Source organism: Ascaphus truei, chromosome 3, assembly GCF_040206685.1.
Source record: "Ascaphus truei isolate aAscTru1 chromosome 3, aAscTru1.hap1, whole genome shotgun sequence".
NCBI lineage: Eukaryota > Metazoa > Chordata > Amphibia > Anura > Ascaphidae > Ascaphus > Ascaphus truei.
This window is the reverse complement of record NC_134485.1, coordinates 109253923-109363922: the sequence shown is the minus strand read 5'-3', so window position 1 is coordinate 109363922 and position 110000 is coordinate 109253923. Positions and strand designations below refer to the sequence as shown.

The 110000-nt window shown below is 44.5% G+C and overlaps 1 protein-coding gene across 2 annotated transcripts; it reads right to left on the bottom strand.

The window, feature by feature from the left end:
- Nucleotides 1-17295: 17295 nt before the first annotated feature.
- Nucleotides 17296-101592, bottom strand: SLC43A2 (solute carrier family 43 member 2). Of its 2 annotated transcripts, XM_075589323.1 has the most exons (14): nucleotides 101391-101592; nucleotides 95652-95855; nucleotides 59418-59637; nucleotides 59263-59318; nucleotides 58796-58872; nucleotides 38330-38422; nucleotides 35658-35791; nucleotides 35373-35575; nucleotides 33575-33721; nucleotides 26015-26153; nucleotides 24716-24848; nucleotides 22548-22621; nucleotides 21225-21348; nucleotides 17296-20901 (listed from the first exon to the last, which is right to left on the bottom strand). In XM_075589323.1, exons 2-14 carry the CDS (start codon nucleotides 95809-95811, stop codon nucleotides 20740-20742), a joined length of 1722 nt encoding a protein of 573 aa, XP_075445438.1. In that variant the 5' UTR covers nucleotides 95812-95855; nucleotides 101391-101592; the 3' UTR covers nucleotides 17296-20739. The 2 variants fall into 2 exon arrangements, with proteins under 2 accessions (XP_075445438.1, XP_075445439.1); XM_075589324.1 differs by lacking the exons at nucleotides 95652-95855; nucleotides 101391-101592 and adding an exon at nucleotides 74414-74545.
- Nucleotides 101593-110000: the final 8408 nt, after the last annotated feature.

Genomic DNA, 110000 nt, shown 5'->3' with positions numbered 1-110000 from the left:
CTGCATGCAGCAAAGAGCTTTGCATATTCCCAGATGCCTAAACAAAGGCCATAGCAGCGATGGACAATCTAAAGGCCACATATGCAGATGGAAGACACCAAGGTTCATCCTTGGCAAGCCTAAGCAGGCACCACAACCTGACCATACCATACCAAGACTCGAGCTATGTGGCGCAGTGTTAGCAGTAGAGATGGCAGAGCTCATTGAGAACTAAATGGACTGTAAACCAGATGCTATCAAGTTCTACACAGATAGTAAAGTGGTGCTAGGCTACATATGCAATCAGAAAAGGAGATTCTACATAGCCAACATAGTAGAAAGGATCATGAAGTCGACACCACCAGTATCTACAGATCCAGAATCGTCAAGTATTCAGAACCCAGCGATGCTCCTCACAAAAAAGGTAGGAGACATCCTTTCTCCAGTCGGAGGCTTTAACTCAAAGGACATGTACAAACTCAAGTGGGGGCAGGTGCAGTGCCTTGCTAACATATTCTGGGAGCGCTGGAGGCGTGAGTATCTCATTACACTGCAGGAACGCCACAAATGGCAATCTGTCAAACAAGACATCCAAGATGTTGTTTTGTTAAAAGATAAACAGGTAGCACGGAACGAGTGGCCTATGGGTCTTATCATTAAGACCATCCCAAGTACAGATGAAAGGGTCCGCAAGGTCAAAGTAAGAGTCACCAAACAAGGAACTGTGAAAACCTTTCTCAGGCCCATTACAGAGACCATACTTCTAATGTCTAAATCGGATTCCAGCAAGTAAGAATTGGTCACCTGTTCTATGGACTCCTGAAGACATTGTGGAGCACCCAGCCATCCTGGACTGGTGTACACACCCGGCATCCCTTGCAAAAGGGGATCTTGGAGCCAGTGGTACCGGCTGGCACCACGCTATGTGAACATGAACTTGATACATTGTTATTTTATTTTATATGTTCCACATTATGTTAGATATAGTGGTATCTACTGATACCAGACGGGGAGTGTCCTGGAACAGGATTGTTATTTTCTGTGTACCTTTTCAGCTCTCAGGCTACCAGCTCCCCTTAGGAATGGAAACACTCACTCACTGAAGAAGTAGTTTATTCTACGAAACATGTTGGATGATTTTTATCTAGTGCCTTAATATTGCCATTGCCTCCATTGGCTTCACCCTGCTAGTATTACTCCCAGTGGTAATTTTGGGCATATGAGAGACTTTGAGAGACTTTGAGAGACTTTGACTGCCTCCCTGCCGGTTCCCTCGCTGCTGCGGAGACTGTGACGTCATCACGCAGTATCCCGTGACGGAGCGACAACGTGGCACGCCGAGTGTACCCTTGCAGAGCTGAGGTCTTACCCCCGTACAGTGGATCTGCTCGCTGAGTTACACGAGCTGCACCAGACGGCTTGGAAGCGCGAGCGGTCCCACCAAGCACCAATACCTGCAACGGAGCGTGGTTGCTGTAAAGGGAAATCCCCTTGGGAGCGATGTACTGCTGGATGAGGGGTTTTGGACATTAATCCTGCTCCTGAACCAACGTAGCGCCCCCGCTGAGAGAAGCAAGCTGCAGACTCTTCTGACAACAGTTGCTGAGTGGTAACTTGTGTGAAACACACTAAATGCACCTATTCCACTGTTTTCATGTACGCAGATTTATTACCCTGTAATTACTAATACATAGCATTACTTGCTTCACTATTTGGCGTTGTGCGCTGTTTCTTTTGTTTCCATTTCTTAGAGTGTGGGGGGTGCTGAGCCACCCCCTGTGTTTATAGCAGCAGACGCCTCTACAAATACACGGTTATGTGATATAATTTTCTTCATATATACAGTACACCCTCACTGTGGTTATTGTGATTTATTTCTTGGTCACTTATTTATGTGGTTTAGTCACTGCACTATATTTATATTCTAAATTCTGGGTTAGATAGTAGCGCACAGTATTTTCTCTGTTTTTTACAGCTCCCCTTAGGCCTGGGACATGGTGCAGGGTGCGGCGCTGGGCAGCGCTGACGCTCATGCTCACCTGCTCACGCAGGAGATTTTTCTTGTCCCTGCATGAGCGTCAGCGAGCGAGCTTGTGTGCAGGGTGGGAGCCGGGCGGGAGGCGGGCATGGAGGCGGGCCGGGAGGCGGGGCTAGGGCGCCACATCACGGCGCCGACGTCACGGACTGCCATTGGCTTCTGGCAGTCACGTGACCAGCCCTGCGCTTGCATGAGCAGCAAAATTTAAACTTGCCTGTCTCCTGCATTTCCACACGCCTCCGCACGCCTGCGGAAGCGTGCGAAAGCGCCGTCTAAAGCCGCGCTGATAGGGATAATGTTTCCCCTCAGCGCGCCTCAGCACGGTCTTTTTGACCATGTCCGAGGCCTAAGGCCTCGGGCATGGTCAGCGCTTATGCGCTGACCCGTGCTGAGGCGCGCTGCTGCTCGGCACTGAGCCCCTGCAGCCGCAATGAGAGCGGCTTTAGCAGGGGCTCGCGCACGCGTTCGCATGCTTGGGGAAGTGTGTGTCTCACGGAGGTTTCAAATTTGGCGCTCGCCGGAGCGCAGGGCCGGTCACGTGAGCGGTTCGTGCAATGAGGGTGAACCAGCTCCGTGACGTCACTGGCCCACCCCCCAGACCTGCCCTGACACGCCCACGGACGGCGCGCTGTGTAAAGCCAGGGAAAGCACCGCTTTCCCTGAGCCTCAGCGCGCCTCCGCCCGCATTAATTCACTATGTCCCAGGCCTTAGTTAAGTTACATGCTTTTCCCTGCTCTGAAACAGCCAGTGTCTGTGTATATTGCAACATTATTGTTACAAGTAATACCCTTTACACAGCCACTAGTCAGTTGCCCTGGCAACCTCCCAATGCAACCTCCCAGTTGAGATTGGTTTAGCCCTCTCCCCCTGCCCTTTTCTGGTATTGTTATGCCCCTTCGCTTGTTCCTGTCTGCAAAGGAAAGTGTGCTCTCTCTTTTCAACAGCAGCCAAAGTGAGTAGACACATGTTCCACTGCTCCATCAGAAAGGAAATCCTTTTTACCTTCCCCTCAGAGAAGCACTTCCACATAGCAGGACACATCCCTCTCATAGCAAATTTCTCTTGTGAGGAGAATAACCTATCAATATCCACATACAAGAACTTTTATATTTCTGTTAACTCCTCTAAATAAAGTTGAAGAAAATAGTAGGACTTTGTATGCTATAAAAGGGGACGAGTTAAGCTACATGGACTTACTCACATGCTACAAGTGAGCCTGGGTCCAGAATATAGCCACAGAACGGTATAATCCATTCATTCTTGACTTATATATACACTTAGTTAAGTTATGGTGGGTAAAAAAAGTGACAAAAACCCTCCACAGCAAAGCATATAGAAAATATAGCATATAGGAAATATTCCTGTATGCTCATTTGCGTGTCTTAGACAGGTCTGCAACCCCGCCTTTCCCCATTATCACCAAGCACACAGCACTTCCACTGCAGCAGGGAATTCTGGGAAATGACATGCAAATGAGCACACAGTGCCACCTTTTGCTTCAAAAACCATTCAACATGGTTCCCCTATAGGCTATATATATATATATATATATATATATATAACATTTATTTGTATTGTTTTCACCCCTTTGTTGCTGTAATGGGTCAGCAACCAAGTCTGCAGCTAACTTACAATGACAATGTAACGATGTTTGGGGCAAAAGCTGCGTTTCTTTCATGTAACGGTGCCCTATACCTAACCTTATTTTCCACATCTCGGCCTTTGCAAAAAGTGGAAGGTTTTATGGAAAAGGAAGTCCCAGGACCTCTGCAGACGGGCCAGATTGTAGGAAGCAATTTGACAATCTCTTTAAAAGGGCAAATCTGGAGTATTGGAGGCAAAGAATGTTAGAATGCAAATCGTGGCTTGAAACCTCACAGTACCCCCTTGTTCTTTAAGGAGCTTATGGGGGGGCAGTGTCACAGTGAGGGCAAAAACAAAACTTCTAAATGTAATCGGCTTCCTTGGAAAGATTCTATCACACGCAATAGAAAATATCTTTCTTTTTATTTGTTGGTTTGCCGTGAACACATGGATGTTTTTTCCCCCATTTTCTTTTTTGGCGACGCGCCGAAAATTGCCGCCATTTTGGCAGAGACGTTGGTGAATTTTATAAGTGTTAGCAAAGCCTGGAACAAAGTTAGAAAATCTGGTGAAAGTTCACTTACAAGTAACAGAAAAAAAAACACAAAACCTACGAATAAAGTTTTGGCGTTTTCATGGTTTTCTAAAAAAAAAAATGTGTGCAATATTTTTGACGCATTTAGAATTTCCTTTTAGATTTGCACAAAAAGGTAACAGGGAACACAGCAATTGAACTGGCCCGTGCTAGTCTGGTTAAAGAAGTCACATAATAACCCTTTTGATGCATCTTTTTAGAAATTAAGTGTGTATACAGGGAGATATCAAACAAGTGACATGGGAAGGATGTTGATCCAGGGAGTAATGCCATTATTTGAGTGCAGAAGGAATTATTTCCCCCCCCCTTATGAGAAATCATTGGATGATGTTTCACTTGGGTTTTTTGTTTGCCTTCTTCTGGATCAATATAAATACAAATAAATCTCAGTCAACTAAATTTAACATAGGTTGAACTTGATGAATATATGTATTGTTTCGACCTCACCTAAAATGTAACATATTCTGCAATACATGTTCAAACTATATATCTGTCTATCTATATACTGTGTGTGTATATATATGTGTATATATATATGATTATTATTGTGTGTATATATATATATATATATATATATATATATATATATATATATATATATATATATATAGTAGAAATGACCATCAATGGACGAAGATGGACCAACTGTATTCCAAGGGATATCCAACGTCCAAGACAACAACGGGAGAGGTTCCATCTTCTGCGGATGGAGGCAAATTCCCGGAAACTAACAACACTTGTCCCGTCGGCGATCCTGCCCAAGTTTCCTCTGCAGCAGGGTGGCTGATTGCATTATTTTATATTGTAAGTTGTACTTTGCTTTATGTTTGTACCTATGTATTTTATATTTTATAGTTCAATTGAATACAAGATATATTCGTACTGATTCCTAGTGCGCCGTTTGCCTTCTCTTTCTTTATAATCTATAATTACTTTAGAAATTAGCTGGGTTATGTCGGACTTACCCCTGGGGCCCTGCACCTCAGGACATTAACTACCGAAGAGCAAACAAAACAAGGCCATTGTGTAATAGGAACATTGTGTGACATTGAGATGTTCTTAGGACAATATCTGCTTAACTGGGGAGCTCTGGGCGTTAAGAACTACACAGTCCTTATAACCTTTGCTACAAATTAAAGAGCTTCTAATCATACAATCAATGGCAATGAAGGTATTGATTGGAGCACAGAATTCCTCTTTCAAACCAGCAGCTGGATAAATCCCTGGTCTCTCCACTAGGTGGCTTAAGTGAGTCAAAGAGAACATTCAGAGAATTGGAAACTAAAGATGTACATGAGATCATACAGTATCAGTTGGTTATTACAAGGAAATGTGCTGCTCCAGCTTTAATTTCTGCTGCCATCAGCATATCTCGTTGCTCTGCAAAAGTTGTTTACTTGAAAATATCTGTGAAACAGGAATTTACAGTCCCCCAGCTTCCTGTATTATGTCTATATGAGTATCTGATTTGCACGAAATAGACATGTCAACTCTTACTGATTTTCTGTCTCTTGCTGGTTTGGAGCAATCTTACTGATTTTTACCAAAAGCAGGACCAAAGACTAATGCAGGGGTGTTCAACTCCAGTCTTCAAGCCCCCTAACAGGTCACGTTTTCAGGATCTCCCAGCTTCAGCACAGGTGATTTAATCTTGAGCCATCTGTGCTGAATCAGGGACAGATTGAGCCACCTGTGCTGAAGCAGGGACTGACTGAGCCACCTGTGCTGAAGCTGGGATATCCTGAAAACCTGACCTGTTGGGGGGGCTTGAGGACTGAAGTTGAGCACCCCCAAGACTAATGGACTGTCCCTGACAAAAGGCAATACTGTACTTCCTTATTAAAATGCAACGTTTCAGACCAGAACACCCACATCTCACTGAATTCAGTTATCGGGGCTTGACATCTCTGTAAATATGTAAATATGTATGTATCATTTTATTTATGTAGCACCAACAATGTACGCAGCGCTTTACAAAATGACAACATAGGGTAAATAAATGACAAACAACGGGGATACGTGCAACAGATCGATGACAACAGAAGGCAAAGGGAAACCTTGCCCCATAGAGCTTATAATCTAAGTGACATGCTAGGAGGCTTACGGACACAGTAGGAGTAAAAGTGCATTACAGGTAGTCCTCACTATCCAACGTTTCACTTTACAACGAATGGCAATGCAACCCTATGGGCCGTTGTTTGACGCCGGGATGCGTTATCTGACGCCTGAATGCGTTATCTAACGCTCACCACCACTGATTAACATGGGACTCACTTTACAATGGTTTCACTATCCAACGCAACTTCCAGAACGGATGCCGTTGGATAACCGAGGACTGCCTGTATTAATAGTGCTGTCAGGGATGTCCTACGTCACCTTTATTATTTGATTTCATTCTAGAGCCCTTTGCTCAGAGAATAAGAGATAACCCTAACATTGCAGGTATTCAATCAGGACATCTAGAAAACAAAATAGCTTTATTCACGGATGATGTCCTCCTATTTATTGATAAGCCGTCAAAAAATGATCACAAGTCAGAAATACTAAACATTAATACCCCCCGACAGGAAGTCAATCGTATTAAACTTGCCTTTTCGCTGAGCAGGAAAAGAAATGAAATATTTGTGTATAACAATTACTCCCCAGTATCAGACCTTATATCAAGCTAATATTGTTTCATTTTTCAACAAGACTAAACAAATCTTACATTCCTGGGATAGGACAGACGACAGAGAAGCCCAATGCTACATCCAACATGACAGAAATACACAGTAAAATACTTATATATTCTCTTGAAATAGGGTAATTTAGTTTAACCATTTGGCCAAAGCGTTGTAAGCTTGCGAGCCACGTCAAGGCAGACACCTGTTCTCAAGTCCTAACACTACCAGATAGAATACTAATATACAGTGGTTGACAAATCACCAAAAAATCTACTCGCCACACAAAAAAATCTACTCGCCACCTAGTACCAAACGTGTGCTGCTTGGGCCAATATTTACTCGCCCGGGGGTTAAATCCACTCGCCCGGGGCGAGCAAATGTATAGGTTTGTCGAACACTGCTAATATACCTCTATTAGGATTAAAATTCTCATTTACCTCTATTAGGAGGGAGAAAGACCACAGTGGGTCTATATCCAGCAGAATGAGGAACTTGCAAACTAGGGAAGTGGGGAGGGGCGGGCTTAAAACCTGGGAAGGAGGAGCCACTAACCTCCACCAGCTGGAACAGCTGAGAATGGGTTAACAAAACACAGAACCCCAGCAAGCTATTTTTGGAAACCCCTGAGCCCCCACAAAATATGTTAACAACGCTTTGGCCAAAGGGTTAAACTAAATGACCCTATTTCAAGAGAATATATAAGTATTTTACTGTGTATTTCTGTCATGTTGGATGTAGCATTTGGCTTCTCTGTCGTCTGTTGTATACATATGCCACGCTCAATAGCACTCCATTTTGACACATATACATATATATATATTGTGGGGGCTCAAGAGTTTCCAAAAAGAGCTTGATGGGGTTCTGTGTTTTGTTATTCCTGGGATAGGAGCGGTATTTCTTGGCTAGGTTAAATAGCTGCTATGAAGATGACAATTTTGCACCAATTTTTATACCTGGCTCATGTTTTACCAAAAAGAATCCCTAGGACTATGTTGGATACAATTAAAAAAAAACTGGCATTTAATTTTATGGGACAATAAAAAAAGCTAGAATTAACAAAAAGATGTTATATCAGCCCTGAAAATAAAGGTGGCTTAGGAGAGCCTGAGTTGCACAAATATTATTACGCTGCCGATCGTAAAACAATATGGGACTGGTTTGCTTGTGCCGAAGACACGTATTGGGTTAGTATTGAGCAAGCTAACTTTAAACATATTTCTTTGGCACTATTATCAGGACTCAACGTAAACCATACACCCCATAATAATATTCTCTTACCTACAACAGAACTTACTTTGCAAACATGGGACCGTCTGGTACGATCGTTTAAGTTAAATCAGCAGTCCAAACTGCCGTTTAAAAAAAATAAAATAATAATTTTCCCCTTTAATATGTGCATCAATTCAATCCACACATGGATAAATAATTAGCTAAGTTGCCAATCAATCCGTTCTCCTGTGATCGATCAGCGAAGATTCGGCTCGGGGGTTCACTAAATGGCTGTCAGTGCAGCAGAAGAGAACCAAAGATGCAAAGTTCTGTCGAGAAGATCATGTGACCAGGCAGTCACTAGATACAATTGGTGCACTGCTAGAGAGAGGGCAGGGCTCAAAAAGGGGTGTGGCAGAGCCTGTTTCAGAAAACGATATGGATGTGACTTTGTAAATGGTTGCTATAGAAACAAAAACATGCTTGTTACATTATAATACATAAAACATGTTATTCAGAGTTATTTTTAAGGGGAGGGAAATGCTACAAGTATTTTCTCATAGTTCAGAACTGATTTATTAAAAAAGCACACATGTAGGATAGTGCTTGGTCTGCAGCTTTAACTACTTTTCCTTCACTGTTAGGACCTGTTAGGACCAGTTTTAACCCACATTTTCCTCCAGCCCAGTTGCACGAGCCTTTCACAAACTGGAACAAAATGAATGATGTAAGACATATATTTCAATGACTTGACAGAAATGGTGAGATATATTCCTTTCAGTCTTTGAGAGAGAGCTATTCTTTGTTATCTCAAGATATAGTTCCATATTTCCAGATCAAACCCTGCTTTAATTCCACTTTGGTCAGCAATACTATTATTAGACCTCTTAATCCTTTTGAATCCTTCCTATCTAAAATAATGAAGATGAAAGGTGTTATTTCCTGGATTTATAATTCACAGCTACGTCCTTTGTCCGTTGCAAAATATAAACAACGCGTTCCTTGGGAGCAGGACTTGGGTTCTGAAATAGATGCGGAAGCAAGGGGCAGAATCTGGAATAACACTGCAACCTCGTCTGGGTCATCTACCACTGCAGAAACCCACTATGCGGTGTTTCTGACATGGTATTACACACCTGCTAGGCTTGCAATGATGTATCCTAATGTGTTGAACCTACGTTATGTTGGAGAAACTGTGGTTACAGTATATAGGTTCTTTCTTCCACGTACTGTATGGAGTGATTGCCCTACAATTCCGCTATATTGGAAAGAAATTTGAGTCTCCCTACAGAGAGTTATGGGGAGAATTATTCCACTTGAACCAAAATATTTTTTCTTAACCTTCCCAACAATTGGTCCAATAATATTAAAGCAGCAGTCCAAGCTACAGCTTTTTTTTTAATTGTATTTTTCCCCTTTAATATGTGCATCAATACAATCCACACAATAAGTAATTGGCTAAGTTGCTGATTGATCCGCTCTCCTGTGATCGATCAGCAAAGATTTGGCTCGGGGGTTCACTAAATGGCTGTCAGTGCTGCAGAAGAGGATCAAAGATGCAAAGTTCTCTGAGGAAGATTATGTGACCAGGCAATCACTAGATACATCGCTATGGGGTAGGAAATAAATCTTCTGAGAGGACCATCATTTGTATGTCTTTAGGCATTATGCTGAATAAATAGTTTATTTTTAACCTGCCGGCAGCCCGATTTTTTGCGATGCTCAACCCGACTCCTCTTTTCAGTCACTCTGCAATTGGTGCACTGCTAGAGAGAGGGCAGGGCTCAAAAAGGGGTGTGCCAGAGCGTGTTTCAGAAGAGGAAGGGGATGTGACTTTGTAAATGTTTGCTATAGAAACCAAAAATGCTTATTACATTATAATCATTAAAATGTCATTCAGAGTTGTTTAAAAAAATACAGCAAACACACTAGATGGCGCTCAATATCTCATCAACTAAACATAGTGCAAGTGTATACAAATAAATTATAAACAAACACAATGTGAAAGAAAATGCAAATGAAATCATATGCAAAAAAAGGAACAAATAAACACTCAAACCCTTAGAAGGACTGTTTCAAGGTCCACACGAACAAAGACAAGGAAGAACCAGGGGAGCGCTGATACCTTAAAAAGAAATAAAATACATAGTGCAACACTATAGCAATATGAATCAAAGGGAGCTCCCAAAAGAGCACCTCTACTATTAAAATATAACAGACTAGAGGGCCACGGATGGAGGCTATATGGAGGAGGTGTAATCTCAAAGAAGAGAGACACACACGGAGCCCAGGTACTACTCCTGACGAAGCCGTCATTCAGAACGGCGAAACGCGTAGAGCGTGACCCTACGATTGAGAGGGAGAGATTGCCTGGAATCCTGTGGTCATTTTCCAACCGGCGGCGACACCGGAAGTGACGTATCGGCTCCAAGACCGGAAGTGACGTGTCGGCTCCAGGCTGTGATGCACCATGGCGGTTTGAAGCAGCAGAGACGCTGTTATGTGATATTGCGATCACCAACGTCCTATGCTGTTATCCCATTGGCATCTTGTAAGCCTCCATTTTTTATTGTGTTTGGATAAATTGTGAGATTTTACCTTGGCTCCGTGTGTGTCTCTCTTCTTTGAGATTACACCTCCTCCATATAGCCTCCATCCGTGGCCCTCTAGTCTGTTATATTTTAATAGTAGAGGTGCTCTTTTGGGAGCTCCATTTGATTCATATTGCTACAGTGTTGCACTATGTATTTTATTTCTTTTTAAGGTATCAGCGCTCCCCTGGTTCTTCCTTGTCTTTGTTTAAAAAATGTTACAAGTATTTTCTCATAGTACAGAACTAATTTTTTTTTATTTTTAAAAAGGACACATGTAGGATATTGCTTGGTCTGCAGCTTTAAGACTCTTGATACCGTAATGCTATGTGCAGCTAAACTGAACCTCTCCTCTTATTGGAAGTTTTCCGGGATTCCACCAATTAATTAATGATATAACGGAGTTTGGCAAATGGTAGCTATGGAGAAACACACGGCTTGAAACAAAAAGAAACCATGGAAATACTTTCAAATATGGGAGCCTCTTCTTAAATACACACAAAGAGATCATAGCCGCTTTTTTTCAAACCGGTTTATTTTACAAGACATATTTTTCATGTACAATATGACTGAAACTTTCTTAAAACTGGCTACATTCTTGTCTGATCCTGTATCTAACATTCTAACTTTCTGTACATGAATAAAGGACTTGATTGTTATTGTTTTGACTTTATTTTTTTATAACATTTGGAAATTGTATACCAATGTTTTCTATGTTTTTCCCCAAAATTCAACACAATTCTAAAATAAATAATTTTAAAAAAATAGTGCAGTCGGGGGAGGTCAAGTACACCTGGCGTTCGTAGGAGAGGCATGGAAAATGTAATGAGAGGCTTCTTTTAGGAAGTGAATTTTCAGCTGGGCTTTGGATGTGGAAAGTGATGGTGCTTGACATATATTGAGTGGAAGAGCATTCCTTAGGTAGGGAGAAAGTAGGGAAAAAGGTTTAAGAGGGGAGAGCGTTGTAGAGGTAAATGGTGCAAAGATGAGACATCCTTGGGTTGATTATGAAGAGATTAGGTGTGCACCTCTTTAACCCAGGCTGTGCTGAAACCCTGGGTAATACGGCAGGCATAAGCATACCCCTGTATGTCCATGTTAAAATGGTTACGAAACAAAACGTGACACACTGTGAGTGCTCATGTGCATGTCATTACCCAGAATTCTCGGGTGCAGTAGTAGCATTGTAGGCTTGGAGGCGCGTGAATGTGCTCACAAGTGGTATTTTTATTTGCTGTCATTTATATGGAAAATAACAGGAAGGCAGCCGAGAATATGAAATTATTTACTGTGGGGACGGAGGATCTGCAACACATTGCTTAACACCCTCTGGTAGAGAAATGGTTAATGAAACAGACCACACTGAATAGCAGGTTGAATACTTGCCTGATCATTAATAAAGGGGTTACACAGTGCACCAGCAGATGTGCTTTATATTGATCTAAAAAGTAATGTAAGTGCCAATAAAAGGTATCGTAACCTGTAAACTATGACAGCCAGGAGCACCGACAGGTGGGGGACAAGTGGACCTGTGGTCTCGACCCTTCTGGATAAAGTATGTCCTGCCCTTCCATGGTCTCCCTCATCTCTGGGCAGTCCCCCACCGCCATGGCGCCCCTCTTCAATGCATCAACACATGCCCATTAAGCCTTCCCCTGGTGCAGAAGGTCTTAGGCCACAGAAGCCCTTCCCACAAGTGAGCCTGCGACTCCACAGAGCTTTCCTTTCCCCGTATACATATTACAATGGAACGTTCTCCTCCATGGAAAGCAGTATATGATAATGCAAATAGTGACCTAAAACAAAAGTGAATATATTGCAGTATAAAGTTATAGGCACTGTACATTTAAACGCCCCATGGCTTAAAGCTAGTTCTCTATTAAATTCTGATGCCTTCTTTGTACCAAATGCTCCTTTGAATGTAAACTACTGCTTTAACAACCCTATTTGTTCTGAAGAGGCTCTGAGAACCACTAAGCCACGAGCGTAACACAGGGCAGAATCAGTACAGCAAACACCAGACCAAAATACCATATTAGGAAATCAGATGTATAAAAGCTCAAGACGCTGCATCTTGAGGAATTCTACCCATACCTTGAAGTGACTGTACGTTCCATGTTTACATCTAAAAGACATGTCCAAATGTGTACACTCACAGTCCAGTCTCCCGGGTACTGGTTCATTTCCACCGCACAGAGATTCCCAATTTATTAACTAGACTGATTTTACTTATTTATTTATAAAGTGTTTTACCGGGAAGTCATGCATTGAGAGTTACCTCTCGTTCTCAAGTATGTCCTGGGCACAGAGTTATGATGACAAATACATGGTTACATTAAATGAACAGAGGTTATACAGTCAATTCACAGACATTTCATGGATTTTACCATTGCATTTAGCTGCTTTGATCTCTTTGCAGGAAGCAAACAACTTATTGAATATTAGTTGATTATATATTGTAGTGTTTTGGTGTTGTTCTGCCTCTCTGGGCACAAGATAGCATTTTCAGAGAGCATGCATAAACCCCTCAGAGATTAAGTGTGCATGAGTCGGACAGTTGGTATTAAACACTTTGCATAATGTAGATGTTATTAAAAGCAAGGCGAGCCCCGGTGTAGGCGCAGTTGGGCGGGGCCTCTTACCTTCTCCGGAGCCGGCATCTCCTCCTGCTACAACGCGTCGCCTTGACAACACAATGTCACGTGATGCGCTGGGCCTCTTGCCCTCCCTCACACCATGTGACGTCGCGGTGTCACATGATGTCACGTTGTCATGGCGACACTTCATCGCATGGTAGCAGGAGGACATGTCGGCACTTAGAGGCCCCGCGCCATCAACCGGCAATCACAGTTTAAATCTTGCGGTGGTTAATTTAAGCACCACAACATTAAACTGTGATTACTGAAGTTGGAAGAGCGCGGGGCCTCTGCAAGCGCGAGGCCGTTTGCAGTCACACAGAAGGCATCGCCAACACGCCGGCTCTGAATTTACTGTCATTATTTGCTTTTTTAAGATTCCCTTTGGCATGCATGCAGTTTTTAGAAGCTAGTGGTTTATTAGTGCGGTCCAGCAGTTACAAAAGATTTATTGAGCATGCTAATGTCGCTTGTTATCGACGTAAAAATACACTGATCTGTTTTATTTAAATGTGACTTATTCACATGGGCTAACTGTCTATTGAATTTAAGAAAAAAACCTGATTTTTAATTGCCTGAGCAGCTAAATGGATTTCTGAGGTTTCATTAAAAAGGTTTATAATAGGAAAGGGATATGGTTTTCATTGAACCCCGGGTGGCAGTAAGAAGTATAATAACATGTCTCTATGTCCCAAATCTGGGAAATCATCTGCTGTGGTATTAGTTGTGAACATCAGCGTTTTTTGTCACGTGCGGTTTGATGTCATGACGCGCAATGCACGATGCACTACAGTGCGTGGTGATGTCACTATCGTCGGCGTGCTGTTGGAGGGCTATTTAAAGTTGGATTTTTGTACACTCCATAATTGAACCCGAGGAAGCAGGACACCGGCGAAACGCGTAGGCCTATCTGCATTTTGTACCTGGAGCCATTGGAGAGCCTGTTCAGCCTAAAGCCTGAATCCCTGAGATCCAATTCCATCTACTCATCTCACGGGTAGGACTCAAAGAAGAAGGATTATCTGGACATTGATTGCTGGAACCTCTGAGCTCACAACGCTTTTACTCAACGTACAATATGTGAGTGCATTGATTTGATTCCCCTTGATTTATGAAATGCTTTAACAGCATTACACTATGTTGGCATTTTATCTCTTTTCAGACCTAACTCATCTGGGAGCTATTGCCTGACCCCTGCATATATCATCATCACCTGGATACCTTTAACTGGTTCCTAAAGCTGAAAAGAATTTGCAATGTGTGAGGGCATTTGACACTGGTTTACTGGTCTCATTTTGATAATTTTTTGATACTATGTCCCAGGACATACTTAAAAACAAGAGGTAACTCTCAATGTATTACTTCCTGGTAAATCATTTTATAAATAAATAAATACTACTGTGTTGCACTATTGTTTGTTTGATCCGAGAGCTGCGCTGTTCTATATATATTGTGTTATTAGCCGGGAATAAGTATCACCCAGCTGATAACTGTCTCTACATTAGCTTGAAAGGCTCCCTAACCCTAAATATCACTAACAAAAATAATCAGTTATAAAAACAAAACGTACAATTTACAACAAAAAAAGGCACCTGGTGAATTTCATCAGTGTTAGGCCGCGATTAAAGTAACCGCAAAGGCGCGCTTGACATCGCAAGCCGCGCGAGTACATTTGTGGAAGTCAATGAGGTGTAGTGCGTGCGAGCGCGATACAGAGCGACCGCGCGGCAGAATTTGCAAGCTACAAATGGTTTTGTTATTTTCGCGTCTCGTGAGCGGTTCATCCAATGATGGGGGCGCACCAGCCTGGTGATGGGTCCGCACGACGCCATGCGCTCCGTCGGGCGCGTGCCTCCTGTAAACGCAGCCTTACAGCTGGTTGGGATCCCAATCTAACCCCAACGTGTGATAACTGACCAGGGGCAGACTGGCCGGGCACTTGAACCGTGCGGCAAAAGAAACTGCTGGACACCTCGCTGCTTGACTTTTTGCCGTGTGCGCTCCAACCTTGGCGCCATCTTTAAATGTCTGAGCCCTGTGCCGTGTAGCTGAGTGCTCTCAATGTCCCTTGCTACTGCTGCGAGTTCCACGCACGCCATCCACTCCAACGCGCCATCTTTAAACGTCCCTCGACATTGACGAGAGTGCATAGTACTCAGACATTTAAACATGGTTCCGGTACCCACAGCAAAAAGTCAAGTGACGGAGCACTCACTAGTAGGGGTTCAGTCAAAAGTCCAAGACCTTCGGCCAGGGCTGGTTTAATATTCTTGCTGCTCATAAGCACTTACCTTTTTGCCGCCTCTGCAATTTATTTTAATAAAGAAGAAGCAATATACAGGTATACTGAGACACTCCTACTGCCTATGTCTTGCTTAAAGAGGCAGTCCGCCTGGCACTTTAATTAAAAAAAAAAAATCTTTTTATTATTTTGATAATAGCCTTTGATGACCTTTATTGAAAACGAATTGCATAAGTGAACGATCAGCAAAGATCCTGCTTCCCAGGGTTCACTAAATGGCCGCCTTTCGGTTTCAATCAATCCTTCAGTGTAACTCAGCAGCTACAATGTATTCTTATATTACCATGGAAACATTATCTATTGTTACAGTTTGCAGCTCACACTGCTGGGAAAATTAGCAACAAATTATCAACAGGAAAGTGATGCAAAGATCTTGCACTGCTGGGGAAGTGGACCAAAAACATTTTTTTAATTTTTATTAAATATCCTACACGTGTATTAAAAATAAACATACGTAGGATATTAAATGGATTGCTCCTTTAAAAAGGTTAATCTTGGTGCAAATTAGCGCTTCCGTGCCTTTATATTCCTAGAAGAGGCATATACATGGTACAATATATGGTACAATATAAAAAGGATGGAGGCACACAGTTGCAAAAATGCTGAAGTTTACTTCATGTTATAGCAGACAAAAATGTAACGTTTTGGGAACACAGCCCCTTTACACGGCCCCTTTTTATATTGTAACGAAGAAGAGTCACCCTTTGCGCTACTGTTTTTCCTAATAAAATCAAATAAATGTATTATTGTATTTTAAATAATCACTCATTCTTTCAAGCAAGAAAGATTCAACTATATCAGACTGATTTAAAGCAGCAGACCAAGCAATATCCTACATGGGTTTTTTTTTAATAAATCAGTTCTGTACTATGAAAAAATACTTAAACCATTAAAAAAAAAAAAATCAACTCTGAATGACATTTTTTTATGTATTATAATGTAACAAGCTTTTTTTTTGTCTCTATAGTAACCATTTACAAAGTCACGTCCTTTCCTCTTCTGAAACAGGCTCTGTCACACCCCTTTTTGAACCCTGCTTTCTCTCTAGCAGTGCAACAATTGTATCTAGTGACTGCCTGGTCACACAGAACTTTGCATCTTTGGTCCTCTGACAGCCATTTAGTGAACCCCTGAGTTGAATCTTCGCTGATCGATCACAGGAGAAGGAATCGATCGGCAACTTAGATAATTACTTATCACTATGTGGATTGTATTTATGCACATATTAAAGGGTGGGGGGGGGGGGGGCGGCAGATTGGACTGCTGCTTTAAGATTTGACCACCTCTGTATGCATATAGCTATTAAGAAACCCGATAATAACTTTCTTTTTAATATATCAAGAAAGACATAAATACGAATACAGTAACTAAGTTCATTTACACCAAGTAATGGATTTCCTTTTTTCTACTGTGTGCTGCCATATTCAGTGGCACCATGTCGACGCCATTTTTTTTGTGTGTAAATTCATAACCTTAGTATGCTTTAAAAAAATTTACAGAATAAAAAGAGTACTTAAAATGTTTAGATTGTAGCCTGCCTCTAAATTTGTAGGAAACTGGAACAAACCCCCAATTATATTTCTGTTTACGTATTAACATTGTTAACATGTATGTGTTTCTGACTCAGAAATCAGGGTGTTTTTTTAGGTGTACATATATTTTGTAAAAAAAAAAGTTTGTATAGGATATATGGACTCTTTCACATGAAATATCTGCTTTATTTATTCAACAGTCAGTTTAACTATTCAGTATAATCAGAAATTAAAAAACGTACAACCCAAAAAAAAAACAGAATTGAAAAGTTACACTGGCACGATTGAACAAATATCTGTATGCATTTTTTAACAAAACGTTTAAAAGAGAAAACGTGAAATGTTTTAATTCCATGATTCACAGGATCTGATATTGTGGACACTTTTCAAGTTTTTTGTCGAAGCGTATCTATATTTGATGAAAATGTCCATGATCAAATATTTCATTTTCCATTGGCAGGATGTGATTACGGGTGTAGAAGACGTTACGTCTCCTGTTAACGCCATGTGCTGGGCGCTAACGTTGGCACTATTGAAAACAATTGTTAACGAGGTAACGCTGATTATTTTACGGTTTATTTCACGTTCAGGGGGGGTAATAACATCTGCTACCTTTGTACCTTGAAACATTGATTCTCAAACTTTTCCAGACCGCTTCAATGTTAACAACTGTTTGGAGGATTGCCATAATTACTTTGTTGAGCAATATATTTATATGTGTGTATAACATACAGTATCATTCAAAATGCTGGATCTGTAATAAGCAGCCTGTAACACTACCTTGGTCTTGATATGAAATTACTGACTGCAGAAGACTAATACCTGAAGTGAATAATGAATGGCTCTTCGAAGACCTCCAATGAAGTCTTCTGGGATCTTCGGCGGTCTACGGATCACAGGTTGATAACCAACGCCTTACAACATTCTGTGTAATGCGTTCTGCTCTCATTGAATAAAGATATGTTTGCGTATTAGGCAAGTATCTACTTTGCTATTTTTGTGTACTGATCTTTCGCAATATTCATTTTGACATTCACAGGTTTGAGTTGGCAAGTAACGCCACTGTTACTTTCACTGCTTAGCACAATAGTACAACAGAATAACACCATGATATATCCACATGATTGTGTGTGTGTGTGGCAGTTGAATGTTAAAATAATGTATTTTTATATGGTACCGACAAGCACTGTATGTAGAATAATAAATCTATTACGCAGAAGATATTGCAATCTTTTTGCGCCTGGGGCACAGGGAGATAGTGATTTGCCCAAGATCACAATATGGCAGCTCTGGTTGTTATACTTCAAAACCCTTTTCTGTGGCGACCAGGCCACGTCTTCTCCCAAAAGCCAGCTTTGTACTAGATACGAAGAGGGAAAGAACGTCTTGTATTGCTTTTGTGTTCATTTGTTCCCTCTCCCATGCTTAATAAATCTCTGAGGCATCACCATTTTCTGTGACATAACCTCTTTGCTTCTAGGATGTTAGGAATACCTACTGGCAGCTTCTTGCAAACCCACTCCAGCAACTTACATAACGTCCTTGTGTATCTGTGCAACATTATTCTATACATAGAAAGTTCTGTTATGAGAAATGTGAGGATGATGTTAGGTAACAATTCTCTGATTAAGAAATGTACCCTAACGTTAGGAGTGTCAGAATAATCACTGATTTAGATGTCAGTCATTCGAACCCTACTCTTCCAAAGAGTATTTACATCCATGCAGAGCCACACAAGTGAAGTAATGTTTGTATTGGGCAGAAGGTCTTGCTTTTAACCACCCAGGAAAAGCTCATCTACTCATATTCCCAAGGGGGAGCAATGAGTCACTTGTGGGACTGGTAGCAGCACTGACATGCTCACTCTGCTCCAACCACTGACCGTATGACTTGTGGATCTCTATTAGGAGGACCTAAAAACAGGCCATGCACTATATCTCTCAGAAGCTTCTAGAACGGGTGGACTTGGAGTGGGGTAAGAATAAATCACTAAGCATACCAGTTTATCTAATGAAGGCAGCAGGGATATTAAAATACTACACATATATTTCAGCAAAGAACTAATGAGAACTGGGTTCCAATGGACCAGTATAATTATCCTGATCTGACAAAATTCCTAAGTCATAATGAGGCCATATAACACTCTTGATTGTTGGGATGGAAAGAGAGGCCAAGAAGAAGCACAGGTAATACCAGCAGAAGGAAAAAGACAGAGGGAGAACTGGAAGGCCAAGACACAGTGCAGAGAATATGAACATTGCCCTTCTGCCTCATTTGACTGAGTTGGTCAGCAACTTCAGAAGATGGAGAAACAGAGATGTAAGTGACGATGAGTCTCTTCCCATCCACCCAACAGGAAACCAGAGGGGGAACAAAAACAGAATATATGTCCATATAAAAATAGGTAATCAAAACATGCAAAGAACAAAAAATAGTATACTGGTATTAGTCATTGATCAAATAGTATAAAAAGAAAGACGAGTATTGCTTAGAATCTAAGAATGGGGTGCTTTACTTATACCCTCCTATCTCAAGAGTTATGACACCAATACATAAGAAGGAGCGACTGCTGTAAAAAAATGTTTGATAGCAGCAAGATGAGTCTACAGTATGTGCAACTCACTGAACTTTGCTTGGTCTGACTTCACATACTGTATGTAGGATGGGTGTGGTATCCCTTTTGTACGGATAACTCGGCTTTATATTATGGTCATGACCATTCCTAAGGAGCAGTGAGTTCCGGAAGCGCAGGCAGGATCCGGTTCCCCCTAACAGTGCCCCCATGTGCCACCCAAGTAATTGTTGCACTCATCCGGCACAACAATCTTTTCACATCAGCTGCAAAGGAGCACTTGATCACAAGCCATTCGAGACATCACTGCCCATCTCACAGGCTCTGCTCCTTTGTTTGGTAAAGAGAAGAAGATACAACTCCAGATCTGGCTAAATCATTTCGGTTAACAACTTTGCCACCAGAAAAAGCTCAGACCGCCAATACCTGATACCTCCTTTGGCAGTAAAGAGGTTAATAGAGCGGTGCTATAGTCTATCGAGCAATAATATCATATGCCATGGTCAGTAGAATCCCAATACTTGCTACTTCGTTGCTGAGCACCCAGAAAGATTAGTGCAAACACCTCTGTAATTCGTCATTTCCAGCTTGGCCACATTAGCACAGTACGGAGTTAGCTCCAACAGTTGCTGATGACATTTGGAATAATCACACATTTGTTAAGGTATCAACGTTTAAAGGGTCTGACACCTGAAAATAATCACATAATTGAGCTTATTTTCCACGTCAGATGTGAGACCTTTGGATCTCCTCTAATAGGTTTAAGTGAACTTTTCTGATAAGAAGATTCTGTTTCCTTCCAAGGAGTGTTTTAACTGCGCAGGAAAATGACATACGTTGCTAGACAGTGCACCCAAAGAAGATTGGTGCAAAAATGGAACATCAAGGAGTTTATAGTTCATTCTGAAATGGCGACTTGTTAAGCTGGAGTGGTGGAACCTTCCCAGAGAGCAAGTGGAAAGTTTGCTGGTCAACAATGTGAGAAGGATAAACTAGCGCAGTGGGAACCCTGGCCCAGCTGCTTTTGTCTGACAAATCTACACAAAGGCTTCATGATTAGGAGAGCCATTGATTTTCAAGTACAGTTTGGAGTCTTCAATCTTCTGTTTCCTCTGTCGCTCCAGCGTTCGTTTGTAGCAGATGAGGTAGAGTGGGAGGCAGAAGCCTAACATAGTCAGTCCCAATAACCCGACATTAACCTGTTAATATAAAAGACATGAACATGACATGAACTTTGCTACAAACAATAAATATTACAACATAAAATGATAGACCTATTTACTCAACAATTTTTTTTTTTTTTTTTTTTTAAACAAAACACTATCTTTTGTGCGTTGAACAATACAGGCACAATCCCTGATCCACAAAATGTACAACTGCATTCTAAAACCCGAGGGAAAAAAATGATTAATTGACTAGGCCAAAGTCACTTGAGTTTGTATAAGGTCTACCACATAATACTAGGTTAGCCCAAAAACCACTATAACGGTATTTTCAATCTACTGACTCAACTCTTCCTTACCCAAAGTGGATCGCCCTTTAAAGGTCCCATCATAGCCAAGAAGAGAGGCTGTTGCAGAAGGGCAAACAGAGCGCTAACGAGAGATTGCAGTCCCGTCAAACTGCCAAAGTGTGTGGAAGGATATCTGAAAAAAAGAGGAGGAAAAAGCTGTCAGATTCTCCCAGCAGTGAAATAAGCCTGCCACATGCACATGTTGTCCCATCTCTGCAATCCCCCAGTGCTACACTATGGGAATTATTTAATCAAGTCTCCCAGCTCTCCAAAACCTATGCAAAAGTATTGCCTCAAGCATATCAAAGGGGGGAAAAAAAATGTGTGTGCGCTGAGCACGCTCATTTTAAGTGAAACTTCTTTGTGTTTTGTCACAGAAATTCCATTTGTAATGGTGATGTTTTTAATTAAAAATCAAAACACAATTTCAGTGCCAAAACGCAAAGAAGTTTGACTTAGAACGTGAGTGCGTGGCACACACCCCATTTTACCTATTTGCACTTCTATATGTATAGTAACTGTGAATTCCTCATATGTGTCTCTGTGGGTGTGTCTCTGTGTAGTTGAGTTGCGTCTGCGCGCGGCGCCGGTGGCTACTGAGGGCCTGACTACCAGAGTGTTCCTTCTCTCCACGGCGAGCGGTGTTGGTAACATATGCCTGAGTGCATTACATGCCTGTAAATTTTAACCTGATGTACGCAGATATATATTCTGTTATGTTATATACACTTTTTTTGAAAGTACTTCACTATTGTGTTTGCGCTGTTTTTTCTGTCTCACTGCTATTTAGGGGTGCTGAGCCTCTACACACTTAACGGCTGCAGACGCCAAACTCAACATTCAGAGGTTGTTGATTATTTAATATTATATCACAGAGGTGTTTATGGGTTACTAATACATTAAAGAATAATTTTAGTTGCGCACTGTTATCCCTTTCTTCTCACGTCGAGTCGGCGGCTACTGCACAGGCAAGCAGAGCCCGCACCTACTGCGCAGGCGTGCCGAGCCGATGGCAACGGTCCTGCGCATGCGCGCTGAGCGCAGGAGACCTCTGCATGCGCACGGAGCTGCCAACACTGACGGCCTCTTCTGCCAGCTGTGATGTCCCTTCCATGGCTGCACTTCCGTCACCTTAACGGTGATTTACTCCAAGGGAATTTTTCATTTAGTAGTTGCCAGCAAAGAAGTTTTACTTCAAAAATCCAATTGCTTCCAATGGGATTGCTTTTGTACGATAAATATGGTGCTGGGCTTTTGTTTGCACTGGCCTTGTTACAGATTTGCAGCCGGGAAACTTTAGTAAATAGATCCCTATGTATAATCCATACTTACACTGCAGCATAGAGGCCTCCCACAGAAGAATGGATGAATCCTCTGACTACTGTGTGCAAAATAAAGGAGAGTATCTGTAAAGCAGGGAGAATTTTGACATTATTATAATGTATTCTCAAAACTCTACACTCGCAGCTCCTAATTTACAGTGATGGGGGGGACGGGGGGTTGCAGCTTTTCAAACATCTAAACATCACAAGCAAACATGGTGTGATGATCGGGCGCAAGCTCTGCTACAGAGTTTAATTCGTTTAATTCTGGCTTGTTGCAGGCTTCCTCATCAGCTCCTGCAGTGTGCACTCTGCACAGCAACTAATCAGCACTTTGCACAGCAACTAATCAGCCCTCTGGTTTCGCTTTCAGCCTCTGCTGACCAGCAGTTCCCGGATTGGCTGAATCACCCTTTATATGCTCAGCCTTTGCACCTGCAATTTTGCTGAGCATAAGGCTAGGTCCCTGCTGCAGTCGGTGGCGCGCACGCCTCACACCAGCCCCTTACCTTCTCCCTAGCAGTCCCCAGTGCCTCCTCGCTTTCGGGCTCACTGCATACTGTGATGCGTCAGCCGGCAGGGGATACAACAGGATTGAAATTTGGCTTAGCCGGCGTCGTGCCCCCCCCCCCCCCCGCATCATGGCCGCGCCCACCTGGCCCGGTTTGGCCATGCCCCCCACTCCTGAGAACTCTGCCTACAGACCGCAGATCGCGGTCTTTAGTTGTGCACGCGCCGCCAGGCGCACGTGCAGCAGCCTCCAGCGGGACCTTAGCCTTACAGATTTTTTGAGTGACGTTTGCTGATCGCAAGCACGCTGTTATTCCTTGCCTTGTCATCTTGTTTCCTTGCAGTTACACCAAGACCCTTGCTACGGATACCGACTACCCGCTTGTCTCTTGCCCTCTAACTCTGCTATGGATACCACTACGCTGCCTTCTCCTACCCTCCAACTCGGCAACGTGACCTCTACTACTCTCACCTCTCCAACCCTGACCCAGCTAACCACGACCACGCATCTGCATTACGGACGCTACTTCGTGGCTCCAGGTCGGTGTATCTATATCCCCACCTCGGCCTCGCTGTTCAGTCCAGTCTGCGGTTAGCACCCGTTACACATGGGAAGGATGTTGATCCAAGGAGTAATCTGACTGTCAATATTTGGAGTCAGGAAGGAATGTATTTTTCCCCATTATGAGATATCATTAGATGATATTTCACCGGGGTTTTTTGTTTGCCTTCCTCGAGATCAATATACAGTAAATACAAAATTACTGTCGTCTAAATTTAGCATATTGGCATTGAATTTGATGGACGTATACCTTTTTTCAACCTTATCTACAATGTAACTATGTAACTATGTATGCAACTGTACCTATGTATGTAATGATGTACCTATGTATGTAACTGTAACTATGTAAACACAAAAGCTTAATTCCAAACAGCACAATGACAAATCTGACATAATTTACAATACAAACTGCATTTGATAGATGTTAAGAGGAAAATGTATACTATCCAAAAACAGACCTGCACCAGTATGATTAATTACAATTGACTAATACCCTAATCATAAATATAGCAATAAATGCTTAAGCAAATGTGGTGCTCCTCCGAGGTATAAAGTCTATTATATGTCCAAGCAAGAGAAAACTTGCCACCAAAACACATACAATGAAATTTGATATCATTTAATTCCTAGCAAAATATAATAACATAACTGACTATGTTATTGTATTTTGCTATGAATGAAATGATATTACATTTTCGATACACATCCGAGTGCATTCATTAGTGAGGTCTCGTTCCCGTCGTTTGGCGACATGTTTCTCTCTTGCTTGAACGTACAGATGTTAAGAAGCTCATGTTTAACTGATAAACATTTCAACATTTGCTGTGATTGTGCGGAGTTGTACAGCAGTTCGTAGTAGGTATTTTTTAAGATGCCTATCAAATACATTTTGTTGATCCCAGCCCTTCCTAAGAAGAAAGTAAATGGGAGGATTGATGTACGTGATCACAATGAGACAGGAAAGCAACAGGTAATCTTTTGATTAACCCCTCCCCGGCTGGAAGGACTAGCGACACATTACAAGCAAATACACAGTGGATAAAAAGATCTGGCCTGCATCAATGAGATGGAGGATCTAAGTGGCTCTCAGAGACATTTTAACCCACCTGTAAGGGCAGGTTTTCAATAAGACATGTGACTCCGAACCCCAACAGTAAGACATTGGTAAATGCAAAGGCCCTAGTGGCGTTCGTGATCTTCTGGATCTGACGATCTCGTGTTTTCTTTTTCTTGCCATCTCTGGAAAAAGACAGAAAATACTCATTGTAACACGTGGGCAGAGGCATGCTGTGAAACACTCGAAACAGACAACACATGATTTAATTTTAACATGCTGTTACATGGGGTGTTTTGAGGTGTCAAAACGTGAAATCTTATATGCGTTTTTTTTTTTTTTTTTAATAAATCAGTTTTGTAGTATTAGATAATAGTGGCTGTTTTATTGCACTCTTCGTGCCATTTTTAATGAGTGTTAATAAACTGAGCATCCTTTGATTTCTATAGCAGATTTAGCACACCTCCCCAGCAGTGTAAGATATTTGCAACACTTTGCTGTTTGTGATAATTTGTTGCCAATATTCCCAGCAGTTTGAGCTGCAAACTGTAAGAATAGTCAATGGTATCTTAGTAATATCAGGATACATTGTAGCTGTTGAGTTACAGGGACTGAAGACTTGATTGAAACCGAAAGGCGGCTATATCTTTAGGCACACAATCAGGATTTTTACAGATATATATAACAGGACCACCAAGCGATTGCCAGTTTAGGTAAGAATGTAGAATTATACATTGTCACATGCTTTACATATGAAAAATAAGTTTAAAAAAGAGGAAATGTAGTATTGCTGCTTTAAGAAGGTCTGAGTGCAAAAAAAAAAAAAATTAATAGCAGAAATGGGTTCAAATAAAAAAAATATGAATAGCTCTAATTGGTGCAAATCACTTGACTGACCAGTAAGAGGCCAGAGATTTCTGAGTAATACGTGCAGTTGTTCTGCACTGCTACACAACCTAATGAAAAGAATCTGTTTTCTTTGTGCATTAGGGTTATCCAGGCTGGTTTGACCTTTGCACTACTCATATGAACATGAATCGCCACATGCATTTCTAAGTAGTAAAGTGCAGTAGTAATCCGAATCACATTGGCAAGATCCACACTTTTACGTCACACACACACACACACACACACACACACACACACACACACACACACACACACACACACACACACACACACACACACACACACACACACACACACACACACGTACAGTGGTACAGTGAGTTTCAGTTACAGGTAGAGATTGTGCTTGCGTTGGTCCAACTTCTAAACAATCTCTGTTGCTCTTTTTGTAGCGTATGTGGTGTGTACTTTGGGGAAATGCTAGCCTGTTGGAATCACATACTCGTTTGCGTCCTTCTCCTCCCCGTCCTCATTGCCGTCTTCACACTCCTTCAGCTTCCAGTCCATGATGTACCCAATGACTGGGGCTGTTAGCAGGCAGAGTAGCTGCAGCACTCCAAAAATGGATGTATAGAGGCTGACTGCAGAGGCAAAACAACAACAACAACATGTGACTGAACTGAACAGTGCTTTGAGATAAATCAGAGGGAGCATCTACATGCCCCAGGCCACCCCAGTTCCCACGCAGAGCAACTTATTCATAGCTTCTCGTAGCCCGGACCTCATTACGTTATTTCATTATGTTTTAGGCTGTATGTATTGCATGCTTTGTTCTTATCCTTAACCCCGACAGCGCTGCAGAATATGCTGGCGCCGTAAAAATGAAATAGAAATAATGAATAATACAATATACTGTTAAGGATGAAAACAGCATAATGACGAAGGAAATGGACAATAAAGCACCACGACGAGATAGAACTGAGAATGGCTGTGTCAGTACTAAACTATCAAAACAAGAAGATTGGCCGTCCCAGTTTTAGTCTGAAAAAATGACATTTATTCATAACCAATGAATTAAAAAATTGGGGGGGGGGGGGGGGGGAGGGAAAAAACGTTGGAGAGAAAAATCTCACAAAACTCTTAATTCTTTCAATAAATGGAAGACACTGGGTGAAGAGTTTTGCGAGGAGAACTCCACTTTGTATCTCCTATTGAGAAATTCTGTTTCACCGCCATTTTATTTTTCAGAACCGAAACAAACTTTTGAGTGTCTGATGTGACGGCTTTTATGGGACCGTTGTGACTGCGCTTCGGTCTGCAGATGTTGTAATACAACACGCAGTGCTGGATTACCCACTAGGCACAAGATTAGGGGCCCCCCTGTAGGTGGCGGTGGGCCGGTGCTGTGGCTCCCCAGCTCCCCATGCACCAGCCCGGCGGTCACTGCCTGCCATATTCTCCCACCTCCTGTTGACGCCGCAATGCTGCAAGAGGAGGCCCGCCTCGTGGAAAGGCCCCGAAGTCTTGGTGCCTAGGGGCCCCAGAGAGTCTTAATCCGCCACTGACAACACGGAGACCACAAAAACATGTCTTCTTTAGGTAAACCCAGGGAGAAGGAGGCCTGGGAGCTCATGAATTACAACATCTAGCAGAACCGTAAGACAAATCTATAGTTCTACAAGTTCCAACAGGTTTTAATAGGATGCAGCTCTAAGCGAATGTAGTCATTGGATTGGCCACTTTGTTATTCCCAACAATAGTTTGATGGGTTAAAAAAAAAAGGTACTCCCAGAGTATAACTATTTACTTTTTATACAGATATATATACCTGTAATTACTTTGCTGAGGAACACAAACTTTTATTCTATTTGGTGAAATATTCAACGTTTTATATTGAACAAGAACACAGTAAAGAGAAGCTGCTAATTGTATTCATTGAATGACTGCGTCATGTTTGCATTTAGAGCATAGTGATTGGGTACAGTATATTTGTGCCCTAATCTGAAGGCCTGGAGATTTAAACACACCCACATACTGTGGTTTTGAAAGTAAAGGAAAGGAATATAATTCGCAGTCTGTAAAAGGGTATTGTATCTAAAATGTAGACGGTGCACTGGAAGTGCCAAACGGACCAAAACATATTTTGATTTTCAAAGTCGCTGCAATGATAGCAAACCGTTTCTCATTAAAGTATATCAGCTGGCTACTCGTGCTTTGCAAAGATACCATTCCTGAATCAGTGTGAGGTCTGCATTGCCTATTAGAAGGATAGGTTGTTACGCTGCAATGCAACACAAAGCATTTCCCATATTTAAAAAAAAAAAAAAGTACATTTTTGATTTTTCTGAAATGACAAGCTTGTTTTGGCACAAGGTGCTTACAGACCACGTCAAGCAATCACATATTCTTGGCTTTGAAAGCTATGTTTGTACTAGCTTACCCGTATGCATCACTGTGTGAAGAAACACAAGGCAGCATGTGACAGCGAGGAAGCAATGACCAAAGAGACATGAGTTAGCACAACCTTCTGGCAGCACACGTTTAACACACACATGAAAAACAGATCACACTTCTCAACAGCACGAGTACAGACGGTGAAAAAAAAAACCTGCCCTGCTTCCCAGAACAAGGAGGACTTGGCACATTACAAAGAAGCTGCTCTGTGTGTAATTCTGTCTCGTGCCTGACGTGTCCGGCAGCTGAATCAGCAAGTTTTTACAGCTAAAGGGAAGTGACATTGGCAAAATCTATCAATATCAGCACATTAAGTATGTGATTGGGAGTGGGGGAGTCATAGTAGAGAAGTCAGCAGTTCTGTATGTGGCTTTCTAGTTGTGTGAAATAAATACGACAGGGAATAATTCTAACAACTTTTCTGCTACGGTAAAGGAGATAAGTTGCGGGACAGAGGTTTTCTTGAATTTTAGGGTAAATTCATTCTTACATTACTGATTGCTTGCATTTGTCTTCAGATAAACTGAAGAACGATATATTACATTTCTTTGTTATTTCTTTTTTCCCCCATTTCTATATGAATAATGAGAGGAGCTGAATTAAAGATGGGAGCAGACCCCCCCCCCCCCCCCCACGTCTTCTTTTCTTTTTTCTGTCTACCCATTTCTTCCTTCCTCTTAATATTTTAGGATCTAGACCCACCACTACACCAAGTTGATTTCCTTTGATTAGGAGAAATCAGGTCATGTATACAGATGGGTGGATAAAACTTACGTTTTTGACCTTACTAACCGATAAGAAAGGAAGTACCTCAGATATATGCTATAAGCATTCTATTTGTATAGGTTTCAGTGAACCACTGTATTTGATTTATACATTCTGTAATCTGTACTCAAGCTAATGTTGTATTGTCCTTTCCTGTCTAAACTGAATAAAAAAATTTAAGTACAAAAAAAAAAAAGATGGGAGCGGAAGGAACTTTCTTCATTAACAAGACTTGACCCACCCTTTTTTATATAGGTGGGAAGCTGGGGGTACACAGAGCTGAAACCTGTTTATTTCAGTTCCGGGATCCCCCTGGATCCAGAGAAATTTACAGGAGAAGGTGTTGCCAGCACTTAAAACCCCCATGTCACGGAGGCCAATGGGAAGCTGCGACGGATGATGTTGTGACTTCTTATTGGCTGGCGTGACACAGGAGATTTAAAACTCCATTTTGTTTCTGCTAGAGGACTCCCTGATCACGATTATATGCTCAAATGGGCAGCAGAATTAAATAAAGATATTGAGAGAGAGGACTAGCTGAGAGACCCGGCGTTGCCCTGGAGTAAAATTTCCCGCTCCCTCCTCTCTCTCCACTCCCCCTGTCTGTTTCTACGCTCTCCGCTCCCCCCTCTCTCTTTGTGTGTTTTTTTCTGCCCTACTGCTTATCTTTCCACCCATAACAGGCTTGACAGAAGGTACGGACCACAAAGCCCCCTCCCCTCTGACAGGACTCACAGCACCGCTCCTCCCTCCCGCGCTCCTCCGATTGGCCAGTCCAAATGGCGCGCGCCTAGCCCTTCTCTGCTCTCCCTCCTCCCGTCCGGGGAGCGCTGCACACGCGCCCCCTCTCTCCACCTGTGAGCGGGAGCCGCCGGCTTGGAAATGGGCGGGAACCTTGCAGCAGGGAAGGGGCGGGGCCTGTCCGGCTGACGGGGGAGAGTGACGGACACCGGGAGGGGGGAAGGCGCGCCGAGGGGGAAGGTGAGCTGCGGGTGTTGAGCCGGCGAGGAGGTGAGCTGCGGGTGAGGAGAAGAGGAGAGTGGCAGTTGGGTGACGTCATAGAGCCACGCAGGCCAATGAGAGGCGTGCGGGGGCGGGGCCAGAGGCCGAGTGCCCATAAGCACAGCAAACATACAACATTTTCAATTATAGCAAACATACAACATTTTCAATTATATAGATATAGAAGAAAGATAGAAGATAGATAGATTGGGAAGGTATATGGGAATTTGCAGCAAAGACCTCCACATGCACCACGACCAAGGAAAACATATATAAAATATTATTTCATTGGTATCTTACCCCAGTGAGATTGAAACAAATTTACCCTCTGTCGTCGGATCTATGCTGGAGGAGTTGCGGGCAGAGAGGGGACATGGTCCACATATGGTGGTCATGCCTGGAGATTAAGAAATACTGGACTATGATCCAATCCCTGGTTAAAGACGTCACGGCCCTTACAATTCACATCGACCTGTTATTATTGGCTAAACCTATTATGGATATTGACCGGCCAACTAAGAGGCTAATTTCTTTTATTTATACAGCGGCTAGATGTGCCATCGCAGCCTCTTGGAAAAAAAATCTCCCCCCTCCAAACAAATGGTCAAGAGAAGGATAAATGAGGTCATGTTAATGGAAAGGCTGACCGCCTTCCTAAAACAATCATGGACCGAATTCTATAAAACCTGGGAATTATGGCCAGTCCACTGATCAAACTACGATTTAGATAAAGGGATGGTTAAATTAAGGCCAATAATCCTCCAAACTTACCCGCCTCGCATCTACCCCTCCGATATAGGATAGCCAAGGGTGAGAATGTAGCTAAAAGCCCCAGAAGAATGGGTATCCCTTCACAAGTAGCAAAAAGTAGTTTAAGGTCCGATGCCGGGTGGCCCGGGACTGGCGGCCGGGTGGGGGTCCACTACTCCACCCCCTCCAACCTCCCTCCTCCTACTCCCTTCCCCGCCCCCAACCCCTTGACCTACCCTATCCACTCTTTTCTTTTACTCTGTCACTTATTTTATTCCTGGCTGGCCACCTTGATCCCCACGGTTAGGGGCTTATCAGTTTCTCAGTCTAACTAGAGGGGACGGTCCCCCACCAACGTAGAATTCAGGTGATGGGAAGAAGATTTTCTCAAGCGGTCTATGTTTCTCTTTTCTTTTTCTCTATATTACAAAAACTTGTTCCTATTAGGTATTGAAGATTACTGTTATGTTGATTTACCTGGTCTGTAACATCTACCTAATAAAAAATGTTTGAACAAAAAAAAAAAAAAAGAAGTACAACTCTGTCTTTTATAATACATGAGAATATTTCCCAAGATTTGTAGGCATTAGGAGATTTATTGGGCAAACCTGCTGATTTCATTTGAAACCACAAAGCAAATATTTCACTGGTTGTACAACAACAAGGATTCAACGAGACTAGTAAGGAACTTTTTTCTCTATAATTATGGCTGAATGCACCTTTCAGGAATGAATACACAGCGCAGAGGAATGTTTGGCATTCCAGGAAATCGCCTGTTACCCGGAAGAATGTGTGGAAATGCATACTTCGTGCCACACTATTACACTGGGCAGTGTCACAGAGAAAAACAGGTATTATTCATTCCTAACAAGATGATTAGAATGAGCTGCGGGAAATATTCGCTGCGGGAGTCTCCTTTGCAGGTTCTAACCACAAACATCATTAATGACCATGTAAGAAGAAGACTTCAGCGTGCTCATCTCTGTTACTCACATGCATTCATATTACCACCAAAGAGGATATATAGTAGCTATGCTGTTTCAATCATAAAATGGTGTCACCTGTGTTGAATTTTTCCTTGTGTGTGTGTCAATGTTATATACATAGCCCCCTCACGGCAGATGACCTGTTGTTCTGCTCCCAACACTTGGGGGGAGTCTACCTCAGCAATTATTAGGGTAGCAAAAATAGGTCCTGACTTTTGTCCCCGAAAGTCAAACATTGATCTAATAACCTCATTATATACTGTAGTGAGCGTTTTAGTGCTGATATTTATTTATTTATCAAATGTTTTACCAAGAAGTAATATATTAAGAGTTACCTCTCGTATTCAAGTATGTCCAGGGCATTGAATTATGATGTCAAATACATGGTTATAAATACATAGTTACATTAAGTGAACAGGGTTATACATTATATACAAGACATTGCATGCACAGTTAGAGATAATATATAATATAGGCGTATGTAACAGTTACAGACCAGATTAAAATGTGAGACAGCTTTAGTTTTGAAAGAATTTAGACTGGTGGCGGCTGTGAGAGTCTCCAGTAGATTGTTCCAGTTTTGGGGTGCACGGTAAGAGGAGGAGCGGCCGGATACTTTGTTGAACCACGGGACCATGAACAGTATTTTGGAGTCAGTAATTTAGGTGATTGTATACACGGACACTTATGTAAAAAGTTGTCAGCTCTCCATTATTGTTACTTGCTACCAAGGATTTCTACTCCTGGAAGTCTTCTGTGTGCTTGTCTGTCTATGTGTGCAGATGTGTGAGCCTATCTCACCCGCTCCACTCCCTTGATCTGAGCATGTAAGACTGTGCCTCCGAGAGACGTTCTCGTAACTTGATGTTTGGCTCGCTGATTCATCCCGTTCCAGATAAAGCAGGTTCAGACAGGATTATCGTCATTGAACTTCTGCAACATTCTATTTTGCAATTCAGGAAGAGGTTACCAACCCGTGAATCCTCCCCTCGCCAACAGCTAAAAATAATTTCCACATTGAAGAGCACTGCAGATTTGCACAGACCCTGCTCTTACTCCCTCTCCTCACCCCGCACCCCCCACCTCCACCCCCTGCTACGTAGATGTGCAGCGCATCACTGAGCAAGCACATTAACCCGTTCACTGCTGGAGGGGCCAGAAATGCCATTTTGTAGACCACTGCCGCAGTGAAGAGTTATAAAGCTGTGTCATCGGGCCCGAGCCACTTCAATCTCTGTGTAAAAAAAAAAAAAAAAGCATCTACTCTGCTTTGTGGCTCATACACTTTGTGGCTGAAATATAACATTTACACCTGCTTGTAAACGAAATACACATTTACTGTGCACAAGTCCAGGGCTGTTATTTCCTGCACTGGTATTTGGAGTCCTAGGCTGTGCTTGCCATGAAGAGTACAGGGGTGGGAACTAGCCCAACCTCCCCTAAAAGTGTGGAGCTAGCTACACTAAGTCACTGTCATTTACTTACTAATGTTAGCAAAGGGTTTAGATGTGGACAGCAACATCCCAGCCTTCTGTTAGAAGAAACATCAGTTCCCATTTGGGAACACACCCTGAAGAGATGCTTTTTGTAACACCCATCCAATCTCAAGGATGACTACATACTTTTGACACTTCCACGACATTGTACAGTATTTTCTCCCATCGATAATAAAACTGCTGACATCTCCCACATTAAATAACAATAAAACGTCCACGGCAAAGACTTTTGGTATGTTGAAAAGAAGGGAGGAAGCCACATGAATGATACATAAGAGTCTCTGTTTTGGGGCTACTTGATTTTATATTTCCCTCTGTGAGAAGAACTTTTGTGGTACTGAAGTTTGTAGGGTGGCTCATCAATAGGATTCGGCATAGCGTGTTCAGTTTGTGAGATGAGCAAAAGCGTTACCCCGTGAACTTCAAAAGCTGCATCAGCTTCTTCTCTTATATTGTGGGTTATTTTCAACTCATCGGTTGCTGGTCAGGCAACTTTCAGATTGCTCATCGTTGTTCAACAGTGAGCGCTGAATGGGCCGCCATTGCTAAGACTGGATATGGCTGATGTAGAGATACAGTGGGTACCCTCTGAATAGAGTGATCACTTACCGGTTTCCAGATCCCCATCCACTAGGAACTCCAGGATGTTGTTCATGGCTCCCATGTAGAAGATGAGGCGTAGCTGGGTGACGCACATAGTGATGAGGCTGAGCAGCAGGATGGGGCTGAACACACTCTTCATGAAGGATGGTGTCACTGCCAGGGGGAAATTAACAAAGCATTGACATTTAGCCAACCCATTTTACCCCTTAACGTTTCCACAAGAAAACACTGTCCGGCCAATACCTCTGTTGTGTTGTGACACTTCGGTTTAGATCCGTCCGTTCATTTATATCCCCCACACACAGATCGTAAGAGGCAACTCAACTCAACAATTTAACATGGAACTGAATACATTCCAAGAAGGACCATCCATCCATAGCAATAGGAAATACGCTTAGGAAGTCATGACAGATAATGGCAATTTTACACACCAAAATTGCCTGTCTTTTCATTATTATATATATATTTTAACGTTTGCCCTTGTTTGATCTCATCTTATTCTTTTCACTTCCCTTTCATGTATCACAAACTTTCAGTTCCAATAATGTACTGTGTACGCCCCCACCACTCCTGCTGAGAAGTTGTACCATGCATCCATTACCCGTCAAGTGGAGGGGTAATGTGTCACCTTGTTCCTCCATCTACTGCACTCCAGCTGTTCAGCATTTCCCATTGTTCTAGCATTTTTTTCCCAATGGAAACAGCTTTCTTTTATATTAGTCATACTGTACAATCAAATAACATATCCTATTAATATTTTGCCTACATAGTGTAAGCATTAGAAAAATATAACAGGCACCCTGCCCTGTAGAGCTTACATATCGTGATTGCCCACGGTCACAAGGAGCTGACACTGGGAAGTAAGCCGGCTGGAATTGCTTCATAGGAAGTGACAAGCCTTACTCCCTGTGACACTTTCCAGACAAGCACTGACAGTACTAAATCTGCGCCTTGTTCTTTGTGCCAAAGAAAAGCGTCACCACAATCATATTTCAGCCACTCATTTATTCGGGGAGGGTCCGGAACATGCTTGGATTTCTTTATTTCCTGAATGCTTTATTTTGCCTTTCCTTGGATCCTCGCTTGTTTGCTAACCCTCTGGGTGACAGGGCCAGGGGGGGAAGGGTGGAGGTCTGAGGGGGAGCAGGGGCTCTGTCGTCCCTGTTCCCCTCCACCCAGGCGAGGCTCAGTTTAGGGCCAGGATCTGTAGGAGAGGTGGCCCCCCGAAACCAGGGACCATGTTTTTTAAAGGAGCAATTCATGTTTTTTAAAACAAAATTATTATTTTTTTAACACAGATTTGAAGCAGGGGGTCAACGCAGCTGAATCTCATTCATTTCAATTCCACGGACCCCCTGAGCCGAGATACAGACCTCCAAAGAGGGTGTCATTATCTCGGCAAAGTTTAAAGCCGACGCGTCCCTCGAGCCAATCAGAAGTCGAACCTGATGACATCACGGCTTCCTGTTGGCTCGCAGGGCGCGGGAGCTTTGAAACTCCGCCATTACATGATCCCCGCTAGCTGAGCGGGTACCGACACCCCCTATGGAGGTAAGTATCTCCAGAAGCAGAGGGTCCCCGGAGCTGAAATGAATGGGGTTCAGCTCCGAAGACCCCCGGCTTCGATTCGATGTTAAAAATAGCCCTCTTGGTGTCAATGTTTTCTTCACAATTGCTTCGATACATTAACCTCTTGAACTGGATTTACTCTTTGACTGTGCAATGTCTTGCTGGCCCCTCTAGAGTTGAGTTGCCCACTACTGTGCTTGGCAGACCACTCAGACCATTATCGAGAGATATGTACCTGAATTGTCTGCCTCGCATTTCACCTCCAGATCTACTGTGGACAGACACAGCTTGTTACCCTCCTGCAGGGCTGTCAGCTCTTTGGGATTCTTCATGGAGCCTCCTACACTAAGCCGCCGTCCCACCGTGGTCACTTGCTTGTAGAACTGCTTTCCGGTGATCTTGTGGTCAAAGCCCAGCCAGCTGAACTTAATCTTTACCCTGGGACGGATGAAAAACACATTAGCATGGAACAATTTGGATTACGTAAGGGCAGAGGTGTAGAGGTGTGAGAAGCACTTACGTATAGTCCATGTCCTCCGGGCCAGGGAAAGGTTCTAGGGGCCAGTTGAAGAAGCAGTTGAAGAAGACAAGTATAGAACAAGCAGCCCAAACAATTAAGATGGTGATAAAACTGATACCTAGATCATAAATAACCTATAAGTAAAATAAAAAAATAAAAAAACAGAACAGTTAAAAGCAGAGTTACAAATGCAATTTTTTTTGTCTATTACTAATGGAGATTACATGCCAAATGCAAGTAAAATCCAAGTTGCTCAGAAGTTCCCACTCATGTGCAGCTGTAGAGTTTGGTGCCTATCCAACATACTGTGCATCAGTCTTCTCCTTGCAAGGGAAAATGTACGCTCCATTCATTTAAATGGGGTTAGACCTTTCCAAGCAAGGTGAATAAAGACAGCATCGCAGCTGTAAAATGAGACTCTTATTCCCAGTCAGCACATGACCTGTTTGCCACCTAGTTCAGTTTGCCTCAAAGAGTAATAAGACTGATTAAAAGAAGAATATATCATTTAAAAAAAAATCTGATCTAAGATTGTAAAGGTTTTACAGTTTGTAAGGAAAATAGGAAGTAGCCTGTACCTGCCAATAATAGCGGATATTAATCACAGAACCTACATGTTATGTCTGTTTATTGAGCATATTGGGGGTTATTTACAACAGTCTCCTGGCTGCAAAACTGGGGCACAGGGGCCTATTCACGTACTGTAGCTGCGAGTTGTGTCAATTCGTGTCTTTAGAGCCTTTTCTGATCGGATCGACATACTTTGCTATTCTGTAAGCCCTTCTCGCATGTCTAATCCGTGTGGAAAAGGCTTTTTTAAAAGCGGTTTCACTCCGGATCTGAGAATCCGATCGGTTTGTCCAAAAAGGCTCCGAGTCACATTTCACAACAACTGGAATTTCCGTAGCTCCGTTATGCAAACCGCTTGTAAAAACGGGCATTTTTTTTCACGCCGCCTCAAGGGTGGTGAGGCTGGTATTGTGAGTTACATCCAGAGCCCGAAATAAGGGTTTGGCTGAGAGAGCAAAATCCATATCTCAGCAAAACCCATACATCAGACTGGGAATGGAATTAGCACCACTTCAGCTCATTTCGCTTCAAAAGCAAGTACAATCCATGCGGTTTGGCTGTTAAATCGTGCGGTGTGTCACTTTTTATAGATGCGGTTTAAAACATGCGATTTGCAATAGAGAATAGGTTTTTGTTTTTATCTCACATTTCATTTTGTGACTTCTGAACATGCCAATGGTTTGGCAATGACAACTTCGGAGCTACTAGAATAGGCCCCAAAGTCTCAGCAAAAGAATTGCCCTAGATTTATCAAAGGGAAAAACTCCCATTGCTTTACATGTGATTCTTTGAGGCTTATTTACTAAACTTCGATAAGTGGCTTATAGCTCTATAAATGCCCTTATAGTTCGATATTGTCTGTGTTGCTATTCACAAAGCTCCGATAACAGGGCAATATTGCACTGAAATGGCTTTTTATAGTACTATAACAAAAGCCATACGATAAGCCAAAAAAAGCCCGAAATCGCATTTTTTTGCCAGAAACGGCTATTCACTAAGCAGTGATAAACATATTGTACTATAAAAATTGCAATATTTGGGTGCCAGCTAAAGGCTGGTGCTAAAGATATTTATTGCAAGGTGCATACAAGCAGTTTATTTTTGTTTTACTGCACAGGATTGATACCGGATGCTGGTGGGGATCCCCCGGAGATCTCCCGAGACCCGCGGAGATCCAGGGGTCCCTGCATCTCTGGGGGAAGGGGGGGGGGAGGGGGCAGCCTCTGGTATCAATCCTGTGCAATACAAATAAAATTGCAGCCAGTTTCATTACCTTAGCGGCAGGGTAATAAAATGGTTAAATAGCAGGCACTGCATAGTTGTTGGTACAGGGGGCGAGTGAAGCTTGCAGTTACCCCAGGGCGGGTGTTGGGCATTGCGGGAAGGTGGCAGTAGAAGTTAACCTCATCAATACCTTAGCGGTGGTAACCGTAAGGTAATAAAGGGGTTAACCCCTCGCGCTTCCCTCCTGCAAGGCTTAACTACCACTACCACCTTCCCCCACCCCCTGTACCAACGACAGGAATGGGTAAAAGTGCTATTAACCAAAGATGGCTAATAGCGCTTTTCACCATTCAAAAAAGCACAAATTTGTTTATATGTAGCCTCCTAGCTCCAGCCAGGATCAGCCGTTTTCATAGAAATATCTTCGAAAAGAAATGAACTATGCATGAACTTAAAAAGAAATCACCATGAACACACTTACATTCTGCTCACCAAAGTTGCTTAGTGTATTATTGTATCATGTATAATTAGGAGAAGCATGGAACAAAACAAAAAGATGAACTTTTGCAGGCCAACATTTCCCCCTTGCTCAGGAAAAGTCCTGATCTCACTCTGATTAGATGCGAAACATGTTAGTCCACCATCCCCTTGCTAATGAAAATCATGGGTTTCTATGAGGACATGTAACTTAGGGGGCTGATTCTATATGTGCCGAAGCGGCTGTTTTCGGTCGAAATTCCCTCCGTTGCAGTCAATCGGACCCGTATTGTTTTGCTCACAGCAAATTTCCTGCAATGACTCCCAGTGAGATGTCAGGAGCCCGAGCCCCTTCACGGAACACCCGGCCTGGTAATAAGAACAGGGGTATGGCCGCTCACCTTGATGAATGGGAAAGTGACGGCGGAGGAAGCATAGGATCCAATCATCAGCGCAATGAAGGTCGAGCGAAGGTCGCCAAACATGTTGGGCAGCTGTGAAACGACAAAGAGTCCGGGAGTTACAGAAGCTCCCAGCTGGAACGAAACTCATGTAATCACAAGAGGCAACTCACAATGGCTGCACGCAGTATCATGGTATAAAATGGTATGATTTGATCTCCCCCTAGCAGAAGCCTAGCACCGTAAGGGAAATTAAAAGATGCTATCTGCTTCCCTTTGAGATGGAACGGATTATACTGTACAGGCTTCAAGACAAAAGTTTATTGTGCTCATATTGTTCTGCAGCATACACCACATTGTGCACTGGAAGTGTTGTATAAATATATACTGGTTATATATTTTTTTTAAACTTGACTGAGTTTTTCTGCCGGATTTTTAGTAGGTTAGAACATTTCTGTGGAGCAACACAAAAATTATTTATTTATACCCCTCCCTTTCCACCCTTCAGATGTTGGTTCTTTGAATAAAACATTTTTTGTATAACATTTGTCATGTGAAAAACAATTAAAGTTACAAGTTAAACTGACATGCAACCTAATCTCCTCTAATCACATTGTACAAGAATAGCTAGCACTCTACAGAACAAATTTGCCGATTATATATCTCTGAAGATGTACCACAGTGCTGCTAGTCTAAGGCCACGATTATAGTGCCCACGAACAAACGGCCGTACCTCTATGAGGCAGGCCATAGAGCGTGCAACCGCACTCGCGACCAAGTGCGACAATGTCATTTGTTTTTGCAGCGTGACGGCCGCGTCATGTGAGCAGTTCAGCCAATGAGGGCAAGCCGCTCACGTGATGTCACAGCCATGCCTCTCCTGTCACCTCCCGATATCCTCCAGCCTCAGTGCATGTTTTGCGCACGACGTCATGCGCTCAGCCACGCGCGCGGGGGCACTATAATCGCAGCCTAAGGGTTATTGGGCCACTTTAAAAGTATAAACACCCCAACGTCCGTCCCCCCAAGTATTGTCCATTCTTTGATTTATTTATTTTCACGTCTTCTTAACTCTTTCCCTACAAAGGAGCCAGGAACCTCCTGACAGTAAAGGGTTCCAGTTCATGTTATACACCGAGTATCGTTTCTGGAGGTAACGGCACAGCTTCTTCTGTTCCCAAAAAGTCTAACAATTACAGGCAGATATCTCAAAAACACTATTCATTATAACCGCACATTAAATAAGTTATGGTGGGTAAAAAAAAAAAGGTTTAAAAAGTTAAGTACAAAAAATGTATCTGGTTATACCCAGATACCAGCTTCACGTTGCATAGTCAGCCACCAACCTCGAGCTAATGAGATCCAAAAGGTGGAAATAGCTGTCTGTGAGTAGGTTACTGGCTATGCACTTCTTTACCCCACGCTGTGCAGAAAAGCTGTGTAATACGGCAGGCATAAGCTTATAGGGCGCCATGTTAAAAGGGACTGGAAGCAAAAGGTGACACGCTGTGAGTGCTCATTTGCATGTCATTACCCAGAATCCCTGGCGGCAGTGGAAGCACTGTATGCCAAGAGATAATGGGGGAAGACGGGGTTGCAGACCTGCCTGAGACATGCGAATGCACCAGAAGTGGTATTTTTATTTGCTGTGCATTACAAAGAAGACTAAGAATCCCGCAATAAGAGCTTACGTTTTATTCAACGTATTGGGTCATTGCAATTTTAACCCCTCGGGTGCCAGAAGAGCCGGCAACACATGCAACCTCTTTACAGAAAGGTGCAAACACTGTTCCTGTCGTTTACATTGTGCAACTGCAAAATGTTAAATGGTTCATGTTACTAAAGGCCACAACAGATGGGCTCCACAATAGCAAAAAAACAGTCACAGAGACATTTATTCTCTTCAGAGATCAGACGGATTTGAACACCTGCACAATGATCTGAGCCACACAGATGTCTTTCTACTTCTACTCACTGTGCCCTGTGACACTCTCCACACCCTTATAGTTAGCTAGCAACCAAAGTCCAGACTCCCGGCCGGCAGCCTGAAAGGAAAGTCTCATACTGTAGTCCAAGGACTTTGTACTTTACTCTTAGCCAGGGGCGGGTACTGCTGCGGCCAAGTTTATTCGAGCATTTGCCCGTTCTTGGCCGCAGCAGTAGCCTGGCGCGCGCCGGAGGGTGACGGGCGCGCGCCGAAGCAGCGGAAGAGCGCCCTCCGATCGGGGCGCTCTCCCTACCGCTGCCGGGTCCGCCGGGTCCCCCGGGACCCCCTGCCGCCGTCCCCACATCGCGGGACACCAGGGCTCCCTCGGGGAGCCCTGGACGCGCGTGCAGGGGGCGCAGGCTCCCGAAGACGCGTGACAGGGGCGGCCACTAGCAAGCCGGGAAATCTCCCGGCTTGCGGATCTGGCCGCACTGCGATTAAGTGTGTCGCCAGTGTAACTCCAGTCCTCAAGGGCTACCAACAGGTCCTGCTTCAGCACAGGTGGCTATGCGCTGAAGAAGATATTCCGACAACCTGCCCTGTGTGTGGCCCTAGAATTGCAAACCCCTGTTCTTAGCAGTACAAGCTACTGAGTATATTAGACGTATATTATTATATATTAAATACTGTATTACTGCTATTATTTTCCCTATTTCAGGGTCTGAGTGGGAGTAACGCCAAGGCAAAGAAATAACCCGTAAAAAAAAAGCATGGTGTTATGTGGAACAGATATTAGTCTGTATGCCATACAATTGAGCGCATTACCGCTAAAATGGTAGCCATTCCCTAAGCTAAATACCTTAAGGTTTACTCCAAGAAAGTATTTAGCGTTTATTTAAGTCGTAGCTAAATCTGGTGTTACTCCCCCCCAGACCCTGACAAGGGACAGGGAGGGAGAGAGAGAAAAAGCCTTATTTCATGGTCTGGGCGGGAGTCACTACAAGATATACTGTAAATAACATCACGTTTGGATAACGCAGGGATTTCCTGCAATAACAGGACATTAACCTTGTGCTAGTTAGTGCACTCGCTGCGGGGACATTTCCATGTGATTACCTTTGTGACGAAGGCCACCAGGTGCCCGCTGCCTGCTGCAGTGCCCACTATGGCGGGCGCTGTATGGACAAGAGCCGCCCCTCAATGGGGTCGGGCCCACTACAAGGGGTGGCCGCCGCGCTGCGCGGCTGGTATTTCCTGAAGACAGGAAAATTGAGCTCAATACTGGCGATGAGCGCGGTGGCCACGACCCCCGGCGGTTCAGCCAATGAGGGCGAACCTGCCGGGTGACGTCATGGCCGCGCCCCCCCGCCATCCCGTCTCCCCCCCTGCAGCTCACTGGAGGATCAGAGTTGCACACGCCGCCAGCCTGGCAGGCGCGCATGCAGCATCGACACCGAGGCCGTAGCCTAGGGCGGTGACTCAGGGGAAATAACTGCCATGCCTGTTCTACATAATGTCACATTTCTTTGCCCTCATTTAAAGAAGCTTAGGGAATCTAGCCCTTGGAGTCATATTTACTGACAAGTGCTACTCCATAAGACACCTTCTGTGCAGGAAGACTTCCTTTGTATGAGCCTTAAGGAGCCATTATTACTCAGACGTGCTAGAGGTAGCACTGCTTAGCAGATGTGTCCCCGAATGTCCTGATCTGAATGCCAAAACATCTCCAATGTGTTCGCTGTGTCACACTGAAGAGTTTGGAACAACAGACGTGGGTGAGGCCTGTGGCTAAGCTCTGGAGCGCGTAGTCACGTGCGATAGGTTCCCAGCACACCTTTACTTTATTTAAATTCAAGCACTTAAGCCCTGGAGGAATTCCTTGATGCTGAAAGCCCTGATGAAGGACAGAAACCAGTTGCTTAACCGACAAATGCACCTGGCTCTGTCGAAAACACAGAGGCATTAACCCTGTGAGTGCGCTCAGGACGCGATCTGCCCTAGTAGAAGCGAGCAGGGTTTTTTTTGAACATCGCTTCTATTGTCATGGGGCCTTCCGAGTGCCAGACCCCCTGACATAGTAGCTACGTCCTGGAGCGCTCAAAGGGTTAAAGAGATGCCAGCGGGTCATAAGGGAAGGGCAGCCCCTGCAGCGCTCGCGGGGTTAACGCTGGCTGTGGTGGGAAAAGGGTGTTGATACCACTGGAGGCTGACAACAAACATAAAAACTGGGAGCAATGCCAGTAATCATAGAGGATAGTGCAGGCATTTGCCCAAGCTAGCACGCTAACGACATTGAGCTTCTTAACCCTTCCGCTGCCAGGGGATTAAAAGCCGAGTGCGTATTCTTCGGAGGTCGAAATGTCATGATGTTATGGAACCCACAGTATCCTTTTTTTATTTAACTTCTCTTTCTTTCCCGCACGCCAACGTTTCCTTTTTATTGAAACGTCTACTTTAAGATTTTTTTGTTTTAAACAAATCCATTTACTGTCAAAACAATAAAAAAACACACAAAACTAAACCTTACTCCCTTACTATATTTTGTACACCGTAGATGTTGAATAAAACTTTCTGAATTGAGGTCCAGCTAACTTTTCTCCCAGCGTTTAACTAATTTCCCCCCTTTAAATCAGACGTAGTATCATTATATTTTACAAACGTGCATTTGGAGGTTATCCATTTGGTGCAACAATTACAAGCAATTTGCAGCGAGTATGAGGCGTGTTTCATTTGCTCGTTAAGACAGCGGTTTGCCTTTGTTTTTTTTTACCACCAGAGAGAAAATGGTATTAAAATCCGAATAAAATACAAGCTGTTTCAATTTATTATCAAGATGCTAAATCAAGAGCCATGAAAACTACAGCTAACATGAAAACAATTAAACAGAAAATAATGGTCAGTCATTTAAAGGGGCTATACCTTTTGTTTTGTTTTTACTAGGTTGGAAGCAGGAGGTTGAACCGCGTTGATTTCAGCTGCAGGGACCCTCTGCGTCCCCATATCCTTACTTTGTAAGGTGATGCCATTAGCAGCCCCAGCTCAGCATAGAAAATGTCTATTGAAAGGTCCCGCAGGCCAATAGGAAGCAGCGTCCACGGGCCAATAGCAAGCCACGTTCTGCGGGCCAATAGGAAGCCGCGATGTCATCCCTTGCAACTTCCTATTGGCCCCCGTGACGTGGAACTTTTAAACAGCAGTGAGATACCGGCATCCCCCCCAGATGTAGGTATCCAGGAAGCAGGGGGTCCCGGGAGCTGAAATTAAAGCGGTTCAGCTCCGGAGACCCTCCCGTTTACCGCCGAGGAAGAAATAGGTTCTTTTTTTCTTAAAGGCAAATGTCCTTTAAATATTACCAGTGGTGTTTTTGTAGGGAAATAAAAAGACATGTATATACCAACTACAACAACAATCATATTTCAATAAAGAAATTTGTTTTAAAAAAAAAGGCATTTGTCTACCCCCTGATAGTATTCCCGTTCTATTTTTAATACCTTAATCATAACTACAGTTTATGGAGCGTCCTGTTGGTCCCTAAACAAAAGCCCAAACGCACAAAGTTGGTCAGTTCTCATCGGTTCCCTAAAAAAAACCCAGCCTTGACTATTAACCTAGTAAACAGTCTCTCCCTCTCCCCATGACAGTGTCACTTATCAGCTCTCCCTGACCTGTCAGTCTCTGGCAGCAGAATCCTCTTATATGGACACTGTTCTCTGAGTCTTTCCTCACATTTGTCTGCGTTCCCCTTGTAATAATAAACAAGCACATTCTGTCTGACCTCCTAAAACTGAGAACATCAAGCACACCCCTCCTTCCCTGCCAAAACAGCACTGCACACAGCCAACTTCAGGTAGTACTGGTCCCCTATCTATACACAGTGATTGCACAAACTGGACCCAATTCAATCGAAAACATTGCTTACCGCAATTGTTTTTATCACCTAGTTCAGGCTGGCGTTAGCCCTATCTTGCCTATGCACTGTACGTTATACACACACACAAGATTACCTAAACCAAGTTGCAGTAGGTGGTAATTTCCCCCCCCCCCAAAAAAAAAACATACAACACATTACAGTACAGCACATTAGTAGCCCAAGTGGTCAGCTAGTCATGGATTTTCATGACGCTGACCATTAAGGGGTACAAAGGTGTTAATATTAACATTAAACTACACTACCTACCCTCCTTGGCAAACTTAGTGGCTACTAGCTGCTAAGGCAAACAAAGGTTAACCCCTACCACCACCTTGGAGGGCCTAGCCACTCCCCCCCCCCTGTGACAAATAAACATAACACCCCTCTCCTTACTCCCACCCCCTAAACAAATCGAACACAACCCCCCCCCCCCTCCATCGTGACCAATGGTCAATAGCCATATTAGCCATTAACTGCTAGTTCTTGGGGATTTAAACTACAATTGGCTCGACAATAAAAACAACAAAATCCAGATACAACTCAAGTCACTTAACCCAACGCAACTCATTTCCCAACCCACATGGACAAACCTGAAATCTCACAACTATTCCTTGCTAGACTGGATTCTCTCCTGTAATCCCAGCAGAATCCAATCCTCTGGCATCCTTCCTGACATTTTCAGTGACCATGCAATAGTGTACTGAGTAAGGAAAATTAAACCGTCCCAATCAAGCCCTAAAGTTCTCCTCACTAGAACATTTAGAAACTTTAACCCACAACAGTTTCTGGCTGACCTTACCAGCTGCCCTTGGTACAGAATCGACTTTATTCCCGACCCCGATTCTGCACTCGACTATTTCCAATCCGAGTTCACAAAACTCTGTGATAAGCCATGATCCACTACGCAGAATAAGGGTACGGGGGCCCACCTTCCTTGGGTTACAACTGTCCTGATAGCGCTCTACAATCTTAGGGATGTCTTGTGGAAAAGCTACAAAGTAACTGGCACTACGAAGGATCCTAATCACTACAGATGCCTGCGGAATATTTGCACAAGGCAAACAAGGCACGCAAAAACACAATATTACTCTGACAATCTCCATCAGAATACATCAAATCCAGCTAACTTCTGGAAGGTTATCAACAATATATTCCAGCCTTCTAACCATCAACAACCATGTAATATCATTAAGGAGGATATTACCATGGCAAATCCCACTGACATTGCAAATTAATTCAATTAATACTTTGTGTGGTGTGCTACTAATTTATTAGCAAAACGCAACCCGAACTACATACATGAACCTCACATCCCTAAGATCTGGAAAACTGCCAGAGTTGTCCCAATATTCAAAAGTGGGGACACTATCTCAAACTACAGGCCAATCTCTCTTCTCCCAATACTATCCAAAGTCATGGAAAAATGTGTTCACTCCCAATTAAGCGATTACTATTCCAAGACAATTTCCCTAGCCAATTCCAATATGGCTTTCGACCCAAACACTCCACGGTAACTACCCTCCTAAAAGTTTGCAATGAGATCCAGTGTGGAATGGAACTGGGACAACTCACTGGTGCAATATTCCAATATTTTGCAAAGGCTTTTGATACTGTTGATCATGTTATCTTGCTAAACAATCTCCAGTGCTCTGGAATAGGGAAGCATGCTTTAAACTGGTTTCTGTCCTACCTATCAGGTAGATCCCAACATGTATCTATCTCGGGCTGTAACTCCAACCCCTAGGATATCACCTGCGGTATCCTGCAAGGCTCTGTTCTGGGGCCTCTTACTCTTCTCAGTGTTTATTAATGATCTTCCTATAGCTTGGAAGGTAGCATCAATACACATGTATGCGGATGACACAATCTTAGGCTGAGTCCATGGTGACTCAGCCCGTGCGGAGGCGCTTGAGGCTGAGGGAAAGCGGGTGCTTTCCCTGGCCTTGGTTAGTGCGCCGTCTGGGGGCGTGTCGGGGGGCGGGCCAGTGACGTGACGGAGCTGGTTCGCCCTCATTGGGCGAACCGCTCACGTGACCAGCCCTGCGCTCCCGTGTGCGCGCGAATTTAAAATTTTCTAAAGACCTACCCTTCCGGAAGCGTGCGCGAGTCCCTGCTAAAGCCGCTCTCACTGAGGCTGCAGGGGCTCACTGGTAAGTGAGAGCGCGCCTAAGCACGGGTCAGCGCCTAAGCGCTGACCATGCCCGAGGCCTTATATGCACACAGCCCTAACCTCTCTGACCTTGAACACATACTTCAATCTGACTTTTTGAGACTTGAAATTTGGATTTCCCAAAACAAATGGTTTCTAAACACTGACAAGACTGTGACAATGGTATTTGGGACCAAGGTTACATTTTTAAAGCTTCCAATGAAGGAGCTACAGATCAGAACCAACTCTAATATTACCCTAGCCCCCGTTACTTGTTTCAAATATTTCTGCATATGGTTTGACTCCAATTTAACATTTGGGATGCACATTGATATCCTGACATCCAAAACCTATGCCAAACTAGGTGTACTTTATAGGAACAAGTCCTCCCTAAGTCTGCTGGTCAGAAAGCGCATAGCACAGCAGTTGCTGATGCCAATTATAGACTATGGCACGGCACGGCACCCCAAACTCACCTCAGCAAACTTGATACCCTCTACAACTCAATATGCCGCGTTGTCCTCCAATGCAATTACAACACACATCACTGCAAAATGCTCAAAGAACTAGAATGGTCATCACTTGAGTCTAGGTGTAAAGTTTGTCTCTCCTGTCTTGCCTTCAAATACTTTCTGGGCAAGCTACCCGTCTATCTGAACAAGCTCCTCACCCCTACAGCACTTATCTGAGAACTGACTCCAAAATACTGTTCATGGTCCCGTGGTTCAACAAAGTATTTGGCCGCTCCTCCTTCTCTTACAGTGCACCCCACAACTGGAACAGTCTACCGGAGACTCTCACTGCCGCCACCAGTCTAAGTTCTTTCAAAACTAAAGCTGTCTCGCATTTTAATTTGGTCTCTAACTGTTATATATGCCTATAATTTATATTATCTTTAACTGTGCATACAATGTTTTGTATATAAATGTACTGTATAACCCCGTTTCACTCATTGCAACTATGTATTTGTAACCATGTATTTGTGATCATAACTCTGTGCCCAGGACATACTTGAAAACGAGAGGTAACTCTCAATGTATTACTTCCTGGTAAAATATTTTATAAATAAATAAATTAGGGCTTTTGGACATTAAAAAAAAAAAAAAAAAATAATACATTACAAATAAGTAAACAATATATTACATAATAACAGCCTTAGTATAATTTTTCTTGATTGCCAATGTGGCTATCTAGGCTCCCATTAAGAGGCCAAAATTGCAGGGAACTCTTTAGGATGCCCGGGGAAGCCAAGCGTTCCTAAGAACCCCTGTTGAAAAACTGTCTTTAAATTGAATATATTACCACTGTTCATTCAACGCAACCATGTCTAATTATCATAACTTTGTGCCCAGGACATACTTGAAAACGAGAAGTAAACCTTAATGCAGGGGTGTGCAAACTGGGTATTTAAATTAAATGCCGGGGATCGCGTGAGGCCTCTGCAACTATCCTTAGGCTTCGACCCGCTGCCTGCCGCAGTGCGCGCTATGGCGTGCACTGCAGGGACAAGAACCGCCCCTCAATGGGGCTGGGCCTGCTACCTACCTTGGCGGCGGCCAGATTTTTCAGTAGACAGTAAAAATGTCTTCAGAACTGGCGAAGGAGAGCTGGCCACACCCTCGGCCATTCAGCCAATGAGGGCGAACCTGCTGGGTGACGTCATGGCTGCGCCCCCCTCTTTCCCCTGCAGCTCTGCACAGACCGGGGAACAGAGCTGCACGCGCCACAAGCCTGGCAGGCACGCGTGTAGCGCCAACACCGGGGCCGCAACCGTATCTTGTCTTCGACGACACGTCGCCATGGCAATGCTGCAGGGCACGTGACGTCACGTTGCCATGGGAACATGGCGTCACGTGACGCTGGAGAGCCGGACACAAGGTAAGGCAGGGGGGGGCGAGCTGGGAGGGAAGCAGGCAGGGGGGCGCAGAGGGGAAAGATTGCACACCCCTCCCTGCCTTTAATATATTACTTCCTGGTAAAAACCCTTTATAAATAAATAAAATGTCAGTTGTGTGGGTGTGATTGGGAGCAAGGTATCAGATAACGTCTTCCAAACGCAAAGAAATCGGTGTTAGTTCTGCAAATACATTCACTGTTACAAACACACAACGTCTGGAGCAGAGATAATGAAAGGAGAAGTTGCAGCACGAGCGTATCTTCCCAGATGACAATACGTAAACCATTACAGAAAATATACTCCTATTGTAACAAATCTTTCTCCTTTCAATCCCAACAAAACTGAAAAGCCACATCTTTAATCAGTCGCATCCATTTCTCTGCTCAGTCGTGTTTAATACTCTGTGCTGCAATTCTCACCATGGGCAGTGAACAATGGGTTACAGATGTGTAACACATCCTCACTGAATCCATGTATGGGATGAATATTTGCCGCCTACGGTGTGAAAAAAAGATACAAAGGAATTGGCGTCCTTAAAGGAGCAGTCCGTCCCCTTATATCCCTCTTTTTACATGCGGGACAAGCAAGGGGTCCCTGCAGCTGAACCGCGTTCACATCAGCTACCTGGTCCCCGAGATACATACCGGGAAAGGGAGGGCCGGTACTTCCATGTATTTACAGTCCCGCAATCCCACGGGGCAATGGGAAGCCGCGATAGATGGCGCGTGTGACACGGCAGATTTATAAACGCCATTTTATTTGCCGTGGAAGAGATGGTGCCGGTGCTACCCTTAGAACAGGAATGGCCAACTCCAGTCCTCAAGAGCCACCAACAGGTCAGCTTGTCAGGATATCCCTGCTTCAGCACAGGTGATGCAGTCTCCGACAGAGACACTGATTGAGCCACCTGTGCTGAAGCAGGGATATCCTGTTGGGGGGGGGGGGTCTTGAGGACTGCAGTTGGCTACCCTTGCCTTAGAGATATCTATGTCGGGAACCAGTGAGTCCCTGGAGAAGAAAATAGTGTGTTTTAAATTCCAGCGACCCACTGCTTCTCGACCGTGTGCGAGGTGGCGGAGGTGGTGGGTCTATAAATAAAAAAAAGTCAGAATGCTGTTTTGGTTCCTTTGGAAAGCTTTGCTTTTTTAGTTAAGACACTGAATGGGGGGAGTGCTTGTCACTCTGAAGTTTTCTTGTTTCACAGCCCACTCAGTCCCTGTCAGCAGTAATAAATGCAAATACTGTACATCACAGGAAGCGCTAGAGGAAATGAAACCCTTCCCACGTTCCAGCTCACACATTTTACAAACACACATGATTGCACGGTTTGTAGTTTTTACAGCCCTATGCAGATTAAGTACCCGTTTTGTTCATTGAGCCTTTTGACATTTTTTTTATAAAAGGTGGCCATGGAATAAATGACGTCTGGTGATGGGAGAGAGGAGACTGTATATGGTTTTGGCAAAATTTCAGGGTCAACATTTTTGTAATTCTGTAGTCAGACAATTGCCCTGGAAAATACTCAAGAAAGATGTATATATAATGTAACCTCTTATAAGATTACTAGGGCCTACTGAAGGGGTTAATAGGGAATTAACAGGTTAATGTAAAAGAAAGGCCCCGGCTCAATGTAACTAATTCCATGTAGCTTATTTCATGTAGTTAGTTGTATGTTGCCAAAGTAGCTCATGTCAGGTGACTGGAGTTCCGGAACCCGCTAGAATAGTCACCTGACATGTATAAGTTCTGATAGGTTAAGGATGTCTGTATCTTGCCCAGTTACAAGGGTAGGACTGTGACATCACACAGGTATATAAAAGGAGCTGCAGAAGCTTCCAGACCTCAGGCTCCTAGAGGACACCAGAAGAAAGGAGTCTCGTTGTTTTAAGTGTTATGTGTTAATTGTATGTATTGAATGTGCAACTTTGCGTGACGACGTATGATCACCTTTTATTGTTTTACAGTTAGGGAAGACTATCCCTTATCTAGGAATGGCACCTGTAATAGTCACAATGCCCGAGAATGCTATGACATTTCACTTTACTTTGAAATGCGTGACATTTCAAAGTAAAGGATCCCTAAATCAGGGTTAGAGGGAAACGTCACAGCTAGAGTCGCCTATGCACACCAGGCTGCCATAGTATGGACTGCTCGGTCAGTGTAAGGATGACAGGTAGATGGGAACCTCGACAGAAGTCTTGGGCGGTACCTGGGAGTGACTCCAGTTCACTGGAGCCAGAGATTTCAAGTTTCCCTTAACCTGGGGCAAGGGAAGATAACAAAGCCTGTGTACCTCCCTGGGGAACTATCTGAGTTCCCAGGGAAGAAGAATGTATGAAGTCTGTCTTGTCTCAATAAAGTAACCTGTCTGTCAAATAAAGTCCTTGGCGCCCTTCTTACCTCAGCTTACAATATCAGCCAGCCCGGACGCCAGCGCCCAGAGAAAAAAGGTATGAGAGTCTAAGCACGAACACTTGCACCAAACCTACTCCACCTCACTTAGTTATAACCTCTCCTTAGTGGGAGCCGGCTAGGAGGGGTTACAATAACGTGACTAGGTAGAAAAGAAAAAGAGTGAGGGTGTGACAGACGAGAAATATATATATATATATATATATATATATATATATATATATATATATAAAAAAAAGAAAACTGCTGCGCTAACTAGGAAGACTGTATAATTAGGCGTATACACATAAATAAATAATAATAAACCAAATAGAACAGTGGATTCAATGTGGGATATAAGTATGCCACAACGGACAAAACAGGACAACAAAAAACACAACAAGGAAGAGAAAAAAGGGGGGAAGGGGAAAAAAAAGGGGGGGGGGGAAAGGGAAACCCCCAAAAAGTCAGCTGCTGGGTGTCGCTGCCAGTCTTCAGGATCAACCACTCTCCTCTCAATCTACGAAACGAAAAGAAGACAGCGCGGCTCCCATAGCATAATACTGTATATATATTTTAATAGTAGTATTGCTGCTGGATTACGGACACTTACAAAAAGTAAAATGAATATAAGCAGTGGTAAAAAAACTTTGGACACATCACCCGTAGAGCAATCCATTTGTCGCTCCACATTTAGTATATCCAACGGACTCTCGTTACAGACGTCAGGAAGGTGCGAGCGCACTCAATCTCCTCCTGGTGTTCAAATCACGCGAGAGTTTGTGAGCGAGTGTTACACCAGATGCAGGTACAATGGACTGGGCTCCAAGCACTGTTTCAATAGAAAATGGAACGGGCGTACACCAGATTATGGCAAACAGACAGCTAAAGCACTTTGGATGTAAATAATGTTTAAAGTCCAATATGACTCCTTCCCTACGCGTTTCGTCGCTCAGGGGATAGCAGTGAACTGCTGCGAAACCACATATATAGGCAAGTGCTTAATAAAATATTTAAAACACATGAATAATAATTGAATAATTGGTAGATTAACTTCTTGGGGTTGGGTGGGGGAAATACATGGAAAAAACATGAGGTTAAGAAAAAGAAACAGTGCTTGGAGCCTAGTCCACTGTACCTACATCTGGTGTAACACTCGGTCACAAACTCTCGTGTGATTTTAACACCAGGAGGAGATTGAGTGCGCTCGCACCTTCCTGGCGTCTGTAACGAGAGTCCGTTGGATATACTACACGTGGACCGGCAAACGGATTGCTCTACGGGTGATGTGTCCAAAGTTTTTTTACCACTGCTTATATTCATTTTACCTTTTGTAAGTGTCCGTAATCCAGCAGCAATACTACTATTAAAATATATATACAGTATTATGCTATGGGAGCCGCGCTGTCTTTTCGTTTTATATATATATATATATATATATATATATATATATATATATAGCCAGAATTAACCCCTGAAGACTGGGGTTCTTAACTCCAGACCTCAAGACCCCCAACAGGTGTTAGGTTAAGGATATCCCTGCTTCAGCACAGGTGGCTCAATAAGTGGCTCAGTCAAAGACAGACACTGATTGAGCAGGTGGCTCAATCAGTGGCTCAGTCGAAGACAGCCACTGATTGAGCCACCTGTGCTGAAGCAGGGACTGATTGCGTCGTCTGTGCTGAAGCAGGGATATCCTGAAAAGCTGACCTATTCTTGGGTTCTTCAGGCCTGGTGTTAAGAACCCCTGCCTTAAGAGTCTACCATTGGGGTATGTTGTGGTACATGAAATTACTTCGGCCCATATTTATTAAGCCGGGCAATCCATAGAACATCTTCGAGCATGGCTTAGTTCCAAGAAATGGACTGTGATATGTCTGCCAGCATAGAAGAAGTATTCTTAGTAAATATTTTTCCGATATTGCAAATATGATGAAAGTAGGGAATTTTAAGTGACTGCTGCGAAAGCAATAGTACAACTATGTTGTGCTGTGAAAAATAGCCAAACTTTCACCATATTAGGTAACATTAATCAAAAAAACACCAAGTGCCCATTTGTGAGTTTGCACATTCCTTACACAATTTGATATGTCTTGTCACACATTTAAAAAAAAAGCTGTACTACGGCAGGCATAAACTTATAGGGGGCCATGTTAAAATGGATAAGAAGTAAAGTGATACACCCTGCTCATTACCCAGAATCCTTGGCTGCAGTGGAAGCACTGTATAAAACATAATGGAGGAAAGGCCGGGGTGCAGACCTGTCAGAGACATGCAAATGCACCACAAGTGGTATTTTTATTTGCTATACAGGTGGTGCAAAGCAAACTGGGATATTTGCCACACATTTCAAACGATGTTACATGTTGCCATACAGCAACACTGCAAAACAGTACCAGATACTGTACATTCATAGTGGTAATCAGTAGGAAAGGTTAATGCTTAACCCTCTCGCTGCCAGAAAAGACCAACAACGCCAGCAAAGAAGGCATTTAGTAAGATACAGCTGGAGATATATTATTCAGTGGGCAACGATAAACTGAAGACGTTGAGCTATTTTAAGATGATTTTCCATTGCAGACAATGCAGAATGTCTTGCCTAGGAGTCAGAGAGTTATTAGTAGTAGTGTTTATTTGTAAAGCGCCAACATATTCCACAGCGCGGTACAGAGATTTGATAATTACATACAAATATGGACAAACAAGCACAAATAGATACGGAACGGTAATGAGGGCCCTGCTCGTGACAGACTTAGGCCTCGTCCATAGTGATCGTGACCGCCCGCGCGACCGAGTGTGCGGCGCGAACCAGAGATGGCTCCTCTACGAGGCCGACCATAGTGCGCGCGAGATGAAGCGCAACGATATGGCAGCATTTCCAGAAGACAATTTTTTTTGTGTTTTGCCGTGGCAGCCGAGCGACGGCCGCGTCACGTGGGCGGTTCAGCCAATGAGGGAAACCCGGCCTTGTGACGTCACGGCCACGCCTCGCTGTCGCTCGCAGCATAGTAATGCCACAGGCCACGGTCCGCCTCTGCAGCAGGCGCGCGAGACACCATATGTTCCAGCGCGTGCGCGCCTACACTATGGACTTAGCCTTAACCTGTTTGTCTTGCCTAGGAGGAGTCAGAGTTAGCCTGTTTGCTAAGCAATGAATTGCAATCATCTGGCAGCACAGCGCTTTACAGCCTGGATGCAGAAGTATCCATGGTGAAGCAAAAATGAGGAAAGTGCGAATTCCATAAAAAGTAATTGATTTATTGGTCACATGAAAAAATAGCGAAGGTGTCGCCCTTACCAACGCGTTTCACGCCTAAGCGCTTTATCAAGGTATTTCTCTCCTTTCCTCATCTCTACCATTACAACAGAGAGACACCGAGAACCTTTACAGCCAGGGATATCTGTGTGGACATTGCAACTCACAAGTGAGTCCATCTGATTTATATATTCCCAATTTATGGTTGGACTATAGGTATTAACAAGTGATTTTACTTGCTGCGATTTCTGGACTGTCTCTGTACACTACCTACACTTCTCATTAGTGGTAGGTCACCTAACCAGTATGCTACACTTTGTACCTGTCCATTTCTTCAACAATTTATTCTGACGGTTCGCTTCATGAGCGCATAATTTTTACAATATTCATTGTGTCTATGTATTGGTCTATAGCAGGAAGCAAGTTTTGTATTTTGGATGCAGAAATAGGCTCACAAAATGTAAATTAAACCAGCAATCCCGGAACCAGGGCTGATCGTGGTCAGCTGACATTCGGGAAGCGGGCAAACAGGAAGATTCAAAATGTCATCAGACCTGCTCCCGCTGCCAACAGAAAAGCCGACACGTCAGAGAGACAAAGCCGCGGCTTTCTATTGGTGACCCCGCAGCCATGTCCGCCGCCATACGGAAAAAATACAAATATATCTGGAACTAGGGCACCATCCATGTATGTGTATGTTAATTTGTGGGGCGAGTTTTAAGATTAGTCAGTATTAAATCAGATAGGTTAACACCATTAGTAGGGGAAGACATAGCAGGGAGGTGTGGGTGAGAGCAGGTGTGTTTATGTCTGGGTTCAGGATTAGGAGAGATCCCCAGCAGCAGGAAGGAGTAGATAGAGGATTTGTGGGAGAGTTTTTTATTGAGGGTTAAAGAAGTTGTTGGGAGAGAGGTGTATCAATAATGGTGCATTGTATGGGCACATGCCTAGGTGGAGGGGAGGAGAGATAAAGAAATGTGGACAGGAGGGGAGTGGGGAAGTTGGAGAGAACAGAAACGTTTACAAAGGAGTGAGAAAACAGTTAACAGAAAAAGCAATAGGGAGGGCATATTGAGATGTAGGAGGAGACTTCCTGTAAGGGTTCCAGTCCTGGCTTTGGCTGGAACCTGCCCCTTCCTGGCTGCAGCGGACATCTTGGTTGCTGGCAAGCCTCTTCCTGAACTTTGTTACTGGCTGCACCTGTTCAAGGGCTTAAATAGCAGCCAGTGACATCCAGTCCCTGCCTGAGCATTGTATATGTTTCCCTGTGTTCCTGGCCACCTTGGGTTCTAGTTGCTGAGTCTTCCTTATTCGTGAGGCTTCATTGTTCCTGAGGCTAGCCTGTTGCTGTGGCTAGCCTGTTCATTTGGAATCCCTGTTGCTGACCCAGGACCGTTTTTTTGTAATCTTCACCTCCAATTCTAAATCCAAAATTAACTCCACAGACACTTTATATGTGACACGCTGATAGACTGACTTAAGTACCCTAAACACATTCACTTGACTTATAATTAAGGGGGGGTGAGGGAGATGTTTGCCTAATCAACTCACTGAAACATACCAAGTAGTTGTTAATTAGATTTAAGTTCTGTTCACCTTAGGAGAATCCTCCAGTTCAGGTAAGAAGTCATTCATTATTTATTTAGTTACCCTGTCTCTTACAGATGTTCAGTCTTGTGGGGTACACAGAAGATCCGACCCAAATGAAAATATATGCACTGCTCTATGCCAGTGTAAAAGTAGTTCGAAAACATTAGCCTACACTTGCTCTATAAGCTATATCTTTTCTTTCCACATAACGTATTATCTTTGCGGTATGATTTGTACAGACAAGTAAAATACCACTGGCCTCCACATGCTGATGTGTTGCAAAGTGTTGTGTATTAAGATGGAACCCTTTGGGAAAATGGTGACATGTAGGATTTAGTGAGATATGTTCTGCACCTCAGCTAGTGATAGCAATCACACCCGTGTAAAGTGGTGTCTACTCTGCGTTTTACGGTGTGTTCAATACGGAGCCATACTGATACAACAAAAGGATTAGAGCATGAGGCGTACAAACCAAACATTCGGAAAAGGGAATCCCTGCCCTAAAGGGATTATCATAATAATCTTGCCCTGTTATTACAAGCAGTATAATATGTTTGCTATTAAACCATCATTGCCATAAGCTGACACCTGATTTGGACTTCCTTCTACTCTAACATTAGTTTATGTTCTGGGTATATTCAGGAGTATAGTGGTTCTCGTTTTTTACTTGTATTTTAACTGTCCCTTGCTTTTTCTGTGTTACTAATAAAATCCATCCTATTTTGCTAAACCTGGGTGCTTGGTACAGGAACTCTTTTTATCCTCTTTTGTGTTTACACGGATTATAATAAGTGTTTCATACATAAACACAGCACTTACTTACATAAACTAGACTGGGCGTATAAAAGCACACAGAACAACTTACCCATTTACTGATTAGGTTAATGAGACAGAAGACACGTTATGACAAGAGTTATTTGGTGGTACCTGCAGCCATCTCTAAGCAACAAGAGTTGGCAGCTGCTCGCAAGATACTGAGCGAGTTTGCATTTCTAAGCCCATTAAGTTGCTATCAGTTTATAAAAACGAGTTGCGTAATCACTGACTTCTCCTGCATGTGAATAGCGGAGTGCTTCAATAACCCAAAAAACAGCATTTCTCAATATTCTTTATATGAATACGAGTCTGATGTGTTGATTCATTTCAGCACCTCTGTAGATCATGGTCATCGGTTTGAACTATTTGCAGGTACAGTTGTGTGAAAAAGAAAGTACACCCTCTTTGAATTCTATGGTTTTACATATCAGGACATAATAACAATCATCTGTTCCTTAGCAGGTCTTAACATTAGTCAAATACAACCTCAGATGAACAACAACACATGACATATTACACTGTGTCATGATTTATTTAACAAAAATAAAGCCTAAATGGAGAAGCTATGTGTGAAAAACCAAGTATACCTTATGATTCAATAGCTTGTAGAACCACCTTTAGCAGCAATAACTAGAAGTAATTGTTTTCTGTATGACTTTATCAGTCTCTCACATCGTTGTTGAGGAATTTTGGTTTGCAGGCATTTGTTTATGCACAGCTCTCTTAAGGTCCCGCCACAGCATTTCAATCGGGTTGAGGTCTGGACTTTGAATGGGCCATTGCAACACCTTGATTCTTTTCTTTTTCAGCCATTCTGTTGCAGATTTGCTGGTGTGCTTGGGATCATTGTCCTGTTGCATGACCCAATTTCGGCCAAGCTTTAGCTGTCGGACAGATGGCCTCACATTTGACTCTAGAATACTTTGGTATACAGAGGAGTTCATGGTCGACTCAATGACTGCAAGGTTCCCAGGTCCTGTGGCTGCAAAACAAGCCCAAATCCTCACCCTTCCACCACCATGCTTGACAGTTGGTATGAGGTGTTTGTGCTGATATGCTGTGTTTGGTTTTTGCCAAACGTGGTGCTGTGCATTATGGCCAAACATCTCACTTTGGTCTTGTCTTTCCAAAGGACATTGTTCCAGAAGTCTTGTGATTTGTTCAGATGCAACTTTGCAAACCTAAGCCGTGCTGCCATGTTCTTTTAAGAGAGAAGAGACTTTCTCCTGGCAACCTTTCCAAACAAACCATACTTGTTCAGTCTTTTTCTAATTGTACTGTCATGAACTTTAACATTTAACATGCTAATTGAGGCCTGTAGAGTCTGAGATGTAACTCTTGGAATTTTTGCAATTTCTCTGAGCATTGCACGGTCTGATCTTGGAGTGAATTTGCTGGGACGTCCACTCCTGGGAAGATTGGCAACTGTCTTGAATGTTTTCCACTTTTTAATAATCTTTCTAACTGTAGAATGATGGAATTTAAATTGTTTGGAAATGGCCTTATAACCCTTCCCAGATTGATGGGCAGCAACAATTGCTTCTTTAAGATCATTGCTGGTGTCTTTCCTCCTTGGCATTGTGTTAACACACACCTGAATCCTCCATACTAGCAAACTGCTAAAACTTTGGCTTTTATAGAGGTGGTCACATTTGCTGATGATCAATTAATCAAGGGCATTTGATTAGCAGCACCTGTCTGCTACTTAGCATCTTAATTCCTATGGAAGCAGTAAGGGTGTACTTAGTTTTTCACACATGGCTTCTCCATTTTGGCTTTATTTTGTTAAATAAATCATGACACGGTGTAATATGTCATGTGTTGTTGATCATCTGAGGTTGTATTTAACTAATTTTAAGACCTGCTAAGGAACAGATGATTGTTATTATGTCCTGATATGTAAAAACATAGAATTCAAAGAGGGTATACTTTCTTTTTCACACAACTGTATCCTACTTAACATGCAATAGCAACTACATAGGAGCAGGGGCAGATTGTGGATACCTACCGGTCCGGGAGACTCCTAAAAGAGCAGCACTCCTCCTGCAGTGTCACGGCCTCATGTGATGTTGCGTTGTCATGGCAACTCGTCGCCATGTACAATCCTGTTGTCATGGTAACGCGTTGCCATGCCACACCACATTATCATGGTAACATGTCTCCATGTGCCGTCGGGTTGCCATGACAATGCAATGCACAGGAGAAAACGCCACTCCAAAAATGGTAAGACACATCACACACACACACAGTGACATCAACACACACACCCACACATACCTTGGGATGAGGGGCAGTTCTGTACTGGTCTGGGGACTTTGTACCTCCCCCTTCCAGCTCCCTCCTCCGATTGGGCGGAAGTTGGATTCCGGGGACGACAGGAGGAGGGAGAGTATCGCAGATTGTCAGGGAGTTGGGGAGCCACTGGCCGCTGCAACCGAACCACTGGGGTAACCCCAATCTGCCCATGCATTGGAGGAAGACAGGTAACACAGAGACGCAGGAGGCAGGTTAGAGGTAGATTTATACTCACTGTCAATGAAGTGAATGTCATACACATCCCACCGAAACCATTGAGACATAGGGCGACAAAGATCAGCACAGAAAGAGCTGCCGTGGGAGAGAAGAAAAAGACAGATCACAGATTTGTGCCGCAACCAAGACCTCCAGTCTTGTGTGATTAATAAGAAACTTCCCTGACTGGTATGAATAAGAAAAAATGGTGGCTGTCAGACACCAAGACGACACAAAGATGCAGCGTCAATAACAAGGACCTTAGACCCATCATACAGCGTCCTCAACAAATGAGCATGTGACATGCATGTGGGTAAAGTCACTAAAATGAGTGCGAGGAGAAATGAAACAGGTGAAAAGAATCCTGGGGACTCGTGTCACTGGTGAGACAGAAACCCATTCGTAGGAGTAACCCACCAAATGGATTTGACGCCTTCCCCCTCCTAATTTCATGACTTTAATACCGCTGAGATAAGTGCTACTCACAGTTGGGGTTACTTGCTCCATATGCAATCAATAGGCAGGATACCCCAAAGCTGGCACTGCAAGACAAAGCAGATATTAATGAATGTGAGATCCTGTCTCACATGACTTGAGAGAGAACAGAGGCACAATGTGCCTGGGAGGTGGGATGTACTGACCTTCCACTTAGCCTGAGCTTGCGTGGTCCATACTTGTCCATGACGATTCCCAGGGGCAGAGAGATAGCACTGAGGAGGAAGGATCCCACCGTGAAGGCCAAGTTCAGCATCTCATCCTGGTCCTTACACACCAGCCAGCCATTCATCTCTAGTATATAGTCCTTCTCTGTGTTATTCGCAAACCAGGAGCTGTTGGTGATGTTTTCTGAGGTGGTGTTCTCTAAAGAGGAGAGGAAGAAGAGGGGTATAGTTAAATGAGAAGCTCAAACAGACGTACACATTTGTTTGCCCCCTTGAAACACATTGAAATCATATCAATCATTCACTCATTTGCTGCATAAAGCTTCAAAATAAAAAATAAAATCTGTGTGGGGTTAATAAATGAGATGGGGGTTATTTACTGATGTATAGTGGGAAACATACTGTAACGACCACTGTGCTTTAGTGAAACCCCCCCTGAGATCTATGGTTTTCAACCTGTCTTCTTGACACCTGGGGGATCTGAAGAGTTTACTGTGGGTTTCCTTGAGAAAAAATTGGTGATAGAAGAGGTTTTCGTTTTCAAGACCCAAGTGTTTTTTTTTTCCGACCCATTTTATTAATGTAATAGAAAATAAAAATAGCACATGTCTCAGGCAGGTCTGCAACCCTGTCTTTCCCCATCATCTCTTAGCATACAGTGCTTCCACTGCAGCCAGGGATTCTGGGTAATGGCATGCAAATGAGCACACCTTTTGCGTCTTGCCCATTGTAACATGGATCCCTATAAACGTATGCTTGCCGTATTACACAGCTTTTCAGCAGGGCCTGGGTTAAAGAAGTGCATAGCCAGTAAAATATTTTAAGTACTTGAATAAACAGTCAACAGGACAGGAAGAGCAAGTACCAGATAGGTGGAATCGGAGTAACACTCCCTCCTTTAAAGCAGTTTGAGTTCTTTTTCTATTTACTTGAAACTTGTATGATAATACCTAAACAAACTGCCAGTACAGCCCCACTCAATGCAAAACCTGGAAGCAACTCTACTATACATTAGGAGATAAGATCAGCTCACAGGTACATGCTCGCACAATATTTAACTTAAGCATTTTACGAGACTTCTCTTCGCTCTGTTGGTTATCTGGAGGGATAACCTCTGGGGGAGGCAGGAGTGCATTACTAAACGGTTCAATTTGACAATCTCTACAACATAGCGTAACATTTCACCTAGATTGTAAGCTCTCCGGGGGGGAGGGGCTCCCTTTTCCCAATGTGTGCTTTTAGGTTCATGGCAGCTATTATATAATGAGTGTAATGCCCTCTTTTACTTATTTTGTTCAAATTCTGCATAGATTGCTGGTGCTGTATACATAAAAATATACATATATGCATTCCAGCTGTCACCCTCCCCGTCTCCTCCCCTCCCCCTCTTTCGTGTCTCTTCCTGCTATGGTTTCGGGGCTTTGGCAGAACATATCCTTTTAGATAAGCACGAGGTAACAGGAAACAGATGTGGGTGAAAGGTCAGTGAGATAAAGACACTGCGGTGATGGCCCCTGAGTCAGTCTGGTCAACGCAACAGGTCAGGGTGTCCTTATTTGTATAGTATGCTTGCTATAGATAGACTGGGCACTAAAAGGGTGCGAAGACAGTCACCAATAAGTGTAAACAAGGCACTTAATATAACTTATCAGTAAACAAGTCCACAAGTCTGCTTTAAATCTGCAGTGGAACTGCCTGTCTGTAGGAAGGTCTTTCCCAGAGTCCTCGGCACTGTGGCCTGAAGGATTCTGGCTTAGCTCCCAGGACATTGATGGGCTTGTTTTCCTTAAGAGTATCTATTAATTCATATTTAGAAGCGCCTCTTGCAGGCTTGAGGTTGCTAAAGGGTTGTGAAGGCATGGGAACCTCAGTGCAGCACACTGTGAAAGTGGGTATATGCACTTTACAAATTACACATCGCAATAGCTTTTAGAGACCTTTAACCCCTTCTGCACCAGATCTTTCAACCCCATGTACTGCTTTTCCATTGCTCTGCAGTGCGGTTTCAGACACCTCTGGCAGTGAAGGGGTGGCACAGCATCTCAGAGGTTGAAGCTCTCTCTATCCCATACAATTAATATGCTGCACTGCGATGCAATATAGAGTTTCACCCCATGAAACTGACCAAATGTAGCAAGTCCCCACGACAAACCCCTACTGTAAGGGCAGATATCTTCTGTTACCTTTGTGACCTTGGGATCAGTTAAAAGCCACCGCCATATAAAATACAGGAACGCATGTATTTGTTGTAATTAGCCCTGGAACATGCAGCAAAAAATGTCTTCGGCATCAGTTTGCACCCGAAGCATACAGTATGTATGAGGCTACGTCCCCGCTAGCGCTGAGCGGGCTGCGCTTGCGGAGGAGACTTACATATATAGATATATTTAAGTCCCCGCTAACGCGGTGCGTGCGGCGCTCGTGCACACACACTCAGCTGCGATCGGCGCTTAGGTAAACAAAAAACTATACTTACCCGCGTGCTCAACGACCCGCAATGCCCCCCCTCCCCCGCGTACAAGCCGGACACCCGGCGCTCATGCTTGGAGCGCTCTCCAAGCATGAGCACGCTCGGCGCCAGCGGGGACTTAGCCTGAAGCTTGTTAAGCCTTCCTTCTTACATTTGGGGCAGACCTGGCGGTTTTATTTGACACAAAGTGAAAGAAAAACGACACCGGGTATCGGCGCGTGTTTATTACTTTAATATTACAAGTTCCTCTTCTATAACCACCCTCCAAAACAATTCCCACTGTTGCAAGTGGAGCAAAATGTGGCCAAAGCATCTTGATACCGTGCCACAAAGTGCCGCAGAGTAAGGATGGAGCAGGTTACACCTGTTTGGGGGCAATTCTCCCGTTTGCCACACTTGATACCCACATAGTGGTGCGGCTTTGGAAAATTGGGGAGAGAAAACATACATTTAGGATGATACTCTAGGGCAGGGGCGTGCAAACGTTTCTGTTTGCGCCCCCCCCCCCCCCCCCCATCCCCCCTGCTCTCCCGCACTGCTCGCGCCCTCCCTCCCTCCTTACCAGCTCTCTAGCATAGGCGACGTCATGTGACATCGCGTTGCTGTTGCCATTTGATGCCGCTTCGTCGCGTCACCTCAGAGTAAGCTGAGGGCAGGTGAGAGAGAACTACAGAGAGCATTTCATTTAAATGTTGTGAGGAAGAGCGCGGGACTTCTGTAAACGCCGCCCCCCAGAAAATATCACGCCCCCGCCCCCCAGTTTGTGCACCCCTGCTCTAGGGCCTTACTCTATATTCCCACAAATCCGCCATTCTGGCTGTTTTAGGCAGAAAATCCCCACTGAGGTCAAAAACAACCAGAACCTCCGCTTTGGACAATACAGAATTGCCTCTTAGTGCCCTGCCAATTTTAATAGTTCAGCTTAAATCAGGTAAAACCCGTTCAAATGTCTCAGGTCTGCTCCTGTTCCCGGCTGACCCAAATATTAGCAAACACCCAAAAAATGAGGACCCCTAAAGAAGTTTGGGAACGGATTTGAGACTCTCTTTCTATCAGTCTGTTCCGTACACAGGATGTCACGCCTAGCTTCAAACGTTCTTTGCACATAAACTCAGTTCAAACATAGCTCCAGACCATATAATGACTGTTATTCTTTTAGGACACTGCGTCTTTCCTCTGTGCCTCACATTTGGGATTACCTCTGTGGTTAATCTTTAACAAGAGCAGAGTTTTGAAGTTATGAAGGAGAATTTTAGAAGTGACCTTCTCAGTGGTAACACTAACTACCCTATCCAAGAACCCTTCTGCAAGCTCACAGGACTTTTGGGCAGGGGGAGGGGAACACAGACAGAGACTCAGTGGGAAAGCGACCAAGGAATGAAGATAAACAGGTTCCACAATAAAAACCTAAATAAAAGAGGAAAAGAAGCCAGAATGAAGTGCTGGGTTTGAGAACAGCAATCACTTTTTCTTTGCATGCCATCGTTTGTTTAGCTAGGTGTAATTAAATCATTAAAATATATATTTATTTTTCCTCTTTTGATTGTGCTCGGATTTCACCCCAGAGCTGGATGCACACATGCTTCAGAAGCAGTGGCGGATTCAAAAATCTGCTGCCCATAGGCACTTACCTTGGTGGCGCCCGGGGCCGCCTCCTCCTTCGTGCCGCCCTCTTTGAAGGTCACCGTTTCATATGTTGCCGTGATGTCACGTTTTGATGTCAACGTGACACCATATGACTTCACGTTGCCATGGCAATGCGACATCATTTGATGAAGAAAGGAGGACGGCGGTACGAAGGAGAAGGTAAGAACTTTACAGAGGCCCCACAGTCTCCCCCGGCAATCAGTTGGGAAGAGAGTGGGGCCTCTGTATATTGGGGTGGGGGGCTCATTCAGATCACAGACAGCTCTGCAACCCTGTGTTTCTCCATCATTTCTTAGCATAGTGCTGCAGCCAGGGATTCTGGGTAATGACATGCATAGAGCACAGTGGGTTACCCTTTACTTCTTATACATTTTAACATGGAGCCCTATAAGCTTATGGCTGCCGTATCACACAACTTTTCAGCAAAACCTGGGTTAAAGAAGTGCATGGCAAGCAAACCTACTCAGCTTTTACTTTTCCTCTAGAGCTCAAGGTCTATGTGCTCCACAAGGTCAGTGCCACAGTACACAATGTGTGAACTGTGTGCCAATGCAACTTTAGGACTTCTTCAGCCAGAAGGCCAACAAAAACTCCATCTTTAATTGCTCAGTGCCAATCTGTGTGCCTCGCTCTCACAGGTCCGTCTTCAGCCAGAAGGCCAACAAAAACTCCATCTTTAATTGCTCAGTGCCACTCTGTGTGCCTCGCTCTCACAGGTCCGTCTTCAGCCAGAAAGCCAACAAAAACTCCATCTTTAATTGCTCAGTGCCACTCTGTGTACCTCGCTCTCACAGGTCCGTCTTCAGCCAGAAGGCCAATAAAAACTCCATCTTTAATTGCTCAGTGCCACTCCGTGTACCTCGCTCTCACAGGTCCGTCTTCAGCCAGAAGGCCAATAAAAACTCCATCTTTAATTGCTCAGTGCCACTCTGTGTGCCTTGCTCTCACGGGGTCCATCTTCAGCCAGAAGGCTCTCCAACTTTCCTGGTCTGTGAGAGGTCTTCCTCCGAGGATGAACCAAAAGCATTCAGGCGCCCTCTCTCGCTGTAACGCCTCATGGCGAAATGAAGCAGCGAACAGTGCTCTGTGCAAGGTGCATTTAAAAACCGACCCGCCCCCCAACCAAAAGGCCAGGTTAGTTGGCAAAACTCCTGCTCCTATCACTAACCAAAAGGCCCGGGGGTAAGTGCTCAGCACAGTGAAAAAAAAGCAAAAGGAAAAGTCTGTGATCAAACGTGCCTGTTTGCACCTGATGGTGAAAAGTATAGGTGTCACCCAGGCGGAGGAAAACCTGGGTGTACTGGGTTGTAAGACCTTGGGCTCTCAAGTGCTTTCTCTGCCATGGCCAGTGGATCAAGTGCGTGTCCACTATCTCTGCCACAGGCAGAACAGATTTTTTGCTTGGTTTGAAAATACTTTATTATGCATATAAATCTTTACAACAAGATCGCAACATACACAGATATATTTCAAAAGAAACTGCAACGTAATCACCGGTGCAGTACATCTCTCATACAGTTTCATCAGTACATATCATATCATACATGCAATGCATACATCATCTCAAACTTTATTTGTGCACAGAAAAACACTTGGGATGCTGGAAGGGATGGGGGAGGGTGACTGTTAGTCCTCCTTCTCCTCGGTACCGTATCTGATGGCCTAGTCGCTGAGCAGGCTGTGAATCAGGCTGTGACAGTCCTGCATTGTCATCGCCTTCTTCCCCTGGCAAAAAACTAAACGTCTTGGACACAACACATTAGACGCCAACTGGTCTCAATTGCGTCCACAGTGTGTGTGCCTGGGAACAGTCCATAGAAAACCCAATGGTACGTTATGCACTTCCTCAGTATCCAGTCCTTTAGCTCAGAGGCTAGTGCCTTCATCAAGGACTGCGTGAAGGGCAGTTCCAGAAGAGGTGGAAAACAGTCTCTCCGCCGGTACAGTGCCGGGGGCAGTACCTGGTGTCACTGAGGCCCCTTCGTGCATGTCGGCTTTCATGGGAAGACCCCCCTGCCTGGCCATCCATGCAATGTCCCTGTGCTGGTTCCGCCACAGCCACAGGCAGAACAGATTCTACACGTGAGCTTAGCCAAAAGGCTGAGAACCGATACTCACAGACGGCTATTTCTACTTTCTGGGTCTCATTAGTGTGAGGTTGGTTACTGGCTTTGCAATGTGAATCTGGGTAACCAGACCCGAAATAAATTACGGTGAGTAAAAAAAAGTAACAAAAAATTACACTGCAAAAAAAAAAATACCACTTACTATCAATATGCAGAGTTGCAGACAGTAGTGAAGTCTGGCAGACAACTGTGTAGTTTTAAATACACCATTTTATTTTGTTTGGAAAGGAAAAGGCTTGAAGAGGGAAGCACCCTGTCGTGCACGACACTAGAATGAACTCCCAAAATTACACTATAAAGAGACTCATTGTCAACTAATACAGTTATGTACATACTACAGATGCCAGGGTAATGCCTGGCCAGTTCAGATCAGCCTCCCCGTCAGGTACAATGCACTTGGGTCTCATCCTGTTACCCTCCTTCGGGGGATACATTTGCTAGAATGCAGAATGTATTCCTCAAAGGAGCAAATGGTGTTCTGCCTCTGTATCTCTCTATTTAAAAGTATTTGGATACTTCAGAAATTTCTCAGTCAAAGCATGCAGGGCGTTTATTCTAAAAGTCTTAATTTTTGGGTCAAAATACAACAAAATATGTTTTTGTGTATTTCTAACAAATATATAGCAAATAAAAAGATCACTTGTGAGCACATTCACATGTCTTAGACAGGTCTGCTTTTCACAAGTTATCTTTTTATTTGCTATATGCTACACGGTGGAGGTTTTTTGTCGCCTTTTTCACCCAACCATTAACTTATATAAAGTATGGTAAACCTACCCAGCCTTGAAAATTGCAGAGCCAGTACAACCAGCCTCCCACTGATGAGACCCAAAAGGTCGAAACAGCCGTCTGTGAGTGGTTTCACTGGCTTTGCATCTAATCCCATGCTGTGCTTAAAAGCTGTGTGAACAGCGAGCATTAGCGTATAAGGGTTCCATGTAAAAATGGATTTCAGGCAAAAGGATACACAGTGTGACCATTTGCATGTCATTTCCCAGAATCCCTTGCCGCAGTGGAAGCACTGTATGCTGGGGATAATGGTGAAAGGCGGGTTGCAGACCTGTCTGAGACATGTGAATGTGCTCATAAGTGATCTTTTTATTTGCTATATGCTACACAGTGGAGGTTTTTTGTCGCCTTTTTCACCCACCATAACTTATATAAAGTATAACAAATATATCAAATACATGTCTGGTCAAGTAATTAATTGGTACACTTATTAGAGAGGCACCTCCCCGAGAAGCCTGTTTGAGTTTAGATCATGCAATGTTAGTATCTTGCCCCCCTGAGCATGTCCTGCTCTTTAACAAAAAGAAAAATGTCTACCATGGTAACCTTTAGACTTCATCGGGCATTGGAGAGAGCTCCATTTTAACCTCCCGGTAACTTAACGCCTGTATCTCCTGAATAAAGCATCCGATTTAATAGCTAAAAGCATCTTTGGAAAATGTTAAGAAGAGGTCTTTTAAAATATATATTTTTTTAAATGCCAAACAGTGCAGACTGCTGATATAGGTGATAAAGCCACTCTCAAAAAGATAATATCATATGCATTTTCCAGATGTTCCACTTATTTGGAGTCCGTCTTACTGATGTCTAGCACCAGTCATCTCATAGACTTCTAAAGGCCCTCACTAATAAACGCTTCCCCCCCCCCAAAAAAAAATCAATACGTTTTGTTGTCCAGAAACCATACACTTCACTGATTTAGGTCCTTGAAAGTTGGCATATTTGAATGATTGCCTTGTTTGCAACATTTATTTAGGCCTTTGCTAGTCTGGCTCTTAAGTCTGTCAATGAATGTTCACAAAGCAAGTACAGCCACAAAATAATAAGTACATCAAACATACAAAGCAATGTGGGGACAAGGCTGTCTTCCAGACTTATGAAGAATACATTGCTTGCATCGCGGCAGACAACATTTCGGCGTCCAGTGCACCTTCACCAAGCCGTCACAGAGTAGTAAAACCATTCTTATAGACATTTAGACGCCAAAAGAAACATGCCCCGCCCCCTGCTTTGGGCCCTAAAGTGATGTCACTCGCAAAGGCTGAGGAAAGCGGGTGTGTGTACAGTGCACAGAAATAAACACAACAACCCATCAACCAGAATAACAGTGAAAACATCCTACCAATGTGCAGAATGTATAATAAACAAGGCGTATCCTAGTAGATATTGAATAATACAGGTTTATTTATTTAGAGGGCAGTGACGGCATCACAAAATATATATATATATTATGTTCAATGCCGGAGAGAGAAAGTACTAAATGATAACACCAAGTGTGTGTAGTGTGCGTATCTACGTGTGGCATATGCTCAAAGCTTATCATAGGGGACGGGACGTCGGAGGCCGTCTCGAAAACGGCTGCGTTATCAACAGTACAAAGTCTTCAGGAAGCACCTATGAAGCGTCCTGTAATTCAGCTCAGTCTGCAGCTGCGCGGAAAGAGAGTCTCTCATATTACGGGTAACGACAGCGGTGTCTTCTCTCCAAACATACAAAGCCCACTATAGGAAAATGATCTCCTGCCATAGAAAACTTACCATCTAAATATGTAAATGGAGGTAAATAATAACGATGTTGGGGACCTCCTTTATTGTTAAAGTGTAGATATATAGGTCGCAAATGAAAGAGGTGAATATGCCTGAGCTCTTGAGAAGAGAATATCTGCAGCAATCTCTCCAAAAAAGCTTTCAGGTTTCTGCATTTCTCCGTGTACAAAAGCGCAGCTACGTTCACTGCCGGTGCAATAAACAAACAAAAGAGCCATCCCGATGACAGATTGTCCAGGACAAAGAGGCTGCTAGAACAATACACAAAGTGAAAAACAAAAACAGAGACATTAAAAAAAACATCTGAATTTATATTCCTTTGATCCGCACGGAAAACCCCATTCAAGTCAATGGGGCTTTCCGTGCAGATCGCAGGGTACAGCGCTAACGGAGCTTACAGAATAAGCCCTGTAGAATTTGAATTCCTCCTTCCTTAATGCAGTATGCTTTTGCACAGTTTCGGGTCATTAGCCCAGGATTAGTTAGTAGCAAACGGTATGTGCCGGGACTATATTTCACTACCTTTATTGACATCTGCAGCGTCATGGGAGCAAATTCCAGGAATGTAACGTAACTTATAAGGGGCCTTAACCCCTGCAGCGCTGAAGGGTTTTGCAAAGCACGGCATTCAATTGCACAGTGAGTAAACGTGTACAGTAGTTGGTGTATCCTGTATGCTTCATTTGTAGGGGTGGAGTCCCCTAAACACAAACTTCTGTTTTACAGCAGCAAAACATGTAGCACTGTACGATTTTGTTTCATTACAGATTTGAAGTAGGGGGTCGTTGAGGCTGAATTGAGTTAATTTCCGCTCCGGGGACCCACTGCTTCTAGAGATGCTTACCTCCGTAGGGAGTTCTGATATCTGTGTAACCAAGGACCATGTGGGGTTACCGAAATGGTGGCTTTAAACGTCCTGCAGCCCAGTAGGGAGCTGTGCCGTCATCCGGTGCGGCTTCCTATTGGCTCGCGACTGGGACATTTAAACTCTACAGAGACACCGGCACCCCCTACGGAGGTAAGTATCTCCGGAACCAGGGGGTCACCTGAGCTGAAATGAACATCGTTCAGCTCCGGAGACCCTCTGCTTCAATCCTGTAAAAAAATAAAAATATGTGCGGTGTTACATGATTTGCTGCTTTTAAGCACAATTTCATGTTCAGTGCCAGATTTTGTTTGTGACCTCAAAACAATTATTTCATGCTACACTGAAAAATGAGGACAAGTATCTCCATCCACTACCAGTCCACTATCTTCTCCTTAGAGAAAATATAACTTCAGAGTAGCATAGAGCACGGGTGCGCAAACTGGGGGGGGGGGGGGGAGCGGTTGCAGAGGCCCCGCGCTCTTTCCTAAAGCCTTTCAATTAAATGCGTGAGGCCTCTGCAATTTCCCTTACCTTGTCTTCAGCGACGCGTTGCCGGCGTCACGTTGCCTTTGCGTCATTTGACACCGAAGACAAGGTAAAGAGGAGGACACGAGCTGGGGAGGAGAGCAGGCCGGGGAGCCCAGGGGGGAAAGCTTGCGCTCCCCTGGCATAGTCATTGATTGTGTATGGAGCTCTCCAACACTGGTATTAAACTCAAGATGACAACCAACAGCAGAGGAGACCTCCTAACTTGTCTGGCACTTTGTTGTCTGAGAGGGAGTTGGGATAAGAGGGCGTGTTAGGATGGACATTAGTAATTGTATTGTACTGTACGTCTTTATTTATATAGCGCCATTAATGTACATAGCGCTTCACAGTAGTAATACATGTGGTAATCATATAAATAACAGATAATATAAATAACAGGTCATGGGAATAAGTGCTTCAGACATAAAAGTAACATTAAGGAAGAGGAGTCCCTGCTCCGAGGAGCTTACAGTCTAATTGGTAGGTAGGGAGAACGTACGGAGACAGTAGGAGGGAGTTCTGGTAAGTGCGTCTGCAGGGGGCCAAGCTTTATGGATCATGTGTTCAGAATATCCACAGTGCTATTCATATGCTTCTTTAAGCAAGTGTGTCTTAAGGTGGGTCTTAAAGGTGGATAGAGAGGGTGCTAGTCGGGTACTGAGGGGAAGGGCATTCCAGAGGTCTGGGGCAGTCAGTGAAAAAGGTTTAACGCGGGAGAGGGCTTTAGATACAAAGGGGGTAGAAAGAAGACATCCTTGAGAAGAACGCAAGAGTCGGGATGGTGCATAACGAGAAATTAGGGCTGAGATGTAAGGAGGGGCAGAAGAGTGTAAAGCTTTAAAAGTGAGGAGGAGAATTGAGTGTGAGATGCGGGATTTGATCGGAAGCCAGGAGAGGAATTTCAGGAGGGGAGACGCGGAGACAGATTTAGGAAAGAGTAGAGTGATTCTGGCAGCAGCGTTTAGGTTAGATTGTAGGGGAGACAGGTGAGAGGCAGGAAGGCCGGACAGCAGGAGGTTACAGTAATCAAGACTGGAGAGAATGAGGGCCTAAGTCAGAGTTTTAGCAGACGAGCAACAGAGGAAAGGGCGTATCTTTGTTATATTGCGGAGGAAAAAGCGACAGGTTTTAGAAATGTTTTGAATGTGAGGGGCGAATGTGAGAGAGGAGTCGAGTGTGACCCCTAGGCAGCGTGCTTGGGCCACTGGGTGAAAGCACTGGGTGAATGATCGTAGTTCCAACAGTAATGTGGGAGGAGGTAGTAGGACCAGGTTTGGGAGGAAGTATGAGGAGCTCTGTTTTAGCCATGTTCAGTTTAAGGCGGAGGAGGGCCATCCAGGATGATATAGCAGAGAGACATTCAGAAACTTTGGTTTGTACAGCAGGTGTAAAGTCAGGTATTGAAAAGTATATTTGTGTGTCGTCAGTATAGAGGTGATAATTAAACCCAAAAGATGTTATTAGGTCACCTAGAGAGAGTGTGTACAGAGAAAAGAGCCCTGGGGTACCCCCACAGAGAGATCAATAGAGGAGGAGGCGATGTTAGCAGAAGAGACACTGACAGTACGATGGGAGAGGTGGGATGGGATCCAGGATAGAGCTTTGTTCCGAATACCAAGAGTATGGAGAATGTGAAGGAGAAGAGGGTGGTCCACGGTGTCAAATGCTGCAGAGAGGTCGAGTAATATGAGCAGAGTGTAATGACCTCTGTTTTTGGCAGCATGGAATTACCCACAATTACGGATTCCAGTTTTAGGTTTCTACCTGAAAAAACAGAAACAAAAACACAGCCGGCTGATCCTTGTGCACTTCCTGATAAACCGTTAAAAAAACAAAAAAAAATGTATAATTTCCTGTTTGTTCAGACCTCTGGTAGCAATGCAGCCGCAGATAGGATACAAAGGCAGCACAAAGGAAGCAGGGAAACTAATGAAAATTAACAGATAAACACTGAATTAAAATGTGCCCATTTTTGTCCTTTGTTAACACGGACAAACAGATTTTTGTTCAAGAAACTAAAAACGTCGCAAAAACAAAACAATAAACACAGGTTTCACCTCAAAATAAAACATCTGAAACCAGAATGCCCATCTATAATCAGGAAGCAGTGGTCACTAATTATTTTATTGGGTGGGCTTCAGTAATTACCCATAGTTAACAAATTGTCATTGGTCATTTGTATTGGTTCTTGTAAATATTTCGGGGTCCGGAGCCTCCTTTTTTTATTTCACACCTTTTGTTCCTGGAAGAGTCCCCAAAGATATTGAGGACCAATGTGTTTTCAGGCAGAAGAAAGGATTAAAGAGGGTATGTCAAAGTGAATGGCTTATACTCAGCATTGCACACCAGTTTAGGATATTAATCAGGATATAATAGCCCTGCACTGAGTTGCCTGTTGCTCTATTGTGCCTGAGCAGAACCCCCTGCTCTTTAGTGCTTTGCATTCCAAAAGAGGAACATTGACCCTCAAAGAAGTGCAACATTTCCCAGATGCCCTTGACAAAAGAACACATGTGCCACAGGCACGCATTGCATTGAAACCAAAGTCAAGCTGGCTGAAAGCTTTCTGCAGAGGTCCCTTTCCTGCCTCTATTCATATGGACTGTCCTACTGAAATGGCAGTTTCTTTAGTGATAACACTGAAAGGGTGTGGACCTTTATTCTTAGTAGCTCATTAACCGCCCATATCATGACACTAAATGTGTCTAACTTAAGAGACTGTTCAGACTTGATTATGCTCTCCTCCGCTAGGAGTACCCTGCTCTGGTTTGATATGTGTTGATAGCTCAAAGCATTGTGTAATAGGGCTGAATGAGGGGCTCAGTGAGTAACGGCATGGTCTGATGACACTAACTTTTGAAGCAGGGAAGCCTGAACAATGTGAAGTGTAAGTCATACATTTATGTTTTTGACCAGCGGTGCGCAAACTGGGGGGCGCGCCTCCCAGGGAGGGCCCGAGACTTTTCTGGGGGACACACGCAGCGTTTACAAAGGCCCCGCGCTGAAACATTTTTAAATGATTCAGTTCTGTAGTATTGGAAACTTACTGCATTTTCTTTTATTATTCACCGTGTAATGCCGTTTTTAATACGTTTTAATATAATGAGCATCCTTTGATTTCTATAGCAGTACGAGATCTTTGCTACACTTGTCTATTTGTGATATCTTGTTGCCAATATTCTCAGCAGTTTGAGTAGCAAACTGTAACAATAGATAATGTTACCGTAGTAATAGAAGAATACATTGTAGCTGCTGAGTTACACCGTGAAGGATTGATTGAAACTGAAAGGCAGCAGGATCTTTACTGATTCGTTCTCCCGTAATCAATCGATCAGCAACTTAGGGCATTCGTTTTCAATAAAGGTAATCAAAGGCGGGGGGAACTTCCGGTGACGTCATCCGGGATGGCCGTGTAGAAAGGATGCTCCGGGGACCCTCGACCGTTTAACCTATTTGCAGCACCCACTCCAAGACGAAGCGCTGTTCTATAGCGTGAAACGCGTTGAGGGGGAGATCGTGGTGTAGCCTGGTTCTTTGTGTGTGTGATGTCGGAATAAAGTTCTCTCTTACAAACCGGAAGTTGCCTGGATCTTTGCCGCTTTTGCAGTAGCGCCGGACCTGCCCCCTAATCTACTTTGCAGCATCTTCCCTCTGAATATTTTGGCCCAAATATATCAGCAAAGAGCGACTAAATCCCCAGACATGTCCAACAGGACAAAGAAACCCGCTAATCAGGCGGTCACAAAGTATTTTTCACCATCCCAGCGCGGTTCGGGCTCGACCTCCGCGGATCAAAAAGGTGCCGACGCACGCAGCCCCCGCAACAACGAGCGGCAGTCAAGAGCAGCCAAAGACGAGCTCAGAGATGGGATCACTCGCGCATACCTGGAAGACCTTCTAGCCGGCATGCATGAAAAACTGCACCACTCGCTGCAAAAGGATTAAAAAGCTGCCGTGGCTGAATTAAAGGAGGAAGATGGCAGGCCTATCCCAGAGAACCCAGGAGCTGGAAACTAAACTGGAGAAGGCCCAACAGCAACAAGTTGCGGTGGATGAGGACATTTCAAGGCTGGGAGACGAGATTACCTGGCTAAAAGACGGCCTCGAAGATCAGGAGAACAGGGACCGGAGACAAAATTTGAGAATATGGAATGTCCCAGAAGCAGTTCTTCCTGATCTTCTCAGACCCTATCTAATGCAATTTTTCCACCATATATGTGCAGATATGGAGGATAGAGACCTGGAGATTGACAGAGCCCACCAGGCCCAGGGCCCCAGGTCGGATGAGCCCAAACGAAGAAGGGACGTGATCGTCAGGCTGCACAGCTATTCAACTAAAGGAAAGCTAATTGGGGCCTGCAGGAATAAGGAATCCATCCAGTTCCAGGACAAAGCTATTCAGGTGTTCTAAAGAGACCCCTGACCACACAACTGCAGGAGAATGGCATGAAAAACAGGTGGGGGTTCCCGTTTAAGCTGTTGGTCAACAACAATGGGAGATTTCCATCGATAAGGTTCCCTGAAGAGATGGATCAGCTCATACGTAACTTGGGTCTGACACCCCCGCCCGTCCTGAACCGAGAGCCCCAGAGATCTCAGGAGCACGACCGTGCAGGAGGCCCCATAAGAGCCTCGGCGAGGCTAGCTAGCCAAAGCACGTCGAGGGAGTGAGATCGCGTATCCGCCGCCCAGCCTGATCAACCACCCGTGTTTGCCTAACTGCTGTGGTGAGACCCCCGGGATCCCGCATTGCCTGTCCCTGAGTGAAGAGCCTCACCTACCTTTATCTGCTTGTCTGTTCTGGCCTCCCTCGGGCCCAGTAGACCGGGGTTCTGTTGTTGCTGCGCTAGAGACCCGCCCCCTGCGACCTCGCGAGAGTTGGGAGGGCGGGTGCCGTAGCTCAGGAGCCTTCCGACCGGTGTTTTTCAGATCAGCCTTTGGTCTCGGATGCTGGGACTTAGATGGTGGATGGGTTTTCTGTGGCGGGCCTGTTCTCCCAGCACCTCTCCGACTTAGAAGGAACGGTGGAGTCCTGAAGCTGTAGACCCGGGAGGCAACGCCACAACCGAATAATCCCTGGTGCCCCGGTAACCCCGGTAACTGGAGCGGGTGCTGGGACTGGTCTGTGCCGGGGGAGGGGGGCGCTCCATCCCTGAGGATCTGGGGGCCCGCTGGAGTGGCTGGGCCAGATTGGCGATGTTCGGCCGATTGCCCGTGGTCATCCTCTTCTCTGTTTTTCCCTCACCCCCCCCCCTCTCCTCCCTTTGGCTGCGACCCCTCCCCCCCGTGCGCCCTCGTTCCAGGTATATTTGCCCAGGTGGGTGGGCCCCCGGAAGTTCTGTGTGTAGGCTGCGCCTAGGGATAAACAATCTATGGGTGACGCCGCAGCTGGACGACCAGTGTTCCTTAAAATATAGGCTCAACCGCTGTCTGTGGTGGGTTAGAGTTTTTGGGTTTCCGAAATGTTTTTGTCTTCGCCTTTACTATTGTTATAGGATCCGAGTTCATTGTTTACATTAGATGGTCTAAAACGATATGGGTAAAAAGCGGCGGTTATAGCTGAAAGAAGATAGAGTGAGCTTCCCCCTATTTCCCCCCCCTCCTTCCCCTTCTGTCCCCTCTACCTTTTTCCTCTTCCTCCTTCCATTCCCATCTCCCCCCCTCCGCGCACCCTCCTCTCCCCCCCTCCGCACACCCTCCTCTCCTCGTCATTTCCTCTTCCCCCCGCCCTTCCCTCTTTCCCCACCCCCCATTCCCCCTCGCCCTCCTTTCCCTATTAGTTCAGGGGTCCTCGATCCCTCCCTGGACTCGCGTACCCCCTCCCCCCCAGCGTACCCCCGGCTCCGAAATTACCCCCAAAGGGCCTTAAGCCCTTAAAGCCAGTCATTAGACTGGCTGGTTTTCAGTATTCTGGGCCCACTCTGGACCCTCTTTTCTCTTTCTACTTTCTTTTTCTCCAGCTGGTACTGTCCCAGCGGGTACCTACCCCTCCCCCTCCCCCCCCCTTCCCTCCTGATCCCCCCCCCCCCCTTCCCTCCTGATCCCCCCCCCCCCTCGAGCCGGCCTTGCCGGGCTCGGCCTCTCTGGTGCGGCCAAAAGTAAGATCCAGCAAAGCTACCCAGGTGGGATGGGAGGGGTTTCAAGACCCCACACCGCTATTAGGGAACATGGCTAATGCTATGCCAATTAAGATTGTATCTTTGAATGGGAAGGGACTCCAAACTAACAGGAAAAGGAGGCTGGCCCTCCAGGAGCTTAAGAAATCGGGTGGAGATATAATATTTCTCCAGGAGACGTATTTTATAGAGCAGGAACCACCCAATTCTACCTAATAAAAAAAAAAAAGGTAATCAAAGGCTGCATATATCAAACAATTTTTTTTATATATATATATATATATATATATATTTTTTTTTAAAAGTACCGCGGTTTTAAAGCACAAGTGCGACTTATCAACTTAAATACTGTAGTTATTTTCTGGTTGGCTTTGCTGTTTAAATATCTGAATAACTAAAATATTCTTTAGTAAACAAAGTGCTAAGCAGAACAAATATCGTTTATGTCAAGGCAATAAAATATTTAAAAAAAACTCCCTGCTCCTGACTTTGAAAATGAGGGATCCTTTTTACTTAACAAGGAAAACACGGGTAGGATTGCGAATAAAAAAATCTAGTACACTTCCAAAGTGTGGGGAAACAGTTTCAGGCGAGGAGACTCCTGCTTGTGCAGCCAACACAACATAGACAAACAATTTCTTCAAAGTGCAGGTCTCCTGTAAGACAGAGGTATAAAGTATATCTCTACTCACATGTTCATACTGCAATTCTTTATTTATTTAAATCAGGGTGAAAGTCCATATGGGATCTGAAACGTTGTTCCTCCTCTGTTCTTGGCTGTGACAATAAATGAAGAATTGCAGTATGAACTTGTGAGCAGCGATGTACAGTACTTTGAATAAGAAAAAAATCTGCCATACAGCAAATGAGCATTTAAAAAAAAATGTTTTCACAAATGACACACCGCAGTGCATGAGAAGTCCAAAATCCATGATCAACTTTCCATGACACTTCTTGTGCCCAGCATGACACGTTGACACTCCATGAAACTGGTCTGTTTAAGGTTAACATTTTGCAGGTATTAAATGTATTTTAATACCTATATTTGCATGTAAATATTGCAACAAGCTGTGAAATGATCCCTGGTTCAGTAATCAGAATGACATATGGCAGTTCATTTCATAGAATGACAACTTGGAAATCTCAAAATCCAGGCTTCCCTTGTAACCACATCCCATACTACTCTGGGTTGGTCAAACCTAAAAGGAGTTTATTATTACCATTAACCATTCATATAACACATTAGCTCACCCCCTTTTCAAAGCAGCATGTCATCCTCTGGAAGAAGTAGGGTATCAATGCTGTAGTGGAAGAAGCAGTAGTGTATAATGACTTTGAGTATAGATTTAGACTTCCATCAACCGAGCGCTTCTTCTCCTTCGGGAACATGTCTACGGAGGCATTTGGGAATCTCAATGCCTCAACAAACAGTCTACATCTGCCATGTTCATTTTTGTGGGTTTTGACCCCTGCTGTCACCTTGAACAGATTAACCTTTTTGGTGGTGCAATGCCTGTGGGAACAGAGTACAGGAGACCTTCTGGAACCAGGACCATGTGATCCTTACTGCAGCAATGATGAGGTCCGGCCTTGCCCCACAACGTTAACACAGGAGAAGGAAGCAATCCACCTCTTTCCGTGATGGTAATTAGCCACGGACAGGGGCAAAAATTGTAAAACCTTCAGGAAATGCCACAGAACAGCACTAAGGCAATACAAAAGTTAAAGGTCAACAGAGGCAAAGCGTGTTATTTAGGGTGACTACCTGATCTTTAAATAATCTCTCATCCCATAATATTTCCCCTTCAGGTTACTGCGCTGAGTTGCAGATGGAATGAGCGCTACAAAACCAAGATTGGATGGCCCTCTATAAAAGTTAGCCGGTGACCATAATGTCACCCTGAAACTATTGTACGACATAAGCAAATAATGAAGAAATACGTACAAATATGAACTTGTACTTGAAGTGCTTATCTCCCGCTATCTTAGACAAAAATTACACTTTCTGTGCGTATCTAAATAAAGAAATTGGTACAAGTAACAGGTGAGGTAGTTTCACCTTTCCTGTACATCATACACTAGGCGTTACAGTGAAGAATGTAGAAAATGTACTTTTATAAATGTCTGACAATTCAGCAGAAGAGGACCAAGTCACAGGAGGTGTTTCTACGTTGGGCTGTGAGACGTTCTATATTTACAGTACCCCGTGATTGCATAATCTAGTGCAGAAGAGGCGGCCAACTCCCGTCCTCAGGAACCACCAGCAGGTCAGGTTTTCAGGATATCCCTGCTTTAGCACAGGTGGCTCAGCCAAAATGACTCAGCCACCTGTGCTGCAGGTAAACCTGGCCTGTTGGTGGCCCTTGAGGACCGAAGTTGGCCACTCTTCATCTAGTGGCTGTGCTTGAGAAAAACCGAAGTGTCACTTACTCGCCCACACAAGAACCGTAAGCAGCTTTAATCAGAAAGAGACCCGAGAAGGTGGCTGGGTGCAAAAACTGAAGTACCTGTAACGAACTATTCTTGCTGAGGAGGACAAAGATTGTTCGAATCAAGTCAAAGACACAGAAGAGAACGAGACCAGTTTCTTCTTGCAACCTCCCTGTACGTATCAGTCCTATCAGGCCCTCCCGATTATGCAACTCTTATCTAACGCAGCGAACAAGGAAGAATTCTTAAGCATTTATTACGCTATAAAAACATATCATACATGAGTTTGCTAAGGACAAGCAAAGTTCAGCTGCAGGAATGTGCATATTTATGCACATCGACTTTCTTTAACCCGTGCGCAATAAATCCTTTAATACTTATATTCTGCATTAAAAAAAAACAATATACTGTATGTATGTATGTATATATATATGTATATATATATATATATTTGTGTGTATGTACTGTATGTATATATATATATATATATATATATATATATATATATATATATATATGTATGTATATATATATATATATATATAAAACCACTTAATTACCCACCCTTACCTCACTACCTCTCTTAACTAACTCCCCCTCTATTCCTCCTACAGGGCTAGGGTGGATCGGGCCTTTTGGGACCAGATGGGGGAGGAGAAGATTGGGACAACTCTCGCTGAAAGGTGGATCCACTCAGAGAGGCTTATAAAAGGTATTTCCGGCGACTACTACAGAACTAATACCCAGCTAAGTAATAAACACTCATTCTTTTATAGTAAAGATTTAAGTAAACACTTCAAACTAGTGTATGGCCCAAGAAATGTTTATTACAAAAAATATACATATTATAATAAAATTTTTCTTATTAAATTGATTTACGATCCCTGCGACCTTGGTGGCAGCCGTGGTCGCCTTTGGAAGTCTAGGGCTGCTGTTCTTTGCTCTACCACTACTCCACCATCACTCTTCCGCCATCTAAGGCCTTGTCTAGGGTGGCACTGAGCGAGCGGGCACACGCACGATGGCCGCAATGAAACACATTGCGGCAAAGTGTGTGGCCAGCGTGAGCTAGCGCCTGGGCATGCGCGGAACTTACCTGCTTGCCAAGCAAGCAAATGTGAATTCGCCGCTCACTCGTCACGTGAGCGGTTCGCCCAATGAGGGCGAACCAGCTCCGTGACGTCTTGGCTGCGCCCCCGACACGCCGCCTCCCCCCCCCCGCGCACACACCTATCCGGCCACAAAACGCCCGGCCGAGCAGGGCGCACGAGCGTCAGCGCGCCCGCTCCCTGCCTGGCCGCAGCCTTAAGCAGGCCAATAATGTATGTATGGCTTTATTTATATAGCACAACGGATTTGTAGAAAAGAAATGTATTCTTTCAGTGGAACACACAACGTTTCGAACTGCACAGAGTTCTTTATCAAGTGACTTGATAAAGAACTCTGTGCAGTTCGAAACGTTGTGTGTTCGACTGAATGAATACATTTCTTTTCTACAAATCCGTGGGCGCCCTCTTCAACTTACTTCCATAAACTTGGAAATTACACCAGACAGGTTTTTTCCCTGAACCACGGAGCTCCGGTACCTTTAAACGCAAGTATATTGCCCATGATATATTATTTAAAGTGTGCATGACTGAATCTCTCATTTATTTATTTATATAGCGCCATTAGTGTACATAGCCCTTCACAGTAGTAATACACGTGACAATCGTATAAATAACAAATAATACAAATAACAGGTCATGGGAATCAGTGCTTCAGACATTAAAGTAACCTTTCGGAAGAGGAGTCCCTGCTCCGAGGAGCTTACAATCTAAATAAGGGGATTATTTAACTTGGTCTTCCACACGCAAAACTGGTGCAAATAAATGACACTACATTCAAGTACAAAAATATATATTGCTTTCAACCGGATTTTTATTCCGCAGTAAATTTGGTGCCGTTTTTGTTAACGTATTCATTGAACAGCCAAGAGACTGACAAACAGTATCCATAAAACGATCCTATTTCACAATATGGAGCTACATATAAAATATCCTCCGATGTAAACACAGAGTAACGCCAAGAGAATAGGTGTATCAATAAAAAACACATTTAAAAACAATTGGATCTTGTTCCTTTCATAAATCTTATGCCGTCCGTTTGACCCAGTACGGCGCCAGTGCCCCATTGATATACACCTCCTAGATTTATTTTTACATCCCAGAAAGTGCTTGTACTCGGACATCAATCTTCACCTAAGTTTTAGGAAGTGGATTTTGAAGCCCTTGCATTAAACCTGCTGGCAACAAAATCACATAACAGGGGGTATTACAGGGCATTTTGAGCCAAATGGTGCAGTGATTTTTTGTTACTGCTGTATAGTGAGGAGATTTGATCACCTATTAAATAAAAATGTCCTTCATATTAAGGGCCTTATTCTATATACACCAAAGCGGCTGTTCAAGCTGTTTTTGGATGAAAACCCCTATTGAAGTCTACGTCCCAATCGGCCACTTTGGTGGATATAGAATTGCCCCCTAAAGGTATATCTTTTTTATATAGTGCCCACAGTGTACTCAGCTCAATACAAAAAAGAGAATACAATGGGAATTACAGTACACTACAAAAAAGGCAACAAGCAAAATTATTTGAGGGGGAGGGGGCGCGGCGGTTACAGAGGCATTTAAATTAAATGCCGGGGGAACAGCGCGAGGCCTCTGCAACTGAACTTACTGGGATTCAGCCGGCTTCTGGACACGTCGCCATGGCAACGCTGTGTGTCATGGGACGTGACGCTTCGCCATGGTAACGTGTCGTCACATGACCCGCGGCGTCATTTGATGCCGGTTCACAGAAAAGGGGGGAGGGGGGTGCGAGTGCTGGGGCTGACAGGCAGGGGGGCTCAGCGCCAAAACGTTGCGCTTCCCTGGTCTAGGCCAGGGGGGCGCAAACTTTTTTCCCTGCGCCCCCCTGACGGCTGTCCCCTCGCTCCCGCGCCCCCCCCAACCCCAACTTACCCGCGCTCCGGCGTAATGACGTCACGTTGCCATAGCAACGTGACGTCACATGACCTCGCAGCGTCATTTTGACGCCGCGTTGCCATGGCGCCGCAGGGAGGAAGCCGCCGGAGCCACGGTAAGTTAGGTTTACAGAGGCCCTGCAGCTCCCCCGGCACTTAATTTAAGTGCCTTCGGGAAGCGCGCGGGGCCTCTGTAAACCCCGCGCCCCCCGTCGGCAGTGTCGCGCCCCCCCTGGGGGTCGCGCCCCATAGTTTGCGCACCGCTGGTCTAGGCTATTGAAATGCTTAATTTAAGAGGTGGGTTGTAAGGTTTTACTAACAGGTAGAAAGAGAAGGTGCTTGGAAGTGTGAGGGAGTTCCACGGGTAAGGAGCAGTGAGGGGACAAGGTTTAAGTCGAGAGAGCAGTGAAAGGGGTATAAAGGAGGCAGTTGTTGGTAGAGCGCAGGAGACCAGCAGGGGCATAGCGAGAGATCAACACTGATCTGTAGGGAGGAGCAGATGAGTTGAGGGCCTTGAAGGTACGGACAACTTTTGTAGTTTATCCAAAATTTGATGGGAAGCCAGGAGAGGGATTTAAGGAGGAGATGAGCCGGAATAGTTTTGGGAGAATATTAAATTATTCTACCAGCAGAATTGTGGATAGATTGCAGAGAAGGTGAGTAATGACACTGACTGGCACTGAGTTTGAAGCAGGGGAACCTGGTTCAATTCCTGGTGTCTGCTCCTTGTGACCTTGGGCAAGTCACTTTATCTCCCTGTGCCTCAGGCACCGAAAACATAGATTGTAAGCTCCACGGGGCAGGGACCTGTACCTGCAAAATGTCTCTGTAAAGCACTACGTAAAACTAGCAGCACTATATAAGAACATGCTATTATTATTATTGAAGCATAAAGACAGGGTGGCCTGTTAGAAGTATGTTACAATAATCCAGATGGGAGAGGATAAGAGCATGCATTAGCGTTTTAGCAGTAGATTGAAAGGGCAGGTCTTGGCAATATTATGGGGGAAGAAGCGACCAATTTTAGCCATGCCGTGAATGGAGAAGGACAAGGAAGAGTCAAAAGTCACACCTAGGCAATGTGACAGGATAGGTTGTGTTTCTTGCACTAAACATGCTATTGCAACCCTCAAATGATCTTAACATATGCTTCAAGACAGGATCTTATACATAGGAAAGTGATTTTATATCATGCTGCTGCTTTGCAAAGAGGCCGCGACATGTGATCATTTTTATTCAACTCATTTTGGCTCTTACCTATCTGCACAGCAATATTAAAATGAGCCCTTAAGTATAACTGGGTATCACAATAAATGTCCGTTTTTATATTGCAGAATTGCTTTGCACTGCATGTGCAGCAGTCTAATTATTCATAAAATGCTCATTTTACACTGCATTAATTATGAGTTTTATATCAATTTATGTTGTGCGTACATTACATGTAGTGATGGTATCTACATTTTAAAATGACATGATTCATGTCAAATTAAGTGCGATTTTATACCAAGCAGCTGCTTTGAGCTCCAACCATTTAATGATCCTTACATGTAAATGTATGTGTTAGAGCTGCTTTGTGCCGCAAATAAGCAGTGACCGATATACAATCCTAAAAACCTTGAGGCTTTAAATCTGTTGGTGCTTCCAACAATAAAGAATATCACTTGTGAGCACATTCACATGTCTGAGACAGGTCTGCAACCTTGCTTTTCACCATTATCACCTAGCATACAGTGCTCCCACTGCAGCAGGGGATTCTGGGAAATGACATGCAAATGAGCATATAATGTGACACCTTTTGCCTGGAAAATCCATTCACATGGAACCCATCCATTAAGCATCATACATGAAAATAATCAAAGAATTAATTTTAATTTAACACGTTAAATACAAACAATTTAAAATACATATAAGAGAGAACACACTGTAAAAAGCCTCCAAAATAAAGAACAAGAGAACTGCCTAATGGCTGCAGGTGGCTAGTATATCGTTTGCAAATACTAAAAAAAATTATAAAGAAAACAAGGGGAAAGAAAATGCCCCTAGGCCCTACCTGACTAAATAAATTAAATGATAAACCAACAGAAGGCTACCTTAAGCAAAGCAAAACTAAATAAACGTAACCCGTCCAAGATAAACAACATCCATAATAATGCTATGACCAAAATCAAAAGTCAAATAACACTTATAGTGCTGGCGACAGAGACGTGGCGTCAAAACAAATGCATTGCTGCCTTTGCTTGTGATTATACTAAGTGCGACGCGATGGCTTGGTCGCGATCGCTGGAAGTCATCTCAATTTGATTTTCCCAGCGACCGTAGCCGGACGTCGCGTCGCCGGCACTATAATCGTAGCCTAAATGCATCCCGGGTCCTCTTCTGCTGCACTGACAGCCAAAGTTCTGTGGGGAAGATCATGTGACCAAGCAGGCACTAGATTCAATTGGTTCACTGGTACAGAGGGCAGGGCTCAAAAAAGGTGATGCTGTTTCAGATGGGGAAGGGAATGGGACTTTGTAAATGGTTGCTATAGGAACAAACAGGCTTGTTACATTAGAATACATTAAAAATGTCTTTAAAGCTGCAGTTCAGGCAATATCCTGTATGTGTGTGTTTTTTTTTTTTAAATAAATCAGTTCCGTAGTAAGAAAAAATACTTTTAGCATTTTCTGTTTTCAAAAAAACAACTTTGAAAGACCAATTTTCTTGTATTCTATTTTAACAAGCATGCTTGTTACTATAGCAACCATTTACATTCCCCATATTTAAAGATTTCGCCAAACTTCGCCGATCAATAGACGGAGAACGAATTGACCGGCAGCTATGCAGTTCTTTAGGTAAGTAGAGATTGCCCACATGAAACTATTGAAGTAAAAAAAAAAAAAACTAAAAAAAAAAAAAACGGAAGCTTGAACTGCAGCTTTAATATAGTTTATTTTTTTTAAATGCTACAAGTATTTTCTCAAAGTACAGAACTGATTTATTGCAAAAAAAAAAAAAACACATGTAGGATATTGCTTGAACTGCAGCTTTAAGAGAAGGGACCACAATCCCCATTTTATCATACATAAAATGCAATACAGCAGGGCCCCACTTTTCGGCGCTCCGCTTTTCGGTGCTCCGCCGATACGGCGGTGCCGAGAAGGGGGCCGCCATCTTGCTGCAATGACAGCGCATGCGCAAAACGGGCCGGCCAGGGGTCGCGCATGCGCAGAACGGCCTGGCCTGGGGTCCCGCATGCGCAGAATGGAGGGGTTTCCTTCTGTCGCGCATGCGCACCTAACGAAAATCGCCGGTTCCACTTTACGACGATTTTCGCTTTACGGCGGGTCCTCAGAACGGAACCCACCGTATTAGTGGGGCCCTCCTGTACATTGTCCCCAAGGGGTTGAAGCTTGGGGCACTCAAAACCATATTTGGGCCATAGAGTCTCTTTGTCCACAGTTTCACCAGCATAACGGGGATATATTCGGGTTCATTGTGTCTAGTTTCGCAGAGGTTCTATACCATCTGCACATTATCTTATATGCATTCTTTTTTATTAAGGTACCTGTCGAACTCTTGGCAACAAACTCCCAGATGTCTTTACGCTCCTCCTAGTTAACATCCTCGCCCAGCTCCCTGTCCCCAAGCCAATGCTCTTTGCCTGGATCTCCCACCATGGACACGTTAAAATAAAGCAGTAACGCTCGTTTTGTCTGGCTTCCTGCATTAAGGCACATGTTTTCAAAACAGGAAATATCTGGGATACTGATTTGGCTAAATTTGTTGGCAATAATGTGTCTAACCTGCAGGTATTTGTAGTGGTCTGATTTTGCAATGGAAAACTGCTCTTGTATGTTCCTGGAACCACTTGAGTGTTGTTCTCTTATACAAGTCTTTTATTCTACATAAACCTTTGATCTTCCAGCTATTTCAATACGTTTCTTGGCGTCCTGGCGGGAAAGCTTGATTGTTTTTCAAGGATGTCATTAAGGACGGGCTAGATGGGAGCTTATATTTTAAAATGGATGCATCCCAAATATTGCGCAAATGTTTTATAACCGGATTTTCTGAGGAAGCCGTAGGCCTGTCTTTTTTTCCCCAACCACATGATGGACGCCTGGTCGGTCGGATGGAGGTGCCAGTTTAGCCTCAAGGTCAGGGGTGCTCAACTCCAGTTTACAAGCCCCCCAACAGGTCAGGATATTCCAGCTTTAGCACAGGTGGCTCAATAAGATGGGACCATAATTAACCTTATATACAGTGAGCTATAGCCTCTGGGTAATTATACCATCTTTTAAATATAAGAAAAATACTTTCTAACAGCATCTGGAACTTAATCCACTGTTGTCACAGTTTTTGCTGATACTGCTCTATAGAGAGCTGATAGGACCTGTCTTCTCTTCTCTAGGGAAAGATTCCCTAACCTCGGATACAGGTAATCGAACTGAAATCCTGTTTACTTTGCAATCCTGTTTAAAAACTGTTTAAAAAGTCATTCAAGTCAATGGCAGCCAATGTGTGACAGAGGTGCAAAAACCCGTATCATAGGTTTGTGATTGCCACAATCTGTCTTTTCCTTCTCACTCCTGGAAGATGTTGTCACAGCACACTCAGAGTGTGGTCTAAAGCCTCCTTAGGCTGCGCTTATAGTGCCGGCGACGTGACCGATGACGTCACCTGTTGCCATTGCCATTGCGATAGTTGTAATTCAAGTTTAGGCGACGTCGCTGGCTGCAAGGCCAGTGATGTCATAAAAGGGGAAGGCAGAGGGATGGAGAAGCTCTCTGATTGGCCACAAGGAGAGACCGTCGCCGAAAAAAATCAAATAACAGTGACTACCAGATTTTTTGTAGCGCTGCCACTTGGTCGCGCCGTCGCATGCACTATAAGCGCCGACAACGGCGACAATGCATTTGTTTTAACGCGACATCGCGTCGCCGGCACTATAAGTGCAGCCTTAGGCGAAGGCTGTGACGTCACCCGTGTGAAGCTGGTGCGTATTGTGTTCATGTTGAACGCGCTGTGGGGTGTCACGGAGCTGGTTCACCCTCATTGGGCGAACTGTTCACGTGACCTGCCTGTCGCGCCAAGAAATCAGTTTGAACTGATTTCTTGCGCAACGTGCGCCCCCTCCTGCCTGTTTAAGCAATGTGATAGCGCCCCGTGCGGACGCCTCCGCGCGGTTTGCTGCAGTATGGACCTGCCCTTAGGACAGATCCGTGCAATGTATAAAAACGGACATACGACACGCTATCTGGCACATCCGTACCGGATATGACAATACCACACGGTAAGCTCTGAATGAAACAAAGCACAGCTGCAGCAGGGCAAAAAACGCAGGATCATCCAGGGTAACTCCCATACAAAATAGAACTTATTAAGCTCACATGGACAGCTTACAGGTAAAAAATGAACACCTATGCGTTTCGCTCCCCTGCGCTTTATCAAGGTGTAAGGTAACAACATAAATCTTACATTTTATACATTCCGGTGCCACGGGAGTGACGTTATCAGCCCGCGACCACACACTACGTTGCTCCTTCGCTGAAATGGACAGCGTCACTCCCGATTGACTACCGGAGTCAGCTGACCTCCCAATTGAAAGCCAAAGCTTTATTAAATTCAACTATGTACAAAAAAGATAATCCCATAAGAAAAGCATTAAAAAAACGGTTTAAAAGCATAACTTCAGCAACAAAACAATAATAACAATAAACAAAGCCTAAAGAGACTTGAAAAATAGGAAAGATGGAAGAATATATCTACAAATCTTGCCCAAAATAATAATACTAAAGACAAAAATCCCAGACATAAAACAATAATAAAAAAATGTTTATACAAGAGACATATGAGTGGATATTATAAACCCACAGTGTCTAATATAATTAGCAGTAGGGATCAGGTACTGAAACCACCACTGTGGTCACAATATGATATGCCCACAGTAATAGCACGAGGGCAAGAACCTCTTAATACAGGGGCGCCCAAACTTATTTTGCTGGGCCCCCCCTGCCTTGCTCCCTTCTTTCCTGCGCCCCCCCCCCCTTACCTCGAGTGGCGTCAGGGGTCGTGTGACGTCACATGACCCAAGGCAACTGTCACGTCACATGACCCCGCAGTTGCCATGGTCACGCATCCCGAAGCCGGCTGAACCTCGGTAAGTAGAGGTTGCAGAGGCCTCACGCGATCCCCCCGGCATTTAATTGAATTGCCTCAGGGAAGAGCGTGGGGCCTCTGCAACAACCCCCTAGTTTGCGCACGGCTGCTTTAATATACCTGTAATATACTCCACTGATTATAAGTACATATACACAATAAAATATAAATATATATATATATATATATATATATATATACACATACACACACAATACCACGCCTGGAATAAACATCAAAAAGTCTTATTATTTACATCCCCATATACTAGAGTTCTGACATTTCAGTCCCCAGGGGACCTTCCTTCTCACTCTGCATCGGTACATCTTCAATCCTCACCAGCCTATTAGTAAACTCAGAAGCACATATCCAAGTGGCACATTATAAGTGGGAGGACTACTGAACAACTCTACTGAACAACTGAAGTTTAAAAGGAAGTTCAAAAGAAGTGAAGAAGTGAACACCCCCACCTGGCCCTGATTCCTGCATTTGAACTACGCTGGAAAGGAGGAAATCATCTATACCAGACTGCATCATTACTGTTATGATGCTGCCTTTACCATTTATATTTGCTGTGACTTCACTTCTTCTCAAATTATGCACTTCTTTTTACCAGCCTCAGTATGTCTCTAACTCTATTCATATATATATCTCTTGATCTACATGCCCCGCTTTCTCTCTGCCGCACTCGCCCTTCTAACCCTAGACCCTGGCTAAATTCCCACACGCGCATGCTGCGTTCCTCCACTCGTTCCTCTGAACGCCTCTGGAGAAAATCTCACACTCTCGCAGACTTCCTTCACTACAAATTTATGCTGTCCTGTTTCAACTCTGCCCTCTCGCAAGCTAAACAAGCCTACTTTTCTTCACTAATCAACATGCACAAGTCTAACCCACGCCGACTGTTCTCTGTCTTTGATACTCTACTCAAACCACCCTCAGCTGCCTCTCCTTCCTCCATCTCCGCTCAGGACTTTGCTGACTATTTTAAGGAAAAGGTGGAATCCATACGGCAGAACATCCCTCTGTTTCTTCCTCCCATCCTACACCTCTTCCTAACTCTCCTCCTGCCTTCCTTGACTCTTTTTCCACTGTCTCAGAGGAGGATGTGTCGCTGTTGATCGCTTCTTCTCCCTCTACCACTTGCCCTCTTGACCCCATTCCCTCCCATCTCCTAAAACCTCTTGCTCCTACTATAATCCCTACGCTCACACACATTTTTAACTCCTCCCTCTGCTCTCGAAACTTTCCATCCTCCTTCAAACATGCAACAGTCATACTATTACTCAAAAACAGCAAGCTTGACCCTACCTGTCTTTCCAACTATCGACCTGTCTCCCTCCTGCCTTTTGCCTCAAAACTCCTTGAACGTCTTGTATTCTCTCGCTTGCTCCATTTCTCAACACCTATTCTCTCCTAGACCCTCTACAATCTGGCTTCCGCACTGCTCACTCCACGGAAACAGCCCTCACTAAAATATCTGAGGACCTCCATGCTGCCAAAGACAGAGGTCATTACACTCTGCTCATATTACTCGACCTCTCTGCAGCATTTGACACAGTGGACCACCCTCTTCTCCTCCACATTCTCCATACTCTAGGTATTCGGAACAAAGCTCTATCCTGGATCTCATCCTACCTCTCCCATCGTACTTTCAGTGTCTCTTCTGCTAACACCTCCTCCTCCTCTATTGATCTCTCTGTGGGGGTACACCAGGGCTCTGTCCTGGGACCTCTTCTCTTTTCTCTGTACGCACTCTCTCTAGGTGACCTAATAACATCTTTTGGGTTTAATTATCACCTCTATGCCGACGACACACAAATAACTTTTCAACACCCGACCTTACACCTGCTGTACAAACCAAAGTTTCTGAATGTCTCTTTGCTATATCATCCTGGATGGCCCTCCGCCGCCTTAAACTCAACATGGCTAAAACAGAGCTCCTCATACTTCCTCCCAAACCTGGCCCTACTACCTCCTTCCACATTACTGTTGGAACTACAATCATTCACCCAGTAGCCCAAGCACGCTGCCTAGGGGTCACACTCGACTCCTCTCTCACATTCGCCCCTCACATTCAAAACATTTCTAAAACTTGTCGCTTTTTCCTCCGCAATATAACTAAGATACGTCCTTTCCTCTGTTGCTCGACAGCTAAAACTCTGACTCAGGCCCTCATTCTCTCCCGTCTTGATTACTGTAACCTCCTGCTGTCCGGCCTTCCTGCCTCTCACCTGTCTCCCCTACAATCTATCCTAAATGCTGCTGCCAGAATCACTCTACTCTTTCCTAGATCTGTCTCAGCATCTCCCCTCATGAAATTCCTCTCCTGGCTTCCGATCAAATCCCGCATCTCACACTCCATTCTTCTCCTCACTTTTAAAGCTTTACACTCTTCTGCCCCTCCTTACATCTCAGCTCTAATTTCTCGTTATGCACCATCCAGACTCTTGCGTTCTTCTCAAGGATGTCTTCTTTCTACCCCCTTTGTATCTAAAGCCCTCTCCCGCCTTAAACCTTTTTCACTGACTGCCCCACACCTCTGGAATGCCCTTCCCCTCAGTACCCGACTAGCACCCTCTCTATCCACCTTTAAGACCCACCTTAAGGCACACTTGCTTAAAGAAGCATATGAATAGCACTGTGGATATTCTGAACACATGATACATAAAGCTTGGCCCCCTGCAGACGCCCTTACCAGAACTCCCTCCTACTGTCTCTGTACGTTCTCCCTACCTACCAATTAGATTGTAAGCTCCTCGGGGCAGGGACTCCTCTTCCTTAATGTTACTTTTATGTCTAAAGCACTTATTCCCATGACCTGTTATTTATATTATCTGTTATTTATTTGATTACCACATGTATTACTACTGTGAAGCGCTATGTACATTAATGGCGCTATATAAATAAAGACATACAATACAATACATACAATACAATACAAGATAGCTACAAATTCCTTGGGTTGGAACGTTCCCTACAAATTCAGGACAGTCGGCAACCCTAACCAGACTTGTACTCCAAGCTCGCCTGAAAACAAATTCATATTTCCCTCAGCTTAATGTAATATCTGGTGTTCCTGTCTCTGTATTGTATATGATGTTAGTTCTCTGTACGTTACATTGTTTGCATGCGCTCCCCGTAACAAAATAACACAAATAAAACATGGTCGGCGCCATATAGATAAATGTGGCATGAATACTAAAGTATCCTGTTATTGGTTATTGACACCAAGAGAGCAGGCTCATCTGAACTCATTCACTTTTACTCTGTTCAAGTTCTGAGCTAGACTACTCCAACCAAAGTTCAGCTGGCCGCTCAGCACTTCTGGAAGCTGCAGAAATAGACGTTTGTGCTTAGGAGACCAAAGGGCAGGCCGGGGAGTGCTGAGATGCTCTTTCTGCCCAGATTAAAAAGAGGGATACATGCAGATGTGATCAGAGTCCTCCTTTCATATCTAATCTTTTATGTGGCCTACTCAATTTTCTGCCAGTGCCAGCAGCTTTTGGAACAAATGATGGCTTATGTGCTACCTTTGTGCTTATGGCTTATAGTTTCTTATGTTACCCGATTGCTAAATAGCAGTAAGACGCACTTTGACCCCATTGCAAATCAAAAAATAAGATGGCCTGTTTAAGCACAAATTGCAGACTCAATGCTTATTGCTGCATGCAGAGCGCAGGGGTGGGGGGGAAGAATTACAAAACACATTTATTTAATTGCTGGTAACAATGCCGTTGATTGGAAAGACATCAACATTCTTGTTTGTATGAGGCCTCGCTTTAGATGCCAGAGAGTGAAATGGTTTTAAAGATTACGTACGACCAATAACTGTAAACATACTAGCACTGCCTGCAAAGAACGTGTTCGCCACAAACGATACAGTGACCCGAACTCTGCACTTAAAGAAGCAATTCCAGCGGGTAGGTTTTAACTCCCCTCCCCCCCCCTTTTTTTTTACAGGGTGGGAACCAAGGGGTCCTCCATTATTTTCAGCTCCAGGGACCCTGACATGTTTACCGGTGAAGTTACTGGTTTTAAATCTTACTCCAGGGGAAACAAAATGGTCACCAAATCACGGGCCAATAGGAAGCAGCAACGTCATCATTGGTTGTGGCTTCCTCTTGCATGGCTGTTTAAATCCCCTGAAGAAACCAGCAACACTGGTCATCATTTCACCATTAAGTATCTCTGGAACCTGGGGTTCCCCCGAAACTGAAAACACCGCACTTCAGCTCCAGAGGGCCCACCAGTTGCCATAATGTAATAAAAAAGGGGGGGGTACATTAGGACTCCCCCCCTCTCTCTCCCTATATGTACATAACCCATACACGCGATGCAGCGTATCCTTTCTCTACCATTCTTTTTTTTATCTCTCAATCTCCGTCTCTGGTTTCTATCCTCTGTGCACCTTTACGTAGTGACTGCCTGTCTTATCTGTCTTCCTGGCTAGGTGCGTGAGTAGCCGGGGGCGACAGGAGGCCAGGAAACTATCCTAGGCCCTTTATTGGCCTGAATCTCTCTGTCATCATTAAGAAACCCTATAACATCCAGCGGCAGCTGCTGGCTATTGAAGCTTCGACAGCAATAAAAGGGGTAATACCAGTTCATCCCCTATAAAAGGAACTCCCCGGACCCTGCAAAAACACAAGGCACAAACCTCCTGACTGAATCTATTAGCACACAGCCTAAAGGAGTCCTATAATTACCCAATCCACCTTGGCTTGACATAGAGTGTTTTTATGCAGTCGACGGTCCTAATTTAATTTACACGCGTGCCCATCGATGAGGAGGACCGGTTAGACGTTTACCACTTACAAAGTTATTAAGGTAAACAAAAAAGTTGTTTTTGCATAGTCAATAAGCTCTGTCTTGCTTAAGCGCGGACAGATCTACCTGAGTCAGTAACTACCCAGAAGATCAGCGCTGTTTTATGGCAACATGCAGGGCTCTCCGGGTTCAAATTTCAGGGCAACGACAACAAAACAAGTTGTCTTAGTAATACATGAAGCTAGGTTACCTAGTTTCTTGAGAGGTCATTGAAAACATAGACTGTTGCTTGCTCTTGAGGAATGACCTTGGAGAGCTGTGAGTTACAGTCACGAAATAAACTTCAGACTGAAGTGACAAAGCAGAGATCCACCGCACTAGCAGCGAGGAGATTCACCCACCAGCTCCAGCAACGTCAATGAGTTAAGATAGCCATATCAGAATTATGACAACAGTTTTGTGGAAAAAGGGTTATTTTTGACTGATTAAAGGAAGGGCTACAAAATAAATAAACAATGTGGTAAAGGTTACATTCAGTTATCCTAAGAGAGACAGCTATTTTAAAGCTGCAGTTCAAGCTGTCGTTTTTTCCATTCAATATGTGCATCAATACAATCTACACACTGACAAGTGATTAGCTAAGCTGCTGATCGATCCGTTCTCCTGTAATCTATCGCTGAAGATTCGGCTCGGGGTTCACGAAATGCATCCGGGATCCTCTTCTGCTGCACTGACAGCCAAAGTTATGTGGGGAAGATTATGTGACCAGGCAGGCACCAGATTCAAGTGGGAGGGCAGGGCTCAAAAAGGTGATGCTGTTTCAGAAGGGGAAGGGGATGTGACTTTGTAAATGGTTGGTATAGGAACAAAAATGCTTGTTACATTAAAATACATTAAAAAAAATTAAATGCTACAAGTATTTTCTCATAGTACAGAACTGATTTATTTAAAAAAAAAAACACTTATGTTGGATATTGCTTGAACTGCAGCTTTAAAGGAGTGTCACAGAATTAGTTAGTTTGCGGTAGCTAGAAAGTAGGCCATAGGAAGCTCTACTGAAGTCAATGGCACGCATAGTTTGGACCTTACAGATGCCAGAACCTGTGGGCCATAAAGAACCATCACTTTATGACTAACAGTGGCACCTCTTTCTAATAGGAGGGGGAAAACACCTATAATGATGATCTGGGAAAGAAATAAGATACCTCTTTTAATCTTATAGCAGTGATTCCCAAGAGGGGGTTTCGTGAGGTGTCTCCAAGGGGTACCCCCCCCCCTAAAAAAAAAATCAGTAAGTAAGATCCCAAACTGCACCTTAGCGTGGGTGGTATAGCTGTCATTTACGGCAGGAGCTTCCAAAGTCGCTGCCCACAATGCTTTGCATCCACAGCTGCAAGGCATTGTGGGGTGTGACTTTGGAAGCTCCCGCAGTAATTGACACCTATACCACCCACGCTGTCTGCACAGACTGAAGTGCAGTTTAGCACCTTATAAAGCGTGTGCTCCCCCCCTTCCCCCCCCCCCCCCCCCCACACACACAAGCTCGGGACACCATACTGCCTGGGATCGGTGACACAGTTTTGTTAGCAATATTCTGATGAGTAGGCAATAAGATTGATCAATTCGGGGATTGCGCAACAAATATTTTCTATCAGGGGGGAGCCTTTGTACAAAAAAAAAAAGCTGGGAACTACTGTTCCATAGAAGTGGAGAAGGGGAGACTTATCAGGGGGGGGGGGGAAAGATTTTGGTTTTGCAAGACATCAGTCTCCCTGATAAAGTTAAAGATTACAGTAGTGCAACATACATTGACAGTTTCCTTTATGGCCTCAGAGACAGTGCCCCTGTAGCTTTCACTAGTTTTATCCCGATGCCTAAAGAAAAGGAGTCGGCCCAGCAGTGAGGAACTAATGTTCAGTGTTATATAGGGCAACATGAATTATGCCATCAATAGCGTCATTAGCTCTTAAGACATTTATTTGACCCAGCTCTGTGATCAGAAAAACCATGCAGTACTTGAGGATATCCCAGTGACCATAGCAACTTCACAGAAGATAATGACTTTGCGGTAGGTGCAGTAACATTCATGACGTACCGGCTGCAAGCACTACCCTCACCCGGATGTTGCTTCGGGCTAGGTTGCTGTATTTACGTTGACACTCAAACAGAAATGCTGGGTGTCAACTGGTATGCAAACACATCAAGACAACACAAGAAAAGCAGTATTTGTGGCAACACTCTCAATATAGTACTCGCAAAGAGCAACGTCATTACTGGCAATATCTAGATCGATGAAAGGAGTAATCCCTGCCAAATCGGGCATTTGTGTTTTCTTCATTTTACTTGAATAAGGAGGCCGGTTTCAAACAGGACGGCCGATTTCTAACCAACAGAAAATAGTAGAACGTTTACTGGGGAAATCTCAGTGCAAAAAGGTGGCCGCTGCCGCTTATCAGTAATTCAAATAGTGCACGTTATAGCAGGCGGTGCTCAACTCCAGTCCTCAGGCTCCCACAACAGGTCCGGTTTTCAGGATATCCCAGCTTCAGCACAGGTGGCTCAATCAGAGGCTCAGTCGAAGACTGTGCCTCTGATTGAGTCAGCTGTGCTGAAGCAGGGACTGATTGAACCCCCTGTGCTGAAGCAGCGATATCCGGAAAACCTAACCTGTTTGGAGGGGGGACGGGGAGAGGACTTGAGGACTGGAGTTGAGCAACTCTGCCTCATAGCAACATACACCTCACTGAGTGGCTCACCAGCAGCCATTGTTATTTCCCTTTGCACCAGGACATGGTGGAGACATGTTTCCAGAACTGGAGGTCTCCAGTCAAATAGAAACCAACGGCTCAGGTAATCTCAAGCAAAAACAAATCTGCTGTGTTCCTGTGACATCTGTGAAGGGAATCGAGCCTTCCTCCCGTCCGCCCTGGAGGGGTGGCAGATGGCAAGAAAGAACAATGTGCAGCAATACAATAGGGGCAGCCCCACCAAAAAAAAACAGAGCATCACACTGCTGTCTAAAATGTTTTCTCAGTGTCTCACTTCTTGCATTAAACCTTTTGCTGAGCTGCGTGACAACTATGGTTGCCAGGTACCTTCTCCAAAAATACTGGACACAATGGTGAAAGGTGCGCTAACGCTCAAGACACACACACACACCTCTCTCCATTCCATGCTGTTTCCTCCTCTCCTTGGCCCCACCCCCAGGCTCTTGACACTTCCTCCTGATTGGCTGCATTACCCAGCAGCAGTCAATCGGGATGGAGGAAGCTGCTTAGCCCCCTAGCAACAGCCCTGCTCGGGGATATCTCACGGCCCCCGAAGTCAGATCACTATGTCCAGAGAAGTAATACCGGACACATACATGTCCAGTGTCACCTCTCATATTTTACTGGACAGGGCATCAAAATGCAGGACAGTCCGGTTCAATACTGGACACCTGGCAACCCTAAGACAACCTGAAGGGGTTTAGTAAACGGTGACTAAGTTGATAAGTAGCGATGCTGCATTTGTTTAAAGACACCAAGGTGTTCAATCAGTGACAGTGAGCATCCTTCTAACCTGGATAGTGGCACAAGTAGGAGTAGAATCCCTCTGACTTCAGCATGATGAGGAGGGACCCCCAGCCCAATAGCACCGCAGAAAAGAAAAGGTTCTCCACCACTGCCGTGCACGCCATCCACCAGCGGCGCCTGTGCGCCGTAGCCAAGGTAGGCGCCATTGTTAGGGGCCTGGATCTCTCACTTCCCTTCTGCGAACGTCAACCTGCAAAACAAAAAGTGAAAGCGATCACGTGGCGGCTCGAGGAAACAGATTAACGCTATATGTGCTTCCTAAACATGTGGACTTGCAATGCACTGTTGTGTCTGCTACTAAAGAAATGAATGTGGCAGTTCATGTTTGGGGAACGTCGCAGAAAATGGACATACCACAGAAGAAAACAATATTGATAATGACTACAGAGTGCAGCGCGTGCAGTGTCAGAGAAACCTTTTACCAGCTGTACTTTCCGGCTTTCTTACTGATCACTTCCTTTATTCTGAATTTTTTTCTACAGCTCTCAATTTCAGAAAAATAGTGAAATACAATGACAGCATTTATGTGGAACGGTTACAGGGATGTTTATTTTTTATTTTTTTGAACTGCTTTGTAAGGTTATTCTGATCTGAGCCACTTTGAAAACACTGACGCTTATCTTGTTTATCATTGAAATATGAGGACACTGTGGTCTGCGGTTTCAGGAATAGGTTTGGGGACAAAACCTGGAAAGTTATTGAGGACGTTTTTTTATAAAATGTTTTACCAGGAGGTAATACATTGAGAGTTACCGCTCGTTTTCAAGTATGTTACATGCTAAACTGTGAAAGAAATCTTATTCATTTCTTTATTTCTAACAACATTTATATAGCGCCCTTATTCAGGGAGCTGTACATTAATTGTAGATAGGCGTTGTTGATTGAGTGCTACTATCTATGTAATTAAGAGACACTAAGCTTTATTGGCCACAGTAGGTCCTTGGTAAAGATTCAAGATTGCAGAGGGAAGCTGACAAACAGATAACTGAACGACTTCCTCTACACAGTAGGGACAGATAATACCATTCATGTGCACATGCACGGCGTCCAATTATTTCCCACTCTGAGCTGTGTTTATTGCTATGTGTACATGGTTTCCACAGGTGACAGCTGTACTGTACTGTACTGAAAAGTACTGTACAGTACTTCCACTGACAGCCCAACTCTGGGACACATAAATAAAAGGGTACGCAAATATGAAGCAGCACTGAGAGTAAGGCCGCGGACATGGTAATACCAGCCGCGCTCCTAAGCGCTCGTGCTCAGCCCCGCCTGCTCAAGCAGGAGCTTTTTTGCGTCCTGTCAGGCGAGGCAGCGAGCGCGCTTGGGTGGCGGGCGGAGGCGTGGCGGGAGGCGGGCTAGTCCCTCGTTCCCATTGGCTGTCTGCGGTCACGTGACCGGCCCTCCGCTCCTGTAAGCGCGAAAACTTAAATGAATCTGTCGACTGCAATTCAGCACGCCTCCGCACGCGCCTGCTAAAGCCACACACACATACCAGATGCAGGAGGTAAGTGTGCTGGCTCAGCGCGGTATTTTTTACCATGTCCAAGTCCTAACACTACACAGATCCAACTCGTTGTAAAGCTTTTCATTAAAAATTCAAGAGCCACAGAAACACTTATTGCTTCTTGTCAATACATACAGGCACATGACGTCTCTAGCGTCCATGTGTGAACGTACCAGGAGTACCACTTTATTTTTTCTTAAAAACACACAGTGCCATTACTTTTGTATTTATGCGGATCCAATTCCACTTTTTTTCTTCATTTGTTTTTTTTTTTTAAGAACAACGGATTCGTTTTGGAAACACTCTCCCACCGTCTGTTTTTTTTGTTGTTGCATAAATCTTTTAAAAATAAAGATGGGTTGGGAAAATTGTACTTTATTTAACTCAGACCCAGTATTACTACTTTTTTTAAAGCCAGTCTGGCGTCTGTCTGACCCCTTATTGTGCACTATTAACGTGAAGATGGGGACAGTTAGCATGGGCAGTCAGCGACTAAGCTTGAAGCATCTTGTTATTTGTGTGTATAGCTGCACCTGTGCATCTTTTAATAAATGCAAAACTGATTTATTTAAACATGGGCCTCTCTCTACCTGATTTCAGAGCACTGTTAGAAGGACGGGGTTTAACAGATCTTAGTCATTCAGGTATAAACAGTCATTGCTGGCGGTCATATACAGCTACCCTGCCATGATATGAGATCTTTATTTACTGGGGCTTTTTTTTTTTTAAGATACATGTTTAATAAATGGTAACCTGGTCTCGCCACAGAATAAACAGATCATTAACCTTTTAAATTGCACTTTTGTTTAGGCCTATTCTCGCCAACACCCGAGCAGAGTAATCTATTTATTTCAGTTCAACACCTGGAGAATATCCCTACGGAAAATAATTTAATTACAGAGTACACCAGTTTAAAGCCTATCTCCTGCCATCAAGGGGTCTGCTGCAACAACAGATCTAAACATTAAGGCAAATGTAATCATTGGGAGGTATACAAGTATTAGGTAAAAGTGACACAATTGTAAAGGCAAAACAAATTGCATTACATGTGTGACAGAAATACATCCTATTTATCTCAATAGGATGTGTTTTCTTTGATATATATGGTGCCCCGTTTATTCCTTGACACACATGTCGCCTAGTGTTTTGTTTATCGATTGTTGCTGCTCTACAATGTAAAGGAAAATCAATTTTTCAGCCGCTCGGGCGGCTTCTGCTTGTCTCCAAGAGAGGAGAAACATGCAAACAAAGCGCGCTCCGGAGATGGAGGCCCGCCCCCCTCACCGCCGGTTGGTCTGCGCGAGCCCATGAGCTCTTCTCCCATTGGTCCGCGTGCCGGTCGCTAGGTTTCCGAGCACGCGAAGAGAAAACAGGTGTCAGCCGAGCCGGTTTGAACCGGCAGGCGCGAGACTGCGATGATTTTGCAGCTGTGTTGTGCACGTGAAGCTCGGGGAGCGGCGCGAGCCCAAAGGCCGCGCTGTGCGGGAGGGGGCAGGAGAAGCAGCGCAGTGGGTGACAGGGCTAGGATGGCAGGGTAGCTGCGCGGCAAGGGGCAGGGAGCCAGTGCAGTGACGGGGTATGAGAGATAAGGGTAGGGGAGGGACGGGGTATGAGAGATAAGGGCAGGAGAGGGAGGGAGGGGGTATGAGAGATAAGGGCAGATAGGCAGTGCAGGGACGGGGTTTGAGAAACAAGGGCAGATAGGCAGCGCAGGGACGGGGTATGAGAGATAAGGGCAGGAGAGGGAGGGACGGGGTATGAGAGAAGGGCAGATAGGCCGTGCTGGGACGGGGTATGAGAGACAAGGGCAGATAGGCCGTGCTGGGACGGGGTATGAGAGACAAGGGCAGATAGGCAGCGCAGGGACGGGGTATGAGAGACAAGGGCAGATAGGCAGTGCAGGGCGGGGTATGAGAAACAAGGGCAGATAGGCAGCGCAGGGACGGGGTATGAGAGATAAGGGCAGATAGGCAGTGCAGGGACGGGGTATGAGAAACAAGGGCAGATAGGCAGCGCAGGATGGGGTATGAGAGATAAGGGCAGATAGGCAGCGCAGGATGGGGTATGAGAGATAAGGGCAGATAGGCAGCGCAGGATGGGGTATGAGAGATAAGGGCAGATAGGCAGTGCAGGATGGGGTATGAGGTAGGACAGAGCGGGAACAAAAAGACGAGCAGCCCATTGAAGGCAGAAGGACAGTACAGGGGGCAAACATCTTGTGGGCAGGGGGAGGCTGCAGTGTAATAATAACGGCAGGGGGAGATTGTGCAGTGTAATAAGGGCAGGGGGAGGCTGTGCAGTGTAATAAGGGCAGGGGGAGGCTGTGCAGTGTAATAATAAGGGCAGGGGGAGGCTGTGCAGTGTAATAATAAGGGCAGGGGGAGGCTGTGCAGGGTAATAATAAGGGCAGGGGGAGGCTGTGCAGGGTAATAATAAGGGCAGGGGGAGGCTGTGCAGTGTAATTAGGGCAGGGGAGGCTGCAATGTAATAATAAGGGCAGGGGAAGGCTGTGCAGTGTAATTAGGGCAGGGGGAGGCTGTGCAGTGTAATTAGGGCAGGGGAAGGCTGTGCAGTGTAATTAGGGCAGGGGGAGGCTGTGCAGGGTAATAAGGGCAGGGGGAGGCTGTGCAGGGTAATTAGGGCAGGGGGAGATTGTGCAGTGTAATTAGGGCAGGGGGAGATTGTGCAGTGTAATTAGGGCAGGGGGAGGCTGTGCAGGGTAATAATAAGGGCAGGGGAGGCTGTGCAGGGTAATAATAAGGGCAGGGGGGGCTGTGCAGGGTAATAATAAGGGCAGGGGGAGGCTGTGCAATGTAATTAGGGCAGGGGGAGGCTGTGCAGGGTAATAATAAGGACAGGTGGAGGCTGTGCAGGGTAATAATAAGGGCAGGGGAGGCTGTGCAGGGTAATAATAAGGGCAGGGGGAGGCTGTGCAGGGTAATAATAAGGGCAGGGGGAGGCTGTGTAGTGTAATAAGGGCAGGGGAGCCTGTGCAGTGTAATTAGGGCAGGGGAGGCTGCAATGTAATAATAAGGGCAGGGGAAGGCTGTGCAGTGTAATTAGGGCAGGGGGAGGTTGTGCAGGGTAATAAGGGCAGGGGGAGGCTGTGCAGGGTAATAATAAGGGCAGGGGGAGGCTGTGCAATGTAATTAGGGTAGGGGAGGCTGTGCAGGGTAATAATAAGGGCAGGGGGAGGCTGTGCAGGGTAATAATAAGGGCAGGGGGAGGCTGTGCAGGGTAATAATAAGGGCAGGGGGAGGCTGTGTAGTGTAATTAGGGCAGGGGGAGGCTGTGCAGGGTAATTAGGGCAGGGGAGGCTGCAATGTAATAATAAGGGCAGGGGGAGGCTGTGCAGTGTGCAGCTGACCCTCACATCCTAATACCCCGGGTAACTGACCCTCACATCCCAATACCCCGGGTAACTGACCCTCACATCCCAATACCCAGAGTAACTGCCCCTCACATCCTAATACCCCGGGTAACTGACCCTCACCCCAATACCCCGGGTAACTGCACCTCCTAACACACTACACACTGTATCTTACCCCCGCTCCCCCGGGTACTGTGCGCTGCAGCCCCGATCTACCCCGTCATTGCAACTGTCACTGTAACGGATCCCGCATCCCCACATTGCGCCCCGCTACCGGACACTGCGCCCCGCTACCGGGCACTGCGCCCCGCTACCGGGCACTGCGCCCATCACACAGCGGACACTGCGCCCCGCTACCGGACACTGCGCCCATCACACAGCGGACACTGCGCCCCGCTACCGGACACTGCCCATCACACAGCGGACACTGCGCCCTGCTACCGGACACTGCCCATCACACAGCGGACACTGCGCCCTGCTACCGGACACTGCTCATCACACAGCAGACACTGCGCCCTGCTACCGGACACTGCGCCCATCACACAGCGCACACTGCCCATCACACAGCGGACACTGCGCCCATCACACAGCGGACACTGCGCCCCGCTACCGGGCACTGCGCCCATCACACAGCGGACACTGCGCCCCGCTACCGGGCACTGCGCCCATCACACAGCGGACACTGCGCCCCGCTACCGGACACTGCGCCCCGCTACCGGGCACTGCGCCCATCACACAGCGGACACTGCCCATCACACAGCGGACACGGCAGCCCGCTGACATGGCACCAGCTGATTATACAGACACTTTACCCCATCTTGTTACTAGCCCGGGACTTGCCGCCTCACCGGTTTTGTGGATGGTTTCCTGATGTCTCTTGCTCCGGGCCGGTCGTTTCAAGACTGGTTGTTTCGGTTTGGGGTCGGTTCGGGTCCCGGGGCGGCCGCCTGATCTTGTTTCTTCTGGCCCGGATCGGTCCCGGTGCCGCAGCCTTTCCTCGTCCTTAGCGGGCCCGACCGTGTTGTTTTTTCACTTCATTATTCGGGTCCTTTTTATTGCGGAGCGCTTGAGAAAAACATTGGTCGCGCCTGATTGGCTGAGAGCGGATAGAGACAGAAAGGGACCAATCAGAGAGCGCCTGAGAATGAGAGATAAGATAGTAATAGAGGGGACAAAGAAGTAGTACAGCTATAGAGACAGCGCTGAGTGCAATGTCCAGAATCCATAGAGTTAAATAATAGTGAGACATCCCATCTACAGAAGAGGAGAGCGACAATATCAAGAAAGGAGAAAGAATGTCACTCAGCAGAGACTATTCACACAAAGGGACAGTACCTGGAAAGTAAAGTGATACGTAAGGGAGAAGGAGTAGGTAGCATAATACCTTTTTGTTGAACCAACAGATAGTTGATCATTTACAAGCTTTGGAACCACCCAGAGTTCTTCCTCAGGTCCAGTTGCAAGACTTCATGTCTTAGGTACTGCGACTGCGGTGGTTGCACCGAACGTTGAACGCTGCGGAGGGTCCCATTCAGAAGCATGGACCCCCGCAGGGCGATCGCGGCAGGCAGTGCCGCAGACTCTTGCTTTTTTCGTCCTCGGCGTGGGGGACAGTAAGTCTTACTACATTCTTATGACAGTACCAGGAAATAACAATACCCATGGAGACTGTGATGGGCAGATATGATAGAGATCTTCAAAAAAAGGTTAGACATCTTTAGAAATTAATGGTATTCATGGACATACCAAATAAGTAAACATGGGAAGGATGTTGATCCAGGGAGTCATCTGATTGCCATTATTTGGAGTCAGGAAGGAATTTTCCTTTTCCCCTTATGAAATATTATTAGATGATATTTCACTAGGGTTTTTCTGTTTGCCTTCCTCTGCATCAATATACAGCAAATACAAATATAGGATAAGTATCTATTGTCTAAATTTAGCATTGGTTGAACTTGATGGACGTATGTCTTTTTTCAACCTCATCTACTATGTAACTATGTAACATCTATAAAAGGAGAGAACGCCTCACATAGATTTTGCCAGATGAGAGAGATTTCACAGTGAGAACTCGGTAAGAGAGGTAGATCTCAACAATAAATAAATCACATTCATAGAGCACAATCAAAGTGATATCTAAAAGAAACATAATACAGACCACAAAACACAAAAGCAAGTATCCAAAATACCTCAACTTGAGACCTGAAATTGAAAGATGTGAACATGGTGAAAAAAAAGACTTCCAGGAGTGGAGATCCTACTCGCAAAGAGACTTAAACATGAGACCTCAAAACACATAAAAGAAGTAGAAAGTGCGATGAGTGACACAGTAGGTCAACACTAGAAGGACAGCACCAAAGCAACAACCGGCTAGAGACACTTCAAAAAGAGAGAGAGAGCAACTTGAGACATTGTCTAGAGCAGGGGTGCGCAAACTGGGGGGCGTAAGATTTTTTTTTTAGGGGGGGGGGGCGCGGCACAAACAGGACCTGCGCTCATCCCCAAGCCATTTAAATTAAATGCCGGGGACAGCGTGAGGCCCCTGTACTCTAACCTACCTTGGCTCAGAAGACGCGATGCCACGGGGTCATGTGCTGTCACATGACCCCTAGAGTCATTTCACGCTATAGGAAGGCAGTGGGAGAGCGAGCACGGGGAGGAGCTGTGGCAGGGGGCACAGCGCCAAAACTTTGCGCACCCCTGGTCTAGAGAGACAATATCCAGGGGAACAGTGCCCAAAGCGACATCAACTGAATTAAAAGTTATAGAGACCAGTACAGAAAGGGGTCTTCTCCTTTTAAGATTTTTGTACAGTCCGTTAATATGTATAGGAAGATAGATGTTACCCAGATAAAGATCTAATCTGTGAAGATTTTAGTTAAAAGAAAGACATAAATATGCTTCCCAGAAATAAAACCAAGACCATATGTCATTATGTGGGGAATACCATATTCAGAGGTACTTTTATCTAGTGAGAGAAAAAGATTACCAATTTAATAATCTCGTCCCTACACAAAGAAAAAGTAAAGAAAAAGTGACTTCAACCAACTAAAGAGAATTACTTAATTAAGGGACGTATTGAAAGACTATTCCAGTGGTTTTAAACCATTTTTTGGTTAAGGAATCATATAATTATATTGTGGAATTCTGTGGAACCCCAACCCTCTCTAATAGGGCATCTGTAGAGATGGGCAATTTTTTTTTTTTTTTGCAAATTTGGATCCGCAGTGGATTGGCCGGTTCTTTTGGTCCGCGGATTTCAGCAGATCAATGTCAAAAAGGGAGATTCGCGTTTTGCAGAATTATTATTATTACCAATACACTCTGTGGATTCCGCAACCCATGGACAGATTTGTAGAGTCCAATCTGCAGATTCAGCAATCCGTTGGCGGCGTCTTTTGAATCCGCAGATTGGATTCTACAAATCCGTCCATGGTTGTATCCAATGGCGGGTTTTGATGAATCCACGAGGATTTAAACCACCCAAATCCGTTTGCGGCTTTTACACTGCGAAATAGATTTTGGGTGCAACATCAGCCAAAATTCGGGAAACGGATTTCGGCGGATTCGCCCATCTCTAGGCGCCTGAGATCATTTATATTATAATGAAACCCAACCCTCTCTAATAGCGTGTCTGAGATTAGATGCATTGTAAGGAACCCCAACCCTCCCTGATAGCGTGTCTGAGATCCAATGCATTGTAATGAACTCCAACCCTCTCTAATAGCGCGTCTGAGATGAGATGCATTGTAAGAAACCCCAGCCAGTCCGGGGGCTCGGTCCCTCACATAGTTGTTCCCGACTGCGCATGTGCCAACTGCCCATGCGTGGTTGACACTTGCCGGTAACACATGCACATGCTGACCGGCAAGCTCCGATCGCGCATGCGCAAGAGCAGCCAGCAAACGCTGATCGCCCATGCGCAGTCGATTGTGCATGAGCAGCCGGCAAGTGACAATCGCGCATGCGCAGTCGGCAAGTGACATTCGCACAGGAGCAGCCGACGAAATTTTTCCCGGGTGCACGTGCATGTCCCGCTACACCACTGACCCCAACCCTCTTTAATAGCGCGTCTTAGATCTGATGCATTGTAAATTCTTCTGTACTTGGTATCATTTTCAAATGACCTGAAAATTGCAGGGAACCCTTTAGGGATGCTCAGGGAACGCAAGGCTTCCTATGAACTCCTGTTGAAAAACACTGTACTACAAATTACCTCCAGTAAATACTTGAAAGCAAGCTGTACACCAAGTTTCTCTACCTATTAAACTATTCTGTTCATAAACAGATAATAAACCGTGCACTGTGATAAAATAACATTGTTTTAAGTGGTTAATAGATGTGTTTTCAAACCCAACATACAAAGAGTTATGAGCATTACATGAAGTTCGAAATGACAAAAAGGCCCAGGTACCCCTTCCCTCACCTTCCCCCTCTTGGTCCCCGGTGACAATCCGGAGGGGGGGAGGGGCCCGGTGGTAGGGGATATTTTATTAAATATTGAGATCATTTCGCGCCCCTCACTGTGCTTTTCCTGCTTTTCCTCCCCTTTTGGTTAAATTCTGTTTTGTGTGTGTTATACTTGTATTGAATATAATTATATTTGAGGTGTCTGTTGGGGTTATATTGCCTCTGTTGCGGCGGTTGGTTGGGGGGTAAGTGTAGGGTAACCTTACCAGATGGGGCTCAATTAAGGTAATGACTGGTGGTGGCATGGTTGGCAAGTGGGCAGGGCTCATTGTGCTTTGAGTACCTGGGGCCCATCTCACGGCCAACGTGGGGATAGCTGAGCAGCTGGGACTTTTGGCGGTCCTGGCTGTTGGGACATGGTTTAAGCATCATTGGCCTTACCTGTCGGGCTATGATTTAAGCGTAATTGGCCTGCCTGTGTGTGAAGTAAGCTGGCAGGGTTAGCACCCCCTCCCCCCCATTGCTGTATTGGAATAAAAGCTGTAGCTATTGTACCTCCAGACCTTTGTTTGTGTGCTTTATTTGCAGGATGTTTTGGGGGAGGGGTTGGGAGAGCAGCATCGCAGGCTCTGAGGTCATGTAGATCACATACCATGAGCCCATGGGGTAATGTAATGAACCAATAAGACAAGTAATGCCACCGAGTTGCTAAATTGTGAATGACCAAAACATGTATTTGTGCTATGCAAGAGTAAATGAGTACAGTACTTCAGTATTAGGCGATACCTTTTTTATTTGGACTAACACAATTGATGTTATAAGACAAGCTTTCTCTTCCACAGGTCAGCAACTGGACTAACATGGCTATTTCTACTTAATTCTTGTTATGTAAGAGTAATTTAGCTTTGTGTTCCAGACATATTGCAAACGTTTAGTAAGAATATTAGACTTAATAACAATAATAACGTTAGACTCTTAATAACAATAGTAAAACTGTTTTCAAAGTCCTTTAAACCTCTAATAACACATTCAATCCTGGCTATACCCTCCTCTTAGAAAATTGCTCTTTTCCTTCCACTTGAATAACCTCTCCTGTGTAAACAAGATCCTCACTCCTAATACAGTATATAATTATTCATCTGTCTTTTTAGCCATAACTCTACCCTGAGTCATTTATATTGTTGATCCAAGGGTGAACGAGGACAAAGCTAAAGAAAAACAACTGTGTTATCAGTCAACAGGCTTTACAGCCACTTGGAAAAAAAATATGTGCAAAGCTATGGACAAGATCTTGTTTGTCTAAGTGCACTGCTTTATGGAGTCGGTAGGAACGAACAAGAGAGAAAGTGGAGAAAAAGAGAGACTTTGCTGGGCTTTGAACTTTTTTGTGTTACATTGCAATAAAATAAATAGCTGCCCAGTTGGTCTGTGTAAAGCGCAGGGTATTTGGATTTGCAGATGTTGTACAGTCCCCAAATAATAGATCACTCTTTGATCTGGGTTCACGGAACAGCGTGTCTAAGAATTACTCAATTCGGAGAAGCATTTTAAACCTTTGACAATTTTGTATGAGCCAGCTGCAGTTATTTATTTCTCAATCTCTTGCAAAGACTTGAGATTATCATGGCTTCCTTTTTCAGAGAAGCTGCTGTAGGACACCACTTAACATGTTTTGCAAGCTGAATAAAAAGTGGTGCAGCGCCCCCTACTGGACATCAGTATACAAATTATGTTTTTTTTTTGTCCTGAACTAGAAGTGAAAACATGATGTGAATTGGTCTTTTAAAGCAGCAGTCCACGCTGATCGCCATTCTTTTGCATCTGTAACGGTGTTTCCCCCACCCGATCGCAGATAGGGGCCATTACAGGGTGTATGGTGCATATGTACAACAACTCTGTGAATCCCAATAGGGATCACAGGAAAGAGTCCCTCTCAGATTGCATTCATGCCTTATAATTAGTGTGTTAGGCAAAAATAGCTCAGAGTATCATACTCAAACAAATATCACGACTATAAGAGCTATGGATGGCTCCGGAAGACCCCACTAAATGTAAAAAAATAATAATAATATTTTATTAACATGTATGTATCATTGACAAACAAAGTGAATAATCTATGTAAAACGTGAATAAAATCCCCTGTGAAACTGGACCAACTATAGTGGTGTCAATGGTATGTATAGGGTGTAACCCATGTTATATTTTCAAAATGATCCAGAAGTGATCAAAAAAAGACACCCCAGTGTTGCACTCGCCTAATTATACAAAACACAATAGTCTGTGTGAACCACTATACGTCAAATGCCTACATCAAGGTGGGAAATAAAGGGAATCAAATGTGACGAAAAAATAATAACATTTTATTTAAACTCTTCTATAATAAAATATTTCTAAAAAAGTGGAGCAGTTGTCTGTAATTGAATGGTATATAGTGTAACCGGACCCAAATGCAGTAGTCAGTGTTTATAATGAGTGTCACCTGTTTATTAACCCTTATGTATATATGTATAGGTATCAGGGCATAGGTACACTTAGTATGAGAGGGTCTAGGGAACAATATCTGTAATTAGTATATAGTTTGAAGACTACCTGTGAACCCTCACTACCAACCACCCCGTGAGAACTAGTCCGGTGCTTCTGCTGACCTGCGACGCTCAGTCGCGATCGTGTGACGTCACGAACCCGGAAGCGCCGAATCCAGACGCCCCACAGCGTGTGCTCCGCTGCTACAGAGACTGGAACAGTGAGAGACATTATTGCTTGGCACGGCGAATTGGCTGTACTGCTGTTCAGCTGAACTGGAGAACTCCTAAGTACTACCTTGAGGCTGAGGGCTGTATTAACAGCTAACCGATCGGAAGACCACCCAGGCCCTACCCTGAGGCTGAGGGATTGAGAAGGAGAGAGCCACGACATCTCCATTGGCGTCCGTTGGTGCTTGGGTAACATTAACCCTGAAATGATTGTTTTTTCTATCTAAATGTACGCTTAATACTCACCTTTATTTTGTGGTTACTAATATAATTTTTAATGCACTATGAGCGTTGTGCGCTGTGTTTTTTTGTATTTCTGTTTGCAACACTGGGGTGTCTTTTTTTGATCACTTCTGGATCATTTTGAAAATATAGGCTCTATACTCCCTATGCACCGCCATTTTTAAACCATTATGAATATTAAGGTTGAGCTGATATGACCCCCCTCCTATCCAGTTGTAACCCATGTTAGCCTGGGCTATTTCTTATATAATAACACACGCAATAATATGCGTATATATGTGGCTAAACTATAGCAACAGCAGATAACCTTACAACATTATCACCATCGTCCAACAAGCTATGAGGAAGTAGACGATACATGGTGTGTGATAGTCTAGAGAGTTAACCTAAATGGTAATAGGAAAACAAAACACACACTAGCTATAGTATCTTGTTACAACTTTACCAATATCAGCTGTAAAGCAAAATTATATGCCAATCATATGATGCACATTTGCAACTGAAATAATAACAGCGGCAAACAACCTTATTGAGATATCACCATCTAGATCAGGGGGGCGCAAACTTTTTTCCCTGCGCCCCCCTGGCGGCTGTCCCCTCGCTCCCGCGCCCCCCCCCCAACCCCAACTTACCCGCGCTCCGGCGTAATGACGTCACGTTGCCATAGCAACGTGACGTCACATGACCTCGCAGCGTCATTTTGACGCCGCGTTGCCATGGCGCCGCAGGGAGGAAGCCGCCGGAGCCACGGTAAGTTAGGTTTACAGAGGCCCTGCAGCTCCCCCGGCACTTAATTTAAGTGCCTTTGGGAAGCGCGCGGGGCCTCTGTAAACCCCGCGCCCCCCGTCGGCAGTGGGGTCGCGCCCCACAGTTTGCGCACCGCTGATCTAAATAAAGGAGTCGGCGGTAGTTAGTGTATAGTAGAGTACGGTGTTATCCTTAAATCGTATGCAGATTGTATATACACACTGACTAGGTTAAAATAATCTTATTTCCATAACTAAAAATCAACAGCTATAAACGGAATGATAAGCTAGTCGTATGATGCTGCAGGTAAGGAAAATGGCATACAGGGTCACTATATACCCCTCAAACCTATATAATACCTATATCACTGTTGTGTTTGTATGGAGGGCTGTCGTGCACCGATGGTAGTGGGGACACAGGAACAGGCTTCTGGGGTTCATACCCCACATATCTCCTTAGCAGTGCAGCGCCTCCATCTGCTGTGGACTCCAGGAACTGAAGACGATCTTCACGGTATAACTTATTACCTCTCCCCCCAGTAATGTCACGCACCAGGCAGGAGGTTTATTGCAAAACAGGAACAGGTTTATTACTATACTCTGTAGTAACAGGAACAAGGCAGGATCTGCCTTGTACAGTCTCTCAGGATTCACCGGATGATGGTCCCTGGACCGCCACTACAGGCCAAGGGCACCGTCAGCCGTCCTATCTCTTCCCCACCTCCCTAGCGGAGGCAGAGGTATGGTCCACACTCACTCTCCCCCGGAGGGAAGAGCACATGGGAAGGCCCCAAACCTCAGGCTCCCAGTTGTGTGACCTGCCTTCCTCAGAGAGGAAGGAACACTCCTAACTTTAGGGCGGTCCTGCCCTTAAGTACAGCCAGAGGCGGGCACCCCGTTGTCCCAGCTACAACAGGATGTACCATCCCCTGCTGTCACTCAAGTGCAGTACCAAAGGCGAGGGGGGAAACCCCATACCAACTACTGGCAACCTGATAGTACCAGGGTTTACTGCCAGCCCAAGGGCAGAAGAGTAGTGGCCCTGCTACACATCTTTTTTTTTTTTTAATCTTGTGCTCTGTGCAGGAGATATCTGTTTAGATTATTAATTGTCCGGGAGGTTAAAATGGATCTCTCCAAAGAGCCCAGTGCAGTCTAAAGATTACCATTGTAACTTCAGAAGCTAAAGAATTTTAACACTAAAATATTTATTTTCTTCAAAGAGCAGGACATGCGCAGGGGGAAAAATACTAACGTATTATAAGTTACATTTATGTAGGCTTCTGGGAAGGATTGCTGCAAAGGG

Excerpts from the sequence above, each read along its gene's own strand:
- SLC43A2 (XM_075589323.1), bottom strand. The coding sequence starts at position 95,811 with ATGGCGCCTACCTTGGCTACGGCGCACAGGCGCCGCTGGTGGATGGCG. Across the intron at positions 59,638-95,651 it reads CTACTTGTGCCACTATCCAG|AGAACACCACCTCAGAAAAC; the intron begins GTTAGAAGGATG and ends TCTCCTCTTTAG. Across the intron at positions 59,319-59,417 it reads AAGCTCAGGCTAAGTGGAAG|TGCCAGCTTTGGGGTATCCT; the intron begins GTCAGTACATCC and ends TTTGTCTTGCAG.